Below are 144179 nucleotides of genomic sequence, written 5' to 3' on the forward strand. Positions count from 1 at the left end.
CTTAAAAAACGTGAACTATTTCTCATGTCTTCTCTGACAGCATGATTGGAAGGTGTGTTCACTTTAAATGCCTGGTGCTAAGTTTAGTTTGTGATGACAAGTTTGGGGGTTATGAGGGCACTCTTTCTTGACACGGCTCCACCTTCCAACAGGTTTGAATACCAAATAGAGCATACTACTGTTCTTTACTCTTTACATGTTTGCTGTTTTATCCAGCCTCTGGATTCATAAAGAAGTATCCTACCATCATGGCGCGACCCATGAATCGTTGTTTCTATTTACAATCATTTTGCCATAGTGCAAAAAGAAGTCAGACTATAAAATGTTCAACGCAGGCAGCAATCAGCAGTGGTGGCTATGCTTCAATACCATGTATAGAAACCCCGAAATTGTTTCTACTGAGGCACAAATATAAATCTAGGACACTGAAGGATGACATTAAGTATATCTATCTATCTATCTATCTATCTATCTATCTATCTATCTATCTATCTATCTATCTATCTATCTATCTATCTATCTATCTATCTATCTATCTAGAGTCCCCCATTCCTTTAGGTGGCAGTATAGTAACATATCTAACACATGTCTCTCTGCACAGTGGAGAGCCTGACCCCTTAACAAAAGACAGAGGTCCAAAATTCTATGGACACTTAGCCCTTTTGGAAGTGGTAGCTAAGCCATCCCTGGTAGCAGATCCATGTCAGCTGTTCTTGTTATAATTTTACCTCGATATAGAACAGGTGTGGTGCATAATTTCTTATTTTTGATTAGAAATTCACATTGTTAATGTTTTTAAATTTCTTTTTAGAAGTTTTATTGTGGCATCATTTTGAGCTTGTGTTTCACTTCTTTTGTTGATAGTAATGACATCCATTGCCATTTGATGAACAAAATTAGAAATTCTTAAAGCAAAATCTCAACAACTCAGATCTCAAACAATTAGGGAAAGAATTTTTAGGCAGTTAGAGATGTTTTTTGGTGGCTTTTCATCCTTCAAGTTTCATTTTGAAATTTTTGTTTTGACAATCAGGTTCTCAAATTTCCTGGTTTGAACTTTCACCTGTTACTTTTACCATTCATTGTTTTGCCCTTATTGGCTGTTTATTTCCTGATTCATATTACAAAATAAGTGTTCAGCATGAGTGTAACTAGCACCTCATAACAATCTTTACCACAGATTGGTTCATCTTCGAGTTAGGAGGTCTGGTATTGGCATGGGCTCTACCGGTGAGATGATGAGAGGCCAGAGAAAGAAAACAAGGTGGAAGAAGGGTAAGGGAGGATAATATTAGAATATGGAGAGGTTAGAGAATTGGACCAGTGGTATAAAATTAAAGGTCAGGATGATTTTACTGCTCTTTCCAGGAAGTTAGAAAGAAAATATATTATGAAATCAGTCTGTAATTATTATGTGTGTTTGAGTCAAAATCAGATTTCTTCAATGAGAGACTGGTAATGACTACATTTAGCTGTTACATTTAAGACAGGGTTCCTCACCTGGTTTATGTTTAACTTTACTTTTTATGTCCTTTTTGTTTATATTTGGTCCTATTACTTATTTCATTATTGTTATTTACTTATATTACTTGTCTAATTATATATTTTCTGTTAATGTAGTTTCTGTATGTGTAATCATGTTCTCTAATGTCCCCTGTATTTTGCGGGTGCCCCCTAAGAGGTAGGTCCACCCTTCCATCACTGTTAAGGGACCGCCCACAGCCAATAAAGGCAAGGTGGGAAGTGAAGTCCCTTCATAGTTCATTTAAATGTGCTGTGGTAGAGTAAAGATTTGTCTTTGTAAGTAATACCTTACCTGATTTTCTTTGTTTCTTGAATATTTTGCATGTCTTTGGATTATTTTTACTGTTTTTGTTGGTTGCCTTAAAGGCAATTATTTTTTTGTCTCCTTTTTTGAGGATTTTGTTATTTTTACTATTTTGTTAATAAATCCTCCTTTTATAAAATTTACGGTGGGGCCTGTCTCTGCTGTACAAGCCAGAATTTCAAGATACTTCCACTTGTAAGACATATTTAGAGACATTGCTTTGAACATTCAACTTTAAAAGCTGGTTCTTCATTTTGGGGCCTAGATAGACCTGAAGCCTCCCAGTTTCCTACGGTCAGACTCCACTAGGGTGAGACCTACATTGGTGAAGGTCAAGTAGGATTCTGGCCTGTTTTATGTGGGTCTTTCTTAAGACCTCACCATTTTGCCATTTGTGTGTTGCTGCATCTAAACATCAGCAACATCAAGATGTTATATGCATTTAATATTTTATAATAATAAAGTCAGTTTGAAGGATAACTAGTCATTCAGGCTAATAACACAATATTTTTGTTTATAATCTGAAAAAGAATTCATCAATGTACCTAGCAAAGCCAACTCTGGGGAATGAGGGCTAGAGCAGTTGCCAGAGGCAGCAAAGGAAAGGGGGGGTTTGGTTGGGCTGGGGTTGGGGTTAGGGTTGGGGTTGGGGTAGGGGTAGGGGTAGGGGTAGGGCTGGGCACCCAAATAAGGAGCTCACCCCTAGAAATCATCCACTGCATCCAACCAACACCAGAAACCAACAACAACAACAACAACAACAACATGTATTTATATAACACATTTTCATACAAATAATGTAGCTCAAAGTGCTTTACATGATGAAGAAAGAGAAAAAAGACAAAATAAATAAGAATTAACATTAGGGAACACTAATTAACATAGAATAAAAGTAAGGTCTGATGGCCAGGGAAGACAGAAAAAAACAAACAAACAAAAAAAAACTCCAGACATCTGGGGAAAAAAAATTAAATCTGTAGGGGTTCCAGGCCATGAGACCGCCCAGCCCCCTCTAGGCATTCTATCTAACATAAACATCAGTCCTCATTGTATTCAGGGTTCTCAAACTAATCTCTGCAATCAACCAGCAATCTCCATTTAAAACTACATATTCTGCAGCCAATCACCCCAAGGCAAGTGGGCTTAAGGGGGCGGGGTCACTAAGGATCTTGCCCCTCCCAATTCAAAACCATTACTCTGCCACTGAGCTAGAGCATCTTGTCATGTGCAAAAACTAAAAAAGATGCAACTCTAAAAGAAATGAATTGTCATATAATGCTAATTGTGAAAAAGAGCTGTGAAGAAGTAGGATAAATGTAATGATATTCTGTAATATAGCACAAAACATGTTTAATTAATAGCAATAGGAAAATCAACAGAACTCCTGTTAAACTGAATTAAATACATAATGAACTTATGAAAAAAGGCAGCTGTTTAATACCTACAGGTAAAATAACCGGAGTGCTTTGCATAGGGCTTATTAGCACATGAGAGCAAAAGTGAAAATGAGATATGAAGTACCAAAGCACAATTAAAAAAGAATATGTTTAAAACAGCTTTTCTGATATATAAAGTTATTTCAGTATGTTAAGAATTAAAGAAATACCAAGAAAGAGAATGCTATAAGTATTAAAATCAGAAAACAAAAATAGGAATGGGAACGGCAAACTATCAATTACTACTTTTCTAAAAAAACTCTCCACATTGAAATGATATATTAATGAAATACCAAACAAAGATTCTACTCAGAAGACTGCTATTAAGATTCTAAAGGAGAAAGTTAAAAAAATGCCTTAACCTAATAACATTTGTCTAATAAACTTAATTAATTGAAATTAGTGTGAAGTTTAACTTGTAGGAAGTGAAAGTGTTAAATATAAATACACAATTGTGGGTCTTAAACCTGAAAAATGCCCTATGGGAAAGGCGTAGGAGTCCCAGCTAACTCATCACTGTGCAAAACTGGACACTGTACATAAACATTTATGAAGACTAATAGATTGGTGAATTCCATAGCACCCTGTGGAGTTCAAGTAATGGAAGATTATGCCTAAGCTGTATAAGGAGTTTGTAAAACTACCTCAGGGATACTTTGTGCAGTTTTCATCTCTATATTGCATGAATGGCATAACAACACTAAAGAAATTCCAGGAAATATCTGGTAGACTCATTCCGAAAGCTGTGCGGAATACAGTATAAGTGAAGATTTAAGGATTTGCATCTTTTTATCTTAAGAACATTTCGGAGAGTATGACATGGTATAATAAATATTCTAAACATTAAGCAGAGTAAAGAATGTAAAGCTGATACTTTAAAATAATTATGCAATAAATATACAGGGACACAGATACAATCTGGCTAAGACTGATAAAAAATGTAAGCAATTTTTAAAAGTATTTCAATTTGTAAAGAATCATACAGTAGATGCATGGACTTTGTATAATTCTTAGTAGTACTTTTAGGACTTTGGAATCTCAGCTGAATAATATCTTGCAAACACCGTGCTGAGCTAAATGATCTCATTAAAAAGTTTTTATAAAACTCTTTTATGTGTCAAACTCCTGAGTCTTATCGGTACTGATTTAATAATGCACCAGGGAAAAATCTGAGTGTAACACAGCCACCTATCCGTAGTCCTCTTCTACTTATAGCCAGGAATACAGTGACATGGAAGGAGACCAGTGACTCAATGTCCTCCTCACCTCTTCTGTAATTTCCATGATTCTTATCAGCTACAGCTCTACCATAGCATCAGTTGTGAATGACCATCAAGGAGGGCACATTTTGTTCTACCTCGGCACACTCCTTTTAAATGAGGTTACTAATTGTACCCCAACCTTTTAACATTGTTCTGTCATGTGGAACAGTGCTTATCAGTAAGGGTGTGTCTGTAATATATGATGAACTAACACATTGCAAGCATATTGAGTGTCAGAGAATTATTTTGAGAAGACACAGAGTCTGGTAATTCATTTTAAGTCAAGATACAAAGTCACAATGAGCAGACAGTTAAAACCAGGAAGACAAATTGATATAGGCAAACTGGAATCTAAATGAAATGACAAAATCATGGTTTATATTCAAAAAGCTGGTTAAAGCTGGTTGCAACAAAATTCAACAAAATTATTGCCATCAACATTCTTGGAAACCAAAGCTATAAATAAGATAATCAAAAAGTTGGCATATATATAGGCAAGGATCCCCGGTTCCTAAAGAATTCATAGCTCAAGGACAGCTTAAAAATAGCAACTTGGCCAAAAAAAAAAGGCCAATGCCTAAAGTAGACAAGAGTCACTTCGGGGTGATAGAAAGGGTATACAGTGATCCCTCGCTATATCGCGCTTCGCCTTTCGCGGCTTCACTCTATCGCGGATTTTATATGTAAGCATATTTAAATATATATTGCGGATTTTTTGCTGGTTCGCGGATTTCTGAGGACAGTGGGTCTTTTAATTTCTGGTACATGCTTCCTCAGTTGGTTTGCCCAGTTGATTTCATACAAGGGACGCTATTGGCAGATGGCTGAGAAGCTACCCAACTTACTTTTCTCTGTGTCTCTTGCGCTGACTTTCTCTGATCCTGACACACCTAGACGACACGGACACTCGTCTAAAAATGCTGAAAGATTATCTTCACGTTGCTACCTTCTGTGTGCAGCTGCTTAGTGAAGCAACATGCTGCACGGAGCTTCATATACTTAAAAGCTCAAAGGGCACGTATTGATTTTTCACTCTTTGTTTTTTATCTGTCTCTCTCTCTCTCTCTCCCTGCTCCTGACGGAGGGGGTGTGAGCTGCCACCTTCAACAGCTTTGTGCCGCGGTGCTTCGCATACTTAAGCCAAACAGCCCTATTGATTTGTTTGCTTTGCTCTCTGTTTCTGACAGCCTGTGCTCCTGACGCGCACTCCTTTGAAGATGAAGATATGTTTGCATTCTTTTAATTGTGAGACAGAACTGTCATCTCTGTCTTGTCATGGAGCACAGTTTAAACTTTTGAAAAAGAGACAAATGTTTGTTTGCAGTGTTTGAATAACGTTCCTGTCTCTCTACAACCTCCTGTGTTTCTGTGCAAATCTGTGACCCAAGCATGACAATATAAAAATAACCATATAAACATATGGTTTCTACTTCGCGGATTTTCTTATTTCGCGGGTGGCTCAGGAACGCAACCCCCGCGATGGAGGAGGGATTACTGTATACTATCATACAACAGAGGGAGCTCCCCTTGGAGATTTTCCAATGGTGAAGAACATATACTAGTGTGAATAGCTGGAGAAGGAGTGCCAGATGGATTGAAAACATGGTAAAAATGTGGTGAAGAGTGTTGAAAAATAGCTCAAAATACTTGTGTGTTTTTAAAAAATTAGCCTAAAAAAATGTGACCTGTGGACAACGAACAAAACTAACACAGTTGGGCAAGAAACCACGGACCTGGCAACACTGGATACAGGCAAGTGTTTAGATTACCCTATTTATGCATCACATGTTATAATGCCATCTCTGAGATGAACATGGTCATGTGATCAAATTTAAAATGGCTTCCCACTAAACAAAAAATAAAACCTAATAAATATGAACATTTTATTCTGAAAACTAATCATGAGACTACCATCAAATTTTGAATCTACACATTCTCTATAAAAATCCTGTGTTAACCAAAAATATATGTTAATAATACATTTTATTTATATAGCGCCTTTCCCATGCTCAAGGCACTTACAGAATATAATAAAGAACGGCAGAATATACAGTATATAGCATTGTACAAACCAGATAAATAAATAAAGAAGATTAAGACAGTAAATTCTGAAAAAAAAAAAACAGACAACATAATTGATGGTCTAGCACACACATACAGGTTACATTGGCATCTTGACAGAGATGTAAACTGAGAGAAAGGTAATAAAGTCAAATAGAGCTAAAAGCCTTCCTGAACAGATGAGTTTTGAGTTGTTTTTTAAAGGAATTCATGGAGTCAGCTGACCTGATTAATTTTGGTAGGTCATTCCAGAGTCTGGGCGCTATACAGCTGAAGGCCCTGTCACCCATGGAGTGTAGATTAGTGAGGGGCACAACAAGATTACCAGAATCAGAGGACCTTAGTGGGCGGGCAGGCACATAGTGATGGAGGAGGTCACTGATGTAGTTTGGTGTGAGGTTATTTAAAGCTTTGTAGGTTATTAGTAGGATTTTATATTCGATTCTGTAGGACACAGGGAGTACTAGTGGTACTAATCCTGAGATCGGTCTTACATGGTAGTTTGTAATTCTGATTTTGTCAGATTATTTGTCATTTTATATAGTATGTACATTTTATTCATATCTTTGAAATAGCATTGTGAGCAAGCTACTGTATTTGCTGATCTTTCCTAAAGTTTTCAGTGCTTTTGATCCATGCACCATAGAAAACTTTATAATTTCATTTTTATTATTTTAAGTTTATGCATTCTTATTTATGCACATGTTTCTAATGGAATTAAAACATTATTAATTTAATTTACTGTTAACTACTTTTGTATTTTTCAAAATGTAATCATATATGAACCATCCTGTTTTAGTCTCATGTATGTTTTGAGTTCCTCACAACATTAATGATGTTTGAAGCATTGATCTAACCTAAAATTTCACTGTTTTGGTTTTAACTTGTACAATTAAAAGCCAGGGAAGTAAGAAATCAAATGTTATTTAGCAATGATCTAAAACTGTATTACATATTTTGAGTATCGCCGTTATAAGTAATAATTTAACATTCTGTATGATAATGGGGACGTGTTCAAAAATTTACAGTGTATTAATAGTCAAAAGAGATTAAATGAGGACTTGGTATTTGTTAAGGCCCATTCTTATTTCTGCCTGAATATTAACATCTTCTATCAAATCTATTTTATCATAGCTAAAAAAAAAAAAAACTTGAGCCTTGAATGACATATACTGTATATTACCTAGGAGATTTGAAAGTCTATAATGCACTTGTATATGCGCTCTAAATCTCTAGAAATGTAAAATTATAAGAATGTTCATCTTTAAAACTCACCAGAATTTCACTTCCTTAATATTATGTGATTTGTGAAAGAAGATAAAACAAATTTGTGCTTCTTTTAAAAAAGTAATATTGTGTATATAGCTAAACCATACTTTAGTAATTAAAATATCAGAAAATGTTACTGTCATGACATAATTAATCAGAACAACATTATTTCTTAATAGGTCTACAATTAGCAAGAAAAATTTGAAATAGTTGTAGAATGTGCAAAAGTTGCCATATTTTTCATCATGTTATGCTGCTGATGCAGTAACACATTTTTTTTTTTTTTGTAATTCTTTATGCCAGGTATAGGTATTAGAATCTTTACAGCATTGCAAACATGTGTAGTGTGTCATCTGTGGGAATGTAAAAGCAATGCAATTTATTAGAACATGCATAACAAAATGCATTCAACAGCTGGCACACCAGCCGTTCCTCTACAAATTGTACTACCCACATTTAAGTGGAGCATTTGGGATCATTTTAATTTTCATTGTGTATTTTTAATAAAACCAAGTATTCTGACACACTACTATAGTGAATCACCTTAGAATGGGGTTTCCTAAACTATGGATCATAGGTTACTACCATTGCATGATGAGTTACTGCTGTGTTTAATGGTAATGGCTCATCAATGGTTTGTGAAGTGGTTTGAGATGTGCCACTTCTGGTTGATTAAACAATTGACAGTGCTCCGAAAGTTGTCCTTGATTACCCCCAAGAACGATTGTTCACGATTCTCCAAGGAGTACCAAACTATGATGATCATTAATGATTCTCCATGGGGAAAACTCTGACAATCATACAGGCATTCAACAAGTAATGAGTCTTGGACACACTAAAGAGACCATGTTTGGGTCGCAAAAAGATTTGCAAAAAGTCATCATAGAATCTGTTCTACTGATGTTGACACACTACCATCTTTTAAAGGCAGACATGATGACAAAACATGTCAAATGTTTTGAAGCCTACAAATCATATGGTGGGCAACAGGCATGGCAACTGTAAACAACATGGTCACAACCATAGAAAAAGGGCTCTTGTTCAGAAAGCGGACACCACTTGGTTGTTTCACAATAATTAAGATTAGGTATATAAGTAGGTATCACATTTCTGGTATCATTTTAGCCCTAAAATAGTGACTTAACATCAGGGACCTATTTTATTGACCTTAAGGTTAGTGTTTGGGTGAGGGGAAGGCCATCTCAAGTGGCGTCCGCTTTCTGAACAAGACCCAGAAAAAGTAGAACAATAAAATGGTTCAGAGGGAATAATGACAAACTAGGAAACTCATTTTATACATAAATATGAAATCATTTTTTTACAAAAATCAGAAAAGAAATTCATAATGACTATAAACTAGGAGTTTTTCTCAACCTGCAGCTGACAAACAATTCAAGTCTGATTTATACTCAATCTGTTTTGTGTTTTATCATTGTTGAGTTACTATTTGTCATGTTTTTATGTTATTTCTATTACATTTTTTATTTATTTGTATTCTGTCTCTTTCAGTGTGAGTCTATGTTCTACCACAAGAGACATCACCACTTCAGAGACGGCCCTCTGCGTATTTAAGAGAGGGGAAGGAGAATCTCTGAAGTGGTGTGTTGAGTTTGTTAGAAGTCTTTATGTAAGTACTATTTACAGACTTTTGTTATTGGATTTTTCTTATGGGTAGAGTCTTGGGATTTGTTCACCTAGGATTGCTTTTTAAACAAAGCTATTATTTTAAATTTTTGATTATTTGTCCTTATTTACCTGTTTTTGTTAATAAAGCTTTAATTTATGAAGATTTCTCGTTATGGTTTGTCCCTACAAAGTTTTACAGTTCAATTTTTCTTGTTAGACATTTTGATATATTTTGGGTCTTTGTATTTTGGAACGTTTCAGCTGTAGTTGGGGACTGGCTGTAGGTTTGGCCTCTCCTGTACTGCTTGTGGGTTATTTTAGGCGTTAACACCTTTCCATCATGTCTGTGACTCTATCTAACAACAGAATCGAGAATTCACAAACACAGATGATAAAAGAGAAAGAAAGGAACTTCACATCAAATACATCTTTACATTTGATTATTGTGTTTGAAACCTGTTCAGATGTTCTCTTTGGGCCTATTTTGGTTTTTCAAAATGTGCACTGTAATGAAGTTCCATGAGCAAAAGAAAGGGCCAAAATCCTTAAAAAACTTGAAAAGTTTTTCCAGGGTTGATAGGGAACTTTTATCAGTTAAAAGTTTACATTCATTTTGTTTTCTTTCACTTGTCATGGTATTAGAATGCACAAAGGACTCCTCTTCATTTAAAAAATATATTTTATTGTCTGATTTGGTAGACTTCAACTTTCTTTTTTGATTGAGCACTTGTTTAATTGAGTTCACTTGTTTGTAATTGTATTTAATTGATGGGGTATGTTTCATGTATGTTTAAATTGTATTTAATTGGGTGGGAATTAGATTGAAGTGGGTGCAGTTAACAAAGAAAAAAGGGGGGCTCTTTAGGCAGAGAAAACGGAAGGTTGCTGGATTTGGTTTAATGAAGGATATGAAAGTAAAAGAACAGAAGTGAAGGTTGCAGGACGTTGTTGTGTTCCGTGAGCTTAAACTGGTGTGGTTTTCTCTGTGGGAAGCAAGAAGCTGCCAGGCTAAAGTTAAGTATTATTAAATTCCTAGGGAGGCCAAGTCACAGATAATGGTAAATCGGCACCTTGTTCTGTTGAGTACTGGTGGTGCTGATTTAGCTATGTCAGTAGGTTCTGATTTAGCTGCTTCCTTCCTTCCTTTTATTGTTACAGCTTTATCTTTAAAAAGAAGATGATTCTCGTGCAGATGGCAGGTACATCAGAGTGGTCTTCAGGAATCTCTGGTGGCTGGAGAATCCAGGCTAAAGACTGCAGGGGTGATTAACCGTTTTTGGGGACTAAATAGTTTAAAACAAAAGCAAGAAAGAAAAAGTGAGGTTTTACTTAATTGTTTTTAATTTTCATGTTTTGAATAAATCTTGTAAAGTGTTTGATCAGACAATTGCAGTGTTATTTGTGCCTGTCTTTGGGTCCCAGATTTTGAACCCAAAGGGGAATAATTAGGTTGAAGAAAATTACTTCTGCTGCAGGGGTTCTAAATCCCATAACCTGACTAGGTGGTGTAGTTAGGATTTCCCCATATGGTGACACACTTGTATGAACATGTAGTCATTTAATGGGGGGGGGGACGCAAATTATCGGTCTACTTTATATTTCTTGACTGTTCATTCGTATTGCCTGAAGAATGTTAAATGCAGATTTGTGTATATCCCAAAAGGAAATTTTAAATGTGAAATATATTGATCTCGAGTAATAGTTGTTGGTCCTATTATGAACAAAGCCTCAACACACAAAGATTCAACAAGCGATAAATTTTAAAGGATATACTAATATGTGTCTATGTACCACAATTGTTGCTTATTGGTAAATAATTTAAAATTTGGCTTCATTTAAATGCAAATTGCAATATGTTTTACAACTGAATCATAATGCTTAATATTTTAAAGCATAAAAACATTAAGAAATCTAAGGTTTACCTTGTGACCTTGGATAGATCTACATTTGATTTAGAAATATTTTGTTGACAAACACTTCTGAAGAAATTTTTTATATAATTTCTCAATAGCGTAGAAGATTCTTGTCATTTGTTCTCTTTCAGCATAAAGCTTACATAAGATGGAAATCTTTTCTTGTAATTTATGTATAAATGTCCAGCAGTCTACTCATGTGAAACACCTTTTCTGTTCCTCTGACAATAAAATCAAATTGTATTCCATGATTTACAATGCTTACATTTGAAAGATCATTGACTAAACTTTAGGTCATTTGTATTAGGTAGAATGTCCATTGAAGGCTGGGTTGTCTCATGGCCTTGAAACCCCTGCAGAACCCCCTGGTGTGTGTTGTGTTTTTTTTTTTTTGTCCTCCTGGCCATCAGACCTTACTTTATTCTATGTTACTTAGTACTGTATTGCCAAATCTTATTTTTATGTTTTTCTTTCTTCATCTTGTAAAGCACTTTGAGCTACATCATTTGTATGAAAATGTGCTATATAAATAAATGCTGTTGTTGTAAACAATAATTGATTTAATATTTATATATTTGTACAGCACCATACACCCTAAAAGGAAAGTAATAGCTAAATAAGCCATTTATTAGTAAATTAGACTGCAACCTATCAAAATATAAAAAGGGTGATCCGTGTGATCTAAAGTAAATATTGGGCAGTAAGCTTATCAGGCATCATGGGAAAATTAATGGAAACAATTAAGGAGAAGATTGTGCAGCAAATGACAAGAAAAGGCATATTAGTGAAATGTGAGTTCTGATAGAAAATCATGTTTCGCTACCAATGAACTCTTTGAGGAAGCAATAAATAACATGCTTCTTTCTCATCATACATTTTTATCTTTATTTTTTGGAAATCTTTTAAAAAGGCACAACGAGAATAAATCTCAAACTAAAAAAGTGATAATTTTAAGAGTGCATTGTGCAGGTGTGTTTAAAAATAAAAAGTATTTGCTATTATTAAAAGTAAAGGATTATGGTGGATAAAACCTACATTCTCTTTTTAATATATATAAACATTGTGGGTAGATAATACTTTTTTTGTCCCAGCCAGGAAATGAAAACTTTACAGAAGCTCAAGGAAAATAGAAATATTATAACAAACTGCAACCCCACAAACACACACAAGAACTTCTGGCTTGGATAATGAGATAGTTACTACTGTCAGAAACAGGCTTGTATGTGGCATTAAAATGAGGTCAGACCTTCCCAGTTACACCACAGGTTTACATGTAAAGTAATTAATATTCAAATAAAGCAGATCCACCTTGTTTTGGACTGTGTTATGCAAACAAACCTAAATTATTTAAGACCCCTGCGTTATTACAATCCTCAGTCTTGTCATAGTGTGCTGAGCAGTGTGTGTGGCAGGCCTGATGTAATAAAGGATCTCCATTTTTGGAGACATTTGTAATGGTCACTCACCACTAGGTTTTTATTTACAGAATATTTTCTCCTAACATTACTATAAATGTGGCCCTTGATGGCTGAAGATTTACGTCCAATATACGGAAGATTCAATAATCAAAACACAATGCTTGCTAGAGCCCAGCCACTCAACGTTGATGGATGAAAACGTCAGTTTTCATTTCATTGCCTTTTTCATTTTGCATGTGGTGTTGCTGAAATAAGTGGAAAAAATAAATAAGTACAGGTATATAAATAAAAATGCCACAAGAAACATTTCATAACAGTTAATTGTTTATGTGCATGTGTAATTGTTTTTATTTATTGTCAGATTTCACAATAAATGTTGTCACAAAAACGACCCGGAATGATGCAAAAGGTTTGGGGCAGCCACCCGTATAATTTTTCCCGGCTGCAAAACTGTCAAAATAATAGACCTGTTTTGGACTCAGTTGTGTGAACATAACTGATTAACTGAAAGCAAGATGGCGGCTTTACAGGCCAATGGAGGAAGTGATGTCATCAGGACCTGAACCAGAAGTGACGTCATTGGCTGCCCCTGAGCCGGTCGGGATTTCCCTAGAATGGTCTGCAAAAGATCAAGAGGGAGAATTAATGCACTTCGCCACCCCCTGGTCCAGTGTGGAATTACATGTACTCAAGCACTTTAGTTGTCTTCTAAACACAAGTGTGTGACAATGTATTTATATACATGAAATCAAAATCATAAAATTAAAATATTCCAAGCATCCTTAGAATACAGTCCAAGATTATCTGGTCCTAGTGGATACCTAAAGAAGTCCATTTGTGAAGCCGTTGTTAATTCACATCAGGCATTAAATGTTATCTTCCCTTCCTAGAAGTGTGCCATTGTGTCTCTGCTTAAATATTCTGTCATATGTCACAACACATGGTGTAGTGTTTTAATAAATAAGAATGCAATGAGTAATACGCAGATTGCATTTCCATTTTCCAGGAAACCACTTGCAGATAAAGTTGAGTATGCATGAAACGCAAAACTTCCCGTTGGTTCTTCACCACTTTTGGATCATGCAGTTTACAGTTGTGATCAACTGAGTGCTGCATACAATGTGCATCTGACCACTTTTTTTTAAAAAAAAAAAAGTATTTCATTCCATGAATAACACAAGTAAAACAGGGTTGCTGGCTTTCATATGACCTTCTGTATTATCATTTAAACACCATCTGAAAACATCATTAATTTAAATATTATGGAGAATAGACTTAAATAAAATTCCACGCATGCTTAATTCTCCAGCTTGGTAAAAAAATAGTCTTTCTTCTTCATCCAGTCTTATGTTACACTCTGGATGGTCTTTGCTTTGACCACCTCATAAAAAAGAGCTCATAAATATTTTTCATGTGTTATTTAAACTAACTGAACTCCCTGTGGCAACAAAGTCTGATGTTTTTAAAATAACCTCAATGGGCTTCAGAATCATTTTTAGTCTTTACGTGTTGTTATTAATACTTGGAAGAGCTGCATACATAATGTACAGTTAGCAGAGTCTTTTATTTTTATTGCCTGTTAAAATTATTGCTTGTGTCTCAATTACTAATATTTAATATCCACTGTGGTCCATCTTATGAAGGCAATCTGCCAATTAAAGAATGAGTTCAGATTTATACCGTATATTAAATCAAATTAGAATATATAGAAGGTGTCCCTCATTGCCGTTCCCTTTTCTAAAATGTAGCTTGGCTGTATATTATGAAAATGACTTTGTTTAGCTTACTTTGTACAAGGATTCAACTATAATTTAAGAATTTACTTAAAAAAATAAGATGCTTTTTTTTTTTTTGTACTTCATTTCAATATAGTTTAGAGACATACTTTAAATAATAAAGGAAACTGTATTTCTGGGAATAATTTAGATTTTATTGCAACAAGACAAATTAATTTTTGGACTTTAAGCCCAGCGTTGTGAAAGGTACTGGAGTTTTGACTTGCATTTAATATCCAGCTGCTTTAGTGAGGCAGTGTCTGTAGAGTGTTCTTCCACAAAAATGCTTCTTACAATTCTTTGGATATAATGTGTTGGCTTTGATGTAAATCCAAAGTTTTCTTTTATTGAGTCTATGGGACCTGGAAGATAACCCCACTTGAACAATTCTGCCAAAAACAATCTTAGTATTCTAAGCAAGTTTATTGTCTAGAGGAAGTTAGCAGGCAGTGATGATTTTTTAAAAATTTGAATGTTGTTCATAGAAAAAAGTACACAGTGCAGTGCAGTTTAAAAGAATATGGCATAATGGTTCAGTGGCTGACGCTGCTGTTTAAATGTTCTGGACACTTGGGATTTAAGTCTGTTTTGGTGATGAATGGTAGGACAATGAAAGAGGTGTTTGATAATTTAGTTAAGCTAGCGTCTTTCTTTCCTTCCTTAACTTGAGTTATCTTACACAGTGTTCAGCAGAGTTAAAAGATGTGTTAGAACCATTTCTTAAATAAACAAAAATTATAGACCACATCAAACAGTTCACTTTTCACCAAAAACATTACCATACGCACACTGGCTAAAAAGTGTGTGGGCACCTGACTATTCAGTTCCAAACTCTCTCCATCCTCTTTCAGTTTGGTGAATCCTGAAAATAAAATTAATTTGCATTTGTAGAATCACTTTGTACAGCATGTCTACATTTTACCTTATTTAGAAAGGCCCAAAAATGATTGTGAAGATTCATAATGTTGGCATGACTTGATTGTTAGGCATGCATACATTTGAGCACAGAACAAATACTGTACAACACATTACATTGGTATTTTGCAAGCATCAGAATGTTTTTGTACCATTTGTAAATCACCATTTTTAGCCTATTTTGTAACTCCACATAAAAAGGTATAACAGGTAAGTGAACTCAATTATACAGTGAACGATTTTGATTGCCTCGATGGACAGAATGAAGACAAAACTGATGGCAGTCATGAACAATGCTTCATATCCTCTCTAAGATATACTATAATTTTAGCCAACAAATTATTCAGCAGACGTTTATCAAGAAACACATCTGGGACTGCTTTATGTCGATGACAATGTTTCTTTATAATGCCTCACTGTGACTGGTCATGTCCACACTAGTAAAGTTTTATTTAAAAAAATTGTTTTTAAACAAAAACAATCTCCATCCACACAAAAACAACACGAGTGGTAAAAGACACCTACGGTATAAGATAGTTGTTTACCTATACTGGGCATGCAGACATCAGCAGAAAAATCCTTGAAGGGATGGTAACACTGCCATCCATGGGATTAATTGCAAAACTGTAACAATTGCTAAATATTTTCCTTTGCACGTGTGTATAGAATTCAATGCAATTTATATGCACCCAGGTAAGCAACACAACACGTGTCATGGAAAGCAACTCTTCTATGGTTTTCTTTCTTGTGGGGAGTCCAGTTAGGAAATGACACATTGTAATCCAATCAGAGAAGGGCTGCATAATAAGGATGAGAAAATCAGAATGCATTTAGAGTCTGCATTTTTAAAAGTTTACGCTTTGACATGTCCACATTGCTGTGTGAAGCTAGTGTTATGAAAAGTATACGGCTCTGGAGAGCATTTTAAAAGGTCTCCATTTCAGGGGTAAATGCCAGGGAAGTATAGATGGAAAGACGAAAATGGAGAATAATATCTGTTTTAAACAAGAACATTGTTGTGTGGATGTAGCCTGTGACTTCACTTTTTATTGTAGTAAGTCAGAGGTTTTCCTTCTTTTAGTTATTTTTGTATTTATTTAAGGGGGTTTGTTATTTTATGCTATAATATTTATTAAACTTCTGTAAAAAGCTAAATTTTCCTCTTGAGACAAATAAAATAATGTCTGTCTGTTTGTCTGTCTATCTAAAGGCTGTAACACTCCCTCAGACTAAAGAATTCTCTCTTTGCTCACTTTTACCATTCTGCTGGTACCCTGCCAAGAGTACATGCTTGTATAAAAGAAGTACTGACTCTGTTTTGAGAGGCACCTAGGCAAGCTTAGCAATTCTGCTCCCTCTTTTAATAGAACCATTTTCTGATAAATCAACAAGGCAATTCCCTGTTCAAGGCGTATATACCAAAGTAATTGGTGGTGAAGAGAAAGTGAATTCTATCTCGTGTGCATTATGAAGTTGTCTGCTGCCTTACACCTATATTTGAGATTCTTTTCACACCAGTGCATCAATAATATTCCACGTAATAGCTTTTTGCTGGTTACTAAAATGAAAAATAATTGGTTTAACCTAAATGACTTTTTATCATATTTTCAGAGGCTTTAACATTTTGTAAATTATTAAATAGCTATTTAGGGTCTAGAATTATCCTTAAAAATGTAGGATAATGGTCATAGCATAAATTAGTTTCTTATAAGACTTCCTACAATTACTGTATATCCCTTGCACATCTAAATAATAAAAACTGTTATGTCAGAGTCCTGTTTATAGATTACAGCTTAGTATTTAACACTTGTATCATGAAAGCTAATCACCAAATCCATCGGTGTAGAACCCTTTACAAGCAGATTTGGGGTTTCCTAGCCAAGAGACCTCAGTATGTGCAGAGTGGCAGCATCACATCATCGATACTGACCCTGAACACAGGTAACCCAAAAGGTAGTTTGTATATATGAGAAGACACAGCTCCTACTCCATCAATAAATTTGCTGATGACACTGGCATCCAGCTTCCTTCTATTCAGGACATATACAACACTCTCTGTCTTAGGTTCACAGGACTAATAAAGATCTTAGCCATCCTGCTCAGACATGTGTTGTTCCTACGTTCTGACAAATGTTATTGAACCATTGACAAACAGTAGAATCAGGGACAGTTTTTAACCATACGTTTTAACGTGGCTGAATAGTCAACCATAAATACAAATATTGTACAAACCCCATTTCCGAAAAAGTCGGGACATTTCTAAAAATGCAATAAAAACTAAAATCTGTTATTTGGTAATTCCCTTGAATGTTTATTTAATAGGCCAAAGGACAAAGAAATGATTTTCAGAGTTTTCACCAACAAACTTAATTCTATTTGTTAAACATAAACAAATTTAGAAATTGATGCCTGCAACACACTTCAAAACAAATATAAAAATTGATTTCTGCATAATGTCTCACTGTAACTGTTGGAAGTGGAAGTGTTTGTTCAGACCAAAGAGTGTGTGTTTTATGTATGTATGTATTTATTTAAAGAGCATCTGTAAAAAGCCAAATTTCTCCCTGGGGACAAATAAAGTTCTATCTTTTGTGATGAAATAAGATCACAAAACAAATATAAGTGTTGGGGAATTACCCCTTATATTGCTTGGATGCAATAGATGGTCAAAAAGATTCAAAATTAAATCATACATTCGACAAATTCATGGGTCTGAGCAGATCGCTTTTATACAGAAGGTAAAATGGCTACAGGAAATGATGTGGCAGGAAGTTGAGGTGGATCCGGAAGTGACGTCATCGGCGAGGGACTGGAAGTGACATCATTCAGGCTGGACAGAAATGACATCATCAAAATAGGACTGGAAAAGTTGATATTGCTGTGAAGCCATTGTCTATGGTGAGGTTTGTGGATGTTGTGAGTGAGTTATTTGTCTTCCTTGGTTCTATAAAAGTAGTGAGAGAGGCCTCAGTACCACAATACAACCCCCCATCTGATAATAAATCGCTCATCTCTGGGCTTGTTGACTGCCTCCTAAGCGCATGTGTGTGACATGACAACAGCCCCCCCCCCAGCCCAGACACATCGGGTCGGGCGGCCAGAACCGAGAGGTCATAGATGTGAGAGAGGGCATCGGCGTTGGCTTGAAGAGAACCTCGACGATAAGTGACTCTGAACCTGAAATTTTGCAATTCCAAAAACCACCTAGTGACACGAGGTTTTGACTCCCGATTCAGGGCCATCCACTGTAAAGCAGCATGATCCGACACCAGAGTAAACTCCCAATCCAACAGGTAGTAACAAAGTTGTGCCACAGCCCACTTAATAGCCAAAGCCTTTCGTTCCATCGCCGCATATCTGGTCTCCCTATCCAACAGTTTCCGGCTGAGGTACATCACGGGTGTTCAGCACCATCAATGCATTGGCTCAACACGGCACCCAATCCTGTGTCCGATGCATCAGTCTGGAGAATAAAAGGATAAGAAAAGTTAGGGGATTTCAAAACAGGTGCTGACATCAGGGCCAACTTCAAGTCACAAAATGCAGCTTCAGTAGAATCGTCCCACACCACTTTGAGAGGAGCCCGTTTCTTTGTTAAATTACAAAGAGGCATAGCCCTCTCGGAAAAGCGAGGAATAAAGCGACGATAGTAGCTTGCTAAACCCAAGAAAGCTTGAACTTGCCTTCAACACCATCCAACCTTTGCTCCTTAGGGACAAGCTGACAGAGATGGGAGTAGATTCATACCTGGTGGCATGGATAGTGGACTATCTTACAGACAGACCTCAGTATGTGCGTCTCAGGAACTGCAGGTCTGACATTGTGGTCAGCAACACAGGAGCGCCGCAGGGGACTGTACTTTCTCCGGTTCTGTTCAGCCTATATACATCGGACTTCCAATACAACTCGGAGTCCTGCCATGTGCAAAAGTTCGCTGACGACACTGCTATCATGGGCTGCATCAGGAATGGGCAGGAGGAGGAGTATAGGAACCTAATCAAGGACTTTGTTAAATGGTGCGACTCAAACCACCTACAACTGAACACCAGCAAAACCAAGGAGCTGGTGGTGGATTTTAGGAGGACCAGGCCCCTCATGGACCCCATGATCATCAGATGTGACTGTGTGCAGAGGGTGCAAACCTATAAATACCTGGGAGTGCAGCTGGATGATAAATTGGACTGGACTGCCAATACTGATGCTCTGTGTAAGAAAGGACAGAGCTGGTTATACTTCCTTAGAAGGCTAGCGTCCTTCAACATCTGCAATAAGATGCTGCAGATGTTCCATCAGACGGTTGTGCCGAGCGCCCTCTTCTACGCAGTGGTGTGCTGGGGAAGCAGCATAAAGAAGAGGGATGCCTCACGCCTGGACAAACTGGTGAGGAAGTCAGGCTCTATTGTAGGCACGGAGCTGGACAGTTTGACATCCGTGGCAGAGCGACGGGCACTGAGCAGGCTCCTGTCAATAATGGAGAATCCACTGCATCCACTAAACAGTATAATCTCCAGACAGAGGAGCAGCTTCAGCAACAGACTGCTGACAATGTCATGCTCCGCTGACAGACTGAGGAGATCGTTCCTCCCCCACACTATGCAACTGTTCAATTCCACCCAGGGGGGGGGTAAACGTTAAAATTATACAAAGTTATTGTCTGTCTGTATACCTGCATTGTTATCACTCTTTAATTTAATATTGTTCTTTATCAGTATGCTGTTGCTGGAGTATGTGAATTTCCCCTTAGATAGACAGGATTAATAAAGTATCTATCTATCTACTTAGTAATCGGACCGGGCCATTTAGTAATGGCATCAATCTTAGAACACTGGGGTTGAACCGAACCACCACCCACTAAATAGCCTAAATACTTGGCCTTGTACAACCCAAAGAAACATTTCTTCGGGTTAATCCTCCGCTTGGCCTGAGCTAGTGTGATGAGAACAGCTAAAACCTGTTGTACATGATCCTTCCATGTGCCGGAATAGATAACGTCATCCAGGTAGGCGGCACTATATGAATTGTGGGGCCGTAACAGTGTATCCACCAGACGTTGAAAAGTCGCTGGTGCCCCATGCAAACCAAAGGGAAGGACCCTGTATTGCTAGTGTCCACTAGGTGTACTAAAGGCGGTCTTTTCTTTAGAGGAGGACGTTAAGGAAATTTGCCAGTACCCTTTCGTCATATCAAGAGTAGTTAGATATTGTGCGTTTCCCAGCCTCTCGAGGAGATCATCCACTAGAGGCATGGGATAAGCATCAAATTTGGAAACCTGCTTGAGTCGTCGGAAGTCGTTACAGAACCTCCACAAGCCGTCAGGTTTAGGAACTAAGACGATTGGACTAGACCACGGACTATAACTTTCTTCAATAAATTTCTAATTTCCAATTCAACTTCAGCATTCTTTGCCTCAGGAATTCTGTAAGGGCGTTCTCTGACAATTACCTCCGGGTCAGTTATTATATCATGCTCAATCAACATAGTGCGACCTGGCTGCTCGCTGACTACTTCCGGAATAGACAAAATGGCAGTTTCTAGCTCTTGTCGTTGTCTCCAAGACAAATTAGACCCGAAATTAAGAGGTTAATGTTTAATGAAAAGGGAGCGTGGCTGACCGGAGGGAGGCTCCGCCTCTGTATCCTTCCACGGTTTCAGCAAATTGATGTGATAAACACGCTCGCTCGGTCGACGATTAGGTTGTTTAACTAAATAATCGATGAGCCCTTTTCGTTCCTTAATTTCATATGGCCCTTGCCAATGTGCCAATAATTTAGAAGGGGAAGTAGGGACGAGCACCATAACACAATCCCCCGGGTGGAATTCATGGAGGGTGGTGTTTCTATTATAATATCGTGCCTGCGCTGCTTGAGCCTTTTCTACATGTTCTTTGAGTACGGGTCTATAATTTTATTTTAATCTATCGCGTAACTGTGCAATATATTACAAAATATTAGAGGATGGGAGGACCTCCTCTTCCCAGCCTTCTTTAAGCATATCCAATAGACCTCTGGGTTGTCTTCCGTACAAAGCCCATGGAAGTTTGAGGGACAAGGGGGAGTAACTGATCCAGTTTTTCAGATCCTCGCTTACTACCTTGCGTAAAGTCTGTTTAAGTGTTTGATTAAATCGTTCTACCAGCCCATCAGTTTGCGGATGGTAGACTGATGTTTTCAGATGTTTAATTTGTAGTAACCTAGCAACCTCCCTGAACGTCTCTGACGTGAAAGGAGTTCCTTGGTCTGTTAATACCTCTTTGGGAATCCCAACACGTGCAAATATCCCTACTAATTCCCGTGAGATTATTTTGGAGGTTGCTGAGCGCAAGGGAACAGCTTCAGGAAATCGCGTGGCATAATCAACCATACCTAATATATATTTATGACCACGTAAGGAGGGTTCTAAGGGACCTGCAAGATCAACCCCGATCCTTTCAAATGGGATATCAATCAGGGGTAGAGGAATAAGAGGAGCATGGTCCCTTCTAGGAATCTGACAAATCTGACATTCTGGACATGAAGTACAGAAACATCGGACCTCCTCATTTATTCCAGGCAAATAAAATCTGAACTTAATACGTTCCAGTGTTTTTTCGGTCCCCACGTGGACTCCGAGTAAATGGGCATGAGCTAATTCACACACTTGATGATGATACGTGCGTGGTATTAGCAATAATGTCCGTCTTTCACCGTCATGTTCAGCCACACGATATAATAATTTTTTATTACAAAGTAGGGCATTTGTGGTGTAGGATCTACAGATAAATGTCTGTTTACTGAAACAACAGCATTTCTTGCAAATTTCAAGGAATCATTGTTCCATTGTTCCCTTTTAAAAGAAGGTGTAAATTTAAATTGTGAAGCCAATTCATTAATAGGATCATGGGCAATTTTGAGGGGTGGAGTTACAGTCTGCTCAGGTCCTTTGGGAGGTGGAGTGCCTCTCGCAGCGCTTGAGGGACTTTCATCTCCGTCAGATAAATTAACTGTATTGGGATTACGGGAACTAATACACGGCGTGGAGGCAGTCGGACTAGCATTACTTCCATCCATAACCAAGCCCTCTTTTAATAAAGGAGCAGCAATGTTTTTACCACAGTTATTATTAGACCAGTCCTGCCCTAGTATCACAGGGTAAGGTGGATCAGGCATTACAGCCACAACTGTGTTTTTCATGACTCTTTCCACCGAGATGATACAAGAGATGGCTTTATAATAACGGGTCTCTCCATGAATACATTTTACACTGATCTTACTAGGCAACCATTGTTGCGGTAAAACATAATGGCGAGCAACAATAGAGATGTTATTCCCGGAATCAAACATAGTGGTAACTTTGTAACCATTAAGTACTACTACTCCCGTAAACGGAAAAGACAAAGGGTTGATTATAGCACCGTACCTCTCTTCCTTTCCCAATGAACAGTCCATAGGCTCTGCAGTAGGGCAAGCAATAAACAAATGACCTACCCCCCACACATGAAGCAGCGTGGAGGATATATCGGTTTTTCTTTCCTTCGAGCAGGATGTTGTGAGTGAGTTATTTGTCTTCCTTAGTTCTATAAAAGTAGAGAGAGAGGGGCATCAGTACCACAATACAACCCCCCATCCGATAATAAATCGCTTACCTCTGGGCTTGTTGACTGCCTCCTAAGTGCACGTGTGTAACACTATCTATCTAAAAAGAAGCAGTGACCCCAGTCCTGAAAGTTATAACAACCATTAATCTTGACACCACTACAAAACAAGCAAGAATAAATTTAAAACTAGTAGCTGTGGCCGGGACGCCCCTTCAGGATATGTTCAGTGGGAGCAACCATGGACTTTGCAATTCCTCCCCCTGGATTCTAGATGGCAGCCCCCCTGGGTTGGAGCGGTGCCTCGGTTTCCCGCAGGGCTCCATGGGAATTGGAGTTGGGTGCAGCCCTGTTGGGTCCTGCAGGTGATGCAAGGGGGTGCTACAGCTGGAACTCCTGAGCCCTTATGGTCAGTGTTTTTGCCACACCCGGACGTGCAGCCGGAAATTGGCAATCATTGCACCTAGAACACTTCCGGGTGGACTATAAAAAAAGGGGCCAGCAGCCACCACTCCAGGAGCCTGAGTCGGGAGGAGAAGAACTACGCTTGCTGGGAGGAGTGGTGGTGCAAAGGACAGTGTGTTGTGGTGACTTTCTTTTGGGTGTTTTGGAGCTTGGGACTGTGTTGTGCCTGTGAGTCACAGGGAAGACGTGCTCCACAGGTGAAGAGAAATAAAAGTTTCCTGGTTTTATTAATGCCTCCGGTGTGAGTCTGTGTCGGGTCACGTTCCAATATAGTGCCTTTTGTTACATAGCATAAAAATAATTTGTGATTAAAAATTACAGAATCCTACAATCCTGAACAGGACAGGCTGGAGAGAACATGTAGGAATAGAAATAAATAATAAACCAAGGAGTCATGTCATATCATTGTTGGAAACTAAAGTGTGTGGGATGGACACTTCCTTATTATGAGGAGGGAGTAATGAACCTGTGACACCTTGTTGCCCTTATTATGATTGCAACAGTAATCTGTTATTATTTAGGTCCAGCAAAAAATATAACATAAGCAGAGCAGAATGCTTTGTAGGTTGTGCATTTTAGATAGATAGATAGATAGATAGATAGATAGATACTTTATTAATCCCAATGGGAAATTCACATTCTCCAGCAACATGTATGACATAAAATTGTGCAGCACAAAAAAAATATAAAACCTCCAGACTACTTCCTAAGTGATAGAATAAAAACTCCCCAATGAAAACAGAGACTGGAAAAATGATAAAGTCCAAACTCAACCACCATACATTATTGAAACTTTTATTGAATATGTGGATCAGATGGAACTGCATGAATTGAACAATTTGGCATAAGCCACCAACAGATGTGAGATTTGCTTGAATAGTAATACACATAATGTGAATAATGGAATGGAGATATAAGAATAAAAGTGCCTCACAAAAGAAACAGCTGACAGAAAACTGTAATAGAAATAAAGTTAAATCAATTTCACATGTTGGATTCAGGACAGAAATCCAAATGATTTAGAAAATATATTCAATCACCTAAAAAAATAAAGAAGCCTTCTACAAACGAAAGTGAAGTGCAGAAATCTTCTGAAATGAATGTTAGATTTATTTGTTACATATTGTAGTCGTGCACTTCAGCTGGAAAGGATTTCAAAAGAAGTGGATTTTTTATATTGGATAGGCTGGCGGTTTCCAGGATCACGAGAAGGATTAGCAGTTCCAAAAAATTATGTTTAGAGACCTCAAGAACACATATTGATAGCTACAGTACTTTTAATTGTCTCCCGATCCAGTTACTGCTGTAGTGATACGTTAAGCATTCTCAATTCATTTATTGTAATTTTGAATATTAACAGTATGGAGATAGATAGATAAAACTTTATTTGTTCCAAGGGGGAAATTTAGATTTTACAGTTGCTCAATAAATAGATAAAAAAAATAGATAAAAACATAAATATTACAACAAATAAATACACACAAGAATTACTAAATAGGAAGAAAACTAAAAAGAAACAAAACTTCTAATGGCTAAAGATTAAAAGAACAGTTATAGTCACAGTGTGGCATTACACAAGAGGTATTGTTGTTGGTATAAAGGAACTCAGTATTGTTTCTGGACTCACTTCTGCTGAATAATTCATTGGCTGTAAGTACTTCAACTTAGAGAGAGGATGTGCAGCATTGTTCATAATGACCATCAGTTTTGTTTTTAGTTTCTCCTCCACTGCTACCTCCAGGGGTACAGAGTACATCCCATAACTGAGCCTGCCTTTTTAATTATTTAGTTGATTCAGTGGGCCTCTCTTGAAGTTACAGTTAGGTCCATAAATATTTGGACAGAGACAACCTTTTTCTAATTTTGGTTCTGTACATTACCACAATGAATTTTAAATGAAACAACTCAGATGCAGTTGAAGTGCAGACTTTCAGCTTTAATTCAGTGGGGTGAACAAAACGATTGCATAAACATGTGAGGCAACTAAAGCATTTTTTAACACAATCCCTTCATTTCAGGGGCTCAAAAGTAATTGGACAATTGACTCAAAGGCTATTTCATGGGCAGGTGTGGGCAAGTCTGTCGTTATATCATTATCAATTAAACAGATAAAAGGCCTGGAGTTGATTTGAGGTGTGGTGCTTGCATGTGGAAGATTTTGCTGTGAACAGACAACATGCGGTCAAAGGAGCTCTCCATGCAGGTGAAAGAAGCCATCCTTAAGCTGCGAAAACAGAAAAAACCCATCCGAGAAATTGCTACAATATTACGAGTGGCAAAATCTATAGTTTGGTACATCCTGAGACAGAAAGCAAGCACTGGTGAACTCAGCAACGCAAAAAGACCTGGACGTCCACGGAAGACAACAGTGGTGGATGATCACAGAATCATTTCCATGGTGAAGAGAAACGCCTTCACAACAGCCAACCAAGTGAACAGCACTCTCCAGGGGGTAGGCGTATTGATATCCAAGTCTACCATAAAGAGAAGACTGCATAAAAGTAAATACAGAGGGTGCACTGCAAGGTGCAAGCCATTCATAAGCCTCAAGAATAGAAAGGCTAGATTGGACTTTGCTAAAGAACATCTAAAAAAGCCAGCAAAGTTCTGGAAAAACATTCTTTGGACAGATGAAACCAAGATCAACCTCTACCAGAATGATGGCAAGAAAAAAGTATGGAGAAGGCGTGGATCAGCTCATTATCCAAAGCATACCCTATCATCTGTAAAACACGGTGGAGGCAGTGTGATGGCTTGGGCGTACATGGCTGCCAGTGGCACTGGGATATTAGTGTTTATTGATAGATAGATAGATAGATAGATAGATAGATAGATAGATAGATAGATAGATAGATACTTTGATGATGTGACACAGGTGTTCAGAGACATACTGTCTGCTCAAATCCAGCTAAATGCAGTCAAATTGATTGTCCATCTGTATCATGAAACGCCGCCCAATGACCCAAAACATACAGCCAAAGCAACTCAGGAGTTTATTAAAGCAAAGAAGTGGAAAATTCTTGAATGGCCAAGTCAGTCACCTGATCTTAACCCAATTGAGCATGCATTTCACTTGTTGAAGACTAAACTTCAGACAGAAAGGCCCACAAACAAACAGCAACTGAAAGCCGCTGCAGTAGATAGATACTTTATTAATCCCAAGGGGGAATTCACATACTCCAGCAGTAGCATACTAATACAAAAAACAATATTAAATTAAAGATTGATAATAATGCAGGTAAAATCAGACAATAACTTTGAATAATGTTAACGTTTACCCCCCCGGGTGGAATTGAAGAGTCGCATAGTTTGGGGGAGGAACGATCTTCTCAGTCTGTCAGTGGAGCAGGACAGTGACAGCAGTCTGTCGCTGAAGCTGCTCCTCTGTCTGGAGATGATACTGTTTAGTGGATGCAGTGGATTCTCCATAATTGATAGGAGCCTGCTTAGTGCCTGTCGCTCTGCCACAGATGTCAAACTGTCCAGCTCCATGCCAACAATAGAGCCTGCCTTCCTCACCAGTTTGTTCAGGCGTGAGGCGTCTTTCTTCTTAATGCTGCCTCCCCACCACACCACCACGTAGAAGAGGGTGCTCGCCACAACCGTCTGATAGAACATCTGCAGCATCTTATTGCAGATGTTGAAGGACGCCAGCCTTCTAAGAAAGTATAACCGGCTCTGTCCTTTCTTACACAGAGCATCAGTATTGGCAGTCCAGTCTAATTTATCATCCAGCTGCACTCCTAGGTATTTATAGGTCTGCACCATCTGCACACAGTCACCTCTGATGATCACGGGGTCCATGAGGGGTCTGGGCCTCCTAAAATCCACCACCAGCTCCTTGGTTTTGCTGGTGTTCAGGTGTAGGTGGTTTGAGTTGTACCATTTAACAAAGTCATTGATTAGGTCCCTATACTCCTACTCCTGCCCACTCCTGATGCAGCCCACGATAGCAGTGTCATCAGCAAACTTTTGCACGTGGCAGTAAAGGCCTGGCAGAGCATTAAAAAGGAGGAAACCCAGCATCTGGTGATGTCCATGAGTTCAAGACTTCAGGCTGTCATTGCCAGCAAAGGGTTTTCAACCAAGTATTAGAGATGAACATTTTATTTCCAGTTATTTAATTTGTCCAATTACTTTTGAGCCCCTGAAATGAAGGGATTGTGTCAAAAAAATGCTTCAGTTGCTTCACATTGTTATGTAATTGTTTTGTTCACCCCACTGAATTAAAGCTGAAAGTCTGCACTTCAACTGCATCTGAGTTTAGTTTAGTTGTGTTGATCGTAAGCTGCAGACACCAAGAAACAAAGTTCTCCACCTGACTCCTATACTCTGTCTCACGCCCCCTTTCAATACAATGCAAGTGACATGACTTGGTGTTGGATTTATAGTCCAAGGTTAGAAAGTTGAAGAGAAAATGCAACAGGGCTGTTCTTTGTGGTGCTCCAGTGTTGCTTACATCCAGATCAGAGACACAGTCCTTGAGCTACACAAACAAAAGTCTGCCTAATTATCCAGGACAACACAGGCATATCTTCCTGTATATCGTTCAGATGAACAGGCACTTGCCTTTATAAAAAGTCCTAGATATTGTTAACCCATATCAGATGAAGCTATTCTAAACAGTGCTTCTGCACCATCTTCTCATGTTTTGCTTCATTCTTGCTTATACTTCAGTCTGCTGCCTCTTAAACAGCAAATTCCATATTTTAGTTCAAGTCCTGATTTAATTAGTTGTCTCATTTTTTCTGTTATCTTCCAAAGTGATACAATTTTATAAGAAGATTATAGCTCTGTTTTTGTTGTAGCTTTTAGCAAATAGGAATATGCTGTTTTTAAAATTCTTTTAAGAATTGACATTGTTGTTAATTGGCAAAACTGTGAGGATGTTTTTATGGGGGCGGGGGGTCATCTTGTATTTATTTGTTTAAAATAATTGTTCACTCATTATTATAAACTTAAATAATAAAAACAAAACTGAACACAAAATGAAATTACCAACACAGTAGTTTAGTGATTTTTCCTGGGTTTAGACCATAACTTGGCCATAATTTGTGGAGCATGAGCATGTTCTCTGTGTCCTGGTGTACTTGGTTAACCTCCACCATCCTAAAGACGTAGGCAGATTAGAGAATCTTAATTGAATTCCTCTGAGTTAATATGAGTGTGTGTATACAATATAAGTGTCACCTGCTGTGGATTGGTATCCATTCCAGGGTTGTTTAGTTATAAGGTAAGATCAACAAACAGGTAGATCAATGAACTTTCTTAACTGTTAACTATTGATTCCTGTCAAAATATTCCTTTGAAATGACCATTAACTAACAGCAGGTGGAAAATGCAGGCTGCTGTTAGCAAAGTATTGCTTTTTAACAAAAACAAGAGTGGAAAAATATATTATTTGTATTAATTACAAATACTTTATAGATAATAAAAAAAAATATCGTGAACTACTTTCTTTACATAGTGAAACCAACTCTGACAGAGAATTTCTATATTGGCATACCAAACATAGTAACAGCAAATTCATTTACGTCCAATCACAGGGATTGGCATCTGATTAGTAAAGGGTTCAGAACAAAAATCGGCAGGCACAGTGGTACTCTAGGAGCACTTTTAAGAAAACCCTGGACATAAGCAAACAATGAGTTCTACATTAACACTCTTGGAATTGTACTGAATATTCCAGTAAGGAAAAAATAAATAAAGGACAGAGATAACACACCTGGCAGAACATGACATAAATGAACTTCATCAAAAGTTGAAAGAGGAAAACAGCTTTGAAGTAATTTGTTGAAAGAGATCTCCTTTGTCATATGAGAAAGTGCATGGGAGTAAGAGATAGATACCTTGGAGGAGATAAGCACAGTGGATAATTCTTTTGCTTAACTGCACAACACAAAATGCTGTGTTAAGTTAGATGCCTTTGGGCATCTTGTAACAGATCTGCTGGTTTGTAAAAAGGTGGCAGTCCACAACATTTCTTGTTGTTGATCCTTCTCTTCAGACATAGCACTGAAAGTAGGGTGAGATACATAGATATAGAAAATAATGAAAGCAGCAGAGTATAACTGAAAACTGGTAACATGCAAAGAGATTAAATAAACTGTAGGAAGAAAATGTGACAATGGCCTTTGTCTGTTATAACCTAGCCTTTGAAAGAACATACACTTACTGAACCAACATTTTTGTAATTAATATTAAAAGAAAAATAAATATATTTGTAATTTGTAGAAAATGCTTTTATTATCATTGATCCTGGTTATCCTATTAAGGCCTGTTTGTACTTGGCGTGTCTGTGTCACCACGTGGGTCTGCTAGGGTGTACATTATGTAAACTTCGTTCCTTGTTACTCATATGTTAGACAAGAACCCTGCAACTAGACAATTCAACATTAAAAATACATAGAGAGACTATATATGAACAAATTCGTGGCAAGGAATCGCCCAGATCCTGGGCAAAGATAAAAGTTTATGCAGGCAGAAATGGAAATACTTGCGAGATCAATATGTAAAGGCAAAGAAGAAACTTTTTGGTGGAAAACACACATGTAAGATTGTTTTTTGAGAATATCAATCAAACTTGGATAATGGAATGTCTTATGCACCAATCATATCTTATCATCACATCAATTGTGTTACTTTCCAGTGATGCACTCCATAGCAAAAGACCACACGTCACGATGACAGCCACTCAACATGGCTCTGGCCATAAAAGGAACAAAACAGAGATAGAAAATAGAATAATTGTTTTTATTTATAATAAAAAATAAATATTTATTTTATTATAAATAAAAACAATTATTAAAAATAATTTATTATAAATAAAAAAAAAAATATTTTTTATTTATAATAAATTATTTTTAATAATTGTTTATATTTATAGCTAGAAACAACAATAATAGCAGCTGAAAAGGTGCTCAGGAAATATCAAACTTCACAGAACCATAACAATGTCTTACTTTGACATGCTGAGAAAATGAAACCTCAGTATACCTGAGCAGAGAAGACTTAATCTAGGTACTTAATCTAAAATCAGCTGAATTCTGTCAATTAAACAGTGAATTTTGTATTGGAATTTTAGTTTTCTGTGTTCTGGTGGAATTTAGAAGATGTGAATTGAAGACAGATTCCAATAAGTACTTTTTTATAGAAAGGAACATGGGAATCAAACTACCCGTTAGAAAGTTTAACAACTTTTGAAAAGAACCTGGATGAGATGTTGGGACAACTTATCTATTAGGTAACCAAACAATCTTGATGAACTGAAAAGTCTTGCTTTACTTACGAGATTTCTTATGTTCTTATTAAAGGTAAATTCAGGGTCACTAATCAATCTTATACATAAGATTATAGGAAATGAGAGGAAACTAGGGGGAAAAAAAAAACAAAACAATGGCAGACACGGACCTAAACGTAAACCTAACTTGGGTCTAATGGTCTGGAACATAGCAGTTCTAACCATCATTCTACTCTATTATAACTGTTTCCATGTATAATATAATATACCATGCTCGGAATTTCTTAATACTATTTATAGCCATCCTAAAAGTACAGGGTGCAAAGCAGGAACCAATCTTGGATTGATACTAGGATGTGGTGGTAGTCAATTACAGGATGCTATTTTGATGTTTATTTTACGTAAAAATAATTTGCCAAATAGAATTGCAGAGGCTTTTCTTCCACAATTCCAGAGTCCTGGGTTCACATTTTAACCCAGATAATATCAGCATGGAGTTTAAATGTTCTGTCTGTAAGTATCTTGGAATGGTTGTTACCTGTCACATCTGAAAGTTATGTATATTCATTTGATTGGCAAATTTAAATTTGGCCCAGTATGAGTCAATATGGTTGTGTGAGTGCCATACGATGGACAGGTGTCCCATCCATTTTTATATCTTACCTTTTACTCACTGTATTGGAATATTTTTTTGGAAAATGGATTGATGAATATAAAAAATATTATTATATTAGTCCTGAGTAAAACCGAAGAGGTATCAAAAAAGAATACATGAAATATTTAAATAGTAAAACAGATTCACCAAAGCAAGAGTAAAAAAAAACTCAATTTATACAATGCCTACCTGGTCTTACTGTGAGAACAGTGCCCTAAGTCACTCCATTAAAAAAAATGAATGTTACAAGCTTTCTTTTTGCAGTTTGACAAAATTCATCCTAACCTAAGCTACTTTCCTCACTTGCACTCTCCAGCACTACCTAACAGCTAATCTGTACAGTGTTAATAGTGCATTGTTCATGTTAAACAGCCAAAAGCCATATCCTTCCAACATGGTAGCGAAAGATTAAGCTCTCTACAGCTGTTATTCATATAAGCCTGTCAGGACTAAACAATGGGGATCACGGGAGGGTGGTGTCCAAGGAGCCAGAGAGCTCACCTGTTTGTCTGCTTCTTCCCTAGATCTGAAGCTTTCGACCTGCATAAAGATTTGTGACCCCCAGACAGCATAATGTACTGTACTTGTCCATTATCAGCTCATCACCAGCTTTTTAAAGTGGCTCCAAAAGACACACAGGTCATCTAATGACTGTGATTGCAAGAGGATTCATTGCTTTCAGTGTGTGTTTTGGCAATCCACTGGTAGAGTTTTTGCACACCTTTCTAAAAATCACTATTAAGATTAACTATACTGCAAAACAAAACCAAAATCATAAATAAATAATTAGAATTGCTTTTTCTATAGTCCTTTAAAAAATAATAAATAATAACCATTGCGTAACAGCTAATTTGAAGAAGGTCTAAAAATGAAATAGAATATCATAAAAAAATTACTACTGCTGCATACACATTAGTCAGAACAAGCATCCTATAATTAAATTAAAGTGCATCAAATTAAAGTCAATCTACAAAATTCTAATTAACTTCGGTGGTCTGATGTGTTCCATTCTGAATTAGTTCCTGCCTGCACCTGTTGCAGACACAATAGACTTTAGCTCACCTTTGACCTCAACTGCTATATGCAGGTATGGTAAATGAATGGACACACAGAATACAGATTAGCGACTCAAATGCTGCCAAGAAATTGAAAAATAGAGTCAACGTGGCCATTAATTTAAGTTTAAAATGGACTCCATGAGTGAAGTGGTGACAAGAAGACATCTACAAGTTCAGTAGAGCAGGGTAAATTTTAATTGAAATAATTTCTGTCAACATTTATATTTCAGGAAATAATGGATATACATGTAATATTAGAATATTTAACAATACCTTACTGATGTCTATCTTTGAAAACTGTGAAATTTGTTAGCACTGCACTAAAATATGAGATGATCTGCAGCTAGAGTAGGGTGATTTTCATTCACATTTATGAAGTATGTTATGAAAACTTAAAAGTTTTCACAAGAATGAAATTGAACAAGGCAGTCTAATTATTAAAAAAAATACAAAAGAGAAATGTGCAAGAACAGGAAAGTATGTAAGTTGTGGATAGAAATAATAACTCTTCCTTTAATATACTTTTTATTTAACTTTACTGTACACATCTACCTAAATACCAATAGTCTATTACAGGAACAGGAGTCATAAAATCAGAGACTAGGCAGGTAAAATAATGTATTCAGTGTGGCCCATCAAACTGTAAGTGGAGATTAACCAGACAGATACCTTTCACAAGTATACAGAAGCCAATGTCTTACCACACAATATGCTTCTAGACTAAGTGGGTATGTAGGCCTTGATAGAAAATAAGGTAGATTCTTTAGAATATTTTAAAATATTAGAACAATTGTGATAAGAACAGGCTATTCAGCCCAACCAGCTTGCCAATACTATTCACCTAATTCCTTCAAAATAAAATCACGTTGAGATATGAAAGTCCCTGAAATACCACTATCTACCACACTATTTTAATTTATTCCATGTGTCTATGGTTCTTTGTATGAAGGAAAACCTTCTAACATTTGTGCGAAATTTGCCATTAACAAGTTTCCAACCGTGTCCCCATGGGGTTTGAACGGTGTCAAAAATTGAAGGTACAGTATATCAATTTCAAAGTAGATGTTAAACAGGAAAGCCAATTATAATGTGCAGTGAAGAATGAAAGGCATTTACTCTTGTAGCCAGGACCTTTGTTCATAAAGATACTTTAGATTGTATTCAAATTACAATTCTTCAGAACCCCAGTAAATATTTCTTTCCTTGATACTGAATGAAGTCACTAACTTTGTTGATTTTTGTTCTGTTGAGTAAGTAGAAAATATGCAGTGCACCACTGTTTTGTCCTAACAAAAATAGATCTAAACATTTTTTTTTTTCATGCCCATTCTTTAGAGAAGGGTCTGGCTGCAGACCATTTTTTTGAGTTCTGTATATATCTTAAGATATACAAAAGCTTGATGCAAAGGGTATTTTTATGGAAAGGGAAGATGAAAGTCATAAATACTGTCATTACAGAGAGTATCAGTAAGTGGTTCAGATAAAGATGTCAGTATTGCCAAGACACACATAAGATTTTCAGCAAGCTAAAAAAAAAACAATACAAAGTGCAAGACAAAGCCAGGGGTTGATTAATTAACTGGAGAAGCTGTAACAATAAAGGTCAAAAGGTGAAGTAACATAAAAATGAAACACTAAGAAAAAAGACTCCGCTATAAGTCACAAATCAAGCACAGTCTGCCTAAGCAGCCAGTTCAATAAGAAGAGAGCTCAGGTGCGAAACTCACTAAATTAGTGTGGCTGAAGACAGACCTGGAAGAAAGGTGTGTGGCCCAAACAAAACCTGCCTCAAAGAAAGGAAAGAAAACATGCATAGAAAATATTGTATTCTACCATTGTGGAATATTGTAATAGAACAAAAGTATAACAGACACTGAATTTCATCCCTATTCCCTTTGGTAGCAATTTATACCTGAGGAATGCTGTGGACAGCAGACATATCCTAAAGAGAGGTACACGTTAATACTGGAAATTAAGAAATGTAAAAAAATAGTGATGTTTCTAATTTTACAATACAAATTTTGTATTTCATAAAAAGTGTTTAGTAGGTATTACTGCTGTACAGGTGGGTACACAATTGTTTTAAATGTAATTTAAATGTAAAAGCAGTCTGAGATTTATCCTTTCCCTAGGGAGACAGAGGAATCATCATTTTACAGTCTAGTATAATTATCAATGTTCACAAGAAAGTTAATAATAATAATAATACATTTTATTTATATAGTGCCTTTCCCATGCTCAAGGCGCTTTACAGAGTCTTAGAAAAAACAGAAGGGTATATGTAACTTTGGATACAAATGTTTTCCTGAATAGAACAATGAAACGGATAACAAAGCATTAAATAGAATAAAGGACAATAAACCAGAATAAAATACTAAATTCAATACTAAAAGAAAAACCTAACAAATAAACTAATTTGTGATATAACAGACACACAAATTATCCTGAGCACATGGACAGAGAGGTAAACTGAAAGAAAGTGCAAAATGTTAAGTTAAGTTAAAAGCCTTTCTAAATAGATAACAATAAAAGAATGAATGGAGTCAGCTATCTAGTTAATTTTGGGATGTCATTCCAAAGTCTGAGCACTGTATAGCTGAAGCCCCTGTCACCCACAGAGCGCAGGTTAGTGTGAGGCACAACAAGATTACCAGAATCAGACGACCTTAGTAGGTGAACAGGAGCATAGTGATTTAGAAGGTCACTGATGTAGTCTGGTGGAAGGCCATTTAAAGCTTTGCAGGTTATGCAGGTTATTAATAGAATTTTATATTTAATCCTGTAAGACACAGGGAGCCAGTGAAGGCGAAGCAGGATGGGTGTGATGTGCTCACTGTTGCTGGTACAAGTAAGGATTCTTGCAGCAGAGTTTTAAATCAACTGGAGCTGTGATATAAGATTAGAAGGGGCACCTGCCAGCAGCGAGTTACAATTATCGATCCAGGATGTGATAAAAGCAGGGTCAAGTTTCTCAGCATTAGAAAAGGAGAGGAATGAGCGAACACGGAATATGTTATGGAGTTAAAGTAAGAAAGTTTCTTAATGTGGTTTATGTGGGCGGAATAAGAAAGGGAGCAATCAAAAATGACACCAAGATTCCTTGCATCAGGAGAAGGTCCGATGAGATCACCGTCAAGACTATCTGAAAAGGAGCTCATTTTCTTAAGTAGCACTTTAGTGCCAATTTGCAGGAGTTCAGTTTTGTTGCAATTTAATTTTAAAGAGTTTTGCTCCATCCAGATTTAAATTTCACTGAGGCAAGTTGTGAGCTGAGAAAACTCTGATGAAGTTGCACTTTGACATTGAAATAGAGTTGAATGTCATCTGCATAAAAATGATATCCCAGTCCATTGCTACAAATAATATGGCCAAGGGGAAGCATATAAATACAGAAGAGAAGAGGGCCGAGGACAGAGCCCTGTGGAACTCCTTGTGTGGCTGGCGCTGAGATGGATCTGCTGTTGCCAAGACTAACAAACTCTTGCCTATCAGTCAGATAGGACTTGAACCACTGGAGGGCAGTGCCAGAGATACCCAGCATGTTCTCCATTCTGGAAAGTAGAATGTCATGTCTGAGGTCTAACAGAATTAATATACTGGCTGGTCCAGAGTCCGCGGCCATAAACAAATCATTGGTTACCCGAAGAAGAGCAGTTTCACAACTGTGCTGTTCCCTGAAACCAGGCTGAAAGGGTTCCATCAAATTATTAGAGGTTAAGTAATTGGTGAGCTAGGAGGCTACAACACGCTCAAGAACTTTTGACAGAAAGATAAGTGGGAAATAGGCCAAAAATTGTTAAGATCGTCACCATCAAGACCAGACTTTTTTTAACTTGGGGGTTACAGAAGTGATTTTAAAAGTGGCTGGCACAAACCCAGTGTCGAGGGATGTACTGATTATTGTCATAACAGTGGGATAATGGCATGAAGGCAGGATTTAAGAAGTGTGGTGGGGATGGGGTCCAGTACACAAGTAGTTGGCCTCATCTTACAAAGCAGGTCATTAACAAATGCCGATGTGACTGTAGAAAATTTAGAAAAGGAGTTGGATGGAGTGGGAATACAGGGAAGGATATAAATGGATGATGGATTTATGTTAGTTGAATTATTGAGCTCTTTAATTTTATTGCGGAAAAAGTGGAGGAATTTTTCACAGACTTCAGTAGAGGAGGTAATTGGGCCAGATGCAGGTTGATGTAGTTTATTAACTACAGAGAACAAAACCCTTGGGTTAACATGGCCACTTTCTATTATTCTGCCATAGTATGTGTTCTTGGCTGCAGTTAGTGCATCCCTGTAATGGTCAGAGAAAGCCTGGATGTGAACAGTGAGGCCATTCTTATGAGACATTCTCTCAAGGCGTCGGCCAGTTGCTTTCATAGATCGTAGCTCTGAATTATACCATGGAGCTAAACGCTGAAAGGAAACCTCCTTATGTTTTAAAGGAGCTGTTTTGTCGAGTGCTGAATGAAGGCCTTAGTTATAGTGGTCAACAAGACTATTTAGTGTTGATGGAATAGGTGAAGACAGAAAAAGATCAGAAATGGATCCAGAAAGAACAGAGGGACAGATATTTTTACGGTTTCGGAAAGAAATTTGACGTTAACAGGTAAGAGGAGGGAGAGGTAATGAGACAGTGAAAAGCACTGCTTTATGGTCAGAGAGTCCCAAATCACTGCTATAAGTATTGCCGACAGATAATTCAGATGTGCAGATGAGGTCCAGTATATGACCATCAGAGTGGGTGGGAAAATCAACATGCTGCACCAAGTCAAAACAGTCCAGTAAGGATAGGAATTCATTTCTCAGTTTACACGTAGTAATGTCAAAATGGATGTTGAAATCGCCAAGAAGAATGACTCTCTGGGAAAGTGAACTTAAGTGGGTTAATAATTCAGTCAGATCAGATAAAAATGATGCATTGTATGTCGGGGGACGATAGACAACAATAAGTAAGACAGGACCAGATTTTGTTATTAGCTTAAGACCCAGACACTCGAAAGACTATGGACCGTCAATGGGGATTTCTTTTGATCTAACAATTACTGCAACTCCTCCTCCTTGTCTTGAGCTGCGAGGCTCCGTGAAGTGAATGTATCCGGGTGGGGTCACCTCCGTGACAGATGTAAAATCATTTTGTTTTTGCCAAGTTTCTGTTAAGTAGGTTTGAGTCTGTAATGAATTCTGATAGCACCAGTGTTTTGCCATTAAGAGATCTTAAGTTAAACAATGCAATATTAGCTGATGTGGGTTCATTGTGCACAGATCCATGACCAGAGTTTATTTTAACATATTTCAGATTTGGCACACTGACACTCCTATTTCCAAAGCCATGAGTAGGGTGGCATATTCCTGAGCAAATGCTGCTGGTGAACTTTTAATTCGCAGCCCAGCTGTGGCGGCGACCTGACCCGTGATGTAAATATTTCGGGCACCGCACAATACCATTGTCTTTTAGGAAATTCTAGTCTGACCATTTGCTCTGGACAAACTGTTTACTATGAAGGAGTTTGTCACGAGAGTATTTTAGCATAGTAGAGAGCAATACTTATCTGGTAGTAGCAGAGAAGCAGCACAGCACAGTGGAGAAGGTGAGATGGGAGGATTGGGTGGCACAGATGAGTGGAAAACAGCAGAAAAAGCATAGTAGGAGATATTACAAATGCACATCAAGATACCAAAATTCAGAGGTTCCAACATACAGCCACATACATATAACAATGCTGGGTATTACAGGTGGAATTGCCCAGAGCCGCATCCAGGTGGGTGTAAACCTCAGATCATTTCTTAATCATCAAGCACGTATAGAAGGAATAGAGAGCAATCCAGTGTATAAATTATAATCAAGAAGACAGACCATTCCCAGCTCATAGATCGTCACAATGCAAAGAAATGTCCATAGGGCTCGTCCAGTGTGCCACAGAAAGATTCGGTTGTCCCTGAGCAAACCCAGTCAAGGCAAAGTCCATAAAAATAAATCCAAATCAACACAGTTTGAGTCAATTGCATCCATGAACTATACATACAATAAAAAGAAAGCGAACAATTGCAAAAAGTTTAAGTTTAACACGAATTTTAACGAAAAGTGTTGATAACAAGGAGGAGCGGCAGCAACATGCGGGCGCCAGCGTCCCTTCCACTCCATCATCTTACTATCTTTATTTTTTGTTAAAAATATTAGAACAATACCACATAAATTTACTGAGCATACACCTAAATCTCTTCTATCCAATTCTGTATCTTAGGGCAGCCAGCACCCATCCCACATATAATGGGTCCAAGCAGGGCTGGCGCATTAAATAATGCTGTCTGAAGCAAGGCACATTTTTTCTGTTCCCCACTCACCTCCCACATATACATATATCCTTACTAAGCATCATTTGTTACACTTAATCCACATGCCATACATATTGCAATGTAGGGTTCAAAATAAAAACTTCTACAATATAATCCATCCTTGAAACATCTGTCCAACTATACAGTATATTTGCAGCACATATATATACTCAGTCATCAATAAAAACACACTTCCCTGTTTAGCTATAAAAGCCGAAGTTTGGCAGGATGGTACATCTAGGGCAATAGGTAGCCACTAAGAAGAGGATATTTCAGTATATCAGCATTTAGGGGATAAAAAAACCTACCAGAGAAAAAATAAATACTTCAAAATCTCAAATCTGTCCACACAGATATGTTTGAAATTTCTTGACATTGTTGAAAAAACAAAATTAGCAGACACATTTTCTTATTTGTTGATATTTGTCATTAATTAAACTCTAGAGCAGGGGTGCCCAACTCCAGTCCTGGAGGGCCGCAGTGACTGCAAGTTTTCATTCTAACCCTTTTCTTAATTAGTGACCTGTTTTTGCTGCTAATTAACTTCTTTTGAATTCATTTTATTTGACTTGCTCTTGAAGACTCAGACACCTCAATTGTTTCTTTTTCCTTAATTAGCAGCCAAACAATAATGAGATACAAAATGAGCCAAAACAGGACCAGCAAACTGTGACCATCATACAATATCTGAAAATAAAGAAAGGTGAAGGTCTCAGGAATGCTGATCTGCTCTTAGAAAAGAGAAAATCCACAATTTAGGTAATGTATGCTATTGTACAATGACAGCAGCAACAAGCCATGAAATTAAAGAATGGGTTTAGTTAACAACAAGACTCAGCGACTCATTAAGCAACTGGTGGGAGTGAAATTGGTTGGAGTTTGAGAAATGAAGCAATTCAGAGGAACGATAAAGAAATTCAGGGAAACATTTCTTAAAAAACAAGTCAAATAAAATGAATTCAAAAGAAGTTAATTAGCAGCCACTGGGGCACTCCAGGCCTGGAGTTGGGCACCCCTGCTCTAGAGACTGGGATATGGTAATGCAATGACAGCGATCACATAGAGAAATGGGGAGTGCAAGTTTATGGCCATCTGCAGGAGCAAAGTGAAAGGAGCAAAGTTCGATGAAGCCCGAAGAAGACACATTTAAAGTGCTTGCCAGGCGCTGTTTCTGTGAGCATACTCAGTTCCTTGCAACTGATCCAGTAAGAAATGTATTTAATATATATTACCCCCACCTCACACCCGCTTCATCTTATGTGCAAATGCCAAAGTGGGGAGTACAAATTACTCTCAGCAATTGTGCTGCTCTTCATTATTTTATCAGCCCTCACAGCATCGACAAACTGGGCATGTCAACAAAGGTAGCAACAGTTGTTTTTTTTCCCCAACTACTTTAGGATAACAGTTTCATTGTCACACTGGATTAAAGCATTTATCTTACAGCAGTGTTTCTCAATCTTTGTGGACTTGGGAACCAATTTTACCTTTTTAAGTATGGTGATGTCCCACATACAACATTTAAGGAGGGATGAAGCATTATTAGGGGAGTAAGGAAAGTGTGGTCCCCCGGGTGAAATGAGCACAGAGAGAAATGGGGAAAAACATCACACAGCGTTGTTGATCGCTTCGGCAAAATGGATTAGCATCACATGTGACAAAACTCTGAGATAAACTAATTACACTACTTTTAATTTCAGTGTATAGCCTTGCATTTTTGAAAACACCAACACTGATGTCCACCTGCATATCATCATTAAGTTTGCAATAGCAATGAATGATCAGCATTAAGCGTGTTTTGAAGTTTAAAAAATCACAGCAAATTAGTAATGGAGCCAAGCTGTGATTGAACAGAATGAAGCACAATTTTTTTCAATAGCTGATGGAAATGCTGTTTTTCAAAATGTGATATGAAGAGAACAAGATGGTCTTTTGAGTGAGTAAAAGCTTTTTTTTTTTTATTGGTAGACATTTATTCAAATCCAGTGTCCACTGAAGTAGTACTAATTTTAGGCTTTGATGCTAATGGAGAGTCAATATTTGTTAGCAGTTTTTAGCTTGGAATGAATCAACTTTAAATCATTTTTGTAACATTACCAAATCTCACTTTAATATGGAGTTTTGCTGTAATCTGTCTCAACCAATACCACCAAATATTGTATACAGAAAAGTACTTAGTTACATAGTACTTCTGATGAATCCAATAAACCAATGGCACTATAACTGAGACCCATTGACTTCCTCAGCAAACCCAGAGAAAATGTGAAAAAGACTAGAGTGAAGTCAATACAAAATATGACTTTAGAAATAATACAAATGGTTAAATTCTTCAATGCTTCTGTCTGATTGAAATATGCATTTTTTATAGAGTTTTGTAATTGCAAAATGGGAAACAAAACAAAACTCAACCCGCATGCTTCACTAAATACCTTGGCAGGTTCAAACTCTGTCCTGCAACTAAAAGGTGTCTAAGGTGTTTAAACATGAATGTTTCATACTTACGAGATATTTAACAGACATTGTACCTGTTACTGACACCTTAAAAACATTCCAGAGATTAACACAATTTTACAAAATGACAATCTAGACATACACAATATTAAATGTGGAAAATCAGGAAGATGAATGCCAGTATCAATTACCGATACTTGCAGAAGTGTTGAATTGTATTTCTAAAATTTTTTTATACTTTTAAAATGAAAACATTTCTTGCAATTTTTAAAGACAGTATATAAAGTAGGGTCTTGATATGTGCGTAAGTGTTATGGTACATATCTAATTTTCATTCTTTTGAAAAAATATTGTGCAATGTGAAAAATGTGATCCTGGTCGTAGGATCCTCATTGTTGGGGACCCAAGTGGCTGGACCAGGCCAAGGGGTCGCCCACGTAACACCTGGCTGCGGCAGATAGAGGGTCATTTCTGGAGGGTGGGACTGGACCGTGTGTCTGCCTGGGGGGGTTGCCAACCGGGATCCTGACCTGTTTTGTTGAGTGGTGGGGGTGGCTACACACTTTTCCTGTGCAGGTTCCCCAACTTGACTTGACTTGACTTGAATGTATGAAAATGCTAACGCGACTGAAGTGCTGGCTGAGGTGATCGATTTGTTGCCTCATCCTTCATGCCTGTCTTGATTTCAAGGCAGGAACTCTGGTTGGGACAGCAGCGTGTAGAAGGGTACACATATGTACATAGCACACACACACTAGCACCAAGACAATTTAGAGCTGGCAATCAGCTAAGCACACACACATTTGGGATGTGGGATGAACATGCACATGAACAGAAGGAGAATCCATAAACTAATGCAGAATTCAAATCCACAAAAACAATTAATCACATAATCTATTTAAATATCTGGCACATAGATAGACTTTTAACAGGTTTTGTTCAAAAGTGTTTAAAGGTCATCCTTAGCAATTCAAAGAGCATTTTTGGATATTGGATTGAATTGTGTTATGCAGTGTGCAAATGCAGACATGTTGCTTAAACTGTTTAACACACTTGTTAGGAATGTATCTTGAAATTAATTCAGTCTGATTCCAATTTATATTGGGAAGAATTATGACACTTCAAAGGGAATTCTTGGTCCTGAAACACTAACAAGAAGCTAAACCTCTTTAGACCAAGCATGCAAACTCTGAAAAGGCCATCTGATGGTTTATAATATTTAAAGATCTGTTCCATGATGTTTGTTGTTAAAATAAACATTAAGCTTATTTCGAAAACATATTCAAAGGAATTGAGCAATGATATGTAATGTGTAATACACAGAAAAGATTACCATGAAAGATAGTACCATTTTAATCTAGGCTCAGTAATGACCACGGACAAATTACAGCACTCAAAAGAAAAATGCTGAGTTGAGATGCACTGTACAATATTTTGCACACTTTTTTAGATTTAGAGTAAAGAAAATTATATTTAATTTATGCCAGGCAAAACATCACTTTAAATAAATCACCTACCTTTTACATTTTACAAGTCAATTTTCTTAATTTAAACACAGTGAAAAAATCTGTACACAAATTTTGCAGACACAACAAAGCTATTTTTCAAAGTGTGGCTGAGATAATTTATTGATTATCAGTCTGCAGTGTAAAGGCAAATAAAAAAGAAATCAACAACTGTTGCATGTAAGTGAATTTAATGGAAAGTGATTTTCTTTCGTATTTATTTATTTATTTATTTTTTACAAAATATTTGAAATGTCTAATGTTATGTTGATCTAGCAGCAATATGTAGCCCCCATTATAAGGAGGTAGATGCATTTAAGTAAAATATTCTAAACTGAAATTGTGCTGAAAAGTCATTGTAGAAAGTAAGAAACATTTGAAAGGTGTAAAACATTAGTACCAACAAGAAGGGGCTAGTCAGCATTTGCCTCGGAGTGCTGCAGTGGTGGCAAGGTTTCTGTCATGCCAGCTTCTTCATTTGAGGTCATTCCCTGCTTTAAAATGAACTTATCAATGAATGAGGTCACCTACTCCAACTCCTAATCTTTAGTTTCAGAAATTAAAAACTCAAACAGATGCTTATGATTTACCATTTTCCAGTTTTGTACCTCATTTTGGCTCACTTTCTTGATAAGATTGTGAGTTTTTAATAGTTCTTTTTTTGTTAAATAGCAGCCATAAACGAAAAGACAGACAATAGATAAACAACTAACTTGTTACAATTTGCGCCCGTGAATGTCATGTCACGAGAAGCTGTTTTAATGAAGTATTTTGAATAACATTAAATATAAAAGGGGAGGATTTTGAGGCACTATTGTAATATGCCAAACCTATAAAAAAAGAAGAACTGATAGTCAAAGGAAGAAAAAAAAAATGTTTCGCATGACAGAAAGCAAAGCCAGGCTATCTAATTAAGTAATTGGTTGAAACAAAACACTGCAGCTCTCCACAATGTTCACCCATTCTTGCTTAACAGTGATTTCATGGAGGCCAGAAATAATTATAACCATTCAGGTGTATAGTTAGTCATTGGGCAGTAAATTCAAATAGTAAATGTGTGCATATATGATGGCAACCCTCTTTGCAAGGTGGCAATCATTCATTAGAGTGATGACATTAACAAAAATAATTAAAATAATAAAATACAAAACATTAAGGAAATCATTTGGACCTGGTTACAAAGACACCACACCCCCCCATTTTCAAAAATCTTGTTTCTTTCAAAAAATGTAACTTTCACCTTGTACAAAAAGTATAGATCCTATGAGGTTGCTATTTATTGTTAAAATACCCCTCAACCCTATTCAGGTATTAACAAAAAAGGATTCCATAATTTAAAAAAAAATGTCCTCCATATTCTTGTCACATGATAAGGCTGAGGCATACTGTACGTTTACATTTTCAAAGGAAACAACACAGAGTAACTCAGATAAGAATGGGACATTAAGTGAAAGTGAACATGGAGTGATGATCCTGTTTTCTGTTATATTGACCAGGATGAGACTTCCCCTCAAAAGAGAAAAGCTCATAAAGTGAAAAAAGAAACTGGACAGAATGAAAGGAAATTGTTGACACATGACATCCATGCTTTTGGTCTTGACAAGACACATTACCACAAAAAAAAAAAAATTAATTATCTACATATTTATAATGAACAAAACAAAATCAAAAGTTGCACTTTAACACATCAACACTTTTAAGGCACAGCACACTCTCCTGTGCACTCGGTGCCTCTGATACTTCAATGATAAGGCACTGCTACTTTGCAATAGCCCGTACCTACACAATATGCAAATGAATTGTCCAGTGATTAGAAATTTACACAAAAAAAGACATTTTCTGTACATGATTGTCTTAGCATTGTAAATAAACTTTTCTCATTTAAATTATTAGAAATTATCTTGCATTCACTATATGACGTGATGGAATTAGATGTGCTTTGCATTGTCAAAAGGCTCAATTGGGCACAAGGTTTCCCTCATAGAAGTTCATAAATAAAAAGAACAAAGCACTGTATCCGGGTGTTTCCGTCAGAAAGCCATTTGCACATGCAAGTGTACTCCACTGTTCAGTTAAGCCTTCAGGTGGACTGACTTTGTGCAATGTGAAGTCTTGTGAATAAGGGAACTGTCATTAGCTTTCGCGTTTTTCACAGGTGAGAAGCCTTTGCAGTGGCAAACTGTAGGAGCAGTCAGTCTTCAAACATTTGGATGGCTTTTTTTTTAAAATAGCAGATTCACAGCACCTGCACTCTCCTAACTTCTTTCTTCTCAATTTGGAGAAAGGTGAAAGGTTAAGACAAATGGTGGCCGTATGTCAACACTCTGAACCTTTTGCGCAGTTCCAAATCAGATGGTGACACAGGACGCAGGAGGGCTGGCGGTCTGTGGGCTAGCGTAGGATGAGGCCCCAGGGTTTCAAGTGGCTGCAGTTGTGCTACAAATACTCCAGTTCCAATGCATGATGAAGAGCCATTAGGTCAGAGTGACTAGAGATCCGCCAAAAGGGCATATTGTGCTGTGAGCAAAGCAAACAAGAAGTGTAAGCAAACACATCCTACTCTGAAAAAACAACTAAAGCTGTTTTGAAAAGTGAGCTGCTTGACACTTAAAGCCAAAACATACAGTTAACAAGGATGTGCTCCCAAATGCAGAGACAAGGTTAGTTGACATTTTTAGCCTTGAAAGTGTTGTTAACCATAAAAAATATCATTATTAATATATTAATATGTAATCTTCTATTTTTTTGTGAAACAATTTGATATTTATTATTTACTTATTAACCAGTGAACAAAATAGAGAGGAGCACTGTAACTACACCTTAAGGATGACAGATTTTGATCCACTCTGAAAATAACAAATATGTTCTCCTGAGAATTGCTACTCTTACAGGTGGTTTTAAAGAGAGCACCTCAAAGCTGGTTTTGAAGACTTTCTCTCGGTCCATTACCATGGCTTATCAAAGGTAAACAGTCTAGAAAGGAATTCTTTCCTCTGAGAAATTCTTGCACTGACCCCATAAATAGTGGTTTCCTTTTGTTGTGTAAATTGATGTTACTTTAAAGCGAAAAAAAAAGCTTAAAGAAATCTTTTTGTCATTCATTGCCTTAACCATGCTATATAATGAGCCAGAGAAGAGCTGTGTTATTGTATGTCTGCAGAATGAAAAAAAAGGTGAAAGATAACTCCACTGCTGAAATATGGAAAGAAAGTTAAATACACAATATTTCTGCAGTTAAGCCTTTATTAGACCTGAAGAAGGCTCAGCAGCACCAGCTGCTAAAATGTTTTTAAACATTCTTTTCATTTTTCAGTTTGCAACATACTGTACCTACAATATATGTATATATTTGTATGCATGTAATATGTTTACAGTATGTGATTATATATTCATGGTTTTGATAAAAATGTATTATTTTTTTTATCAAGTTATCATTAAATGAATTTTAAACATAGACACCAGACATTACTAATGTTGCAATTGGCTATTGCTGCTTGAAATTGCTGCATGTATTACTCACACATAACTACAAAGCCCCCTTTTCAGCAGACATTGCTCCAGTGTCCTAATGGTACATTTTCTTAGCTTATTCTTAAATAAAGTTGAAATGCTATTTGGTAATTAGAGAAACATTTGTGATTGTGTTAGCACAACTAAAAACTATTATTCTGTTTAACATAACAAGTAAATTGTTTTCCATGGGTTACAAGGTAGTGGCTTTCCTAAATTTCAGTTCTGAGTTCAAGAATAGGCAAAACAAAATTGCTTTCTCAAGAAACATGTCTGTCTACTGTTGTTGTGCAAAATGAAGGTTATTCCATGTGATAATTTGCCAATAAACCGATGATTTCATACAAAAGTGTCCACCACTGTCTTGAGAGATGAAGGCAGACTGGATCTAACCAGGACAGAAAAAGAAGTACCAGGACCAGATTCACAACTACACAAGAGGGTAAATACATCAGAGTCTGTAGTTTGAACACCAGAGACAGTTGGGTGCTTCCTTAAATACTATCTATCTATCTATCTATCTATCTATCTATCTATCTATCTATCTATCTATCTATCTATCTATCTATCTATCTATCTATCTATCTATCTATCTATCTGTCTGTCTGTCTGTCTGTCTGTCTGTCTGTCTGTCTGTCTGTCTGTCTGTCTGTCTGTCTGTCTGTCAAAAGAAAACTGGAAGGCAGAAACCATATTCTACAATAAATATATAAATTTCCTCGTGTTACTGCTTTACAGCTAGGACCATAGGTACCTAAACAAAGATAAATGGGCATCTCTAAGGAAACGACATTACTGATATAAAAAGGATGAAAAAGGAGACTAGGTAGGGTTCAAGTGGATGAGTAATCAAAGGAATCTACTATATTATAATAAGAGTTTCTTTCTTTTTTGTAAATTAAATACATTTGTGTTACATGTGTGAATGGTGATTGACCTTACAGTCACATTATCTCTATGATTTATTGCACATGCAAATAGTTATAGTTCAATGGGGTTTACTTGCCAATAGAAGATATCACAATTTCAGTCTGCCTACTAGTGTACCAAAGTTTAAGTTTACTGTCTCTTTCTCTGTAAGCATGTATATTTAGTATATTACAAAAATTTATTTCCTTGATCAATGTCAAGAAAATGGGGTGAGGGCATATCCTGACAGCATTGGATATTAGACACCATCCTGCCCTGGAGTGGATGCCACTTCATCGTGGATCACCACACACATAACCGCATATACACTCCATTTAGAATTAACTCTCAGCATGACTAAGAGATTTGTGATGATCGAAGGATGTTGAATTCTCTGTAGGAAAGACATGTTTTTACAGGAACAGTATAAAAATTCCCCCTGTATGCAGTAATTACACAATATGCGTCAATATATTAGTTTGTTTATACCTTTTAACGTGATAACTAGGGCAACAAAGTTATGTTCACTGGAATAAATATTTTGTCTGATTGCCAACTACCTAAATGTAGTGTAGCACTGTGGCTGTTGTCAATCTTGACATTACTTATTTTTGAATAGATTTGAGTAACTTCGGAATTACCATTGCACTCCTCTGTTAATCGTGCTGACCATGTTGTTTTTAAGCATATTAGTAGAATAAGCCAAGAATATATACTCCTAGGGAGTTTGTTGGTTTTACTCTTAACTTTTAATTTATAAAATACAATTGTTCTGCTTATTTAATTATCCACAGTCGTAGCCTGTCTGGACATGTTAGCACTTTCATAGCACACGCATTGAAAAAGCTTCCAATTGAAAACAGACAGGCCAGATGAAAGAATGCTCTTTTTTCTTTTTCTTTCTTTTTGTTAATTTGCACCTACTAATTTCAGAGGTCTTTCACTTTTCCTTACCTTTCACTGCACTTTCACTGATAATAAAAATAACTGTCAGGTAAAACAGGTCAGGTCCATGCCTGTTAGTTAATTAACATTTTCAAGGATGTGGTTATTGTGAGGGAATTTGGTCTGCTTCAAAGCCTCTTAGAAAAGCTGAATACACAATTCTTGTCACCAGGCAGCATGTAACATAAATCTCCTGATACGAACAACAAAAGAAGTACATACTCAGATGTTTAAGAGGCTGAGCTGCAATCATACTACATCGTGGTATATATCAAAGCTTTACACCAGTCATCTTTTCTTGCTCCTTTTCTAAAGTACTTGTCATTTGCTTACATATCCTAATTTCAACAACAAAGATATAAGCCTCTTAAATAGCTGTTGTATTTATGGGCAGCTACTCCAGTGCATACCTGAATGGGCTTGCATTGCAATGAATGTCTTTATTCAAGCTTGATGTGCACAGCAGCAAATTCTGTCTAATTACAATGTACTGTCCACTCAAAACTACTGACATTTTTTTCTCCTTCTATCACAATTCATTTAGCTTTATTATTAGGAGTTTAAGTACTGGGGACACTTTGAGTTCACGGCTTATCACAAAGCAGCCTAAAATTTAAAGACTAAATCGCTTCAGATGCCGCTCCAGCAAATTCTCAGAAGTGGGGCATTCCAAAACAAAAATTACAATGACGTTTCTTAGGCAGGAAGAATGCTTATGACATTTCTGACCTTCTTATAAATGTACTTCATGCTGTTAAGCAATATGTTATGATCAATATGAAGTTTAGGTTACCTTTTTTGATGCCTGTTCTTCTTCAACACCATCTCCCACTACCACATAAACTACTTTTCTTCCAAACCTCTGAATTATTCTTTCAAAGCAGCTTTCTTTCCCTGAAGACAGAAATGAGTAATCAGTATTACAACTCTGTAGGTAAGAAAGTCTCAACCACTAATTAAAATAAAAGTTTTAAAAAAACATTACTTTAGCACTTTTACTAAAATCAAACCTCGCACACAGACACTACTTAATTCGGGTGTACAAAAATCAGCACACAGCAGATTATTTTAAGTCATAGTTTGACAACTATTTCCAATTTGTGTATCTTCTTCCTTTAAATAACTGAACAAAAATTATTGCAGAATTATATTAATCTGCAAAAATGTTTTCATATGAAAAACAGAAAAAGGAGAGTTACTCTCCAGGCTTGGGTCCAGGAAAATAATCCCAGTCTGATTAGACCTTTTTCCTTAGAACTAAACATCAAACATCTTATATGTTCCCACTTTCCGGCACACATACAAAAATGCATAAAAATGTTTCATTAACTGCCTGTAGATTACTCATCAACATTTTCAAAACACACTAAATGAGATGTAAAAAGTGTAATAGTCTGTAGAGTAAACAATCTAGTGCATTTGTCTGACAGAACACAGCTCATTTCACTGAAACGTTTAAAGGAGGATGCTTGACTTCACAAAGCTGCTTAGCTATCTTATTTTTGTACTTTCACTTGGTAAAAATGGAACAAAGGAAAAACCCAAATCATCTTCTAGTAGGTAAGTTAAATAGTTGTCTCTTCTCTCTGTATATAGTATATTTAATATTTTCCATCTATATCTCTACATACTCTATACCTATAAAAATATAATAACACACAACATAAATAACAGTCTTAGACCCACATAATCCAATTCAGAGTTGCTGGGGGTCAAACCCTATGCCAGTAGTATCAGGAGCATTCAAAAACAAGTCACAGGGCTCACTTGGTGCCAAATGAGTGTTTCTTTTAGCCTAACATTCAAATCTGATACAAATTGTACATTGACTATGACTGGGTGTGGGATTAGAATCCAGGATTCATAACTAACCACTGCCTCACCAGGCTGTCCTGTATACACAAGTAGATCGATGGATAGATGAATGCATGCATGTGTATACAGAATGAACTCATTACACATATAAATAAAAAAAAACTTTTTAAAACTATTTTTAGAAGATATGGCTCTGCAACTTACCTATTTTAGTTGCACTATAAATATTTTCTATTGGAAATACTATGCCTAGTCCGTAAAGAAGAACTTTTGCAAGGGCAGGTATAAGTTGCGTTGTGGTTACCAGGATATTCACACAGTTTGATCTGTAAGAAAATGTAACTGTTAAAAAAAAAAAAAAAAAACAAGAAAAAAGAAAATCTCTAAGTTATGTTGAGAAACCACTAGGATTATTTAATATTGCTCATTATTAATATTGTTATAGTGTGATTTTATATACTACAGTTATATATAACTATAGTATATAAAATCACACTATAACAATATTAAAATATATATATATATATTATATATATATATATATATATTTTAATATTGTTATAGTATGATTTTATATACTATTGTTATATATATCATTTACAGACAGTCAGTGTTGCAGAGTGACTAGGGCATTAAACCTCAAAACTATCAGTTCAACTCCCACCTTCAGCTTTCCTTGTGACCCTGAATAAGTCACTTTACCTGTCTGGGTGCCAGTGGTTAAAAATATATATCTAGGTAATCATAATGCATCCTGATTTTGCCTGTTGCTTTAGGTTAAGGCATCTTCCTAAATACATAATAATGATTTCTATTTTTTCTGTTTTCATATGCCCCACATCCCTGAACTGGATTTAATGGGTTTAGAAATACATGGTGTTTTTATATGACATAACTGAATAACATCCAAGGATGATGGCATATCATACCTGGAGTGAATTAACGTGAGTGCTTTTAGTGCTAGAGTTAACCAGGAGTCTGTGAGTGCCTCAATCTCTGCTCGCAACTGTAGCCAAGCTTCTCTTTTAGCTGGACCCAACAGACCTGCAATGTCACAAAAAAGAATTTAAGAAACTGTACTACCCTCTAAGAAATTGAAGAAATAAATTCAATATCATTCCAGTTTTTTTTTTTTTTTGTTTAGCACATTAGATATCCAGACTAATTTGGATGTCCTGTGCAAATAATTTGAGGACTAAAGGCTTACCGCCGACGTTATTTTTGTAGGTAGTATATATTTCTTTTACACGTCTATATCGGAAGGCCAGTTTTCTCATCCAGTCAACACCTCCTCGTACACCAGTTGCTAAGCAGAGATTGGCACTTGTGGCTGCCGCGTGGAAACCATCGGTGCCAAAGTTATATGTGCTGTTAATAAACACAAGCAAAGAAGTGGTTAACCAGCTTTAGGGAAAAAAAACAACAAAAAACAACTGAAGAAGTGTCACTCAGTCAACAGTCAAAATGCTAGGTGTTAAAAAGTGCTGTTAACTACCTACCTTAAATCTTGCCCATTGTCGTCTGATGATACATCATCAATATGGACTTGATCACATTCCTACATGAGATACAGAAGATACACATACAACGTTTTTAATTTTGCTTATATCTTACTGCACATTTCTGCTTATTAGGTTTAGACAATACAGCTGAAGTACAAATAAAATATGTGGATTGCTACTGTATAAGATAATTAAACTTTTCCCTTTTTCGTGTCAGTATTTCAATCCTAATTAGGCACAGAATATCCCACTAGGTGGCACTGTTGACAAATCACCCTCTACTATGACCAGTTTTCTATAAGACAAACAACAGATTTTTTTTTTTATATATACAATATAAATATATATATATATATATATATATATATATATATATATATATATATATATATATATATCATAACAGGACACACAATAAAATAACAACCACCATTTGTGGTCTTTACTGGGCCTTTTTATTCTTTAAAAAACTTGAATCAACCCTGATGATAGCTGGTCCAGTCAGAGTACTGGGTAACAGAAACCAGACACAGCTAAATGTAATGTACTACAAAAATTGAGCTTGATGCTAACCGCCAATGAAATTATGACCTCTGATTGCTGCTCAACCACACACCAACACAGCCTGAGGTTATTTTTGGGGGGAGGGAGGGTGGGGAGGTGGGGGTTGGGGGGAACAGGAGGCAGACAGAAATCTGTTCTTGGTTTTCCCTTTATAGGAGTCACATTTTTTCCTTTTATAAGTACAGAATGCAAGTAAGTTTTGCATGAACAGCCAAATCTACAACTTTCTGATGAAGGGGGATGGGAATGTTTTCATTGCCAACCGCATGCAATTGCTGCTACTGCAGTATTAAACATTTACATTCCATCCAAGGTAACTTTGATTTTCACATGAGAAAGGGGTATTTCTTAATTATTAATTGCAGATAGGGCCTTTGACACTTTTTTGTTTACATTTTCACCAGTCTCTTTCAAACATAATACATAAAGTAACTTTTTAAAATAATTATATGCAATAACTTTGAACAACATCTGTTTAAACTTAAAAAAATAACTTATTTCAAAAGATGCAAGGCTTTCATATTAAAGTTTTTTTTTTATTGCAGCCAACATTTAAAGAAATCGACAATTTTAACAATGTCATTTTAATTAATAAATATAAATATATTAAGAGAACAGCACACCAGCAGAAGTACATTTCAAAGATTCTAATAAATGCTGCTAACATGCTTTTAGGTTAGCTCTACTTGGCACTACTGTGGTGCTGGTTGTGAACTTTCTTCTGGCACTGGCTTAAAATGTTGTTAAGCGACTTTATGTTCTTTTCTAAATGTATAAGACTTAGCTGAATTATAGAGCTTTGGGTATCTGTGCGACTTTGGAGGAAATGTGTGCATATTATCACATTGGTAACACACTAAACTGGCCCTAGTGTGTGTCTGTGTGTTCACCTTACATTGGGATTAGCGCCATGTCCAGGGATTGTTCCTGCCTTGCGTGCTGTGTTAGCTGGTACAGGTTCCAGCTCATGCGACCCTGGTATGGATTAAGTGGGTTCAAAAATGACAAGACACTGGTAACAGCTCGGATGTACCCAGAACAGATCTTTATTTTCTTTTCAATGGTGTCATGCAGCTACTTAAGTGTACATTTTGAGGATCTGCTTGCAGTGTGCAGTGCTTTGTGGTGGTGTCTTTTACAAATTATGCTGTATAACTTAAAAATTGGTTAATTAATTGATTTAACAGAATTTGTAAAAATTAGTATCCAAACAGTAAAAATGAAAAACCACAAGCATCAGGAGATAATTTAGTCAAGAATATGGTTATCAAGGTCAATCTGTCAGGAAACCATAAGTTTCAGAATGTTCAAAAGATACAGGATTGAGTCTAGACAAATATACGGAAACAAAGAGCACAAACGACTTAATGGGTGTGGATTGAGACAATGTATTTTAATGTATTTATTAATTCATTCATTTTCCAACTCAGTTTTGATGCATGGTCATATGGGAGGAGACCAGAATACCTTGAGTAAATCTGCTTGAACATAAGAATAATCTTGAAGCTTGAAACTGACCTAGGCCAGAATATAAATCTAGGAATCTGGAGCAGTTTGCGTCACTATTATCAACCTAAATAGAACATTTACATGTTTAGGGGTAGTTGTGAGCGCAGAAACAATCCAGCCAGAAGTAAAGCAGTATATATAATCCAGTTTTGCTACATGCAATGAAAATGACCTGATTATCCAAAGGTTCCATTTCATGAACAAATGTAAACATATTTAGTTAATTGTCTGTCAAGAATGTGATCTTGACTATTTCACAAAATGGCAGAAAGTGTTATTACTTGGTTAACTGTGGGTCATGGTCTTCATCAAAAGTTTTCCTGCCTGTATGGTGGCATAAGGAAAGAGAAGAGTCTGCATTTACATATGTCCATATTTCCCCCTTATTTCTATAGTAAGATGTTTATTTAAAGCATACTTATGCACATTTTTTAAAATAATCTGATTCACAGCTTGAATTTTAGTTATTATACAAAACATTCCTCGGAAATCTTGTAAATGAATGACCTATAGTCTGACATGACAATAACATTCATTTATGCTGCAAGTACATTTCCGTTTTCATTTGTGAGTGACTGTTACAAGCAATAGCTTTTTGTTTTTATTCAGGATCTGTCATTCACACTATTTGATGAAATCTAATAGATTTTTTTTAATTATTCATTTTGATTCATTTTGCCGCAAAGAAACCTGCATTAAAATGACTGGCAAGTTTTACCAGTCTGGCAAGGAGATTCTAAAGGGATATACTGTACAGCTGGGAAATGAGCTGTTCAACCCATAAACTGTAACTGTAATGTCATCTGGGAAAGTAATTTATCGCCTTTGATTGTGAAAGGTGGTTAGTCCCATCTTTAAGCACACAGGTTTAATTTACAAAATGTGGAAAATAGTGCAATTTTCCAAGATATGAAAGTTAGAGAGCTTCCAATAAAACAGTGCTTGCTCACCCTTTATTGTCATTTGATTTATTTTTATTATTCTTTCTTCTCACGCTTATCTAAAGATGAGTATTCTAACCTTTAATCTAAATGTGGAAAACCATTCTCATGGCTAAAATATTTTGAATCGGGTTCTTTTATAAGGAAATGAGACAAAAGAGATTACATCAAGCAATAGTGAATAGAAAAAAAAATAACAATCAAGGCATAGTAAACATGAAGTAACAGCTTTTGGAAGAATACAGATATAGATAAGGTGGCAAAGAGGTGCGGTGGTGAGTATTGTATTGTTATCTATATTATTTATTTATTATATTACATATCTTACACATCAATATTGCTGCTACTTCTTTTTCTTGTCTTTGCACAATGTCTTGTCTGGTTTGTGTTTTTATTTTTAAATTTAAATTTTTTTTAAAATTTATTATCTGCACTGTGGACCCTGAGCTTCGCAATTTTGTCTATCTGTATACTTGTATATGGTTGAGATGACAATAAAGTTCACTTTGACTTTGACTATGACATAGCGCCAGATTACTGGGTGCTAATCCCTGTCCTAGTGACTATATTGAGTTTGCACCATCTCATATCTATATGGGATTTTTATGGATACTCTAGTTTTCTTCCCACATCCCAAAAATGAATGTTAGGTGAATTAGTGACCATAAAACTTGGCCTGATGTACATTAACACATTCTGCAATGGACTGCTGTTTCACTCAGAGTTGATTCTTGTCTTGTACCCTGTCTTCTTGTAACCCTGCATTAGAGTAGATGGGTTTGAAAATAAAACCTAAAAATATACATATGTTGCAATATGGTTATTGATAGTTATGAGAACAGTTGGGAAGAACACCAAAAATATGAATGCTACTTAGTTTGTAAACATATTAATAATATAGTGGAGGTGGCGCAGTGGTAGTGCTGCTGCTTTGCAGTAAGGAGACTGTGGAAGATTTTGGGTTCGCTTCCCGGTTCCTCCCTGTGTGGATAGCGCTTTGAGTACTGAGAAAAGTGTTATATAAATGTAATGAATTATTATTATCCTATATGAAGAACTTTTTTAGTTGGGGCTCTTGTTGCATAGCTCTCTGAGCTGGGTGGTGGATGAGTAAAATGTATATAAAAATATAGCAGAGTAGGGTAATTAAGTAAACATCTTCAATGATACATTTACATTTATGTTGGAATTGGAAAAATTAATCTCTTTCAAACAAATAGTCCACTGTGATTTGGAAAACGACTGAAATTCAGTTTATGAATATATGTCTGTATGTCTCTTACATAATTCACTTAAAATCCATTGATCATTGTCTTAAAAATCTGAGTTTCAGCAACTACAGTGTTTGCATATGATCTCATTTTCTCCACATTTATGTTACAATGAAAAAAAGGCTTTACAATCATTTTACAAATTAAATCAACTTGCTCTATAAATTCTTCCTCTGATTAGCTTTCAACTTGCATTTGAAAGATACCAAAACACAAAAATGACTTCCTCGTTTTAACTTTATGCAAACTTGGCCAATTGCTGACGTTACTAAATTCCTCCTTAATGCTGCAGCGCGGTAATAGCAAGAGCTTTAGACCATAAAGTGTGTGTGTTTTTTTTTTTTTTATTTTACTGGTTCCCCTCTGAACAAATTTTTCATCTTGCTGGATTTGTGGGGAAGGAGAGAGAGAGAGAGAGAGAGAGGAGTGAGGAGAAACTCAAACCAGCTGTTCTTTAACAGAATTAAAATCTTGACCCCCAACCCTTGCTCTAATACATCCATTTTCCAGCCAAGCCTCTCCCAGCAAGCCACAAGATCCAAAAAGGAAAAGACTTTGACCTCATAACCTTCTCCTCCTCTCCTGAGGTCAACAACTTCAGATAAGGGGAAAAAAAGAAAGTCGATGTGGCCTCACAGGAGGTCTGAGAATTTAATTTTTTTAAGATAGCCTGCCAATTGAAGACATGCTTCAGGAACTCCTTAAGTTGTTTGTGTAATCTGTTTCAGGACAAAGTCATGAACGTTTCTGTAGTACAGGGTGCTGCCAATTTGTCACGGACAGCCTTCCTTGAAGGGTCCGTCATTTAATGTTCTTTTTTTATTGTGAAACCACATTATGCTTTTTATTCCCTTGATAATCTCAGCACAATCAGAAGAAAAAGAATAGCTAAGACCATGAAAGACAATGAAATACTAGAAAAAATGTTAATCCCATGAAAAGGTGCAGGGAGTGTTTGTGAAGTATGTATAGCAAAGGCAACACCTAAAATTAAACAATTAACATCATTAGAATAGAAATTCCTCTCCCCAGAAGTGATTTAGCTGCAAATCTTTAAATGACTACAACCCATTATATTTTAATTGCATAGAAAATAATTTATTGAAACTACACTTCTTAAATGCTAAGTCTTTATTTTCCTTGTTTCCTATTTGAACTTGCTAAATAAAGCTGGAGGCGGCACCAATGTTGTATTTTGAGGTGGCCTGCTAAGCTTGCCTATTCAAAATTCTTCAATGAGAAAACACAACACTGTTTTTTCTGACTCTGGTCCTTTTCCGGGTGCATGCGGTGTAAGTTTATTATTTCTTCATAGTAAACATAAATGCGCTTTGACGTTTGACATAGGACTTATTGAAGCTCAGACAGTGGAAAATGTAGTCATGAAACCACAATATCCCTTGTCCAAATCTTAGCCATTCTACATTGTATGTGCTTAGCCAAATTATTATTCTGCCTGTTCTCAAGTGATAGAAATATTGACTGTAAACTTCACTCTTCATATAAAATGCTTAAATATGGATTTCATTATAAAAGGCACCATGTAAAATAAAAGTCAACTGACTGTATGCCTTCCATTATTCCTTCACAGTAAAAACAGTTTATTTTTTCTACAGCCTTCAATTGTGAAGATGACTTTAATGTAGTTTAAAAGTCAATCTATCAAATAGGCAAAAAAAAGTCTTTTAATATTTAATGCAGATTTACAAATGTAACATCAGGGTAGACTGATTGCCAATGTATAAGTCATGCGTTTAAAAATAAAAGCCACCTATCAATTATTTTTAACATGCTTTACCCAGTTAAAGGCCAATGAGTTGGAAAGGAGCTCAAGAAGGAACTAACTCTAGATGGTACATCATTTCGTCACAAGGTGTGCTTGTTCACGCACACAAGGACCCTCTTATACCGAGTCAGTTATAGTAACGTCTTAACAAATTACTTGTTCCCAATATTTGGTACACTGGTTATTTTCTCATGGGCACTGCTTATTCAATTTGGGAATGCAAAGCCAAAATTAATGGCAAAAAACGAAATAAAATTAATTGAAAGACAGTGTAGCAATTTATAGCTGCTATGATTTTGAAAGTACCACTCTTCTGAAGTTACCTTTTTTAATCTGCACTCTCTTTACGACAGAACTTATTCGCCTTATATGGAAGGCATCTTTCAGGAAAATACTTTTTTAAACTGTAGGTAGGACCTCCAAGTTGAAGGATGCGCAACATCTAACAATTATGTGAACATCTTTGGCATTCAAATAAACAATTTTTTTCTTATCACTCATAGCAAATCTCTTTACTGTACTTACTGAGTGCACTATCATAACTTAAATGTATCTGTATCTACATCTAAATCACACCCTAAACATTAATGTGCCAGAGTCTTAAAATTAACTTGGAAAATAATAACTAAGTAGAACCCATATTTTGGAAAATTACATATCATTTAATATAGACAGGTAATTATTATCATTAACAAATATTTTGAAGGTGAATGATTCATATAGTGAAAGTGATAGACACTTACTTGGAAGCGTCTTGTGGTCTACAAAACCACAGTGGTTAAGCTTACCACCTACCATATACCAGCTGAAGCGTGTCTCAATTGCATTCCAACAGTAGAGAAAGGAATCGGTGATCCCTGTGATTACTCAGAATTAGCAACCTGCAGTGTTCTGAATTCTGTCTTCCTAGCGCCTTGGTTCACCTTCCTAATTTACTGTTCATTTCTCTGCACCTCACACAGTCAACCGTACTCTGGAGGCCTGCTACACTGCATCTTAATTGTTATCACCTCCATTTTTGAAAAAGCCACTCTGTTTCATTTTACTGACTAGTTAAGGTGAAGAAAGGAAAGCCTTATGATACCACACGTTGACTGCAGGGAGGCATTCATCTCTCAGTCAATGAAATCTAATCGTGTCAAACTCATTCAGCTATTTTTATTTTATAGTATGCTTATTCTTGGTCAAAAATTTGTATTGAAGAATGTTTTCTTTAAAAATATCAAGAAAAATATAATCATTCTTGTGGAATAAATTTGCCAAATTTAGTGTTAGTCAGGTAACCTTGATACTTGCTTTTGAAATGTAAAAAATTTTAACTCACACAGGTACATGTATATATGATTCTACAGTAAGTTACTTTGATATGCACCTGAAAAAATGTTAAGATGAATTAAACAAAATAACTTTCTCATGTTCATTTTGATTGAGTAGAGCCCTGCGAATAGCTCATTCCTGTCTAGCATGCATTTTTGCTTACTTAGGCTCTACCCTCTAACCCTGAATTTGTATTAAGCAGGTTTGAGCGTGTTATGCTTTCTTTGCTTATTAATTTTTACGCTAAGTATGAATTCACATCTCATTCCACTTATATCTGTTCTCAAATGCAGTATTAATAGTAGGGTACATTTTGTTTTAGATTCATTTTTTATAATAGAAGATGACATGAAATTCTCCATCTCACTTCAACTAGTTTGCCAGGGTCTAAATAGTAGGCATCAAGCACAAGGGAGTACCCAACCCTTAATCAGGAACCAGTTCATTACCAGACCCACTCACACACACACACACACACACACACACACACACAATGACAGGTATGCTAATTTTTACAGATTTGGGAATGTCAGAAAAAAGTCTATGCAGTTAAAGGATGAACGTGCAAATTCAACACAGACAATAATCAGACATGGGATTCCAACCCAAGATAGGGGATCCATGAGGTAGCAGCTCTAACCACTGCATCATTGTTCTAGCTTCTATCTTCTTGATTTCATCCTTTTTTTTTTAATAAAAAAGCAGACTAATGCATTTTTAGTTTTTATACAAACCAAATATTTACAATGAAAAGTTGATTTCTGCATATAGTGTGATTCTGTAATCTGTTCTTTGTTATTGTCTCTTGTATTCAAGAAACATTATGCTTTACTGTTTTGTTTATGATTACAGGAAAAAAATATGGATACCTTTATTAATCAGAATAAACAAATCTGCTGTGGGACATGTAATATGTTGGGTATTGACTAAAGCAATATTCATTTAAATCAGTTAAAAGGCTTCAAACCATTCCAAAAAAGGCAAAAAATGTTTCATTAAAACATAATTCGTAGTATTAAAAAGTATATACAAGATACAACATAAGCAAAATTTACTGTATTTCTTTCAGATTTTTATTAGCACAATGCTAGCAACAAATATTTAGAGCTTGTCTGTTGTTAATTTGTGAGCTATGTGACAGGAGCGCAGAGTTTTGGTTTAACACATTGTGTTGCCTGCGGTAGGCTGGCACCCTGCCCGGGGTTTGTTTCCTGCCTTGCGCCCTGTGTTGGCTGGGATTGGCTACAGCAGACCCCCGTGACCCTGTAGTTAGGATATAGCGGGTTGGATAATGGATGGATGGATGGACATTGTGATGCATGCAAGCTTTAAAATGTGTTTAATTCTGAGTTGTAATATTAAAACAAACGTGTGTACTATACATAAAGACAACATGTCTCAATAGGCACTTATTTACTTGATTTAAAAATGTATAGTGAATGTGACTCGACCTTCTGCCTGTCACACAGTATATGCAAACAGATGTACAAATGAATTTAAATTTAAAGACGAGAAGAGATCTCCCAGTATTTTAACCAGTACAGCTGAACATAGTCCAGTTTTACACTTAAATTAATGGAAACTTTGGTGCAAAGATGGAATTAGCAGCTTTTAATTTGTATTTATTAAATCTTAGAAACCAAATAGCTCCAAAATAGATAACATCTGCTATAATGAGGATGTCTTTTTACCACAAAAAGCACTACAGCTTGACTGATCTATGGAGAACAATATTTATACAAGAAACTGATAAATGCTACAGCTAATTCTACAAAGTGTTGAACAAAGCTTGAATAAACCACATTCTTAGCAACAAATATATAAGTTCACAGAGCAATGCAAAAAAGAATAATGAGCAAAATTTAATATCTTAACGAAATACGCCAACAACTTTGTATTTTACAAAGCACTACACTCAGCAGCACATTGCACTCAGTTTCCTGCTTTCAAGCATTTTCATTAATTTCTCAGTGACAAAGTACAGAGCACTGAAACCAATCCCCACAGAAAACAGATGATATCTGAAATATACGTATGTTAGGATACCAGTGCACAACAAGGGCACACACAGGGTTAGACTGCTACACATGAAGGCTTTTGTCACTAACTTGAATTTTCCATCTGATTAGAAAATCCATTGCTATTGAAAGCTAACAAAAGTGCTGACACTTTTAGACTTGTACATAATGGATATTCATTTTTTAAAAAATCATTCAATGAGGTTGTGGTAATTCCTGCATTGTTAATTTGTATGAAAAGACTGTATATGTGTCAGCATTTTCCTGAAATATGTGTTCATACAAAGCTATAAGCATCAACATCACAATCAGTAAAATAAAGACATAAAACAGGATGCATTTAGTACTTTTACGCTTCTTTCACACTGATAGACAGACAGATAGACAGATAGATAGATAGATAGATAGATAGATAGATAGATAGATAGATAGATAGATAGATAGATAGATAGATAGATAGATAGATAGATAGATAGATAGATAGATAGATAGATAGATAGATACTTTATTAATCCCAAGGGGAAATTCACATACTCCAGCAGCAGCATACTGATACAAAAACAATATTACATTAAAGAGTAATAAAAATGCAGATAAAAAAAGACAATAACTTTGAATAATGTTAACGTTTACCCCCCGGGTGGAATTGAAGAGTCACATAGTTTGGGGGAGAAACGATCTCCTCAGTCTGTCAGTGGAGCAGGACAGTGACAGCAGTCTGTCGCTGAAGCTGCTCTTCTGTCTGGAGATGACACTGTTTAGTGGATGCAGTGGATTCCCCATAATTGATAGGAGCCTTTTGAGCCCCCGTCGCTCTGCCACAGATGTCAAACTGTCCAGCTCTATGCCAACAATAGAGCCTGCCTTCCTCACCAGTTTTTCCAGGCGTGAGGCGTCCCTCTTTTTTATGCTGCCTCCCCAGCACACCACGGCGTAGAAGAGGGCACTCGCCACAACCGTCTGATAGAACATCTGCAGCATCTTATTGCAGGTGTTGAAGGACACCAGTCTTCTAAGGAAGTACAGCCGGCTCTGTCCTCTCTTGCACAGAGAATCAGTATTGGCAGTCCAGTCCAATTTATCATCCAGCTGCACTCCCAGGTATATAGGTCTGTAACCTCTGCACACAGTCACCTGAAACCTGAATTCCTCAATTAGTTTATGAATTTAATAGAATTTAGTGGTTTACATATACTATCAAGATCTTATAATATCTTGTATTGACATTTGTTACATGAAGATATAATTCCAAGTAAGGAAGCGGAGTTCCACAAAAGATCTCTCAATAACCCATTTGTTTTTCTTTTTGTCTTAAAGACATTTTAGAATAAGCATTTAAATTGAGGAAGCAGGTTCTCTTCCCTCTTTTACTCCATTTATCTTTATTCATTTATTATTTTATTTATTCATTTGTCTTTCCTAGCATAAAGTTTTACACTGCTGGCCTAGCTCTGTTTCTCAGGGGTGGGGGTCGATTTGTTTTGAACCTTTCTCTTTTTTTTTTTTCTTTTTGTAAAACTCGAGTTATGTGTATGGAGTGTTATTTGACTTTAATAAATTCAATAAAATTAAAAATATTAAAAAAAACAAAATACACAGGGGGAAAAAACTAAAATATGTCAGTGAACAGCAGTGATCAAGTTTGTCATATGCAGTATGTGTATCATATAATAATGTGAAATGATAAAGAACCACCATTTTCTATAAATAGGAATCTGAAAAAAGAAAGTCAAATAAAATGCAGCACTGCATACTAATGTTCCCAAAAGTTGCACAAATCTCAGTTTTCATCAGAGTAGCACCATGTGCCTTCCTTTTCATAGATGCTTCACTGTCACCTGAGCACTTCATTCCCTTCACTAGTGTCAGTCAATAGCTATGACCCGAAGCACACAACGCACTGGTACATGTAGTGGTAATCTGCTTCACCAACTTGTTCATTGTAGACAGTCCATTATTTAAGACTTTTGAGACACTTTCCTAATATCAATCTTTAGAAAATAAACATAAGAAAAACAATCAAGCTACTAGTGGACTTCAATATGGTGATGCATAATTTGTGTAGAATCGGTCCACTCACATTATAGTCAATTCATTTTATATGCAACCACTGTGACAACCTATGTGCCTAATCCAGCAGTTTTACATATCCCAAAATTGTAAATCCCTAGAAAATATATACTTGGTCTTGACCTGGAATATTGCTAGGTCAAGTTCCTTGAAATATTTTACTTTTGCTTTCAACATACAGCCCTTGCCCTGGTAGTCTGGCAGGATGTCATGTTTAAATGAAGGGGCTCCAGTGTCCTTTTCAAAAAGAGGTTTTAATTGGTAAGGGAAGCGTTTTTGACATAGTGAAGATACTGTTGGAGCAGTAGGTGAACTCTCATAAGCATATTTATAAACCCAAAAGAGCTAAATGTGCATGTTTAAAGAAATTTAAGAAGCAAGACCACTCTACAAAATTATGTGTTAATACGGTGAAAACATGGGGTAAAATATTCCTTCGTTCCATCATCTGTTTTAAGAATCAATTTTGTTGATTACAGGGTCATGGGGGCAGAAGCCTATCCCAGGATGGCATGACATTTGATCACAGGGAACACTCACAGTCATTCATGGTGGAACAATTAAGTGTCACCAATTAGCCCCAATGCATGTCAGTGGGATGTGGGAGGAAATGTGGAGAATATGCAAAATGTACAAAGATAATAACAGGGCCCAGAATGGAACCCAAGTCCCTGCAGCTGTGAAGCAGCAATGTCAACCATTCTAAAAGCCAACAACAAAAATACAGACAGAAATTTGCCATAATCTTGTCCAGATATGTGGCGCAAAAAAATAGTTTCCTTTTTGTTGTTTTATTACACGTAGACAATACTGGTGTACATTGTGAAATGTGGGCTTGTATGTTACTGGCAATGTATGAAAGGCAGGCATTGTATAGAATGCCTAGGCAATATATAGAATGCGGAAAATTGGACGTCAAAGTATGAAACGATTAATATGTCACACACTTCCTAGGCATTCTATGCAATGCCAAAAGACAAACTGGCAAAGTATAAAATACTCCTGCTAATGATGTTTCTAATGTCACGTGGCAAGGCATGTGACTTTCGACGCTCACTTCAGACAGAGAATTCTCCATTTGCATTTCAGTCTTTGTTCGGAATTGAGGGCAGTTTAAAATAAAACTCTTTCCTTCCTTGTTGCAACAAGTAGGTTCATATTTTATTTTCTCTTGTTTTCCTCAATAAGAAAGTCCTATACTTTATTTTGTATTTCTTTCATTTTCATATACGTCTTTTCAATAAGAGCCTTTTCATGACTCTCTTTTAATACTTTGCCTAAACAGCAATTTGTCATTCTATATAATGCCTAGGTATTACATACAATGCCTAGGGAAAGTATATATAATATTAAAATAATTTGGATATTTCATACTTTGCCCAAAAACGCCAGGCATTCTATATATTGTCTAGGCATTCTATATAATTCCCGCGTTTCATACATTGCCGGTAACAATAAATAGCAGAATGATCTATTACAACAATAAAAATTAGGCATCAATACTATTAGCAATAAAATGTAAGAAGTGACATTTTGCAATACAATTCATCTTTAAATTTTCTTTGCCTGTTCATTTCACCTGGGATGTATTTGCGTTCTAGCAAGCTATCAGTACTTCCTTTGTTCTGCATCTATCAGTCACTAAGCAATCAGGACTGACTGCTTGACTCATCTTGTAGGATAACAATAAAGAGTTACCAGAAAAATGTGCAATACCCCCCAAAAGTAAAAAAAAAAAACCCACCTCATTCAAAACTGCAAGTGCACCACTCCCTACTCTGCTTGCTTTCATATTTTATCTTAAACTCTATAGCCCTGTATAATGTAATTGTCACTTCCAAAGAAGTAATGGGGACTTTTTATTTTTCAAGTCTTTCTTTCAGCCTAATTTACCCTGGCTTTCTACATGCCTCCCCACCAGGTGAGCTGCAATCAGACAATGCTGTACTGAACGATTACAGCCGTCATCACAACATCCCTCACAGTCTACAAGCTAATTCCATGTGAAAAAGCTAAATCTATGGTTCGCAGGTTCTCAGCGCTGGCACTCAATTGGCAGAACCTGTCATCCCTGTCTGGCCTGCGGTTCGTGACCCTTATATTTTCTCTGCTTTCCCACCACAATTAACCTGCATTGAAGAAAAGGGTACATATTACCTGTGGGTCAGACACAGGATATTGAGAACAAAGGGAGTTCTTGAAATCCACTTCATTCCAATCTACAATTTGTGGATGAACAGCCAAGGAATTAAAACAGCCTGTGAAAAGCGCTGGTATATAAAGTAGTTCCATTTCAGGTTTTTTTTTTCTTCAATTCCTTTTTGGAATTGTGTCTTTTTTGATAAAAGGTGAAGGGATGCTTTTATTTAGTTAAAACCATAGATTTCAAACATAAGAGCATATTTATGTCATTTTAAGAAAAACATTATTAGTTACATTTGCCATGATAAATCTTTTCTTTTTCCTAGAAGTGCACAATTGGTATAACATATTGCAGTGATAAACTAGAGACAGTACACAAGTGCATTTGTATGTTCTCACAAGCGCATAGTGGAATACAGTTGTTTTTGATTAAACTAGCTTTGTGTTACGCCAAAACACATCCCAAAACTAATAATGACACACTCAGCTTTGGAATTGCAATGCAACCCAAATATAACCAAAGCAACCAAAATAATAATTGTGTCTTCTACCATTTCTTACTTCATAGGTGTACAAAGCAAACTGGACAAAATTGTTAAAACTAAAACAACTTGATTGCCAAAATGAGAATTCAGGGTAGCCTAATTCAATAAAGTTGGCTTGGAAACAGGAAAATGTTGTTTTATACAATACTTTGGGTGAGCACCATGCCATGCTGCAGGTAAAGAAACCTGATCAGTTTAGTGTGGGAACTGAAACACCACCAGATTTATGTCATGTTAGTGAAAATAATTTTATCACGCACATTTCCACATTTAAATGGCTCCAAGCTCATGACTTAATTTTGAGCATGTTAACCGCTAGACCTCACTACCTATCAAATTTGGAAAAATGTGAGATATGGTTCAGTGCTCCACCATTCATTAGGTGATTCTCAGGAAATCACAAGACTTGACTTTACTCTGTGTGTAGAAAAACCTGCATTTAAAGACCCATGTTGATCAGAGCCTAGAGGTTTAGTGTTCTTTTGCCTGATAAATTAGAAATTAGTTGTTGCCTTGGTGGGTCATTTTTTCTTTTAATGACGGTCTGGACAGCGTGGTGGTGCAGTAATTCTCACTGCTGTTTCATAACAACAGAGATATTGGGGTTTGTTTCAGGCCTTGGATACAGTTGGCCTGGAATTTGCATGTTTTCCATGTCTATGTGTCTTTTTTCCTGGTACTCTTATTACCACTCACATCCAAAAAACATGCATATTAAGTTAACTGTCATCTACTAACTAGACCACTGAGGCTGTTTGAGGAAGCCTTTAAAGTCTTATACAGTTATTATTCATTCCCAATTTGGTTAGAAGTAACTACTTACATTTCATTGTTGGGCATCTTTTTAAATGTATTAAAATGATCAATTTAATTTCAAAATAATGTGATGTTACTATTGCATTTAATCACACTAACAGTATTGAGCACTTTTCACAAACGTTTAACAGTACCTGTTCATTAATTCTGAACAGTCTGGTGCAGCTTATGTCAAAAGAAACATCTTAAACTTAAATTCCATCTGTATAAAACACCTCACTTCATGACCAACTAGTTTTTTGATAAGTGGCTTTAAGGCTTTTGAGGACAATCATCATGTGTATCAATTAATTATTCAGTACTACCCAATTAATGTCAAGTGGCTCCTTTCACACCACATCTTACTCCTACTGTCTACCTAGTCACTTACATTGCTGTTTTCCTCCCATCCCAAAGTGTTGTTTCCTTAAGATCGGGTAGTTCCTGCTGGGATGACCTGATTGCCTTAGATGAGGAGTCCCTTCCCCACTGTGAATGACTGCTGCTTTTCTAAGAACAGCCACATTCCCACATTGAATAAGTGCTTTTATTGTAATGCTGTTGCCAGAACTAAGGAATGATGGAAAAGTCAGGAATGCTTTCATCCTTTCCTATTGTAAACCCAGGTACTTTTAATTGTATACAGCAGCAATGTAAGGCCAGATATACAGGACCAGATCAGAGCTCTTTAAATGGAATAATGAGTGATTAGGCATACAGTATATTCCCTGTACTGTTATATTCTATAAAGTTTTATTTCTTGACAGAGGTTTAGCATGACATTACTCAGTGCAAAATAATACAGTCCATTTCCAGGTATTCTCTTAATATTAATATGTTCAGTTTGAAGTTAACAGAAAAACTGAACGCAAGCCTTTGCACAAGTAACAACATGCTAACACTTTTTGAATCAAGGCAAATAAAGGGTGGCACTCTCAACTTTTTACTGTACTAAACTTTTTGTTAAAATGCAGTAGGACAGGTCAAAGATGTGTGAAGAGGCTATGTAACAAAGTTATTTTATTTTTATTACACATTTACACATCAGCTTTGAGAGCAACTTTAATTTCTATAAGAATTAGCAGCGCCCGTTAGGTGATAAAAGGAGGAATTCCAATTCTTTTGTGATACTGTTTAGTATGATTCTTGGTAATAAAATAATAAATATATCCACATTTAAATAATATTATTATGAATTATTAATTCTAAAACAAGCAATGATATATGCCTAACATTTCATTTGACATTTTTAGCAGCATTTCACAAGTGTAGCTTTCTGTCTTATTCGATTATCCTACAGTTAGTTTAGACTATTGTTGGCAACGTTTCAGATTGGAATTTGGGGAGGCCCCCACCTCTGGTAAGCTAAGCCTTTAGTACGCCTTTTACAAATATACACTTATACTAAATAGTCATACCAACAGAACAATTAACTCAGCAGTAATTAAGCCCATCTTTGCCAGAGTTTACTTTTCCTCAATAAAACACTTTTGCACTTATTACCTGATTTCAGAAATAATTAGCTCTGAGTGTGTTTTACATTATCCATATTACTTTTTCTTAATTATACTTTCTGCAATTATGGAAAAGGGATATGGCACTGCCCCTGATATGCTCCTGACTGTTCTTTTCTGCTTAGGACCTTTATAAGAAGACAAACTAAAAGAGAGCTAGCCTCTCAAAGGTTTTTCCAACACCTATATACACAAGGTTATGCAAAACATATTCCTTCTGTCTTCATTACCATTGTGCAATTTCTAGTCCAAATCAAACAATTTTAGGATGTATAACAACATCAAGGATTTACAAAACAGTTCCATCCACATGAAGATAACTCTCTTTAAGGCATTAAGAAAGTGACTGATGCCAATTCAAGCAGCTCTCCTTCCATTATTTTACATTACAACATCTTAGGAATTCAATGTCTGTACAAATAGCAGCACAAATCAACATCTGCTAGGACACCAGTCCATTGCAAAGCATGCACACAGTCACCAACCCACTCTCGCTCATATAAAACCAAGGTGCATTGCCTGTCAAATACAAAGACTCCACAGAAAAACCTCACATTTGAAAAAGAAGAATATGCCAGTTCAAGGTAGACAGTGACTGACCCAAAACGGCTTTTGCTCTATGTATTGTGTCAGCATGCAAACTGGCATAAGATATCCTAATAGGTTCATTTTACAAAGAATTGAAAATTCGAATGATTTTATCAAATGTTTCTGTAAAAAACAGGGCTGTGGAGTCGAGGAGTCAGAGATAAGGAGTCGGAGACAATTTTGGGTACCTGGAGTCGAGGTCAGAGTCTGCAAAAATGTACCGACTCCGACTCCTAATAAATTTAAATTGTAATGAAAAAAAATACAGCAAGTTCAAATGTCCCATTTCACAAACAATAGCCATAAATAAGTACCTCTCTGATGTAAGAATAAAGCCCAGTGCATAGTTTTGTTACTACTAGTGTGAAGTTCAGCTGAGCTATTATACAACCTGACATTCACATATTGTAATCTGGATTATGGTACATTACAAAAAGTGTTTTCATTTTATTTCAGATATAATGTGTTTAACAAGTTCATTTGAGTGTAAACAAATGTAATGATGTAGGTGGAGGTGTGTGCTATGGCCTGATGTGTGTGTTCAGGGGTTCTTGTCTTTGTTTAAAGTGGCCAATATGGTAGAGAGTCAGCTTCCTAACCAGTAGTTCTGTGGTTAAATGAAGTGTATGTTGCCTTCCATCAATCAACATGGAAAATACATTAGCATATTAAATACAGAGGAGTCGGAGTCGGGGAGTCAGAGTCAGAAGAACCGGAAACTAAGGTGTCAGAGTTGGAGTCGGAGTCAGAAGTACCGGAAACTAAGGAGTCAGAGTCGAAGGATTTATCTACCGAGTCCACAGCCCTGGTTAAAAACATCATACATTATTTGTCTATCATCCTAAAAATGCATTTTGTGTGAGACTTCATAAAACATCATGTTACCATAATTGGTGATACTGTTTGTACTGAGGGGCAGTGATTTGTGGATTGAGGCATATTGTGTTGTTTACCCTACAAAAGGAAGTGATGTGTTCTATGGGGAAAAATAGTTCTAAGGAACAAATATGTTATTATAATTATATTACAAAGATATTTCTGTTAGGAGTTACCAAGAAAAAAGTTAGGGTCATATAGCAAAGTTAGTGCACGTAAATAATCTTTCAAAAATAATTTGTGAACAATGTACTGGGGAAAACCCAATTTAAAAAGAGAACACAAATTACAAATCAAAACCCATTACATCGCTCTCTTGATTGATTTTCTTTTTGTTTCTTGTTCGAGCCCAACTCTTCCATGAAATTCTTCCCTTTGTTTGACCAAATTTCAAATGGTCTGTTGTGCATACTGACATCTTTTATATAGGAATATACATGTCATGTTGTCCTGCAACAGTCATGTCCAGAGCTGCAAAATGGTGGTGCACATGATATTACCTATGGATGAATGCTGAGCTCATAGAACAACACAGGCATGCAGTGTCAACATGATGATAAATAAAAAAATGAATACATCAAAAATTAAAAACTAACATTTCTGACAGTATGGGGAAAATGTGGGAAGTGAACAAAGAGACAACAATGGAGGTGTTTGCAGTACAGTGGAGGGTGAACTTTAATAAAGTTATACTAAGGCATTTTTACTCCCAGAATGAGTATTAACATATGCTAGACATGCTTTTCATGTTCACACCCTATGAACAATAGAGCTCCTTTTGAAGGCAAATAATTTACTACAAGTAAATCTTTATTCTCATGTATGGACAAGTTTGAATGATTTAAGACCTATACGAGCAGGAAATAATGTCTGCTAACAATAGGGAAGGACTAGCAAAGTGCATGTCAACCATACAGCCAACTCTTCAAGTGATTGGCAGCCTGTTACCTGCAACATTAATCTAGGTGACAAAACCTGCAAGCAGTAGCAGAATGATTAAGCTGGTGCATAATTAGAAGCTCTCTTGCTGGCTGTGTCTCTAGACATGTTTGTAGAGGATATAAATGAATCTAAAATATTGTTGCAAAGGTACATCTAAGAATATAATTTTTGTAACATAACAATATAAACTATTGCTTTTGACTGCACTCCTCTTTCCTGTTTCACACAGATTCAAAATGTATTCCCATTTTCTGGTCATACTTGGAGGGGATTGAGGGTCTGTTGTTTGAGATCATCAAAACTACACATGTATCTGTCAAAGCTAACTGTGGATCTTGGAATGCTTTTGACTGGAGTTTTGTTTTCCTCACCTCCATTGTTAATTAGGCATAATTTTGTTATAATGTTGCTTTTGCATAGTGTCAGTGCATATAGTATAATGCAAGGTCACATCGGTGAATAGATTTTTGAGTTTCTGAGACGTTAAAAAATATTCATGGAAATACAGTCATGTGCTGACTTACAGCTCCGTTTGGGACTGGCCGTTTGGCTGTATGTCAAATTGGCCGTACGTCGGTCACAACGTGTATAAATCATTGCATTTGAGGCACTGTGGGTCTGGTGTGGTTCATCTGTATGCATACTTTAACTGCCATTATGGAGTAGCACAAACTGATCTTCAAGTCTTCAAGTGGCTGAATGCCTTGCCTGTGAAAAGGAAGGTCATGCAGGCCAAATGCCCACATTTCTGTCTTCTTGATGGAAGAAAAAGTGCAAACCATCTACACAGAAAGATCGGAAGTGTATGAAATGCAAGTTTAAAAAAATTGCTGCGTCAAAAGCAGCAGCAGTTCAGTGAAGGAAGACAGCGAAGAGATCAATAGATCTGCAGCTCCACAGAGAGAAGTTTGCCTAACCACACATGGTGGACAGATCACCGCACAGAAGTGTGGCATTTAACATCCCTGCTACATTGCATGACAGAGCAATAATTAACATCTCTGCTGTGCCACCTGACAACAGGGCTCACAAGATCCTTGATGTTGTGCCTCTGTCACTGGCCACATGCCCATAACAGAAATATGTTTCAAAGAGTTTATGTGAGGGTTTAAGACAGAAGGGAGGCCAATGCACTTGTGCTGACAAGTTGCATCAGTCAGGGATGTAAAGTATGGCCTGGTATTCCATCATGCAAATAAGCAGCTTAAAAATCAGCTGCAAGGGAGCCTATAAAAATGGCAAGCCTACCAAAGTCAAAACAATTTCCAGTTTGGTGAGATGAAGAGGCCCTTTTAAGGACAGTGAGCTACCATTGAAACCACAGCGGCAAGGTGCTACACCATTAATTTTATCGAGGGAGGCACGAAACATCGTGGCAAGACAGAAAATGAGAAATAGAAAATAAAGGATGACTGTCAGTGGACAGATGTGGACACAATGCAGGAAACAAAATGTTTTACAGCATGTTTTCTGTACAGTATTGTATTTTATTATTAAAATACTGTATACAAAAGCATACCAAGTATGAAACATATCTATTTCTCATATCCGTTCATTCCATGTGAAATATACATGTAACTTTGATATGTAGAGTGTATCATTCTGTGGTATTGCTGTACATATGCGATAAACAGGTGTACGATTCCTATGGTTCTCGGTCATTGGTACAAATGGATTCAACACAATCGGCCATAAATTGCTGCATGACTGTAGTTTACTTTTCTTTGTGTCCTGGTCTTGAAAATGTTACTTATTTTCATTTCTCAAGCCATACAGTAGAAATGGATATTCTACTGTATGTTTAATTCATCATAAATATCTTGTGCTAGTGGTAATACTAGTGGGTTATGTTATACATTACAAGTGTGTTGTGTAGGGCACACTAGTAATCCTAGTCAGTTTAAAATGACTACTGCCCTTAACTGTTACATAAATGGAAATGGAATAACTGATGAATTCTATAGCTGTTGCTAATATTATTATTATTTGCAATTTACTTCAGAATATGCCATCTGTTTCTCATAAAGTCATACATTTTTAGCAGTTTGGTGCAATATGCAATAATACAGTGCAGTGCACAATACAGTTTTTTTGTTAAAAATGAGCTGTGATATTCAAAATAAAAAAGAATGTAAACAGCTCTTCACTTTACCAAAAGAAATGCTTGACCCTTATAATAAACAGACAATTCACATGCAAGCAAAGTTTGTTATACACCTTAATACATGTTTGTGGCAACACATTAAGTAAAGAATAAATTAGACAGTACAACATAAAATAATTCCATTTTTATAATAAAGCAAAAATATGCAAGGCACATTTAAATCATTTTACTGCAGTGTGAGTTGCCAGTTCATCTGTGAGCAGTTTCATCACAGATGAAAAGAAATCAAAATACAGGACAGATGTTCAACAAACCACATTTAAGCTTTGTCACAAACTGGCATTTTTAAAATGATTGCGGGCTCATCTGTTAAATAAGGTGCAGTTTGCTAGATTCCAAAAAGGGGAAACATCAGGAAATATTTAAAAGCCAATTGCTGCCAATTAACTTTGATCAGCACAACTGGAATCTGAATCTTTTAGAATAATTCTCTGGTGTGTAAAGCAGCACACAGTCTCTCTTTCTCTCTCTCTCTCTGGTCTTCTCTCAGAAAGCACAACACGCTTGTGGCTAATGAGTCTTGGCACACTCACCACAAATTGTTTCTCACTTGAGTTTCAAGTAAACCATTTGCTCCTGTTCTGTTGTGTCACAGAAACTATTCTTTTTTCGGTCAGGACAAGGTGTTTTATAGGGCAAAACTTGCCCTGATGCCAATTTACCTTAAAGCCTTTGCAGACAATCTTAGCATCCCTTGAAAGGATTTTATAAAACATTTCTTGGGAACTTTCACATACATGATTTCACGTCTTATTTAGAAAGTCCAATACATGTGAGCAGCAGCACCAAGCCCACACAGCATGACATACCGATAGACAGAGACAGTGGAGAAACATGAGAACCTGACAAATTGTACCTGCCACTGGCAGAGAGAAACACTGGTATAGTCACTATGGCCTGAGACTGACAGCACATGTAAAATTCATGATATCCCAAGGGCTCCAAGGTAATACGTTACCACAGTGGGATGCAACTGAGAAGTAGGCACCCTGCTATTAAATGTTTGCTAATGCTCAAGTTAAATATTTAATGGTTTGATCTTGCAAGTAATATAATGCACACACTTTACTGTAACTTGGCCATATATCAATCGGGTCTCTAAATATCATACACAGCTGGAACAACTGACAACATAATTACAATATTATAAAAAAATTGCAAGAATATGACTTATACCACATACACAAAAAAGTGTGAGAATGTGACATACTTCTAAGTCATTGAAGAAAAGATGTGCGTCTGCCAAATTGAAGATCATTTCTTCCATCCGCAGTCCTAGTGATACCGATGTAGGTGGATCCTAAAAGTAAATAAAGTAATTATTTGAGTCATTCCTTACTCACAGAAACAAATGAAAATATTGCATTTGTGTTAACAATATACAGGAATGCCACTGTAACCGAGCATGAAACTAAAAATAAAATTTTTTGTATGTTGTGCTTTGTGATTGTACAGTACACTGAAAATCTGGTTTAGCAAGCAAATAGTTAGATGTCATTAACTTGAGAAACATTAGAATCAATACCTTAAGCAAAAAGCACAATAGAGACATTAAGCCACCTCGACAGAGACCTCTTTTTTGACATCTCATTTACCAGAAATCATCCTCAGGACTTTTGGCATTGTATTGCTATGGAGGACAGTACATACAGAAGTAAGATCTTATCTGTGGCTTTTTTTTAATGAATAACAAAAGATTTTCATTTTCACTCATAATATCGATGCTAACTTGAACAATTTCCTGGTTTAACAAAGGTGTGAGAACATTTTTTTTAATTACCAAGAAAATGTAGTTACATGCATAGACTGTAGTGTCACCAAGGAAAAAAAAAATGAAACAATACAAAACAACAGGTTCACGACCGAGAAAGGGCAACATGAGGTGATCTACAGAGCAATTGACACGCAAAAATGGTGCTCTAGCTTAGTGTACTGTATACAGCTCATCAAATGGTTTTATTTACTGTAGCTCTGCAGCACATAGTCTCTCGCCATTGCCCTGGCTTTAAAACATTTTTTCTTATGCCTTTGAGGACTTAGTTATGTGTATAATTTTGCAGTTTTACTGTGTAGAATCATTGTTGTTTTCACAAAAAGATAATAGATAATTTAATGTGATTATAAAAGGAAGTCCATGAGGAAAAAGTATCTCTTCCAATAGAGATTTATGTTTGTGCTACTTACCTCATGGCATTACTATTTTTTGCAAATAACCAGCCCTCTACTTGGTGTCTCAAATATGGTTCTGGATGCTTTACTTATAATAAAGTGTACAAACAATTGCAAAATTTTACTGTAAGAAAACCAGAAGTAATCTAAACATTAAGAGCACAGTCTACTGTGTGGGTCACTCCCATTCATAGAGAATACGCACCAAGAGTAGGACATGCACTAAAGAACAGATGTACAGTACAGTATGACCCACACACAGTAGCTGGTGGCACTGATTAGGCTGAGCAATTAATACTGCTCTGTTATGCATAGAATGAGATTTCATGTACTCTTTGTTATTTGAAACAAAACAGTCAGACAATCTGAGTATGGAATGTAATAAAAAAAATACTCCACTAAAATAGAAGTAGATGTACATGAAGGAGTGAATTAAAGAGCTTGGAGTATGTTATCAGTCAGTCAGTCATTATCCAACCCACTATATCCTAACACAGATGTCACGGGGTCTGCTGGAGTCAATCCCAGCCAGCACAGGGCGCAAGGCAGGAACAAATCCCTGGGCAGGGCGCCAGCCCACCGCAGGGCAGTAGTATGTTATGTTCACCAAAATAAAGGTCATCCACTCATTTGGAGACATATGTGAATGCTACAGGCATGGAAGAAATATGAAAGAGGGTCTCCTCCACCTTATTTTTTTCCTTTATAAGGGGGTCATTAATGACACTCGCCGTTATGAAGTATTCTAGAATTACGGTTTAAAATAAATGAGCTGCATTTTTGTATACAGTCTTTTATGATGAGGACTTCTAAAAAGGTATTATTTGTCATAATGTACTGTAAGTCATATTAAAAGTTGTAATTTTGTTGAGCGGTCATATTTATTACCAGCATTGTACACGTTTTGCACTAAATCCTGCCAAGATAGGCTCTGGTTGCTGTGATTCTGAATGAGATTAAATACATTTGATATTGGATTGATGTTTGTATGCTTAAAAAAAAAAGAAATACAGCAAGTATGAATATTTGATGTTAATAAAAAAAACTCCATATGAATAGACCACATTTATATGATAAAGTTGACTGACTTGTTTTGTTTAGTACTTAGTTATCATCAGTATAGCTTCAGTAATAAATGAAAAAGTACAACATTTTATATTTGGTTAACCACTTACTGCTAGTCTTAAACACTAACACTTGATTTGTCTCTTCCTATAAGTTATATATTATGTACAGTAGTTATGGTTATAATGAAAGACATTAACTCATCAGCATAAGGAAAAAATAAACTGATCTTTTAAGCATTACACTAAATTACAACAAACTAGTAAAACTCTTTGCAAAGTCAATGTAAATTATCTTTGATTTTTTAAAAATTCTTATTTTTCTCTTAAAATAGTCCTCTGAATAAAATTAAAAATGAAAAGTAAAAAAAAAAAAAAATCAGAATCGTGTTTATCCACAAACTTTCTCTTTCATAGTATTGCATTTTCCTAGCTAGTGGTTCGTTCTTTTTTCTTAAAAGTCAAATGTTCATTTTAAAAATAAACAAGTAAATTGTCCCCTGTTCAAAGAAAAAAAATCCATTACTATAACAATCACCAGCATGTACCTGCATGAACAGGCCCTTTAATGCTTGGCAGCTTATTTTTTTTTTCTTCTTTCTTTCTTTAAAAGACAAGGTCAAGCACACAACTGTAGGGCTACATTCCAGTCATGCTGTATTACTCAATTTATATTTTGTAATGAGGGCTAAAACACATCTACCTTTTCACATGGCCTTTTAGCCGCGTAGCTGTTTTCAAAGGAAACAGACAGGACATCTGATTGAATAGCACTTTGTTGGCATCATCATGTGAAAAAATGATATACAGTTTGGGTAATAATAGCCCAATAGCATAAATTAGCCTGGCCCCACAATCCTATCATTAATGTATGTTAACTTAATGTGTAGCATTTTGATTTGATTTTCTGTTTTCACTCCAATACTTCCCATGTACTAAGCCTGCTTAAGATGTCTTGCATTTTATTAAAAAATAAACAAAAAAAAAAAATTTGTGGCAAGAAAACAAATTCATATGTTGCTGCCTTTATTTGTACACTGTGGGCACTATAAGCAGTACTCTGACACTATACTTTTATTGTTGTTAAAGTAAACGTGTTAGACAATAAAATTGAAGGAGGCTTCATGTGGTAAAAATGAAATGCATTTACTTTTCCCCTTTCAGACCTCTGCTATGCTTGGTGAAGCATATCTGGTGAGTTGGCAACATACAAATCCTTATCTTTGAAGTTGAGTAGAACAGAAGTTTATGTCTTTTTCGTACAATAAATAATGGACAAGTGATAAAAGTGGGCTTTATACTTACAAATCTGTAACCTTCATAAACAAAGTGTTATATTGTCATTGTCAGTGATAAGTTGTCTGCTTCATATTCATAAAGTAAATCAGCAAAAGGTATCAGATTGTTAAAAATGAATCTGCATGCCATTTTGTACTAAATTGTATAATTAAGAAATAAGAATGAACATTTAACTTTAAAAAAGGAAATTCAGCTCTCAATAACTTCAATTTCAACTTTTATTCAAACCGCTAAAACACAAATTCAGTTTTTTCTTTACATTCACACACTTAATTTAGTAAAAATAAACAAAATTCAATAAATATGAATGGGCTTCACAATAAATGCAGAAAGACATGAAAGAACAGAATTTAGCTGTCAATAGGTCTGAATGAATGCACACAATTTTGGAGTCTGGCACAAACAAGGAAAAAAAACCTGTAATTAGCTTTTATTTTTGGCGCCACATTCAGAAAGTATTTGTGAGAAAGTTGCTTCCTTATACAGGCCAGTAAATGTGCAAACTGAACTTTTTTGTTGTTGTTGAAACTGCTAATTCAGCTTCACTTCAAATAACAGACTATGCAAAAAACACACAGCAGTACAAAGATGTTTGAAAGGATTAGAAGTGCAATGCCACTGTGCGACTAAAGGGAAAAAGAGATGTACTCATCAATCAAAAGGTGATAGGCATTAAAAAAAAATTCATGCAGATATGCAACTATATATGCAGTCGTAGTATCTATCTATCTATCTATCTATCTATCTATCTATCTATCTATCTATCTATCTATCTATCTATCTATCTATCTATCTATCTATCTATCTATCTATCTAACATGTAAATAAATTATTACACTCTAGAATCCATGTGATACTCCTTTAATGTCTTCTTCAATAAATTAGGTCAGTTTTCTTAAAACACGATTAGGGCTCCATTCATGCATGCACAAGGTTCTTTCCCAATCAGACATAAACATTTTAAAGTGTGAGTGAAGCTCAACTGAAAGCCTGCGACTTCTGTTCCTCTATTACTTTTGCACCTGTCTTCAGAAATCAATGTCCCATCCCCCCTCTCTCCCCACTACCCCCAATCCCCCCCCCCTAGTTTAGACCCAATCACTGTGCAGCTGGTCTAAACCGTCAGGTTTATGAAACTAAACAGCTACGGTGCCAGTTCTGTTAACTGAGAAGGACAGTGAAGCCTTTAGAAAGGCCGAACGAGAAAACTATTTTTAGCTTCTAGTTCTCATTTAATGAAAATTATGTTCATGCTTTTTATTTATTTATTTATTAATTAATTAAAATCATATAATTAGGTTTTGAAATTCGTAAAAAGTATACATTATAATGAGTAACATATGTAATTGGAGAAATAGACTGTACACATAAAATAAGATCATTAACTTATTAGACCGCCTTCTACCTTTTGACTCAGTACTTTCAATAGACATCAAGTTGCTCTTATATCTACTATTATAATCAGTGAATCTGGAATTGAACATTCTGGTCTACAGTGTAATGCTCTAAATTTACACAATGCTATTAGTAAATCAAACTCCTGGTTTTTACATATTTCTTTTGGAAATTGTAAAAATACAGATTATTGTGTAAACTACCCTTGATTGACCTGATTCTAATTGTCTATCACTGGATAAAAACTCACAATCAAACAGTCAAAGTGGGAGTCAATGAATTATGCCTATTTGAATCAACGTTTTCAAATCTAAAGCTTAATAATTGCTTTTCTATCCATCTTTTCATACAGTACATCTATTCTATTATATTCTCTATACATCTATTGCACCATTACCAACAGATATAAATGTGAAGTACTGGGTATATTCACGTCTTTCTGCATCAGTTCAACAATTCAAAATTGATTATAAGCAGCAGAAATATAATTTTTAAAGCATACAAGAACTGACATTCTTAATATATAAAACAAATCCATCACTCTGATAATAATTCAGTTGAAAAATTATATTAATTAAAACACTGATTGCTTTACCAAGAAAATAAATTCACATTTATCTGCATTTCTGAACGTACTTAGAGCTTGCAGCATTTTTGAAAGAAAAATTCTAAAGTAAAAAACTGGAAAGAGTTTAATAAGAATTAATTCTGGGGTCATACCTACACATTAAGGTTCTACTGTATGATAGATTTAGTAACAATGTATTTTAGATTTTGAATAAAATGGACATTTTAGATTCCATGTTTTTATAAAGATTTACGGAAAGGATACATTGGTGTTAAACAAATTCTTTACTGATTTAATATATCACACTCTTTTCCACAACACTACAATCATAATATCCCCTGCCACATAATGACTCTGAATTAAACTGCAAAATCTTATTTCTTTGAATGTGCCCTTTGGTCAGTCCTAAGAGCTTAATCATTGTAATGCACTCGTGCATAATTATGTAATTAGAAGTATTTGCAGAACATAATACAAGTTTGGGAGTTGGACCATCTGGATTCAAATAAGCATTAGGGTTATATATTTTAGGTTTTATGTGATATTACTGTATATTGGGTAAATGTCATTTTAACCACTTTATAATTTTCAATATTCTAATTCTAAGCTACACTATCGTCAGAACAGAACCAAGGTGACACAGATGTGTTTTTTCTGTTTCATTGGTCAAGCTAATGAAGACATATTGTTTCAGCTCAGCCATAACTGACTCTGCTTCATGAAAGCTGGCAGCAACCAGTCCTACATCTTCAGCACACATTTCATCCATGCATTTTGAGGTAGAGAGTTATGAAACACTGGAATCCATTCCAGCAGCAAAGAGTTCAATGCCATAGAGAAGTCATCATTGTATTGCAGGACTCATTCATGGACAACACCATTCTCATTCACACAAATCAACTCCAAAAAGAAGGCACTAAAATGGGAACTGATTTGAAATGCAACCACTGTGAAGCAAAAATACGACTTGCTCTGCCTCAACAATATTTTAAATAAAATTTATAATAACTTTACATTAGAGATAACACCTTCTTTTCCTACTCCCGACATACAAAGCATACAACAGCTATGGTCAGCAGTAACCCCACCAAAACATTCCACTTGTCTGCCAGTGGGAATATCCTTTTCTTCACATGGTAGTTAAAGCTTGCCCTAGATTGATTTTAGAAAGGAACTCAAAGTGTGCCTTTGCAATGTTTAGCAAACATAAGCTTTTTCAACAGTGGAATTTTGAACTCTGAGTTTTGGTGAGCCATGTTGAAGACCTTACTACTTGTATACAATCTCCCTCTAACTGTAATGCGATACCATCCGTCTTTGTCTCAGGGCCCGACAGAGAATGTGGTCAAAGTAACACACACACCTATATTTGGATCATTCTGTATCATACAATTGTGAAAGTTTTTTTCAAGTTTTCTTTCAATAACAGGACGTAATTACTGGTAACTTGTTTAAAGGCCACCTTTATTGTATACCTATACCACCTTCTCTTTATCTATGACCTTTGATCATATTCACACCATTTTCACTAGCTTAAATAGTATCCTAAAACTGAATGCAACCACATTGATCAGCCTTTTTAATAATTATTACTCTTAACAAATTAAATGCCAGATGTTTTGCACACCAAGTTAATCTCCTGCACTACAAAGGAACAGGAGGATTTTTTTTGTCTGTAAAATTTACATCACACTTAATGGTATTCTTTCCTTTGCCTAGTGTCCCTTTTCATATTCTATAACTGAAAATGCCATTGCGAAGAAGGATATAGAATATGTTGCAAATGTATTATCATGGTGTTAGTTATAATTGTTGTCCTTATTTTGCGTTAATTTCTATATTTGCAATTTGTGCAGGGTTCAAAGGCTGCCTATTCTGGATGCCATCATACCAAATTAAATTCAGTTGAACTGAATTCAATTTAACATTTTAAGTACTTAATGAACAAGCATGGATATCAGAAACAAATCTGCCTCCTCTCCTGGTTATAAAGACAAGGTCTCTGTAGCTCACTGCTCCCTACACCTTTGTTTGCTCAGCATGCCTGACTAACATAAAGTAAATAAACACCAGAGGGCTAAGGGCTAACAGCCCCCCTCTTTCTGCCCTCTACCCCCAAAACAAAACAAAAGGTAATCAATGAGTGAGCTCACGGCACACATTTTTCATTAAAGAACAAAGAAAAACCTTTAGGCCATACTGAAAACCCATTAAGCTCTTGGACTCAGGAGTGCATTTGTATTTGTAAAATGTTCACTGTGACCAACCTGGCCTTAAAGTATGACAAATTACAAAACATACCCTTTTCGGTTAAATCTGGCTAAAGAAACAGTTATCCTGCATCAGGCTTTTTGATTTGCATTAATGTTATGAAGAGTTTCTTTTTTGGTTTCTGAGGAAAATTTGCCTTTTCGAAAACCACCTTGGAGCAGATCTAAATCGGATCTCTATAACATGGAGAACTGTATGTCTCACTGATCTGCACTGTAATGAAACCTTAAAATCAACAAAATAATTTTAAAAAAACACAGCTGAAAATTCACATGATTTTCAGAATGGTTTTTATCTACCTTGGTAATATGTACCTTTACAGGAAAAAGCATAAATTTATTCCTGTATACACATTATTTGCACAAAGATGGACTGGTGCCCTGTCCAGGGTTTGTTCCCACTCAGCTGCCAGACTAATCTCAGACTCCTCCTGAATTGAATTAAGTGGGTCAGACAATGTATTGTTGGATGGATGTGTTTCTTTCTTTGACTGTCATTCGTCAAATAGCTTCTTTTTCAGGCAACATGCCAAATTATTATATAAACCAGAAGAGCAAGTCAATATTTCTTAAAAAAAATTCCTTGTTCTAAGTTTAAAGAAAATCTAAACATATTCTTTTCCATTCAAAGCTATTCACATATATAATCTGAAAAACGTCTTGTCGGTGGCTATATTCATGCTTTATATTACCATCTTTTGTTTTGTTTCTGATTTTTTCTTTCTCATATTCATTTCTTGTTCAATTCATATTCCTGCTAAACCAGCAGCTTCCCTAAAACACCAGGCTTACATTTTGTTTGTAAAGCCAGTTTGACAGATCGTTATGCATCTTTTGCATGCAAAAGTGACACATTGAGCATCACTTAAAAAGCAGTTAATAGGACATGTTTACCGTTTAGCAGCCTATGGGCCACAGACATCATTAATTAAAGCTGTGTTTGTAAAAAGAATTCAGCTGTTAGACAAACGTACAACAATTGCCTGTCATTTATCTCTAATCATCCCCAGCCTCCGACTGTCTTCCTGAGAACTAACTAATCCAGTGTGTGAGGCACTAATAAGCTTATGCTGTCTCTGTTTAGAATATTTGTTGGCATTTTCTTGCTTGTTTTCAAGGACCTTCTACCCCACAAAGGAAACTTATCAAAAGAGTTGACACTGCATGCTAGCCTATTGTTTCCTAATCTCACATATCAGACACAGCTTTAATAGTAGCTTGCAAACAAGCTAAAAACAAGGTAAAATCAAATTACTAATGACAATCACAAAATTGGCAGGAGAAAAGTCTCCACTACATTTTGTTGCTCCCCCTAAGTGGCATCACAGATCACTCAACCATTTTTAAGGAAGGAAAATTGTAACACGATGGATGACAATGCTAAATAGTGGGACACTAGGTCTATTTTGAAAGGCACAGTCCAACTGTTTCCTCCTGTTGGCCACAACTATTCACATATTTTAAACAGCTGCATAACGGTTCAAATGGCTGAGGAGCCCCAGTGGACCTATAGAATAAAAGTAATTAGCTGCTTCGCAAAACTACACCATGTTTAAAGCTATGCAATTGGTTTTCACACAGAGCTTTTCGTGTGTTTCTTCTGTGAATATATGTATGTGGCAAATTTAAAACAGTGTTCAGATTTTCTTTCTGGTTTTAACAAATGCTCATGATATGCAATAAATCTTTTCCTCTGTCACTTACCCTGCCATATCTGTTGGCATAAGATCCAGTGAGCAAGGAATGGAAAACAATGATTGTTTCATCTAAATCCCATATGAAAACGCGCTGTGAAAGAAAGAACAAAATCAATAATGCACTCTGTACCCTGCAAAATGATACCCTGTTCGATAAACCAGAAGGGTTTTTGTTTAAGTAGAAGTATGGTTGCCAGCCCCCCCCCCCCCCCCCCCCCCCCCACCACCGCACCACCAGCCCCAGTCCTTAACTAGAAGATTTAAATTCCTAGCATCATATACCTTTACTTTAGCTAAGTATTTCAAAATCAAAAATTGTTTACATTTAGGCAAATTTCTAAAATCACACTGACAAGGTAAAACATGACCAAAACACAAAATCAGAACTATTATTGCTATTCTATCAATTAAAGTATCTTTTATACTGTACTCTTATGGTTCAGACTTAGATTTGCAAATGAAGCCACATTCATTTTTTAATGTGATTTTCTTTACTTTTGTGGGTTTTTTTTGAAAATGATAAGATTCTTACCTCAAGGTCAGAGTCAGGAGGAGGTGAGGGGTTATTATTTCTCCTGCCTCTGCCACGTGATTTACCATCTGAAGCTCGGCGCAATCGATCCGATTCTAAATCTTTAATGGGAGTTGATGGGCTCTGGACTGTGCTATACTCTCCTGAAATACACAAAGAGATGATTTTGTATTTGTATGTTTAATGGTTTCTAAAAAATATGTACACACACAACAGGGGAAACACAAAGGGAATCACATAGACAACCTTTAAAGATACATTTTTAAAATGCCTAACTTCTTCTTTGCTCTTCTTCTCACAGTCTGATTACTTTCTAATCTTCATCCATCCTTCAGAGTAGACTGCATGGGGAAGGAAAGTCAATGTGGATGTGTTGCAACCTTATCCATGGAACAAGGGAGCTGGGATAATGTTTTTAAAGACAAGATAAGGGATAAGAGGAATTTTGACCTAACAAACACTGTACTATTCCTGTCCACTTGATGACTGTATACTCTTTGAAACAAACTGGAGTTGGCAGGCTGGGGGTTCTATAATGGTGAAGACTAGGTGGTCCCACAGCAGTGTACTTTATTAAGTTAAACACATCACAGAAACATACCCCTGTAATGGAAATAGGCTATAAGTATAAATATTTCTGTAATGCTACATTTAAATAACTAAAATATTTTATCATGCATTTATTATTTCTTATTTCAACCACACCATATTCATAAGACGGGGGATATTTTGATAAACAAAAATGCTATTTTCACCTCATTGAGTTAAAAAAAAATCCCATCTTTTAAAGAATATTCGTTTACAAAAAAAATAACGCTACAGGACATGCATATGAGTAGTAAATGAAAATTACAATGCACACTATATACATTTTTAGAATTTTTTCAGAATATCATGGTCAGGGACACTGAAGACCCTCAGCCTATCCTGGCAGAAACTACACAAAGTAGAATCATAACATATACAAACACCCCCACGTATAATCAATGGGGAATATTTAAATCTTTACGTAAACCTTAACACATGACTTTGGAATTATAAGATAAATTAACAGCACACAGAAAAAAATATATACGTAAACACAGCATTGAATCTTTGCAAAAAGATTCTGAAGCTTAGAGATTATATTATATTTTATTAAATTATCGATACACTCGTCCACTTTCTTAACCCACATATCCGAGGCAGGGTCATGAGGCAGCCTATCCCAGTAACCATTAGACACAAGACAGGAATAACACAGTTTAATGCAGTGTGAAAACACACAAACACACACACACACGCACACACACACACACACATTAGGGGCAACTTAGCAATGCCAATTCACTTACTTAGGACTGTGGGTGGAAATTGAAGCTGCTGAGGGAAACCCTCATGGACACAGGGAAAGCATGCACACTCCTATACTGTATTATATTGCATTATAACAGTCTCAGACCTTTAAATGCAATTATCCAGTTCAGTGTCATTGGAGGCTGGTGTCTATACCTGCAGATGCAAAGCAACAAACAAAACAAGAGCACACATACAAATGCGTCCGCGGTCACTCATAACAAGCATAAACCACACATCATTGGAACACAGGAAAAAAAACAACTAAGACACTGGGAGAGTATACCAATTTTAAAATGAGAGAGTAGTGCTACCCACAATTCTACAAATAATATAATATGTTGGCGGCACGGTGGCGCAGTGGGTAGCGCTGCTGCCTCACATTAAGGAGACCTGGGTTCTCTTCCCAGGTCCTCCCTACGTGGAGTTTGCATGTTCTCCCCGTGTCTGCATGGGTTTCCTCCGACAATCCAAAGACATGCAGGTTAGGTGCATTGGTGATTCTAAATTGTCCCTAGTGTGTTTGCTTGGTGTGTGTGTGTGCCCTGCGGTGGGCTGGCACCCTACCTGGGGTTTGTTTCCTGCCTTGCGCCCTGTGTTGGCTGAGATTGGCTGCAGCAGACCCCTGTGTCCCTGTAGTTAGGATATAGCGGGTTGGATAATGGATGGATGGATGGATAATATAATATAATATAATGACAGGTAATAAGATAAACTTAAAAATATTTGATGTTTGATATCTTTTGCCCTGCATGTACCTAAAGCGTTCCTCCTATACCTTTCCTCAGAATGCCCGTTTGTCTGAACCTCTTTTGCCCCCGGCGTTTCCTCTTTTAATCACTTTCCTTTAAAACCTACTTCTCAGACTCTGCCATTTCAAGGTGGTTTGCTCATCTCCTGTCTGCTTTTTGATTACCACCAATGGCCGATGGGCCCCCATTACCCACTGTGAAAACGTCACTCATATTCTTTTGAATACTTTCAGTATTTGAAAGCAATTCAATTTGTACCTCATTAGTATTTAGTGACCCGACATTGGTTTGATTTGTTATTCATTTTGTTGTCATTGAAATGCTCCATTTATTTTCTCTTTTGTAAAAAAAAAAGTCGCAATAAGAAATTGAACTTCACACCCCTGACATATCATGTCATCATCCCTACAGTGAGTCGCCAAAGTCAAACTGACCAATCAGATTGCTTGTAGGGACCGGACACATATGAACACACACACACATATACAGAGACAGCAATGTTTTATAATATTACAGCAGTGGTAGAACTGCTACTTTGCAATATGGATGCTGGGGTTCCATGTGGGAGGTCTCTACATGTCCAGTGTAGAGTTTTCATGTTATTTCTGTGCCTCTCTGTGTTCCTTCCACAGCCAAAGACATACAGGTTAGGTAGACTGGAAATATTAAACTGGCCCTAGTGTATGTATGTGTGTTTGCATGTTCACGCTGTGATGGACTGGCACCTTGTCCAGGGATGGTTCCTGCTTTGTCCCCAAGCTGGCATGGGTTAGAGATTCCTTGTGACCCTGCTCAGGACATGGTGGGTTTGGAACATGGATGGATGAATACATAATATATAATACTGTTACAACTAATCCACAAACAGATCCAACATTCTGGGTTCAAATCCTGCACCTGGATGAGGCCATGTTCAGTTTGCACATTCTCTTTCCCACAGACATGCAGGTTTAGTTGATGGCCAACTCTAAATTGGGTCCTGTTTAAGTTAGTGTGGGTGTCAGTGAGCCCTGTGATGTTTCTCTCTGTTCCCATGTGGGTTTTTCATCAGATACTTCAGTCTTTGTTTCACATTTCAGAAATGTGCTATTTAAGTTAATTGGTCATTTTAAATTCCCTGAGTCTTGTGAGTGAGCCCTACAATGATCGGGCAGCTAGCCCAGGGCAGATTCCTGCTATGATATGCCTCAGCCACATCAACGTTGAAATTGATTAATTAAATTTGAGAATGTAATGTATGGTGTAACAGAATAGAATAGAATAGAATTTTAAAAATTCATTAATATAGATGGAAGTATATATTATACTTTGAACTTTATTAACTGATGAGATGGAAGTTGCTTTTGTAAGCTATCTACTTTTTTCTTACCTTTTTCAATAATATTTATCCTGTATTTCTTATGATCATAGATCACAGAGGCACATATGTGGCTGCTGGATGTTAAGTCATTTCTCTGCTCAAACTGATTCACCACGGAAAGTTAGAACCAGCTGTAGTAACCGCAACCTTCCACAAGGCTTTCAGTTAATGTTAACTCATTTCATTTATAATGTAGTGTCTCTATTTTATAACATATTGGAGGTCTGGAAGAGCTGTCATAACATGAAGGCTGCCAAAAAGCAGCCCATGTAATCACTAAGCGCAAGAAATAATTGCTTTCTGGTTCCCTGATTAAATAATCATATATTACTCTTGACATGAAACTCTGTGCTTATGCTAGCTTCACAACTAGAAGTCATAAGAATTTCTCGACTGATAATTTCTGACCTTGTGACTAGGCATGATTGGTTAGAAATGATATCATGTTTTTCCAAGTGCTTTTTTGCCAAAACTGTCAAATTCTGATGTGCAGTAGTTTATTTTTTACATCGACATACATTGTTTTAAAATTTAAGACAAAGGAAAGATTTTTAGCATAAACAATTGGTAATAAAGCAGGCACTTTTCCCTTTTTAGTATAGTATAAACCATACCAGTTTACTAAGGTAAATAAAGGAAAAGGCAGGTATAAATTGTTAACTTCAAAGCCTTTTTGCATATGAATAATGAACTGGGAGTAATGCCAAATAGGTAACATTCAAAATTCAGCTAAATCATTTAAAATTAGGGCGGCACAGTAGCACAGTGGGTAGCGCTGCTGCCTCACAGTAAGGAGACCTAGGTTCGCTTCCCGGGTCCTCCCTGCGTGGAGTTTGCATGTTCTCCCCGTGTCTGTGTGGGTTTCCTCCAGGTGCTCCAGTTTCCTCCCACAGTCCAAAGACATGCAGGTTAGGTGCATTGGCGATCCTATAATGTCCCTAATGTGTGCTTGGTGTGAGTGTGTGTGCCCTGCGGTGGGCTGGCACCCTGTGTTGACTGGGATTGGCTCCAGCAGACCACCCTGACCCTGTGTTAGGATATAGCGGGTTGGAGAATTACATGACATTTAAAATTAAGCAAACATATTATTGTATACTGTTACATGCTTTGCGGTGGGTTGGCACCCTGCCCGGGATTGGTTCCTGCCTTGTGCCCTGTGTTGGCTGGGATTGGCTCCAGCAGACCCCCGTGACCCTGTGTTTGGATTCAGCAGGTTGGAAAATGGATGGATGGATGGATGTTACATGCTTTACCCAATCACACCTGGAAGTTCTAAAGGCCTACATTCTAACAGCAGCCTCTTAAACCCTTAAAGGCTATCAACAAATACTATACAATATCTAAGAAATACAACAGGTAAGGTAACTGCAGCAATTCAAAATATGTCTTCATTCCTATAAAATGAGCAAATATTCAAAACTGCACTGCAGAATGTCATTATATATAAGACTTAAACACTTATTTGCAGTGTAACAAAACTAATGTCATCTAATCTGAAGTATGAATTTCATCCAGCCATACGTCTATATAGCAATTTTAATTCAATTTTAGACTGATCTGGAAATGGGACCTATTTTAACAGCATCAGATAAACGACACAGACTAACCTCAGAAACAGCTCTAGTCCATCTCATGCACTCACTTCCATTTACTCATACAGGGCCAATTTAAAAGATGCCAGTTTATCAAATAAGCAATCCCTTGAGAAAATGGGAAGAAAACAAGTGTGTGTGGGTGAAAAACCTTATGCACACATGTGGTAAAATATATGAGTTTTACATGGGCAATGACAATGACTGGATTCAAAGCCAGGCTCTTTGAGGTAGCTGCGATCACCAGCACTTGCAAAATATGCATAATGAGCAGCCCCAATCCTAAAATGAAAATGAGCAGAGACCCTGATGTCTAATCCTCACAGGTGGCGCAGTGGTAGTGCTGCTGCTTTGCAGTAAGGAGACTGTGGAAGATTGTGGGTTCGCTTCCCGGTTCCTCCCTGTGTGGATAGCGCTTTGAGTACTGAGAAAAGCGTTATATAAATGTAATGAATTATTATTATTTATTAAAAACTGGTCACGAATAAAATGTGAATACAGTACAGAACAGCCTCCCTTTTCACAAGCAGAACATACTCAGGCATTCATCTTGTGCAGTGTTAATGGTATGGAATGCCCCAGTGCCCACTGCCATGGGTACCTACGACCATTGGGACGTCATGTAGTTTATAACCAAGATGGACTAGTAGCAAGTGAGGAGGCAGACATGACTTGCCAGTGTATAAAGTGAACAGTGTGTATTACAAATGCAAAGAATTAAGGTGTTGGAGTGCCTAAATAAATCTCCAATAAGATTACATTAATAAAACAATATCTTCAGAAATGATAAATAAGTACTTTTAAAATCCAATTAAACATAATTCAGGATGTTTTGCTTTCCCACTTCCAAGATACTGGAACAAATCCCTTTCCAAAGTGTAAAGCAATATTTCAGGAGTCATTGCACCATTGCCACATCACGTCTATCAACATAAATCCCAACAACTTCCCTTTCTTCTGCTCCTACTGCTCTGTCGCCACAACACCCCGGATTTGCCCCTTCCCAAATTCCTCTCTCCTATAGTGAATCACCATTCTCTTCTGCTCTCTAAAATCCACACAATCAACAGAGTTGAATACCACGATTTAATACAGCCATTGGTCCTGCACCCTGGACAAATAACCAGCAGACCATCTGTCCTGCTCTCTTTGGAAAGGTCTACACTCCAAATTGTTCTTACTCCCACAATCAATCTATCCCATGTCTTCTTATTCTGTTTATTTTGATACCCTTCAACACTTAGTCCTTCCAATTTATACCCTTAACCTCCACCTAACACTCATTAAGTACTGTGCCACATCGTAATTAACTCTGGTGATCACATGCACTCGCGTGAGATACGCATTCCAGTGATAGTTAAGCCAATCGGGCAGTGCTTTAAGAACTACTAGAATCAATAAATAGTTTTACACTTTAAAAATTCCATGACATGATCATTTCACATACTCCTCCACATAAACTTCCATTTTGCACAGCCGGGATGATTTGTCAGCCTGCTGTGTCATGAATCTGCATTGGTCACCAATGGGTTCTGTTATAGCATAAACTATTTTATTTCCATTCTGCATGAAAACATGAGATTAAAAAGTTTTCTTGGCCATTACTACAAACTACATAAGGTAAGTATCCATCCATCCATTATCCAACCCGGTATATCCTAACTACAGGGTCACGGGGGTCTGCTGGAGCCAATCCCAGCCAACACAGGGTGCAAGGCAGGAAACAAACCCCAGGCAGGGCGCCAGCATGAGGTAAGTAACATATCAAAAAATGAATTTTTTATTTGTAGTGTTCCTTGTCATGCATGTGCTCTGGAGCATCTCCTTCCGGGCTCATCAGAGGTGTGTAATACCATTCAAAGACAAGAGGGGGCACTGTTGCTATCAGTATTATCTTCTTCAACCTCCACAGTAATGAGAAGATGACCAATTAGGAAAACTGACCTTGCTATTTCTGATCTAAGCCCTATAAAGCCCAGACATTCCTGGAAGGAAGTGTCTCATTTGGTTACAAGTATACAGTATGACGGAGTTCCTACCAAGCCAGACCTGCTTATATGAGCTACTCAAATACAGCCAGGAAGGCTGTAACACCTATTTATTTTTCTGTTTCTGCACCATTGTGCGCTTGTTTTGTCTCTTTATTTTACTTGAATTAAATAGGGCGACCCAACATTTCTTTGGACTTGGTGCTTATTTTTACTTGACCACATCCTTTAAGGGAGAGAGTCTGGCAATGTTAAATTAAAGCAAAACAGAAATTTGAAAAGACTTAAGGAATATATTAGTGACTTTCATCTAGCAGAAACTTAAGTGATGATTATGATGTTAAAATGATAATGACAATGGTAAGAGTAATGATAAATTCAGAACACAAAAATATTTTACAACTGTATTTCCTTCTCTGAATTACAGAAAGGAAGTCTGTAAATGAAAAGCTAACTAATGTATGAAGGAGTTTTATGTTTATTTTTAATGTGGTGTAAAAGTATGCTTTCATTGTAACATCAAAGATTTGCACTCCTGGGTTAGGTGAGAAAATGGAAGCAACAAATGAAAACATGCACGACACACTTTTGATAATATATACATGTGCAAGCAAGTCTAAAAAGAAGAAAATGAAAACAACTTATTGGTAAGTATAATTTTGAAAACAGTGCACATTATGTAACATCGTTTTCCTCACTGACACTTTATAGATATTGCCCGATTCAGTCCTGTATACCTTTTGTCATCATATCAATATGTGAGCACACACAAGTTGGTAAATGAGCAAGGCAGCCTTATTGTAAATAGGTATCCATTATAGTTAGCTATTAGCAGTAAGCCTTTTCAAGATGAAAAAAAAAAGATAAAGTGTGAAACTAATATTGCAGGTTGCCATGCTAGAACACTTGATCTGGAAGCAGACAGATGTTCATTAAACCATAATGTATAGATAACAATCAAGCTGAATAGAAAGCTATAAGTTCCATTATACACCATTTTTTTCTGCTGCTTATAACCTAAATTGCCAACTGCACTTCTCATTACAGACTATTAAGCAAAAGAGTAATTTTCAATTTATGAAATCAAAAAATCTAAAAAGGGTCCTTTTTTGAAAAATCAAACTAATAGGCTAATTAAGCATTTTAAAAGTTAATGAAGCCCTAATTACAATAGAGAAGGCCAAGTTTTATTAGGGGCAAACTGATCTCTTTAAAGAAATGCGTGTTAACTTGACTGCTGATCAGAGTGTACTGACCAGCCCACCCCCACCTCCCTTCATGCTGCAGTGGAGAATCTGGAAGAGGGCTGGCTTGAAGTACGCACTGAAGTGAAAGGGCTTCCTGGAGTTTCAAATACATGGGCTTGATAGTTTGATTTAGTGCTCAACTGATTTATAATGCAGCTGCCCTACTCTTGAAACTCTGTTTATTAGGAACAATTAAGGAACATATACTTCTTTAAGATGTATTAGACTTAAGATTTATTGCTTTGCTTTCATTGTCTAGGAAATTAGTTTGAAATATCTTCTCACTTCACACCGACTACAACATTTCTGGATTTAAAGTAGAAGTAAGGGAGCAAGAAAAAGGAACTATATACATACAGAGTAAGCCAAACACAGATGCATTTGCTGACTAATATAATTACCAATAAGCATGTGTTGTTTTTGTAAGAATTTATTTCATTTTTTCCAAACAGGTTTAAGATGAAAGGGTACGAAATGGTCAAAAATACAATATGTTATAGAGCAGCAGGACATTTCTTCTGATTAGCAGCAGCTCACAGACAGGCTTTTCAGAATCAATGATCCTGGACAACTGTTCATTTTCTTAGAGTCTTTACAGTCTTGCACAGTGTATTTGCTCTTTTATATACAACATTTCACATATATTCCGTGCCCACATTTATTGAAGTATGGTTTAAGAGTTATAAGGGTGATAAAGTTCAAGCTCCTACCTGCAGCGGGATCAGTAACTGCTTGACTGGTAATTCCAGAAGGGGGTTCCTGAAGCTGGTATGTTGCAGTGGTGGAAGGTGTTGATGGGCTGGTGTTGTTGTTTGTCATGTAAGGCGACGTGTAGTGTGAGCTGTTGTAATACTGGGCATACTGACCAGGGCTGAAACCTGGGTAAGAGGGATATTCCTGCAAAACAGGAGAAAAGTAACTTGAGATTTCCCTGTTAAAATGTTGCTACTTTACAGTACAGATTCCAAAAACATAAATGCAAACACATGTTCTCAAAATCTGGAACTGGTCTGCGATTTCATTTTTTTCCAAGGACTGTGGCAGATGTACTAAAGGCATTACCTAATCACTGTTTAAGTTGACAAACATTTTATCATACATTTTATCATACACTGGACAGATTGAATAAGTACCACTGAACTGTAGATAGAAAGATATACTGATATGTACGTTTATGAACATGCAAGAAGTAGTTTCACATATTTGTCAGCCATGCAGATGTAGCTTAAGTACCTGTTGGGAACTGTTAAATCCAGTAGAATTTGTGAGAGAGTTACTTCCTGCATAAAGTCCTGACGTCGTCGTAAAACTGCCTCCTATGTTGATGGAAAGTAAAATAGATCAATTAATTCTTGGTGGCCTGTCTTAATGTTCAGATTTAAATATTCAAGGCTGTGGAATGTACTCCTTTTCATTTTAAACATTGCCAACTGGTGTTTTTCTTCAAAACAAATTGTTAAAATTAATTGAGCCATTATTTCCATTCAATATTTCTTTCCAACATGCATGATCTACTTTCACATTAAATACATCTTTAATAATTTCAAGGAACTCTCTATTACTGAAAATTACACAAAATCTTAAAATAAATTAAACAGAGGTGCACGTTTCATCTTTGGACTGTGAAGTACAATCTATAAAACCAATTGTCTGCTGTATGCTGCCAAATGCAGACATCCTATCAATGATTTGGTAATGGTAGCAGTAGCACACTTCCCTTCAGTGAAGGCCTGTGAATGAAAACCACTTCTTGATCTTTCAAGGAAATCCATCAAGAAAACAACCTGAGCATTAGAGTTGTTGAGTGAGACAACAAATAGGTGAGTTAAAGAATACTCTGTGTCTGGAAGTGTACAGGGTTCTGTTGGTCATTTAAGAAAACAGTAGGTCAGCCAAAGCAACACAAGATATTTAAACAGAACCGTCACTTTAGAATTTAACAATGTTCAAGTCATGATGTAGAAGTACTGGATTAAGAAGAGTCTAGAGACAGAACAGGAGGTAGTTTGATATAATAAATTCCCTGTTTGTCTTGCTTTTGATTGTACTCTTATTCACAGGGAGATTCATAATAATAATAGTAATACATTTTATTTATATAGCCTCTTCTTAAAAGACAATTACCATTTTACATTTTATATATTAGCAGTGATTAGTCAACATTGTTTTATTGATTTATTCATTGCTTGTTAAATGAGTCACAAATTCATTGAAATTCCTGTTTAATTTGTTTTTATATTCATTATAATAATACAAATATGATTAGTAGCATAAATAAAAATAAAATTGAATACAATATTAACAAAAGGAATATAAAAATATTTAATTATAGTTGTGTTAAAAGAAAGATGTGTCTTTTGATTAGTTAGTTAATAGTATAAACATTTAAATAATGTAACTATTTAACTTCTTCGTCCCAGAACAGCAGATGATTAAGTATTGCAGTTCAAGCATTAAATATAAGGTGCTTAAAGCCCAACCTCCAGACACGTTTGACTAGTTTCATAATGTTCAGAATAGATATTAGTATTTTTTGGGGAAAGAAAGCTACTGAGGTTAACACTGCATGTAAATCAAATGTTTATGTCTCTATTAGTAAACCAGAAAAGAACAAAATTCCTTTTATCCGTTGGTCATCTTAGACTTCTCTGGTGGTCTTTAAGACCATAACAAAGTTAAAACAGGTTTACTAAGAGTACTTATGTGGGTCATCACAAAAGAAACTTTAGCACAAAGCATTTAACACAAAGAAAGAGAATAAGTGAATTTACATAAACCCAATATACTCAAAATTTGAAAAGTATTCAATCTGTTACTGAAAGGCCTTTCTTAGTAGAAACTCCTCATATCAACATTTTGATTTCCACTTGGTCTCTAAGTATTAAAATCTCAGCACCCCAAGTAAAACTAAAAAACCTCTTTGTAGGACAAATTACCTTGCTAGGCAGTTCAAAAAAGTGATAAAAGCTATAACTTGCAGGGCAAAGGTCCACTCAGCAGCAAACAGGGATTCACATAAAAGCAAAACGTCTGCCAGCATTTGAAGAATGAAACCCTGCTGGGGCTAGTTTGCAGTTCCCAGGGGCAAGAATTTTTTTCCAGTTGTTATGTACTAAGCAGGACACTAGCCTTCCTTGTGGTCTTCCAATAGGAGTCCATTTGCTTTGCTTGATCAGTCTCTTTGCTATAGGCTATGTCTCTCATCAGTGCACAATATTTGTGGCAGAAGTTGTGACGGCTCTCGAGGGACTCAACCATAAAATCCAGATGGGCTCTTAAAAATGTAGTTAGAGTTATTACTTGTTATTGTGTCAAGAATGAACCTTATCTTTGCTAGTCCTAAATCAGTCCAATCATTTATAATAGCTATATATTGCAATAATCATTTACAAACACAATAGTTGGAAAACTAAAATTGTGATTTTTGGCCAAAACACTAAACAAGCATTATACATTAGCATTTTTTACTTATTTGCCATAATTTATTATTTGCACATATACAACTGTGCATTTTGAAAAAAAAAAACAAACATCCTGAGATAAGTAAATATACTTTTATCATATCCAGATTAACAAGTATTCATTATAATTATGATTACCAAAGTAAAATTACTGTTCATAAATGTATGCTATGTGAAACGGGAAGCAGATTGTCAGTAATAGTTTGTGCTTGAAGCAAGAAAAATGTCAGATGGCCTCTCTCTTGCTGCACGAGATAAAACACGTCTCTCTGGCATTCTTAAGAGAGGCCTAATCGATATACCGTAAAAGCAACATAATCGGAGCATTATCCCCTCCGGCTAATTAACTTAGGGTCATTTGTTCTAAAACTGTTTTTAATATGTTAATTGTGCTATAAGGATTTTAAACAGCAGAACTAAAAAGTGGAAATGTCTCCAAGGATGGAAGGAGTGGCAAAATGCAGTACCCTAGAGATAATGACAATCTGTGAATTTACGGTGATCACCTAAACCAATGGACAAAGTAAATTTCACTGTTTATTGTATTGCGTATGGCTGAGTCCTGCAAAAGAAATTATGAATATGAAAACTGGTAAAATGGTACCTTATGTGAAGTAATGTTTTTTTTCCTTAGTTCATTGGAATTAAAATCAGTAAGCAAAATAAACAGCTATGTGCAAAAAAAAAAAAAAAAAAAAAACAATGAACTCACCTTGCATCTGGTAACTGTATGGAGCCTGTCCTGTCTGTGGTGTTGTAAAGCTTGAACCATAGCTTAAGAATCCTGTCTGTCCTGGAGACTGGGTTTGGGCCAAACCACCTTCTGTCTTGATGCCTGCCCATAATGTACCTAAATCAGTTAGTGATACCAAATCTTTATGATCTTAATGCTTTCTCAGTGAAAACGTTCAAAATTCCTGTACATATTATTGTTTTAAGAGAGTTTTTGCTACAATATACTCACATGGTGACTGCAAAACATGCAAAGGCTTAACATTCTGTTTCATTGATACAATTCAGATCCTCTTTTAAACCACATTAAACAATAAGATTTCATATAATTTTTGTAATACAGTTGAATACGATGCAAAGTTACTGTGACCAAAGTTAGATGTTTAGTCTTTACTGTGATTCTGGACAGTTCTGGACAATTAAAAAGGGGTAAAGGTGTTTCAAAATGAAATAGTACCAACTAAGTATTGTAAACTGCATGATGGTCAACAAAGTCTCAGAGTCCACGTCATACATTTGAATGTGCATTGGAGTAAAGACAGCATACAAGACAGTTACTATATTTTACCTACAGTTAAAATCAATTTTAGTTTCTGTACATACACAAGGTCCCACTGCCTATTCCTTCAAAAAAAACGTACAAGATGCTATGAGAAATTCATTTTATGTTACACTGAAACACCCATAGTTGTTCATAATAGGCCAATTTAGCATTGAATGAATATAACACATCTTCAGTATGTGGAAGGAACACCAAAGTTCCCTGAGAATGTATAAACTCTAGGTAAACAGCCACTGTCTCCTGAAGAATTGAGGTAACATTGATAACCACTGCACTATTATGTACCCAAATCATTGAATACACGATTTGTTTGCCTTTTTCTCGTTTTCAAAAATGAGTGAAGTCAGCTTTTGTCTTATGAAAAACTCAACAATAGGCAAAACGTGACATCTTATATTATTATTGTTAGACTACATAGTGTGTACAACACCAAAAAATGACAACAAATGCTATGTTCTATAAAATAATTAGCATTAGCAAAGAAGATCAAAACAATCCCGGAAGCTCTGTAAAGTAGATCTCTGGCACTTTATCTTATCACAATGACAATAGTAGTAATAATAGTTAAAGTACTTGTAATTAAAAGCCTCTTTGTAATTACCATAAGCAGGAATTCCATAGGGCTGACCAGGCTGTGGATAGGTTGCATATGCGGCTGCTTGCTGCATTCCAGGGCTATACTGCGTCTGTCCGTAAGAAGACATAGTTTGTGCTGAAGGGGTAGGAAGGATATGTGGATAGGTTCTGCTGTTTGTCAAAACATGGCAAAGAAGAAAAGAGAAAACCATCTATTACATCAAAAACATCAAGCTGCACGTGCTACCTGGCGCAATTATTGTAATTCTGCTACTTGATCACAGACGTGAAATTGAGTTAGCAATATCCATCACAAAAGAAAAAAAAATCACAAGGGAAATTTTTTGCTAGATAATAACTCCAGCAGACTTCAGAGTATGCAAGTTGCAGACGTCCATACAAACAAGTCCAGTTCAAAAAATCAAGATTTACCAGAAGGATCTAATTAGGTCTTTAAATTAGGTTGGACGATGCTTATTTTTTTAAAGAAAAATAAAAGAAGCCTTACTTGGAGGAATAAATTTGTGGAGAGTACTGGTGAGTTTGTCTTGGGCTGAAGCCACTGCTTCCAATAACTGAATAGAGTTTAAAAGAGAAGAAAAAGCAAGCACATATTTAAACTTTAGAAAATAAAGTAAATATTATTTTTTGCCAACAGAAGTTCTGGAATCCAAGGAAACTGTAATTGCGTTGCATTACTCTATTTATTGCAATAACCTGACTTGGGTTAAAAACGAAGAGCGATAATAAAGTAAAATAAGCAGGTAATATTTGGATTTTTGCTGACACTGTAGCTAACATAGAATAATTTCATTAAAGTTTTCAAAAAGCAGTGATGGGTGGAAATTATGAAACAGTATAATTGAGATTAGTATACTGGACCCTAAGCAAATACATAAATCAATTTTTCTGCTCATTATAATAATTACTATCATGTCCAGAGACAGTCTTGCAGGCATACTTATTGAATATGTGACAACTGCGTATCAGCAAAACAGTTTAAGACAGTTAAGCAGGCAGAAATGTCTTTTTTGTTCAGTTTCAGCCTGTAGCGGCATACTCTATATTTCTACAAGACCTGGGTTTAAACAAATATAATTGTAATCAATGAGTGCCTTCAATTAGCTACTCATATCTCATATCTACTCGTATCAATTATTTTTTGGACTCAGTCACCAGTGATTCATAGCATTTGGTTACATGCAATACTTTAGATGCAACTTACAACTACAATGCCATGATGTTAAAGTATTTATTAGAGGTAACATTTAATTTCTTTGAGTAAAAAGTACTAAAAGCCAACCTTAATTATGCGGATCAGTGTGAAACATCTCGATAAAATTGTCACTGAATTAAATGTATAAAAATTGCATAAAACTGTTTAATGAGTTTTGGGGCTTTAAAATTAAACATTTGTGTGTATGCTGGAAGGAGCTTTCTGCTCCCTGTACTTTATGCAAAATTAGCATCCTAAGGGCTGCATGATGATAAATTGACAAACAGAATGTGACCTTGGGAAGACCTCTGCCTTATCTTACCTGAACCTGAGAAGTTGTCTAATGACCCGTCTGCTGCTGATGTGGCAATATCACTGCTGCTCATTGGCTCTGTTTTAACTGTTAACATGCAAGAGAGAACGTTAGTAAAATAACAGTTGAACATGCATATGGCACAAAGACTGACTGGCCCAAAACATTGATTGCTTCTTTATCATACTACTTTAAATGATTCATTTTTTTAATTCATCAAATATATGTTTATGGATATTGACATTCTTTCTGACAAACCAGAGCTTGATCGTTTGGGGCAGTGTAACCTAATACTTTTTCTCTTTATGCTAGTAAAAAAAAAAAGCTAACACAAGCAACTGAATTTCAGGTACAAGTAAAAAAGCAAGCATAACAAAATATGGTTTATAATTGTATGAAAGTCACAGGTTCATGTTTTATAATGGCTTCATAATAACACATAAGGTGAAAAACAATATATTTGGAATAAAATGACAATATAAACAGCCTGCCACCAGCATACTGCTTTATAGGACTGAAATAAAACCTTTTACAGTTTTCAGCATGAAGTCTAGCTCTTGTTATGCACTGTGTAATTCAGATATCCAACGCATCGCTAAATTTTAGATACAAGCCCTTTTTTGCCATTCTGCTAACTGTGTCATGAAAGAAGTGAATTACTTACACAACAAGATTACAAGCTCACATCTGATCCTTTATTAAATATTTCATTTATAATTTAAAGACAACAAGTGGTAAGCTACTTTTCATATACTTGAAAACGCCTAGCACCACAAAAACCTCTCAAATTGTCTTTTTTCAATGTTCCGGGAGGATAAGTGTGACTTGGATATGTTTCAGTGTTACAAACAAATTTCCTTGCTTATAGTAGAAGATCAACACAATTTAAATGACATTGTAAATGTCAACAAATGAGTTGTATAACTGTCTACATTTAATGCATCTGAGAATAGGTGTTCACTTCCTGGAACAAATAATCATGTTATAATAGTCTGAGCAAAAACTTGTTTTTTTTTTTTTAACACATGCTTGAAAACAAATTTGCAGCCCAGCTAGGGAAACCTGCCGATTTAAATCCCAGACTCACACTGTTGACAGATATTTCTCACCGGTAGGACTGATGTTCCCCCATGTGCTCAGTCCACAAAAAAACAAATGTTTAACAGTAGAAGAGCATGCAAATGAATCTAACAAACTGCTCTGACCAGTGTTTAAGCAAGTCATGCATTCAAAAACACAAAAAATATCTGTAGGCTGTCATATACTGCCATTGTCATTCAATTTTTTTCACTGAAGAAAGCAATCAGTGTTGTATTCTTTTTTTTTTTGAGGAACATCAAGCCATGCTTTGAAAATAAAGGTGCTGAACCATGAATAAAACTCAGACACAAATCAAAGCCTCTTAACAAAGGTGCAATACTTCTGAAAATTAATACTTTTAGTAGAATGTATATATGTTATTATTGACAACATTCATGTAAGTAATTCAGAAACAGAATCAACAAAATCTGAATCCAATGAACTCCTTAATTTCTTGATTTATTGTTTTACTAGTCAATATAATGTGCGTTGTTCAGTTGGATGAATGGTGAAATATGAATAATAAATATTGGTTTGTATTTTTTTATATTTTTATGACACTTTAGCAGTATATGTGCCTAATTTGAACCAGACTTCACAAAGGTTTCTTTTTGCAACAGAGCTATAAAATTAAAATGTGTTTGAATAAGGAAATCCTCTGAAGTACTGCACCTTTTCTATTAGACTGGAAACTACACAAACCTGCAGTCTGTGTATTAGAACTTAACAACCAGTCTGCTGTGTTGAGCAGAGTGATGCTATCACCTAAGGAAATAAAAAAAAATGGAAATGAAGGTGATAATATGCACCAATTGTATTTAAATAGTGTGTCAAAATGCATAAATAAATCAAGGCATGCCGGAAAAACTCTGTTGTCCAGTGAATACCAGCCACTTGACTTCTAAACAAATACATAATCTATAGGTCATGCTGTTAGAAATTATTTGCTGTTAGATACCACAGTGGGAGTATGGTGGCCATGGATTTTCAAGGATGTGGAAAATGCTGATTGTTCTCTTTACAGAACAGAGTACAAATTATCAAACGTAATGTAAAAGAAAGAAAACCAAAACAGTGCAAACAAAACAGAAACAAAGCTGCAGCTGAACTGAAGACAAAGTCTTTGAACTTAAGCCCTCCAGCCCTCTTCAATTTTGTGATTCACTCAAAATTAAGTTCATGAGTAAGCGTAATTTGTAAACTTGACAAAACAACTCAAGAATATTGATATTTATGTGTATGAACATATACATACACATCAATGTTTCTTGTAAAGCACCTTTGAGATATAAGTACGGAAATAAACAATAAAAAAGAGCTCATAGTAAAAAGGCATCGACTTCAAAGAAAAACTCTGACAATCTCCGGCAATCTCCTAGTTAAAAAATATAACCTAAAAAATTGTTTAAAACCCACCACACACACTGCAAAGGACATAAAGCCACAGGCACCCACCTTCTGTGCCATTTGGTGTCATGGAATTATTATTGATACGTGAGTTGTCAAGTTTTGGACCATTAGAAGTGTCAGCGCTTCCACTTACTCGGCTTTGTGGGCTGGCTAGATCCTGCATTTCCATAGACCTGCAACAAAACAACTGAGGTCAATGAAAAGCTTGCAGAGCACCGCATGTTGGATAACTGATATGTTAATATGTCATTGGTCTGTGTTTTTTAAAGATATTTGGTTGATCTTTCACAGCATGCTTCTTCTGTCAAACTTATTTCATATATATTCCTACGATTCCCATTATTAACAATGGATTTAGCTGTTTAAATTAATCACTAAGTGGACACAAAAGAGTTCTGGCTTGCCTATATTTAATAATTTATAATTTGATCTAATACAACACAGGTCTTTAGTCTTTAAATTTGATTTAATCTAACATAGCATTACTGGCACTAATACATAAAATGGAAAAGTGTTTTCACAATACATTTTAGCAATATCTAACAAAACAATGTATACATAGTAATACCACTGAAAATCTAAATATGATATAATAAATAACATTACTTCTCAGTCTACTAAAATAAGTAGCAAATGAATAAATACAAATGAGCAAAATAAAAATAAACATTATTTGATATAATAAAATGTGAATTGCACACTACTGTATTATCCATATCTCTATATAAATATGCATATATGTGTAAATGATTTTAGAAACACACACCATATTTAGGCACTATATTATATACAGTATATGCATGTATTTGTGTGTATGCATATAATGTATATATACAGAAATGCATGCATTAACTGTATTTTTTTTTGTGAAATGACACATTTGAAGTACGTGTTGTAGAATATCAAGTAAGTTCTACAACTATGCATTTATAATAGGAAATGTTTAAGACAGAAAAAATCTAAAACTTACAGAACTTTCTGAAACGTAAAGCGAACTAATTCAACATACAGTTACTATTACCATATCTGGTGAGGTTAAGACAGTCTAGTGCAGTTTCAGTATAATGGTCTTTACCAACTGAAAGTTAATTTTGCTTTAAAGATCCTCTAACCAAATACAGCACTTGAAATAATTGTTCAAGTCCATGGCTCACTGACAGGGAATGAGGCATCCTTAATGCATTCGTTTACTCTGGCAAACTACATAATTGTTTTTCTCTTTCCTGTGAAGCCTGCTGAATTAAAAACATTATTATGTCCCCTCAATTGTTTGTCTTTTGGATTATATAAAGCGTGCCCAATTGAAAAGGGATCATGTCTAGCTTGCATTGAATATGTGCATAGACAGTCTCAAACATATATACAAACCAGTCTAACAAAATATTTGTGTGAAGCAGCTGACTATCATGCCTTCAGTTTAGTAAAATTAAATCACATTAACGCTTATGACAAAAATAAGTATTAACTGCATTATATAAAGATACTCAACAATTAGTTTATAACATATATAAAACATTCAAAACTGTTTTCAGTAATGACTGAAACAGTATTTTCAAGCATTATTATTTTAATATGATGACAAAAACAATTTCCAACTTCTCCTGGTGTATTTTAATTGAAACAATGTTAACTGGTTCATCAAGAATTACAACTTTCTACAAAATCTCACTGCATAGAGCTTCCTTAAATGTAACTGCTGTGATTTTACAACTGTACAAAATACAAGACCCTTACTTTATAATCCATGACCTAAATTAAACGTGAAGGACTGAGATGTTTAAATGAAGCAGCACTTCTTTCTCTTTTAAAGAACTGCTCTAGATGCTTTAATATTTTAAAGTGCCTATTATATACTGTAAACAAGTACACCTTCAAACTAGATAGCCTAAAGCACAATTTAAAATTGAAGTATAATAAATCTGTCACAAAATTTTGTTGTGTACTTTCAACTCTCTTTTATAAAGTATTAGCATAAAAAGCTTGAAAGAAGCAGATGTCAAATATGTAAAAATGTGCTGTTTCAAATACTATGAATAAAACTAGATATTAATTGACAGACACTGTAACTTTTTTGAGTAAAGCTCCAGTGATGTTATATTCAATGTTAAAACATTTGTGAAAAAAAATCATTAATGTCCTTACCTGGAATTGGATGGCTCAGAAACATCTGAATCAGATATATTATTTTTCACCTGCCAATCACAAACAATGGAATTCCTTGTTATTTTTGGTTGGTGTTACTGTCCAGCCCCATCTATTCCTCAGTACAAGATGTCTGAAATAACATTATTCTTTAGCAGAATGGGAAAAGAAGAGGCCATGCTACAGAGAAGCACATTGTCTTTAGGTTAAACCCTCTACTGTTGTTTCCTTCTTCAGGTCTTCCCTCCTCCCCATGTCAGAGGAAAGCAGCCAAATGACGGCAAGGTGATTCATCATTGGCCTACGACAGCTGCAAACTGGATTAACCCTCCCCCAATCAGCATGCAAAGCAGCTTAGCCAAGGTAAGCAGGAAGATATGCCTGCAAGAAGTAGCTGCTGGAAAATAAACTTGTTGAACGGAAGTAACTGAAGCAGAACACCCCTAGCATCTTCAGAAGATCTTTCATCTTTCATTGACACTATCTGAAATATATCTCCACTCCCTCTCCCCTGAACACTGACAGTTTCTAATGATTATCATGGCTGATTCCTGAAGACTGTGTCAGTTCAGATCTGCAGTATTGCGTTTTCATGGATTGGAATATAGTGTTAAGTGTGTTTTTTGTGGCGGTGGGGGTAGTGAAGTGTTGCGTGACCAACTACCAAATCTGAAGTTGTGCCAAAAGTTGGATATTCATTTATTATGTCTCTCTCTCTGCTTTAATATATAAGACTTATGTCTATCATTGTGTAAAGATCACATATTGTCTTTTATATTCTCTCATTCATGCTTAAAGTCCAATTTATCTCCCATGTATTTTTTTCTCTCACATAAAATATATTTATGGGAGTGTTTGTGTGTTGAAGTCTGAGTATATGCATATAGACGTGTAAATCTTATGTGCATTTTGCTTCTTTTTGCAAATGTAGTGTGGCACACTATATGGAAATACACATTTATATACCAATACCAATATAGATATATATATATATATATATATATATATATATATATATATATATATATATATAGATAGATAGATATATATACACACATGTAAATATTTACACTTGTATTAGACACATATATATGACTAAACAAATGTCTTTCATATTCTCTTATTACACATAGATCGATTGTTAGATAACATTAACATATCTGAATGAAATTAGCATCCATGCAGGGAACCAACAATTTCTAAATGTTATATTAAGTTAACTGTACATTATCCATCATTGTCAATAATTTTGTTTAAAGCTTTTAGGATTTTTATTAGTTTAGTCAAACTCAGCCTGCCATATCTAAAAGCATCTAACAATCTTCATTCTCTGTGAAAGAAATTTAATGGATGGTACTCTTTTACTAATAAATGAATAAATAACATATAGTATCTGAAAAAGACTTTATGAATTAAGGAGTTAAATATATGCTATACCAATCTTATGGCTTTTGCTGACTAAATTTTGAAACAGTACTGTTTTAAAAGTGAGGTTTCTTGCTTTGGCTGACCTGAAGTTTCGATATGCTGTTAGCAGAGATGCTCATCTTTTCACCGTGGTCAGCACAGACTACGAGCAGGTGATGTAGCCCAGGTGAAGAGTGGCTTTTTGCTTGAAAGCAAAAACAAACCCTTCTCTTGTAAAGCCTAATATATATTGTCTAAAAGTCTGCATTCACCATCTTTGATGTGCATTTCAATTCAACCTGAACTGCCTTCTCTTTGATGATTGTAGAACAAAGACAGGAGAGATGAGGCATTCTAAGTGTCATCTAAATAAGCCAAACACTCTTCACTTATGTCTGTTTGTTCATCGTTTTTCATTACGCTTTTTAAGAAATGCATGTTTTCATTAGCAAATACTGTAAGACTTTAAACACTCCTGAACTCCGAATACTGGTGCAGCATGAATCCCGAGAGGTCAGCCTGTTTGTGTTCATAATCTCTGCACACTTATAGTAGTAAATGTACTGAATGCATGCCATGTTTTATGAATGTTTTAACTAATCATTATTTTTTTAAGTGAGAAGTACATGCCTTTGAATTATATGCAAAATACCATTAATACTAATGCCTTATTTCAAACATTGTTTGATTTCCAAAATAATACTTTGCAAATGTTGTTACGGTTAATGAACGTTATATAAATAATGCACAATTTTTATTTTTTTCATTAAACTTGAAGCTTTGGAAATAGTGCAAATAGCAACATTAATAATTAGTAATACTAACAAATTGACATAGACACAGTTTCCATTGTAATGTTTTTTAGAACTTTAAACCTCATATTTAAAAATGATTTTTTTCTTTTACTGGAATTTTGAATTTTAGTTTTTAACATTATGTCATTTGCTGTTTGGGTGTTCTAGGCAACTTGCATTTGTCCCTTATTCATTGCATCCAGTTTTAAGCGTTATTAACATTTGCATTTATGATACCATCCATTTTTATTTAATGTACTGTATGCTCTTACTATTTGTTATTCTTTTTTTCATTTATATTCACATTTTTTTTAATCTTCTATGGTTATTGTGATAATTTGCAGACTTTTGTGTTATGCTATTTTGACATCATACACAGTAAGTAAGGTACAGAAGTCATGCTTCCACAGCCATACCAATGCATATATTTACTGTGTTAAGTTTTATAGGGTATACTCTACATATTTTGTCAAGTTATACAGATTATGTAAAGCATGTGTTGTGTGTTACCAGGTTTAAAAAACATCGCTTTAATCAAAATAACTTTAAAACAACTAATCCTCACTTAAGCTGGTCAGCTGAATCCACATGGTGGCCCAGGAAAAATAAATCTACTTGCAAAGAATGTAGATGCAGACAACAATTGGACACAGATGTGAGTGAAATTAGTCACAGTTTACAAAATGCTACACTTCACTTGTTTCTTTTTATCTTGGCATCAAAATTAAACATAAATACAGCTATGATGAATTTGCTAAATTTTTTTTTAGGTTGTAAATCAAAAGGTACTATCTCAAAACCAAGACACATTCTCAGCATACTATCTGATTTCTCTTTTTCTACCTGATACAGTAATTCCATACAATTATATATTTATTCAGATTCAGAGAAGAATGACATGTAAACTACAAGTAAAACATACAAGAGCACTGTTTTACTATGGCTGTAGAAGAGTAATTCAGTAAAGTTTCAGAAGGCAATGGCAAATCATATCTCTATCAATAGCTGCTTTGTAAGACATTAATTGTACTTATTATTTTTAGTAATAGAAATCCTCTTTCACAATTTTAGAGAAGAAAAACAAAGCTTGTATGACCCATTAGGAAATTTCAGTAATCCATTGTTTAATGATAAACCAAAGAATTTTATCCAAAATAAATTGTATTATTTAATTATTAATTGCTGGAAAATAATTTTCCAACAGGTAATCCTATTGGAATTTAAATAAATCAGGTGAAACTTGCAAAAAACATCATTTTTTTCGCTTTTCACTTTTCTTTAATTAAAAGTGTAATTCTTTGCAGATGTGTGGTTTGTTGATGTTCAATTTGTCTCCCTCATTTTGTTAAATCTGACATAGTGCTTCAGCAATCCACTGAATAGCTACATTAAATCTGTTAATACTGTGCTCTTCAACCTCCAAAATTATTTCCAGAAGGCACACTGACTCTGAGAGTCCATCAAACAAGATTTAAGGTACGCATTTTATCACATTCTCCCTACCGCAGTGGCATGGGATCATTCATTCATTCAATAAAAAAGAAGAAGAAGAAGAACAAGAAGAAAAATCCCTATAAAATGAATACTTAAATATACACAACACAAACAAGGACTCAGAACAGCAAAAAAGCTTTAAGCAGCAGCTAGTTATATTGACGTGTAATCTTGATGGGATTAATTTAAAGGTGAGATCCCTTGAGTTTCTGTTAAGAAAATATTTTTACCACATTAACATTTCCAAAATTAGGATGTTTATAAATATATATTTTTGTGATACATATTGTAGCGTATTTCACCTATGGTAAATTAGTAAATATGTTTAATATTTCCTTGTGTAAAAGGTCATGCAAACTGTCATTCGTAATGGTAATCTGATAAATAAATAGAGCAATGCAAATTACCTGCTTATGTACTCACAAAAAAGTTAGTTTGATATCTGCGTATTGCCTCGATTTTTGTAAATTGAATAACATGCAGAATATTTTGCAAATATGTATTGTTAAAACTAAATTTGGTTTAATTTTCCAATAGATGTGGTATTTTAAATTAATTCATGGGTAAGAATTAAATATTCTTATTGTATAAAAGTAAATAAAGGCAAAGGAACTGTTTTCCAGCCTTTTATATTGCAGGGAATTGATTTTTGAGCTAATCTGAGACATTCAATTCCCATTTCCTTCTCCTTTGAAACATATTGCAGGGAAAGACAGCACCCTGTTAACAAAATAACACACTTCTGTATTTTGTAAACAACTCACCTATCTAATCACTCTAAATATGCTTTGGGTTTTTGTTTCCTGTACCTCTTTCTAATGAAGAGCAGAGCTAGGCAGTATCAATTAGCCTGCTGTGTCTTTCACCGTACAGAGTTTTCAGCTCTGAAAGAGCTCGGCCACAAACATATGAAACACATTGGGCCTTCAGCACACCGACGAAGAGAATCCGACGGGGAGAGAGGGAGACAGAGACAGAGAAAAGGAGGGACGCTTGTAGGGAAACCTTAAAGCTTTAAAATAAATAACGTACTCACAAAAAGAAAATAAATAAATAAAAGCCTTAATGAAACAAATACTGCTGTTAAACAATCTACATAAGGTGAATCATCATCAAACAATCAGAGAAATGGACTCATTGTATGAAATAATGAGTAAAGAAGATTAAACAAACAGTAGTTAAAGGGCAGAGATAAAGAACTAACAATAAGTGACCTTTCAGGCTAAATATATATGTGTGTTTGTGTGGGAAACTATTATATATACATGAGTGTGTTTGATTTTAAATACATCATATATCTAAATACTGTAATCAGTGAAACTAATAGTTTTTAACAAGTCCCATGAAATTTAATCAAAGTATAGCTGACAAGTGTACATATTATTTTCATTTATAAAGAAATAATGTTTAATTAACACAAGACGAGTATTGGCTGTATTCATGCCAAAGGAATATAAAGCAAAGACTAGTAAGTATTATTTTAACAATCGTTGCTTGTATTCTGCACTCACAATAAAAAGAAAAGTTTTCTTCATGAACTGCAATTTTTCGTAATATTCCACAATAAGAATACATTATGTTTTTGGCCACCCTCTTTCTGTCTCTCTTTCTATCTCTGTCTTTTTCTGTCTCACACTAATATGTTCCAGGCTGGAGCAGATGCCATTAAATGTCAAATGTTTTAAGTGTGTAGGTTTTGTTTATGCTGCCAGTCTGAAAAGGGGGTCTCCTTTGGGGATCAGTATGTTTTGCTTACTGCATGGAAAATTTAAACTTATTAAGCAAAAGGATTTCCTGCTCCAACATACTCTGTCAAATCTATCCACTCCTCTTCTGTCCTTAAAATGTGTTGTAATACACCTGTTTTATATGTTTACTAATATGGAATTAAGAGCTCCCCTTCTTATTACAACACATTTTAGGCTGTTCTCTACAGGGGTAAAGAATAATATTCGCTTTACAGAAATAAATCAGACCTGTCACTCTGTAAGTTTTACAAATCCTATCACTTCTGTAATCCTGGAACATAAGATTTTTGTTTTTCGTCTTTTTCTGTCATATTGCTACTGGTTGTTGTCAATATTTTTCGGGCTCTAACATTTGACATATCACTTTCAGACTTCTTTATATCGTGTTCATGAACATTGAAAGCATTCTTGCAAGGATTTTAAGAAACATTTCATCAATCTATCCCCACAAAAAAAAAAAAAATAAAACAAAACAAAGAGCAAACCCAGAAAGAGCCACAATTAAATAAAGTCAAACATCAAAGCCTTTTCAAACTATACCAGCAGGAAAACCTCAGAAAAAAAAATAAAAAGCTTGTATTACAAAAGAAAGAACATTTGCAGCGAGTTCAAATAATGTTAAAAGAAACAGAAATTGACTTACAGTACTTTTAGCTGCTGGCTCCACTGCCTTCCCTTTTGCCTTTTTTATTACCTTCAGATTTTTCCAATTTAATACATAACCACTTGTTCGAACAATTCCCTGCTTTTAGTAGTAAGCACACCGGCCTATGATGGACGCAATAATGCAATGTGAGTTAAAAGTTTTTTTTTCTGTTTTTAAAACCATAGCCAAAGTGTAGAATCTCTGGAGGGGAAAGTAGAGTAGGAATGAGAGCTGTCCGATTACTGCTGCAGGCTCTGGCTGCCGAGTGTCTGAGCAAAAGGGGAAAAAAAAAAAAAAAAAAAAGAAGCTGTTATCTGAAACAGCAACAACTCCTTCGTTGACTTTTACAGGAAGATTTTTTAGTCTGAAAGAGGCAATGGGGGTGCGCACACTGAACACCAAGCAGCTCAACACCAGCCCTCTGTATGTCATTTATTTGCAGCATTAAGCAGCAGTCCCTTTTCCAGATAGTATCACCGATCTAAAGACAAAGAAACAGAAGATCCTTTACGCATCCTATTTGATTACTGCGTCCTAAGGTTCAGCTTCTGCAGCCTTAGGGCATCTCCCATTATTTTGTATGTCTGAATCCATAGGTTTTCTCTTGTGTCCATCTTACAGGTTTCAATCTAGCCAAAGGATCTCACCACTGATACTGAAACTTACTCTCTCACATAAACTCATTACGCAAATTATCAGCCATATGCTATGTGGACAGACTACTGTGTTTCATCAGCCTAGTGGAAGCATTCCATCTGCAAGTAGAAGCCACCTAAAAGGTAATAATAACATTCTGCCTTCTGTGTCCAAAAGTGCTAAAGTTTTGTATTGTTTTTAAGCTGTATAGTGTATAAGTGCTTTAATAAAATATATAGTTATGTTTTGCTTTCATGCTGATATGAATAAACAAAAGTTTATTGTTTTTATTTGCAGTGTGCTATGCACCGTATACTGCTATGCACATTTATAATGTACATGCACATCCCTATATATAATATATTGCATTTACTATGTATAGCATATTGTTTGTGATTGATAGATTTTTTTGATGTATTGTATGATACATTTCTCTATGCTGTATACTTGAATCAGTTTCATACTACTGTAGATAATTCCAAAGACAACTTAGGAACAATTCTATAGAATAAAAATTAAGGAAACAATAGAATAGCTGGAGTAAGAGAGACGCTAGAAAAAACACATGATTGAGAAACTGAAATGCAGGCACACTTTACAGGTATATAATGAAATCAGATTTGATTAAAAGTGTAAAAAAACAAAAATGTTTAAAAGAAACAATACATTTGGTGTAGGATCCTTTGCAAAATTAAATAAATAAATAGCAGACAAATCAATAGTTTTCAACCCTACCTTTGTGTCTGTTAAAAATCTTAAAGAAGCAACACCATCCAACTATTTGTGCAGAGCCTGTAAAGTGCTAATTTCTTTTCTTTGTAGGTAATGGAGTGCAGAAGTGACAGAATATTCAAATGTTTTGCAGGAGGAGAACAGCAGCCTTCAGATAACACGCACCTTGGATTTCATTTTGCTCATGTGCAGCTAAGGAAACGCTGGTATATTCACCTACCATATAAGGGAGACCAGGTCAACATGATCAGACCTCTGCTGGGCCCGTCTGCAGAGATGACATAAATAGAGCTAGTCACAGTATTCCTAAATTAAGCGCAGTATAATACGGAAGAACAGCTTTGTAAGTATAAAGGCAAAACCTGTAACTACAGGTAAAAATATTGATTTGTGTTTCGACAGTTTTTATACTTCGCTATTTTATTTAAGATATGTTTCACTGTGTATAATAAATGACCTGAAAACTCAAGCTGTGTTTTTCTACTTTGTTTTAAGATGTATCCTGATTTTTTTTTTTTTTTTTGCCTATGACTTTTGTTTATTTGCAATAATCAATAGTAGTTGTCTTTGCATCTTTGAAAGCAAATTGTTTAGTTTTACCTTTATACAGACAAGAATATTTCTCTGTGATTTATGGCTTTAAAAGGCTTAACTGTGTGGACTGTGCATTTCAGTCAGAATGTTTCGTGTTGCAATTATCAATCCTTTTTAGCAAGAAGCTGTAGTGCTTTATAAACACTTACTGTTGCAATTTTTGGGCTGTATTCTTGATTAATAAATTGATATGATCAGCACAAAATCAAACATATTTGGTAAGATATGTAAAGGCAATTGAGGGTATAAGCAAAGCCTTAGAAGTCTGAAATGTTATTAAGGTCAAATTGTCTTAATAATTTAATGAATATTTTGATATTTTTTACTTCGGAGGGAAAATGTGATTGCTTTTCTACATTGCAGTTTATAGCTAATAATGTTAGCTAATAGTGAATATCTGAAGTCTACCAATCAAACTTAGTTTCATTATAACAGTAAGTCTGATATCTGCATGTAAGCACCCAAAGACCTGCATTATGACATATTAATCATAAAGTGGTATGTTCAACGTTTTTTACCAAACACATACACACTATTTCTCTGCTGTCTGAGCAACAGTAAATCTCTAAATCTATTATTTTTGGTAATTACTCTATGGATAATGTAAACTTAAGACACGGCTAAATCCTATTCTCAGTTTCGAATAGAAACTATTTGAACGAATGGGAGAAAATACTTGCAAATATAATTTGGTTTATCTCTGTTAACTTGTTAATATCATTTCTGTTTTGGCATGTGCTTTACCTTGGTAAAGAACAATGTTTCCTTGACTCACAGTTAATTATTGCATGTCACTTTTGCTGACACAAATTATGGTCAATTACAATGTGCTTGAGTCATTAGAGACACTCCTTTTTGGAAGTAAATGACTGTTGCTGTTATAAAAAACTAATATCAGCAATATAAATCAAAAGCTACCTGCAGTAGGAGGTTCCAAATTAGCTGACAACAGGACTCTGAAAATAAACACAAACGAATAAATCACATCAAACTAAGACAATTCTGTCTTAGTTGATTTCCAGGCACAAAAACAGGTCAAAAAAAGGCATTGCACGAAATTTGGGCCAACATTCCTGCTTTTTCAAAAGGTTACTATTAATTCCATATACAATCCAAACTTTGCAGAGATCAAGTTTCTTTTCTCCCATAGGTCTACGGTCGCTGGTCTGTACACTCAGATGAGAAATAGGAAATTTGAACTCTGTGCCTTACGCTAATGAAAACAACACCTTCTATATATTTATCTAGACACTTAACTACCAAAGTGTTTTTATATCAGCTAGATGGAAAGTAAAGTTTGAAATCTCATGGCTTCCTTTAGTCCCATGATGTTTTGTAGCTAGTTGGGGTCTTGGAGTGCTGATTTCCTCAAATGACTGAGTAGCCAGTGTTAAATATGTGCCAGCTTAATTGCAGTTGATGCTAACCCATCCCCCACACTTAGTCAAATGCAATGAGCTTTTTTTTTTCTAACAAATTATAGGCATATGAATAATTTTTCTGTAATACTAAAATGTAATTACATTCTTATTGAAGAATATGAAGCAACGTAAAATAACAACATTGTACAACTGTGCATTTCACACTGCCATTATATTGGGATGAGGGTAATGTAATGATAAAAATTATAATAATTTGATTTTTTCTGCAGCTTGTATTGCTAACTACTATTACTTCTCAAGTAAAGAAATGAATGATTAATATTATTTTAACACTCCCGCATTAAGCAATGTAAAGATTTCATTTCTAATTTAACCAAATTAGTTATTTCAAATACTGAAGGTTTATATTTTTCTTTCCTTAAGAAAAGATTTTATCCAAACCATGACAACTGCTGAATCTTCCACAACAAGGTACATACGGCGTATAAGAATCTGTCCTAAATTAAACTTGATGACCATCTTGTGTATACAGATACATGAATACATTTCAAGTGATTGTTTAACTGGTAATGGGATTTTTTAGTAAAGATGTGCCATATAATGTAAAATTTAAAGCATGATCGGCCTAATGATGAGTGGCTACAGGTACGCTTAGTTTGTGAAACCTAAAATCAACTTTCAGACGGAATTTGAAATGCTTCAAAGTTAGGATCAAAACATGCATAAGTTTTTTCATTAATTACACATTTGGCAATTTGGGCACTTTATTAAAACGAACTTCCTTGTAGTTTTATTAACATTTTCGTTTGCTGTAAAAAGATTCAGTATTACTGAGAAAACATGTGCCACTCCTCCATCCCTCGATAAAGATCAGCCAGACATTTTGTAATCTTTTAAAAACACTACCTCTTCTCATAAGTTTACATAAAATGGATGATAAAAAAGCAAGATGTAATCTGCAAAACCCTGTTTTAATTTTTCTTTAATGTAACAATTTTTGCCGATGACAAGGTATCACCACAAAAGGAATATAAGAGAAGAGAGTGAATATTTCAAAGAAACTTAAATTAGTAGGAAGACGTAAAGCTTTGATGTGGCAATGGAAAGTTACAGTGAATCCAGACAAACTTAACAAACAAAATAATTTTGTCTCTTTTACAAGTAAATAGCAATCAGCATAATTGTACTCTACCATAACTTCATAATTTTTAAAATCATATACATTACTCAAATGAAATATAGTGTTTTTTAACAGAAATGCAGAGCATTTTAACAAACATTAACTCAAAAATAAATTTTATTTCTCCAAACGCTAGAGCAAGTAGTAATACTGTGTAATATATTTTAACATTCCTATAACATTCTAATGTTAATCTGTTTCTTTAACTAATTCAGTTAACACCTTTTCTGCTGTATAAATTCTAATATTGCACTACTATCAGTCCGCTGCAATATACACTCATATTTATTTATTTTTTATTTTGTCTTTATGCTATGTAGTCTGTACCCAATGTCTCAGTATGTCTTGGTGATTTATTTTTCACATAAATTATCTTGTAAAAAGCATTATTAACTTTTTCTGCTTTGAGTTTTTTGTTCCATATCTATCTATCTATCTATCTATCTATCTATCTATCTATCTATCTATCTATCTATCTATCTATCTATCTATCTAACTAACCATGTGATCTTGGTTATTGTAAAAGGTGTCATATTGACTAACTACACATGACTGCAGATTGCATGTTTGAAATAAATATGAAATATATAAAAAATACTTTGCTATACAATCTCTTTACACATTTAAGATTTTTTCCCCAACATAGTGTGATTTATTTACTGTGAAGCCTTGTTTTAAAAGACATAATTTAAATGTACCATTGTGTGTTAAGTAATATCCTTATTTAGTATAATTTGATAAACAGGCATGATTGGCATGTTACTAATAAAATATGTACTCTCATGTAATGTCACTGTTCAGCTAGTGAGGCAACACCTCCTGTCTTTTTTTCAGTGTAGCAACACTATCACTAAATATAGTCCAGCTTCGATCAAAAAAACTTTCTGAGCTGTTATTTGGCACCTTTGATCTGTCTACAGAAGGATGTGAGCAGCATACGGAAATGCTGTATTTGCATTTATCACAAGCTGATAGCCTAAACCCAGAAATGTATCATTATTAATAGCATTTTTCACTTTGAGTACTGCAATGGAAAATCATCAAGGAATGTGGTGATTAAGACAGCACAGCAGAGGTTTCCTTAGAAAACAGACGACAGACGAAAGCCTTAGAAAACAAGGAATGAAGAAGAACACCATTAGCTGTAAAACAACCACTATATTCAGATAAAGCTCTCAAATAAGACATTACAGAAAATAAAAATTTTAATTACACACAACTTTAGAAGCCTGCTACTGACCTTTACTAATAAATGTACAAGGGACTTGCTCTGCACTCCATTCTTTGGATAGGTTGAGTATTTTCTAATTTGTGAACTACATTTCATGATTTAATTGATAAGAATATTTTGATGACTAAATTCAAAATGGTAAAAAAAAAGATTGATAATAAATACTCTATTCTGCACTATTCATATTATTATTAATACAGAAACATTGAAATTGCTGATTGTCTAAAACATCCTCCTAAAACTACACTTGTGTCTCAAAAACTTCTATAGTAATAACTTCTCTTTTGTCTTTTTGATTAATATAGCATTGGACTATTTGCATACTGTTGCATTATAATAGAAAAACAGTCTATGATGATTATTATTATTATTAATTATTTAGTGGTAGTAGTAGCAATAAAATGAAAAACAGACACTGTCACGTCTTTTAGGGTTGAATCTTGCTTTGCACGCTATATTCGTGTACACAGTGACCTTTACATGGGATAAGCAAGTCAGATAATGAGAACAGCTAATTCATTAAGTATACATCTTGATCAGCATTTGTGAAGTGAATCTTTAGCATAATGAGTCAGTTTTTAAAAGGTCCCATCAAGCTTTGCAAATCTACATACCGTGTTATTTACTTATTATTCTTTACAAAATTGCTCATGCATCCTCACTTTGGATAGGGGTTGTTGATGAACAGCAGTCTTGCCCCAGACTCACTCTGGCGTTATAGTTCTGGCTTTCACGGGGACACTCCAGAATATTTTTTCTTATTTGTTATCACCTCCAGCATTGCTTTGGCTCCGAGTTCTGGGTCATAGTTCTGCTGGAAGATACATTTCCTCCAAAGTCTCATGTTTCTTGTAGATTGCAAGTAACTCCTGTCCTCACTCATTTTCTATCTCTGATGCAGAGAAGTATGACCCCAGCATGTTGCTGTCACCGCCATGGTTCATGGTTAGTATGATAAGCTCTGGATGATGTGCAGTATTATTCATTCTCCCAAGACAGCACTGAACAAATGAGGAGGCAAAGTATAATTTTTCCTCTAGGACTGTCAAGTCTTTCATATTGCCTCTTTGTCTCCCTCATGCTTTTCCTGCAGCTAATAACTGTAGTGAAATTTCTTTCAAAAATTACTCTTCTGTGATGCTGAGACATTTTAGCACGTGAGCAATTATTATTACAAGCATGATTTCTTAGTGGTGGGAGACAAGAGTGTTATTCCTTTCAAGTAAGTTTCTTGGAGGTTATACGAGATTAATGCCCTTCTCACCATGAAACCTCAGTTTTAGAGTACATGCCTTTTTCTACAAAGCTTTAAACAAAGCATATTTTCAATATTTATTTATAATGGAATTTTTTTGAGAATATATTAATATTTTGAAAGTATTATTGTACCATTTCCTTCATTGATTCTTTTCAGAAACATTAGAATTATAGCCTCGAAATTACTTTATGTTTCTTGATGCAGTTTTTGTTGAGATTTCCAACATTTAACATGAAATCATTGAAAACACCTTAAATAAATACAGATAAGTTGCTATAGTGTTGGAGTGTTGTTGCCTCATAACACCTGAAGAAAAACACTGAAAATAAACCTAGTCACTGTCTTCCTGTTATGCAGTAGGGTTTTCCCTGGACACTTCAGTATTCCTTTCAAATCCCCAAAATGTGTGTGTTGGGTTAATTGGCAATTATAAATTAGCCCAAAATGACTATATGCATGAATGGGCCCTAAAATACTTGTTTGCTGCTGTGTAGGTAGTGTTGCTAGGATAAGCTCTGACAGTCAAACAAATTCTATTTAGAAGGTTCATTAAAAAGGACATATTAATACATAGAAGTTTATATCTAACTAATTATGTGACTTCTAAAGACAATTTGTCCCATCACATGCTAATTAGGTCAGTCTTTATTTATAACTAGCTGTGCTTACCTGTCACCAGGTAACAGCATAAAATTTAAAGAAATTTGATTTTTGGTATCTCTAGCTGTATGTGTACCCTCAGTATTCCTCCTATGCCTTTTTTTGGCATTCTTGAGTGTCTCCATGCCTCTTTCCCAGCACTTCCTCTCTCATTTGCAATACTATAAGGCACTGATTTTAGACTCTTGTCGTTTTGAGGCGCATTGCTCGACTCCTGTCCACTTTTTGACTACAACCAATGGTAGTCGGGCCCCCATTGTCCTGTGTGAAAACATCACTCATATTCTTGTGAATACTTCCCGTCTTTGAAGGTGGCTCAGGTTGCACTTCATTAGTATTTAGTGACCCAATGTTGCTTGATAAATTATTGACTTTGTTGACATTGAAATGCTCCATTTTTACTCCTCTTTGTTAAAGTAAAAAAGATGTCACTATGTGGAATTAAACTTTGCATCCCCAATGTATCATGTCATCATCATCCCTTTCACTGAGCCACCAAAGCCAAACTGAATAATCAGATTGCTCAGAGGGACCAGACACACATACACACACCCACACACACACACAACCTTTTATTGTATGGTAGATTGATTGAAAATTCTTTAATAATTTGCTCTAACTTTCATATTAGCCTACATAACGATTTGATCAATGACAAACATTTCCACTTAGCTGAATTACAAATCCATTTTATAACACTGGAAAAAATGAAAGTCCGTGAATATTAATGTTTTTTCCATTGCACATTTAAAATATATATCAAGATAGGCTGATGCTGTTTATTTAACTTTAAGAAAAATGTACCAAAAAAGCGTTTCTATTTTTAAAAATTCTTCTCTGTATGCCTTCTCTTCTTTCCAAACGTTGACAACCATGTCTTTCCACTCCCTGTTATCTTCTGCCTTTCATTTTTAAAAGTACAATGATGTAAAGAGGATACAGCAATGAATATACATTGAACCATGCCATAAATTGGATTAAATGAGTTTACTGCTATTTTATGTTGTAAGTATGCAATGCTTAAATTCAGTATACTGCACTTTATAAATAGTAAATAGAACAAAATCTTTATTAACAATTTCAATATTCTACCATTTGGTACCATTGCTTAACTTTTGGAATTTGTCGTTACAGTCTGATAAACCACCCACTGTATTTAAAATACATATCACTTGAATTTCATGAGTTTTTTTTAATTTCTTGATTCATTGCTCATTGAAAATCCCTCACTTAATTTTATTTCTGTTTCAAGTTGGAGAAAATTAAAAACAAAGTTTGGGCTAATCTGAGAATTTCCATTATATCATTAATCTGAATGTTTCCATTTATTTCCTTAATAAAAGTAAATCAATAAATACATTATATACAAGGAAAAATTTTTCATTCTTTTCTCACAATCTGATATGTATTGAAACTACAAATACTACTCCCCAGAACACTGAACTGCTTTACACAAGTTCAAAAGCAGATAAATTGAAAATCTTTCCTATTAGCTGAAGAACGTTTATAGGACTTGGCAAGAACAACAGAAAAAAATGGGATACTAAACTTGAAATTTACATTGTTTAGCAATACAATCCAGCTAAGCCTTTGCTTTTCTTTGAATGCTTTTTTTATATGTCTTATTAGGCAAAAAGTCTGTTAAATAAATAAAAGCAAATGTTAAATATCATTGAGCACCAGTACATTCCTTTTAGACTATCAGGATCTGCAGGAGCAAAGAAGAATAGCACCGAAATGCTAAATGTAAGCAGTGAGAGTTAGTATAAATGTGTGATAAGATTTGAAAAACTTAACAAAGAAGAAGTGAATAAGTAATGAAGACTGAGCCTTATCTTAATAATATACTGTTTAATTACGCATACAGAAAGTGAGTAGTCTCTGTATTAGGTAAACCTGCCTTTCTCATGAAATTGAATGTTCAACAATATGCTCAGTGTTCTTTGGACCGACAATGCTATTTAGAGCAAATCAGAGAAAGAACTGGCAAAACTAAACATTTAACTGATCTTGAACACTGCATGGTTGCAGACATTAGTATTAGAGTACCATGAACAGCGGCCATCCTGGAATTTTAATGCATAACAGTTCACAGCCATCGTTTAGCCAACAGTGGTTTAGTGGTTAGGAATGAAAGTGAGTAAAGGAGGCTGAACCAACTTGAGTCTAGCAGCTAAAACACTGCAAAGTCAGTCAGTCAGCAAACTGTTGTGTATAACTGAAGTATCAAACAAGGGACAGGAGAATGTCACACCTGCGTCTACAGCTAGTCACAGATATGGTATCCAGCAACGAAGCCAAACTCCACTTCCTTTAGTGGGAAAAAAAATTAATGGTTTTGGTGGCATAAGGAACACAGAATCTGGTACAATGCAGAATTGGCAAAAAAAGTTTTTTATAATTCCTGCTTCTTGTTCCTGATAATTCAAGCTGATGTAAGGAATGGGATGTGTTGATAACCTAACACATCCATGGATCCATCCTACAAGGTTAGTAATGGTGAGAAAATGGTTTAGAGTTATGCTATGTAGCCAACATTGGGTTTCTTTATACAAAAATAATGATATTTGAATGTTGAAGGGTATTTAATTGCCAGAAACAAGTATAAGGATCTTTTCCTGTCATTTATCACTTCTCCTGGAAATGGTCTTTTTCAGGGGCATAACAATCCATGCCACGAGAATACAACTAAGTGGCACAAAGAATCCAACATAGGCCCGTGCCCCACCTTAAAAACTTTGTAAAGGCCATGCTTCAGTATTATTTTAAATTTCAGTGATTCACAAGCTTCCCAATCTTCCATGCTTACTGAGTATTTTTTGCTGCTGTCATTGTTTTTCATGCACCTCTTTTCTGCAAACCAAATACCGAAGTGATCTACTTATTCACAGCAACAGTAATGTGCCTATTTTTGAGATGCTTTACAGACCAAAACCAAGATAAATACTTACGACTCTTTACTGTTTTCTTGCCCTTAGCGAAATACAGTTTGGTAGTCTGCAGTCTGCCATTCAACATGCAGGCTTTCTTTGTGTATCTGATGTCCGTTCTGCTTTTACAAGCAAAACTTGCCCACCTGAACTTAATTTACCTTCTTAATCCGAGTGCCCAAATGTATTTCGGCAAGTGGGAATAACCAGGTTAGTTAAGGTCATTCTAAACACACTTGCTGTCTACCTATAGAAAATTTTTTTTTTATTGAATTACGAATAGTGTATATTTTTCTTAGTGCCATTTTTTCAGTCCACGTCAGTATCAACTGTATTTATTTATTCAGCCCAGATGTGCAACTTTTATTCACATCATGTAAGATCTACTGTAGAACAGACAGGTTAACATGAAAACCAGTAGCAGAAGTCCAACAGAAACTCTAAATATATTTCCATAGTCTAGCATAATATGGGAAGAAGATTATTTTGTTTTCATGCATTTTCACATTGAGCTATGGTTTTAGTTAAGTGCTGCCTCTTGTTCCCTTTCCCTGTATGTGTATATTTGGTTAAATTTGTAGTGACAGCTGGGTCTGTCAGGCACAAACACTTTATGGTGGCTGATTTACATCTGGAGCAATTCTTGACCCTGAACAAATGGCTCCAAGGTAGTAAAGGACCAAAAAGAGTTGTAGCATGTTCGTTCATTGAGTCTTAAGCAGGATTAAAGTGTGAGAACTCAGTGGCTGAAGATACGGTGTAGGCACAGATAAAAATAAATATGCACAGCTGTCTACTGAGAACAATGGCCCTGTTACCCCTTAGGCATTTATGTTTAGTCAGACCTTACACCATCACAAAAATGTTTCTTGTTTTGTGCCCTATTATCTCCCCCTTTGTGGATCTCTGGGACAAAACAAACATGCAGATTTAACTTAGTTAATTTCCTAACTTGTAAAGTATCTGTCACGGTCACAGCACAACCTGAGTTGTAACCCACTGTGTTTGAGAGGACCCGGCACAGTTAAGGTTAGTAATATGAATATTATTACATATAGTCACCAGGGGATTTTAAACATTTCACTCAAACTAACACACAGATTTTAGGAAACTGCAGCATATGAGAAAAACCATAAAGGCAAGGGGAGATGATGCAAACTCCACGCAAACTGGTGGGGTTGCAAATTAAACCCATATCGTTGAATCTTTGAAATGCAACATTAACCAAAGCATCACTGTGATGTCTTATATTATCAGTTTTTACTAAAACATATTTTCTGGTAATTTAGAGATTACATTCAGACTGAATGACACATTCTGGAATTCTCGATGAGCAGCTGGAACTCAGATTTTTTTATGCTATTTGCAGTAAAAAAATAAATAAACTTCCCTCATCTCCTATATTCTTTGCTAATGCTAAAATAATTCAGCCTACTTCACTCTTCTCTGATAATATATACATTTAAACCTTTGAACAATTATGCAGATCACTTTTATGGACTTCCCATAATAAGACTATTTGGCCAGTGCCGGATTAACCAATAGGCACATGTAGCATATGCTACGGGCCCCGCAATTTCGGGGGCCCCCAAATGGTGGACCCAATATTTAATGAAAAAGTGTAACATTGAAAAACTGGCCTTTAAAAATATTATCTTTACGTTTTTAAACTGTAAATTTCTTACAAAACAAAACTTTAGGGGCCCAACACATAAAATTCACATAAATATTATAAGATTCTTATTATAATCGAGAGTAAAATAATTATTTAGTCCGGTTTGAACTGTTCAGAATCTAAACTTCAGATGATGCAGACCAAAAGGGCCCCCAAATTTGAAATGTGCTATGGGCCCCCAAAGCTCTTAATCCGGCCCTGTATTTGGCTCTTTTGATATGGAGCTCGGAGTTACAGAAAGTGTGCGTATTGTGGTCTAATGAAAGAATTTTATCAGTTAAGCATGGCCACTTTTGACATGTGCTTCACACCATAATGTATAATTCAGTTTTCTACTCACCAATTGTATTGCTTTTATCCAGGTATGGACAATGAAGAGTCTACTAGTTAAATTTACATGTTTATAGGAAACTAATTTATAAAAATGTATTTCCTTTTTTTTTAACCTAACTATAATTGTTTCCTGTATTAAACACGAAATTCACTTTTTTAATACATTGATAATACTTGATGCAATGTATGTATACTTACTTTAAAAATGCAGCATACATAATAATAAACGTTAGCAATCAAAATAAATGTTGTGCTGTTGCATATTTCAATGGACCTACAACATTCATTTTTCAATTTTCTGAGCCCAAATATTCCAGTTTGAAATTGTAGATCTATAGGGAGCTGTGGTTTGTACTGGAAGCGTCAAGTGCAAGTTATGAACCCAAGCTGTAGGGTTTATCATTAATTTCAAAGGAATTGATCCATCCCCTTTTCAGTATATTTTTACAGTAAAGCATCATGGGAGGAAGGTTTTGTGATCTGGTAAATATCTAGCCATCATTCAATGCATTCATCTGGTGAACCTTACAGAACATTTTTTTGGAATCAGAGGAGGCAGAGTCCATAATGGAAGAATGAAGCCTAAGGCTGAAGCCAGCTCTGGAGAAGATACCACACTGCAGGATTATTCATAATAGAATCCATCTGTCCCTAAATTTTACTGTATTTTTTTGTCCAAAGAACTGGTTAATCTAGAAATCTGACAAATATAAAAATGTCCAGTAATTTAAGTCATTTTAAGATATTAGTTTTTGATATAGTATATCTCTAATTAAGGAAAATGAACTTGTCAAAGATGCTGCTAAAAGTAATGACCTTTGATGAACATTAGATTCGTTAAAAAAACACAGCATGTTTTTCAAATATAATAATTAAACTGACACTTCTAGTGTAAATGTTAACGAACTTTTGTAATTCTTTTTTCAGTCAAAAACCTGAAGGAATGACAGGCCTTGGTAATATATGATGCAGAATAGTGATTCTTGTGAAATAAAGGATTTGATACCAAGTTATGAGTGAATCTAGACTTACTGGTTAAAAGTGCAAACAGATATAATTTCATCATTCTTTACTGAAAGCTAATTAATTGGTCATAGTTCGGTTTTCTAATATGTCACAGGACCCAGGTTCACCAGCAAATATGCTACTTAAGTAAACATGAAGGTTAAGGCATTGCAAGTTTAAGTATAAGCAAAGAAAGAAGGTCAAAAACAACCGACCAAAAATATCGAAATATTTAAAAGTTAACCACATTTATGACATGAATGTAAAGGGAAGTTTAACAAACTCTATTTCTTATTGCTAAAAACTTCTATAGGTGCTAAACTACTGTACACTCAACAATATGAGATATAAATGCAGTATGCATTTTTAAGGTGGTTCAGTATCTAAGGCTGAAGTCAATAGTGTACCTATTTTTTATTCCTTTAAGCTTTATCTAACGCGGTGTTGTACTGCTATATAACATAATGATAAATGCATGTTCTGTATGAGTAATTGAAGGTAATTCATCTCTCCTGCTACTTTACTTCAAGTCTAGACTAGCATATCATCAATATTTCAGGGTGTGGGTTGAATGCATTTCAGAATTCCAACTGGTGAACTTCTGAATTAAGTAAGCGTTAAGGCTGGTATATTAATCTAAATATGCTGTAACTCATCAGTCTTTTTAAAAACGAGTCTCACATTTTGACATAAGAACCTGTGCTTGCTCACCAACATAATTATTCCATTAAAAAAAATTAAAAAAAATAATATTTTAAGTCTTTAAACAATTACATCTGAAGTGAACCTTTGATACCTCAGGATTTATTCAGAATAAAATGTGTTTATGAAGATGCATTTGGGTTTTAAGTGGTCACCTTAAATCAAACAACAAGAGAAGACAATATTTTATATAATCTTAAACTTTAGATGTGGTTGTCATAATTTACGAGTTGTTTTAGCTTACATATTTTCATACATGAGCTCTCACTCTGATTCGCTTCCAGTTTTATAGTATATCTGTTTTTATATTATATATCTGTTTTTAGGGTTACAGGCAGAGGCCAAAGTGGTGACATAAAAAACAAGATGGAGGTTGGTACTACAACCCATGATGATTGCATTAAGGAGGTGATAGCTCATTGTTACCTTCAATGATCACCATGCTTAGAACATAAATTACAATTTTTTTCTGTTTGGTGGGAGGAAAAAAAAAATACACAATAAATAAAAATAAAAACGGGAACTTAAATTTAGCATGATATTTCATGCAAAGGAAAGTTAGCTCATTTTTAATTCACTGTCCTGTAGTTACTGCTAAAAAAACATGATGGAGTTGTTTCCATATCATTCTATAGATAGGTCTCAATAGAACAGATATTTGGTAATGGGGGCAGTGGGGGAATACATTTTAATAAATTCACTCGAACAATAACTCAAAATTTACCTAGCCTTTCAGCATAAAGTATTATTCTTCTGCAAAAACTAATTGACAAATGTCCTCTTTGCACTGTTATCATTAAAGGATGCACCTGATTAATGACATTCCAATACCCTTTGCAGAGCCAGTCAATCCATTAGGTGACTTATGAAAATTAAGGGGCATGCGCTCTGGACACACAGGGGAAGTTTTTCTGAAACTTAAGGGATGTAAGCTCTGTAATTTCACCTTCCCATCTTGTTCTATGAACACACAAGGGCGCTTTTTGGTAACTCAAAGGGCACACTATTGGGACAGAGAAGAAGCACTTCAGTGCAGTGCAGAGCACACTTTAGGTCTTCACAAATGCAGGTGGCTGGATGCATTAGGTAGGAGGTGTTGCATATGTATGAAGTTCATTAGCATAGCATAGTCCCTATATGGTTGTTTCAAGGTGGCTATCGCTGGGGTTTGAGTTGCATTCACATACACACATTTACAAGATGGTTGTGATTTATAAAGGGTAGAGATGTGTACGTGCCAGGTTTAATGAAATCAGATTGTCTTTTGGCATACATATTTTCCTGTTTTTTGACATACAAATGTTTTCACGCTCAAATACACCAAATTTTTCAAAATGAGACTCCTGGTCTATACATTTGTATCAGCATGAGCCAATATTCAATAGACCAAAAAATGTTTTTTTTTCCCAATTTCCTTTATTCAGTGTTTGTACCTTTTTGTCTGCTTGGAAGGAGTCACATTTGGGTCATCAGCTGCCATACCCTTTTGGTGGTAAAGTAGAACAAGTTGCCATTTTGAGTTCCCCTTGTCAGTACTACTGTTGTGTGAACAGCTAACTGATTGACTATAGCCAAAACATTTCTCTGCACTAATCATGTCAGCCTTTTGGCTGTTTTCATCAATGGACACTTTCAACTTCACGACTGAATGTTTTTTTGGCAACTTACCATATACATTTACCCAAAATCAAAGAGTATTGCTGTTCTTGATACAATAATGTCTAATGCTTTGTATTAATTAGTGTGCTATATTTAAATCCACTTAAATCTTTATCCTTGCCTATTCTCCCTCTAAATGGCAGACTTGATGTTAGCAGACTAGCCAGGTTACATCAGATGATTTTTCCAGCACTTTTCAGCCATAGCCTTCATTTACATAATCTTAGCGAGTTGGAGTCAGTCAGAGGTGCGCTCCTGTAAAGCCAGTTGCATAATGTGACAGGTCCAGTGAGTCAATCGGACAGGTTTGATTTTGTCTTTAGCCAGAAGGGCTCATGAGAGCTGACAACCGATGAATGCTCATTCAGAAGTACAATGGGTACAATGCAGCAACAATGAATAAGTGAGGTGTGTTTTGGACCTCACAGATTGATGAAAGGTTTGTCTGTTGTGAAAGAAAGAGACGGACATACAACGAAGGTTTGGGGCAGCCACCCGTATAGTTTCCCTGGCTGCAAAAGACTTTAAAGTAGAGTACAATGTGTACTGGTGAGAGTCCAAAACAGAACTGTTTAAGTATGGAGGTTGAAGGGTTTTTATAGCTGGTTCACAGGAAGTGACGTCCTCGGGGCCAGAACAGGAAGGATTTCTCGTGTTTGGTCTGTGGAGAGAAAAGAGCGAGGTTCAGTGCACCCCACTGCCCCCTGGCCTGGCGTGGAATTGTTGTTTCCTGGTCCCTTTGGTTGACTCCCAAGCGCACGTGTGTGTCTCATGCTTTACGTACTACGACAGAATAGAAACAGGGCTAGATTGTGGCTGAACTCACCATACCTGTTAACAGTTGACAATACTTCATATATTGAATGTTGAGGTTTGAAGTTAAATGCACCATACTTGTTGAAGTGTAGATTTTGCAGTAAACTTCTTTCAGTGCCTCCTATTTTTATAATGATGTTTTCCTTGTGCTATGCTTAGATATTCCCTTATTTAGCTTTTTATGTGTTTTTATTAATATACGTGTTAATGTATTGATTTATGCAGCTATTCATTTAATGAGCTTTTTATCTATATGAAAATTGCAAATTTTACTAGTTTTCTAAAAAATGTAATGCATGCTGAGGGGCCACATTTAGTTGTATTTGCATTTTTACAGGGATAATGGAAAATAATAAGCATGTTAATCTTCAGAGAAAAATCTGTCAACATTGAACCAGCCTGTGCTACAGATCTTCGCTGTCCCAAAATGCTAGGACCTTTGAAGCATTTTCTTAAGTGCTATATGATATATTTTACAAGCACCACAACCAGTCATTAACTTGACACTAAAATTTAACTTAATAAAATATTTCATTTCTTTTAATGATATATGAAAATAATTGGGAGAAACTGGCACTGTAAAAGGAAGGATTACAGGCTTGCTGTAACAGCTGTTTACGTCACTTATGCAAGCAATGCAGTGCAACTTACCCAGTTCTTACAAAACCACAACAGAGACAATCAAGTCACTCATTTGCCATCATGCACAAACCAACAAGTACTTAGAGTAATGTCAACTAAACATTTACTTAAAATCTGTTTCAGAATCTCTCAAAGCAAAACCTTTCAACTGTATTTAGTTTATCTGGGGTAATGTGGCTGCTTAAACAGAAAGTACAAAACACAACTTAGCTTTCATCTTAGTAAAGAGAAGATTCTTCCCATAAAGTTGTCATCATATTACTGTTATTTTATACATATTTATTTGCATTTTGTCAAAATACCTTGGTCTTGATTATTATTTTAAATATTAATCTCCTTGAAAGCCTGCTATGGTCATACTCAGATATTTTGTGCTTCTCAGTTCAACTTATGTTTGTTTTCGCAAGTTTTCCACATTTAGTATTGCACTTTGATTTAATTCACCCTTTGATTGTAGGGCAAACCTGAAATATTTGTTCTTTCTACACTGATGGTTAAATGTCACATGAAAATATCTATAAATATCTTGTAATACAGTGTTCAGTGTCTAATATTATTTTTCAAGTGTCAGCCAAAAAAGTAAATGTTGCTTACTACAGTGAATTTCTTCTTCAAATATTTATTTGCCAAACCAACCTTTTGACCTTTTAGATTTTTTTGAATGGGCAACTAGAGTGACAGACATAATTTACTTAGTCTTTCAAAAGATCTTTGATGCAGTTCCATACCAAAGGTTACCATAATTATGAAAGAAGAAGCCACTGGCATCAAAACTGGATATCAAGTCAGTTATGGGATGGAGTCAAAGAGTACAGTTAAGAGGTGAAGTTCCTCAGGTGTCTGTACTTGGACCTTTACTTTTTGTAACTTATTTTATTGAGATATTTTCTGGTGTCGACCTTAATAAAAGGATAAGTGTTTGTGTAGTTGTGATGTCCCTGTCATACCAAAAAAGATGGCGCATCACAAAAATTTTAAGTAATAAAATGCATTGCATGTGTTTTTCCAATAGGCGGCACATCACAAACATTAACACTGCTTTTATGAATCCTATACCAAATGGTATATAACAGAGACATGTGCATTGCATGTTGCACTGTAAATATTAACGCTGAGGTCTGTGTTGATTTCTTAGAACTTTCAACTCTCTTAGATGGGTAGCACAGCTAGTAGCTAGTACACTTGTGAAATTCACCGATGACAGTACAATTAGGGATGGCATGGTGGTGCAATAGTAGCACTGCTGCCTTGCAGTAAGAAGCCCAGTGTTCAAGTGCCAGGTCCTCCCTGCATTGAGTGTCTACGGGGGTTTCCTCCTTCTGCCCAAAGACTTGCAGATTAGGTGAACTGGTGTGTGTGTTTACCCTACGTTGGACTGGATGATGGGCTCCAGTAATAACCCAAACAGCCCTAGTCTAACCTTTGTGGTTTACAAAATGACATGATATTGATGGTACAATTGGAGCAACAGCACAAACTGAAGACTTATTAGAAACAACTCAAAAATTTCAGCACTATCTTAAAAACTGTGTCAATCCTTAGAAATGATAGTTTAATGAGGTGAAGTGCTACACATAGACAAATAGAAAAATAAATAAACAAATATATAAATAAAAGATGTGTGTCTTTTTACAAGAAGCAACCTCTGTAAAGTATTTAGGAGTTTATGCTGATATATCATTCTCCTTAGTTATGCACTGTTCAAAAACAATTAAAAAGACACATAAAATATTAGGTTAAATTGAGATGTTGAATGTTGTCAAAGGGTGTCATACTGGTATACTGTATATGAGATATTTAATGCATAATGTATATAACACATTTGTGAGATCATATCTGGATTACTACGTCCAGTTCTGGTCACCATACTACAAAAAAAAAATAAAAAATAAAAAACATAGTAGTACTAGAAGCCATGCAGATGAAAGCATCTAAAACCATCTCAGAAAAAAAATGCATGTTCAAGTGAAACCTCTTTAGTTTTAAGTTGGGCCAGCAGTGTGCAGACCTAACCCAGGTCTTCAAATTTCTCAGAGAAATTGAAAAAGCTGATGCAGCAGAGTTCTTTCAGTTAAATAGTAAATCTAAAACTAGAACATTTATGGAAATTACAGCTAAAATGCTTTTAAGACCAAAACCAGGAAACACTTGTTTATGCAAAGAGTTGTGGGAATCTGGAACAAACTACCAAGTCATCAATTGTAACTGAAATGGAATTCTTGCCATATGAATTTCATATTAGGACAATGTAGCTATTGGCTACCCAAATGGCATTGATAAAGTGAATGGTCTTCTTTCTTTTATTAAATGTTTTATTCTCTTATAAGCACTAGGTAGATGGTGGGACAGTGGGTAGCTGTTTCATAGTTCAAGGGACCAATCTGGTTACTAAATGTATGGGATTTATACATTCTTCCTGTGTTTATGTGTGTTAAGGCTGATGGTCAGCTGTGAGTGATCTTACAGCAGGTGTGTGCTTGAAGGTGACCTATGATGGGCTGGAGTTCCACTGAGTGTTTATCCATGCCTTGAACCTAATGAGGTTGACAATCGGTCTCTGCTATCCAGGGTTAGAAATACATGCACTTTAATACAGATAACACGTAAAATATTCACTCTTCTGATAAAGCTTTTGTTTTCTGGAAGTTTATTAGCTTCATTTAGCCAAAAATATGTTAAATATGTTGTGTGCACTAGTCAATAAATGTATATATGCTCTAGGGAAAGACCAGATATAAGTTTCTTTACATCTATTATTGACATTGTATTTTATACAGCCCCTTTTGTTGTTACAAATATATGACAAGTAAGAGAATATATGTGTGCCATAAAATTCAGGTATGTTCGTCTGGTAGCTGGTTTGAAAGGTAGAGCATTTTTAAATTTTCTAATCATTTCTTCAAAATGTTTACTATCATAACTTTGTTTATTACACATATTTATATAACAGTGAGTTATTTTAAAAAATACTGATAAAAGAGTCAAAGACATCATAAAGATTTGGGGCAGCCACCCACATATTGTTTTTCCCAGCTGCAAAACTGATTTAAAGTAGCACGATGTGCATAGAACAGAGTCCAGAACAGAACTGATTGCACGGAGACAAGATGGCGGTTTTAACTGATAAAACAGGAAATTATGTCATCAGCGCCAGAACCGGAAGTGATGTCTTCGTGACCGGAAGTGACATCTTCCTAACCTGGAAGTGACACCATCATCAGTGCCGGAACTGGAACTGACATTTTCTTGACCGGAAGTGACGTCATTGTCGGCACCAGAACCAAGTAGCATTTCCCGAGAATGGTTTGCAAGAGATTGAGAGATACAGTTAGCACACTCCGCCGCCCCCTGGTCTGGCGTATAATTACCATTTTGTAGGCCCTTTAGTTGTTTCCCATGCTCACGTGTGTGACAAACTATTGTACATAAATTTTTTGTATACAATTTTACAATATCAAATGGATGAAGTTGCTTTCACAAACACCCGATTCCAAAAATACAGTGGTGTGAAAAACTATTTGCCCCCTTCCTGATTTCTTATTCTTTTGCATGTTTGTCACACAAAATGTTTCTGATCATCAAACACATTTAACCATTAGTCAAATATAACACAAGTAAACATAAAATGCAGTTTTTAAATGATGGTGTTTATTATTTAGGGAGAAAAAAAATCCAAACCTACATGGCCCTGTGTGAAAAAGTAATTGCCCCCTTGTTAAAAAATAACCTAACTGTGGTGTATCACACCTGAGTTCAATTTCCATAGCCACCCCCAGGCCTGATTACTGCCACACCTGTTTCAATCAAGAAATCACTTAAATAGGAGCTGCCTGACACAGAGAAGTAGACCAAAAGCACCTCAAAAGCTAGACATCATGCCAAGATCCAAAGAAATTCAGGAACAAATGAGAACAGAAGTAATTGAGATCTATCAGTCTGGTAAAGGTTATAAAGCCATTTCTAAAGCTTTGGGACTCCAGCGAACCACAGTGAGAGCCATTATCCACAAATGGCAAAAACATGGAACAGTGGTGAACCTTCCCAGGAGTGGCCGGCCGACCAAAATTACCCCAAGAGCGCAGAGACGACTCATCCGAGAGGTCACAAAAGACCCCAGGACAACGTCTAAAGAACTGCAGGCCTCACTTGCTTCAATTAAGGTCAGTGTTCACGACTCCACCATAAGAAAGAGACTGGGCAAAAACGGCCTGCATGGCAGATTTCCAAGACGCAAACCACTGTTAAGCAAAAAGAACATTAGGGCTCGTCTCAATTTTGCTAAGAAACATCTCAATGATTGCCAAGACTTTTGGGAAAATACCTTGTGGACTGATGAGTCAAAAGTTGAACTTTTTGGAAGGCAAATGTTCCGTTACATCTGGCGTAAAAGGAACACAGCATTTCAGAAAAAGAACATCATACCAACAGTAAAATATGGTGGTGGTAGTGTGATGGTCTGGGGTTGTTTTGCTGCTTCAGGACCTGGAAGGCTTGCTGTGATAGATGGAACCATGAATTCTACTGTCTACCAAAAAATCCTGAAGGAGAATGTCCGGCCATCTGTTCGTCAACTCAAGCTGAAGCGATCTTGGGTGCTGCAACAGGACAATGACCCAAAACACACCAGCAAATCCACCTCTGAATGGCTGAAGAAAAACAAAATGAAGACTTTGGAGTGGCCTAGTCAAAGTCCTGACCTGAATCCAATTGAGATGCTATGGCATGACCTTAAAAAGGCGGTTCATGCTAGAAAACCCTCAAATAAAGCTGAATTACAACAATTTTGCAAAGATGAGTGGGCCAAAATTCCTCCAGAGCGCTGTAAAAGACTCATTGCAAGTTATCGCAAACGCTTGATTGCAGTTATTGCTGCTAAGGGTGGCCCAACCAGTTATTAGGTTCAGGGGGCAATTACTTTTTCACACAGGGCCATGTAGGTTTGGATTTTTTTTTCTCCCTAAATAATAAAAACCACCATTTAAAAACTGCATTTTGTGTTTACTTGTGTTATATTTGACTAATGGTTAAATGTGTTTGATGATCAGAAACATTTTGTGTGACAAACATGCAAAAGAATAAGAAATCAGGAAGGGGGCAAATAGTTTTTCACACCACTGTAAATGATAAACAGATTCCTGTGTTATCATAAGTTGTTGATGTGGAGTGTCTGTGGCTAATTGTAGTCCAAATTTCTTAAACATAATATTTTGTTAAAGAATTACCTGATGGAGGTTTAAAATATATGCTCAAGCTAAACTTGGCTGCATCCAAACATAATAGATTATCGATCACTTTGGCACTTTGCAAATTAACTAGTGACAAAGAATTGTTGATCACTATGCTTTTTAGATAATGCAACCATGAGGTTGTATTTAGGGTAAAAGAAATACTGAGTACATGCTTAGTCACTGTAGCATAATGTGTCACTGGGCCATCTTTCATACATTTCTAAATAAGTTAAGTTGCTTTAGTTTTTTACTTTTATGGACACGATCATCATGTTGATTAGCTGATTAGATTCCAATGAGCAGAACTGAGCTGCTGTGTCTGAAGGGTTGTGCACTGAATAAATAAATAATACTGTATCCAACATTGTCCCTTTCTTATATAGCAATACTTGGTCATCTATAATTTTTGTTCCAAGATAGGGTGATGAGTGAAGATATTTGGGGGGAGCTCAAGGCACACCTGCTACTCCTCTGCAACAAAAAGAGTCAGCTGAGGTGGTTCAGGCATATGATTATGTCTGACGCCTGGATGCCACCACTGGGAAGGTGTGTTAGACATGTCCTTCTGGTAGGAGACACTGGAGCAGGCCCAGGACATGCTGGAGAAATTATATCTCTGGGAATGCCTCGGTGTCCTCTTGGAGGAGTTGGAAGAGGCGGTGGGGAAAAGTGATGTCTGGGTATCTTTTCTCAGACTGCTGCCTCTGCGACTTGGACAGAATAAGTGGCAGGTAACGAATGGATGGATGGATAGACTTGTTCATCTATCTCCGCCTACATCTGACTTCACCACATCCCATGTCCTGCAGTGAGATATACTTGCTTCAGCTCACACAACTGTAGGTATTTATTTCACTGTTCTGACATCAGGAGTGTATGTTGAATAAGTGAAAAAAAAATACATCAAAAATATACAACTGCTAATTCATAGTTGATGTCACAAAGAATGTTTCACTTTTTTATAAAGGCAAGTTCACAAATTTGTCAATGCTTTTCAATTGGAGATTTTTACATTTCAAAAATGTGTGACGTGCACTTCATTTTAGGTATATCAACAAAAATTGAAGTCTCTTGACAAATTTCCTTAAAGAATAAGCATGCCAAATCTCAACAAAATCAATCCACTGGGAGATGATTTGTTTCAAAGAGACAGATTGACAGATGTAGGTATTTGCAGTAGATGCTTTTCACTTTATATGCGAAAACATCTAAAAAAACATGTATATACCAATAGAAATTAAAACTGGATAGTACTGTTGTCATAAAGGTGATTCTAAGTCTGGTTAGAGTCTGTGTTTTCTCAATGGACTCCTACATCCCAAATCTGTACGTGCCGCAGTGTGGTAAATTGAATATTCAAAACTGGCACAGCTTGAATGATAATGGATGGATTGATAGCAATATTAACAAGATACATCTGTTTTATTACTAACATAGAGATGGTGTATCATAAATGTAATAAAACTGGCAAAAATTACATGAGAAAAAATTATTGCATAACACAGTTTAATTATCCTTATGGAGGGACTCATTACTTAACCAGGCTGAATGTCTATGAGCAGCTACAGTATATAGTTTATGTTCACTTGAGCCTTCTAAAACTAAAACTATGAATGATAATTAGGCATTGATTGAGAAGGGGAGCTAAACAAGCACAATATCTCTATACTTTCTTAACTACATATAACATTTTTCAATTTCGTAGACTTTTAAAAATAGCAGATAATATAAAGAAAATCAAAATACAGACTGAAAGACAAAAAATATTACAGAGCTAGGCTGTATAAAGCATGCCTAGCAAAACAGAAAGGGTTATTCTATAAAATGAACATTCCACCTTATCCACAATCTGTAATTTAATAGCAAAAACAAAGCAATTTTTTTAAGTGTATAAAATTCCAACATTCTTGTTTCACTCAGAGCCACAATCTCAGGTTCAGCAGCCATATATTAAAAACAGAAGTCTGAATTTCCCCCAAGCTGAACTGTATTGTAATGTCAAAAAAGATTTTGTTTGAGTATATAGCCACAGTCGAACAGTCTGTAGCTGCCCTTATTGCCAGACTATGAAAAAACAGTTCTATACATTTAATTTAAACAACATGAACTGCTTGGGAAAGTTGCTAACACTAATATTAAGACTACATTTTTTTTTCTTTTGTGATGGAACAAAAGGCTATAAAAAAATACTTTTAAGTTTTATTCATTCACATGTGCACAGACAGGTGCAGTTGATCTTTAAATGCACTTTTCATTTGTAAATGTGAAAAACAACCTATCATATGATGACTATGCAATTTGTGAAATGACAAGCTCGCTGAAATCCTGCCTCGAACAGCCCTGTAGTCCAGCTGAATAATTAACTACATATTGATGAGATCTAATAAAAGAACAGTGCTCAGTGCTCAACTGACATTTGTTTCTTCCAAGCAAGTCACTGCAGATACAGACTCGTCGAATGCATGCAAAAGAAAAGTAGTGGAAATGCATCAGCTAATGGGTTTTAAATACAGACATTGTGATTTGGGGAATTTGTTTCCTTCAGACTGCTAAGCTGCTCTTGTATACCTGGAACAAAAGAATCTTTCTATTGTTGACTAATTAGAGGTAGCAAATACAGTAAGTGCATTAGCCATAAAGGTCCACATTCACAGTGACAGATGTGCCGTGTTTTCACTGCACTCTATAATTTAATTAGCATGTTCTTGGTAAAAATGTTCCAGAACGGTGATTGCAGACATTTATATTTCTTTACTTAGCAACACTGATCTCACATTTTCGTTTGATAAATATGATTGTTTAAACTACAGTTTTAGGCAGTTCCATGTCACCCAACAGTTTTTGTGTGAGCTTTAAAAAGTTCCAAGCATTCTACACATTTATCAACACAAAATGGGTCAGTATGTTCTTAGATTTCTAAAACTGTGACCTCTGGGCTCTTGCTTGCTTCTTTGGGGGCATCGACATCACTTAGAATGCACTTAATAAATTGCACCTTTTACAAAGGGAAAGGGTGATGGATTGAAAATTGTTTAGCCAAACATAAATAATTGAAATGCTCCCAGCACAAATCAGCTCCTAATAAATAATTAAAATTAATCTCATTATTGGAGATTTCATTATGGGATAATTTAATTAAGTGGAAGTTGAAGGGTTCCTGAGGTCTGAATTATGCTTGTGTTAGTACCTTCAGCTAATGGATGGTCTGAGAATAGCGAAGAGTGGTAATGCACATTGGACCATACATTATTTAATGGATCCCTCTGAGTCAGACGAAAGGACAGATCAATGACAACTTGTCATCTCATCACTGCTTACAAAGCACTTTCTAATGAAGTGCATCCCATCCCCCATGTAGCAAAAGATCAAGAAAAATTGATAACGTCCCAGCATAAGTCTACACCATTTTTAATTTGCCAAAAAAATCTCATCCAATTTAATTAAAAACTCATTATTACATCTTAAGAAATTTAGGAGTGTAAGTCAAATCTTTCCAGTACAAGTCTGGGGCAGTTCAACTACCGTATGCATTATAATTGAAAATTATAATGCATACAGTGTGTGCATTTGATACCAAAAAAATCTGATATTGTTTCATGGCCACATGGGACCCATTAGCAATCTTTCTCTGCACACAGCTCTTCATGATCCTGAACCCCAGAAGCACTTAGGCAAGCAAGTACTTCATTGGTCTGATGTGAACACGGTCATGCTTGTAACAGGTGACTAAGTAGGCCATATGCAGCGAGCATACAACATAATTAATAAAATGTGTGTAGTTCGTAGCATCAGGATAAAGCATACATTACAGGTTTCTTAAAATACCTGGGAGTTCAGCTATACATTTAACAGTGCAACTATAAAATTATCTTGAGTTGACACACTCTAATTTAAGCAACACAGTGAAAACCACACCAAGAAATGAACTGTATCACACAAAAAGGCACATTTTGATCTGCTTTAACACCAGTTAGGTATAAATGTTCAAAAAAGTAATTTACAGATCACAACATAAGGAGTTACTAGTTTCTCATATTCTAACACCACTTTATCTGAAACATTGTCCTCGGACGTCTAGTAATAATGTCATAATCTGGAGACCACTACACATTATACATACAACAATATGATATTTTTATGACCCAAAACATATGACTAAATAATGCTAGAAAAAAAACAAACATAAAAACAAAAGAATTAAATCATTCAAATTTAAAATACAATCATGCCACCCCTACTCCCAATGCTTCTGGAAAAGGCTGTAGCCCTCCACCACCCTGAATTAGACTGACTGGTTTTACAAAATATCATGATATCTTTGCATTTTCCTTTATATGTACATCCCATATTAATCACTTTTCTTTTGCATTCCATGAAATGCCGTTCATGCACAAGACTCGACAGAGATGCCACAATGGTGGCTATTTTGGAAAAACAGCAAATGTTTAAATCTGAAATTTCCAAACATAATGTACTTCAGGAAGTTTAACATTAATAAAATAAAATAATTAATAATATTATTATTACCACACTTAATCTTTACCTTCACCTGTTTGTTGTCTGGTACAAATTTTGTAATCGATATTTAACCCACTTCCTATTGTCCAAATCACTTGAAATTTTGCACACTTACTCACTTCCGATGACAATACACAAATTAATAATCAGTTTCACTAATTGATCATGTTAATTAAGAAATGAAATTTTCATATGAAGAATAGTTCAAGATTTCACCAATAGATGGCGCTAGTAACGGCTAGAAATATTAAAGGAGTGTTAAAATATTGATTACAAAATTATACTTTAACAAACCCAAGACTAAAAAGTTGAAAATAATATATGTATAAAAAATACTTTTTAAAAACCATGCTTATAAGTTAAAAAGTGTACTAAAAAGTAAAAAATACGTCTCTCATATATCACGTAAAATAAAAGCGTAGGCGCTTTTCATCAATCAACATTCAAAAAACACTTCTTAAAATCTTAGCAAAAGCACCCACCTTTTATTTTATGAGTGATGTATGACAGACTTACGGTATATTTTACTTTTTAGTACACTTTTTAACTTAATATAAGCTTTTTTTTTTTAAAGAATTTTTTATATATATATATTATTTTAAATAGCTTAACTTTTGGCATCTACAAAAAGAAAATACTTTGAGAAAGATCATTTCTACAAATAAATTACAAATAACGTTTGCTCACCTCATCTATATCACTATAACATTCATTCATACAGTTACTCAAAGGAAATAGTGGAATACAACATTAAACATCAAATACTAAAGGACATTGTCACCTGCTGATCTGTGTCACAGTAACTGGGTAGTTTTTAGCAACAAATTCAGAGGGCACGTCGTAGGGTTCCCCTCTAAAAGTTTTGATATTATTTCCATTTTATAGGAGAATGTTGGCAGTTTTATTAAAAATATTAATTATTTTTGAAGGAAAGTGTGACACTTAGCAGTTGAGGGCGGAAACATGATTCTTTATTAGCATAAAAATTATGGACAATGGCTAAATACAAGTACAAAATAGGCTAATGCATTGTTGTTAAGTACAATAGGTGCTGTGAGCAGTACAGGAGTCACATACAGAGGATGTTACAATTGCTTTTATGTTTCTCCTGGTTTTACACACATAAAATGACTTCTGTGTGTATGTTGATAAATATAAATACCTTGACAACATAAGCTAGTTTCATACCAAGGGAAAAATCAATCTGGTGAGGCAAAGCTACAGAAATGTTCCTTAGCTGAAGAGATTAAATAAGCTATGTAAGTGAGATCCTTCACATCTTCTACAACTCTGTGATGACCAGTGCGAGTTTCTATACTGTGGTGGTCTGGGCTGGTAATATCACTTCAAGAGAGGCCCACCAAATCAACAAGCAAATTTAAAGGGTAGGTTAAGTTATGGGACACACTCTGGACCCTTTATAGGAGTTAATTAAAACGAGACTAAGTGTCATTATAAACAATGCTGGAGATCCTCTCTCTGACACACTAATACTGAGGACATTCAGACAACAAATTATTCAACAGAAGTGTGTCAAGAAACTCTAGTGGGGCTCCTTTATACTAACAGTAATACACCTACATAATGCCTCACTAGCATTGTAAAGTCAGAAGTTTTTCTTCCTTTTTAACTTTCTTCCTTTTTAGTAATTTTGCTGTGTGTTCAGATTATAGTGTGTGTGTCTGTATCTGTCTACCTAATAGGCTCCCGGGCTGATGCTGATTACAGCAAAAGCAGAACAGAGTAAAGAAATTTTATATTTGATACTGAAGATTCACCCATGCTGTTTAGATTTCAATTATAAAATAATTGCATTTTAGGTCAATTTGAATATAATGCAAGAAGCACATTCTGTAATAGGCATTTCTGTCTGTCTGTGTTTCTGCATCAAACAACTTGGCTCCCCCATGGACCGGTTTTGTTGCAATTTGGCACACTTATTTGTCAAAGAAATTTGTCACGACTGTTCAACTTTCAAACATATTGCACAGTACAAAAGTTTGAAATTTTAAAATTTCATATTAAAAAGCATAGGCAAATCTATGAAATTGTATGTCTTAAAAAAGAGAAACATTCTTTGTGACTTTAACTATGAAGTAGTTTTCTGCTTCAGTTTTACCTTGACATTGGTTACATTAATTTGTATATTTTGGAGACTTTTCTTTTTTACCTGTTCGCAGTCACACGGATCCCCAGTACATCACCAGGGAAGAGGTACGTTCAAACAAGCAGATCATACAGAAGCAGTCTTCTCCTGACATTTTAGGTAGGTTAACCATAAATTTGCAAAACAAAAGCAAAGAAAAAGAGGAAAGCAATTACGCAAGCATATACTGTAAAAGACGAGTTAATTGAACTAATATTATGTGCAGATTATTATTGTAAAGAACAAACATTACTGACATGCAACTAAACAGTGTTTGAACTAATTAATTACATGAGTAAGACACAGCTCGCTTAATAAATGTAAACATAAGATGGGTTTAGAAAGGGATCTACAGTTGATCTTTACCCAAATAATCAGAGGCACTGGAGACTGCGAACAGGGACCATGCTGGGGTTTGCAGTTTTTATAGTGCACAAACAGATTGTTTGTGTCACAAATTACCAAGAAAAGGGTAGGATTACAGTTTGCTTAGTGGTAAAACGGACAACAGTCTGACTGTAGGTTATGGTTTATCCATACCTAAAGTACTTAAATATTTAAGATAATTGTCACCTTTGGTCTTCCTGCTATACAATAAATCAATAAACAGTCTACTAACACGTGTAGTTGCATTCTGCTGTTGCTATTACTTTTGAATATGACTCAGTTACAAAAATATTTAATTAACACAAATATGGTAACCAACTCTTGGATGAAGTTTCTTAAGAATTGGGAAATGTTCTACGTTTCATATCAGTATGCATGTTACACCATACATACATTTTGCATGTCATTTAATATTAACCTTGTCAAATATGTTTTTATAGTTTGTCCAGACTGGACAAAGATCATTATGGAGAATTAGTTCAAATGACTTGGAGAACCCTAAAGAAATTATGTAAAGATGTTTACATAAAAGTGTGCAATAAATCAAATTATATGTTTCTTTTTTTAGTTTCTCTTCAAACTGACCAATAAACATGTTTAAATGCACACAACATTCTTTTTTAAACATTCAACATTTGCACCTGAAAAGGTATTTATGTGACATTTATGTTAGCCTTAAATCTTGCAGCAGCAGCAGCAGCAGTTGTAATATTGAAAAAATAATCCTGAAATGGGAAATGAACCATCTGTAAACTTAAACCAAACTGCTTTAGATTAACTGGAGTTACAACTAAAAAAGTAACTGACGTTACTCCTGTGGCGCATGTTACATTTCATCAAGGTGGTCCTCGGTTCAGGCCAAACTTTCTCATTTGCAACCCAATAAAAAATATCGACAATGGAATCTGCATATTTAGATACATTCTTACAAATTTAGAATATGTTACTTGGGTTTTTACAAAAACAACAGCCCTGACAAGAACATTTATCTTCAGCTTGAACTTGCTAATATTTTCACTGTGTTGACAGCTTAACAATTGTACTAGAATGTTTTCTTTTCAGTCAAGTAACTCAGCAAAACATTAAATAAGTCACTGTTGTTATGTTTACAATCAAGAGGGTCAGCTGATAAAGTACGTAGAATTTGGAGGGCAAAAGTGAACAAAAGAAGACACACATCAATTAACATATTTTATTAACCTGTTTAATAAAAATTGAGCATTATATGGGGCTGATAAAGCAGTAACCTGTCCTGGTGAGCACATTGATCCACACTCCTACCCACATTTTTTCATCCTTAATAAAGGAACTGAACATGTACTTCTTCTGAAATGCCAGTATCTGGGAAAATCCAACGAGAGATAAGGAGAGCGACTATGAAGACTCAACATAAACAATGACCAGGATGCATTGAATAACACTTTGCAGCTTTTACAGAATGTAATGAGTAGAATGTTTTTACACAATACAATTTTAAGGATTTGGTGCACAGGTTTGTGACATGGTGCAAGCTATTTGAAGATGACATTTTCGCACCAATAAGAATATTGTGGAAAGGAACTGGAGCAATGGAGTAGGTTTAAGTAGGATACAGGCCTTAAAATTTGTAGGAAGGGACAAAAACAAGACTGAGAAATTAATCTTCAAGGAGAAAGGTCTAAAAAGGTGGAAACATTTAAATATCTCAGATAAACCATAACAGAGAATGGAGAGCTTGAGAAATTAACCACAGAATACAATCAGATTGGAAAAACTGGAAAAAAGTATCAGGAATGTATGTCACCGAAGAACTGGTGCAAGAGTGAAGGGTAAAGTGTATAAAACAGTGGCCAGGCCAAAATTGTTGCATGGATCAGAAAACTGTGCAGCTAAAAAGGTGTGTGAAAGGAAACTGGATACTACAAAAATAATGATGTTGAGATGGATGTATGTAATAAAACTTGATAAAATCAGGACTGAGTCAACCAGATGTACAGTTAATGTTGGGGAAATCTCAAAGAAAATACATGAAAGAAAGGAAACGTGGTATGGGATTGGAAGAGAAGTAAACAATGTGGGGAGAGGAATCATGGGTATGGAGGAGAAGAGGATAAGTAAGGGAAAGTGGATGGACATGTGAACGGAGATCTAAAGTAGAAAGGGGTCTCAGGCGAAGAAGTGTACCCCAGACGAAAGTGAAGAAGGCTGGTGAAATACAGCTTTAGAAGATGAAGAAGGTGAACATGTTTGTGACAATTTTAAGAGGCACCTACTGTTTTTTTGCTATTCATGAAAAGTTTAAATTCATTACTTAGATTAAACAACTGGATGTGGACATGGATTACAGAAATATCTGCACAAAAATGGTTTCTGTGAAATGCTGACTTGGAAGCAAAAATGTTTCGTGCTCTTTTTGATTAATACTATTATATGATTAGTAGTATACCTGTATTATTATATGCTATATGAACAATCTGCAGTGTTAGGCTGCAAAACTTCCTGCGTACTGTTGATCTGAAATGTATCCGTAATTCTCGTATTGCTGTAAATCCGTTGGTATAGCGTCAGAGGTCAGTTGTGGAAGTTTTGTGATTGACCAAAATGAAGCCCATTACTTCTCTGCAAGCTCCTATGCATTTTGATGGCTGCCCACCTTCACACTCTGAATTCAGGCCAACCTATGATTATATTTGGAGCTATGCCCTGGTGTTTATTCTGTACTAGTGGCTCAACCTATAGTATCTTGTGTTTATGGCACACAAAAACCGCGCCTAGAATTTGATTGCAGATTGCCTGACTGCTAGACTAACAGGTATTTATTTTTCCAATATACTACAGTTCACTAGCCTATTCTTAAATGCGTATTGCCTTTATACTACACAAAAGTACTAATGTTGTAAAATGGATCTCACATACCAATTAGATTTTTTAATATATATAATAATACTACACTACAGAGATAATGCAGTATGTATATTAGGCACATGCATTCAGTCATTTACTTAATATGATTTCAATATACCAATTGAATATGGATTCTCTTACAATTAATGAAAAGCATATTTTTCTAACTTTAGATATCAAAAAAAGGGTTAATACATTTTTTTCATGGCTTGTAGAAAATTTTTGCAGGTAGTTTGATAGAGAAGTTGTGTTGGGAATCCAGCAGTAGGTTTAACAATTTCTCAGCTTTAGCAGATGGGCCATTTACCTCTAGTAGACTGGGGAAGGGAACGCTGCTGGTAAAGTTAACAAAGAACATCTGTTTTTCATTTGGTGTGCGCTCAACTGTTCATTAAAAGTTCTTACTGCTGATTTTTTTTTTTTTTTTTTTGTTCTTTTGTTGTGAAGAATAATTTTCTTTCTCTAGTATTATAGCAAGTCATGCATTGAAGTTCTAAACATTAAAGTATCACTTTCTTAAAGATCTAGTGAATCTCCAGAAACAACTAAAGTATTCCTCCAAGTTCCCAGAGGTCTTCATCTCTGGTCAAATCAGTGCAGTTTTACTTTTCCTCTTTTTTAATGGTGTTTATTTTCCACTTAAAATATCCAACAGCCAATAATATAGGCTCCACTGATTCTGAATGCTAATAAATTTTAAGAAATGAAACAGGGAGGCCCTTGCTGATCCCTGCAGGGAGGCCAAATGCAATGAACTATGCTTAGAGCTGTAAATATTAGCACTTTTGGTGGCAGCTTATACTTCATTTCCGCAGCAGGACAAATATACCCAGCACGCTTAGAAGAAGCCAACAAATTATCTGAAGTCTACAGTCCTACTAAGATACTAAAATAAACACATTCATAAATAAGAATCAACAGCTTTTGCACATTACAACTAAATTTCATATAAAGCCTGTGAGTAAAAGTGCTAAAACTTTATTGGCAATTATAATGTTATAATGCCTTCAGGGACTTTAATAAGTATAACGTGTTTGCCACACAGAGCTTATTTCCCATGACACATGCATCATTTTCTTTACTAAACTTGTTAATACCCACCTAAAATATATACAATTGTTCATGCATTTATTACCCACCTTATTATTTACAATATTTACAGTTATGTGTACATTGTCTTATTATAAATTGCATGCCTTATTTCCAGCATGAATCACACTATGGCATCTCACTGAAAATCTGTTTAACTATAAAATTTAATTATCACATGCTACATCTTTATATTAACTCACTATAAACACAATGTAAACACATAATTATACTAGAATGAAAGTTTTATTTACTATTGTTTTCAGTTTTTTGTAACACAAATTACAAATGTACCATAAAAACATTTATTATCTTATTATATAAATGTTAAAATTCATTATAAAATGAGTACTAGATCAGGTTTTTAGCTACTTTGTAACTACTGAGATGATAAAAGACTCTGAAGTCCAGTATTTAACACTAGAAGCCAACCTAAATTCCCTCGCACCTTGTCGTCAGCGACTTTGTTTTGCAAATGTATCAATCAGCACAAGCAGCCTGCTATCCCATTCCCCTCCGACACAGCTGAAGTCAGACAGAAAGTTCTCCCAGCAAGTCTGTTTATCTAGGTTTGAGGTGTCTGGAATTGTATAGGGTAAATAATATATCATTATTTGGAATATGTACATTTCATGTATGTTATGTGTCCACAATCATCTGCGTAAATGTAGGATAACAGGAAATGCGAGGCAAGAAATGTTGAACACATAACTAAAACAGAAACTTTTTTCATGTAATAATAATAATGACAAAATGCTGACGTGAAGTGTTTAATGTGTGAATATCAAATAAACACTTTCACGAAAGGTATAACAAAGCAAGTGCGCTTTTATTCAAGAATATAATCAAAGAAAAAGAAATCATTCAATTTACATGTTGCCATCAATGAGTAAAAACCCAAGCCCAAATATCAATTGACATAAAGTCAAAATGTCTGCTTGGCTGATGCAGAGGTAAGAGGTACTAGAGGTTGTGGGTTTCTCCATATTTTGAGTAGTGAGCTGCTATTATTATTCATATTATGGTGTTAATGGCGGGGGAGAACTGGGCAAAACTTACTTAGTCCAGGCTGATATGTCTAAACCAGATGGGGACCATACTAAAATTAAGGGAAATGTTCTTGCGCTAATTCCCAATA

The 144179-nt window shown here is 35.6% G+C and overlaps 1 protein-coding gene across 14 annotated transcripts; it reads right to left on the minus strand.

Annotated features, from left to right (window-relative positions):
• Window positions 1–42615: 42615 nt before the first annotated feature.
• On the minus strand, window positions 42616–110831 carry eya1 (EYA transcriptional coactivator and phosphatase 1). 14 transcript variants are annotated; one of them, XM_028803613.2, is made up of 20 exons: window positions 110727–110831; window positions 109353–109624; window positions 103267–103316; window positions 101170–101297; window positions 100417–100479; window positions 98644–98721; window positions 97614–97680; window positions 97131–97276; window positions 95948–96085; window positions 93008–93090; window positions 92485–92671; window positions 83501–83643; window positions 82976–83059; window positions 73717–73806; window positions 51462–51520; window positions 51170–51330; window positions 50892–51006; window positions 50167–50288; window positions 48941–49041; window positions 42616–45300 (listed from the first exon to the last, which is right to left on the minus strand). In XM_028803613.2, the coding sequence occupies exons 4-20, from the start codon at window positions 101291–101293 to the stop codon at window positions 45220–45222; spliced, it is 1842 nt and encodes a 613-aa protein (XP_028659446.1). In that variant the 5' UTR covers window positions 101294–101297; window positions 103267–103316; window positions 109353–109624; window positions 110727–110831; the 3' UTR covers window positions 42616–45219. The 14 variants fall into 14 exon arrangements, with proteins under 14 accessions (XP_028659446.1, XP_051785354.1, XP_051785351.1 ...); XM_051929394.1 differs by lacking the exon at window positions 100417–100479 and having other exon boundaries at window positions 101258–101297; window positions 110727–110830; XM_051929391.1 differs by lacking the exon at window positions 109353–109624 and having other exon boundaries at window positions 110727–110820.
• Between the last annotated feature and the right edge of the window lie 33348 nt (window positions 110832–144179).

The sequence above is a fragment of the Erpetoichthys calabaricus genome, chromosome 6, assembly GCF_900747795.2.
Source record: "Erpetoichthys calabaricus chromosome 6, fErpCal1.3, whole genome shotgun sequence".
In the NCBI taxonomy this organism is placed as follows: Eukaryota; Metazoa; Chordata; class Cladistia; order Polypteriformes; family Polypteridae; genus Erpetoichthys; species Erpetoichthys calabaricus.

Excerpts from the sequence above, each read along its gene's own strand:
- eya1 (XM_028803613.2), bottom strand. The coding sequence starts at position 101,293 with ATGGAAATGCAGGATCTAGCCAGCCCACAAAGCCGAGTAAGTGGAAGC. Across the intron at positions 96,086-97,130 it reads CTATGGAATTCCTGCTTATG|GTACATTATGGGCAGGCATC; the intron begins GTAATTACAAAG and ends TAACTGATTTAG. Across the intron at positions 93,091-95,947 it reads ATACAGTTACCAGATGCAAG|GAGGCAGTTTTACGACGACG; the intron begins GTGAGTTCATTG and ends CCATCAACATAG.